This window comes from Sarcophilus harrisii, chromosome 4, assembly GCF_902635505.1.
Source record: "Sarcophilus harrisii chromosome 4, mSarHar1.11, whole genome shotgun sequence".
Classification (NCBI taxonomy): Eukaryota; Metazoa; Chordata; class Mammalia; order Dasyuromorphia; family Dasyuridae; genus Sarcophilus; species Sarcophilus harrisii.
Genome location: NC_045429.1, coordinates 363176094 through 363284861, shown reverse-complemented (window position 1 = coordinate 363284861; position 108768 = coordinate 363176094). Strand labels below are relative to the sequence as shown.

Here is a 108768-nt window from a genome sequence, read left to right as displayed (position 1 = left end):
GTCCAGAGTCACATAACTTGTGTCTGAAGCTGGATTTGAACTCAGGTTGTCCTGACTCCAGCAGATAGAGTACCTAACTACCCCAGCTCCCTATCTAGAGTTGGACCAGACATCTAAAAGTCCTTTCCAACTCTAAATATATGATCCTATGTATATAGAGGAGCCATGGCATGGTATAAGTACAGAAATGTCTAACAGGGGCCACTGAGAATCCCTGTGGGCCACATTCTGAATTAATTTTAAAATGTGATATTATCTATCTTGTATTTTTCTTTATTTTGCTAAATATTTCCTCATTACATTTTATTCTGATTTAATCAGGAATGATGGGGGCTGCATGCAGCTCTGAAGGCTGCAAAGAGACCTGGCCTCAGAGTCAAGAAGATCTCAGTTCAAGTCTCACTTCTGACTCATAGTGGCTCTGTGATCTATTAGAAGTCAAAAAACTTCTTACCAGGCAAAGGCAACTAAGCCTGTAAATTGCACAGAAGTTAAAATTCCTTTTTTTGGAGCTCTATGCACCAGTGAAATCTCAGGTGAAAGATACAGGTGTCAATACAAAATAATTTGGGGGTTGGAAAAAAGAGCCCCGATAACTTGGAGAGGTCAGTTTTTAAGAATGCTGAAGAGTTTAACATAAAGAGAAAAGAGTTCATCCTGTGTATAGGAGACAGCCTGGACAAAGAAAGGAGATTATTTGCTTTGTACAGGTAACAAGTAGACCAGTTTGCCTGCAACATACAATGCTTGAGAGAGTAATAGCGGGACTTCCTTCTGGACAGATAGGTTAAAGTTAGATCATAGAGGTCATTTTTGAACTCATGTCTTCTTGACTAGAGTCCAGAGCTCTATCCACTGTGCTTTCTTGAACAGAGCAGCAACATGCTCAGACCTGTGATTTAATAATGTCAGTGTGATAGCTACTAGAAAAAATTGGATGCAGGGAAACCTATTAGAAGTGGTGCTACAGTGTAGGTGAGAAGTGACAAGAACCTGGTGGAGAGAAGGAGATTTCTCTGCTTACAAGTTCATGTCCAAACTCTTTAGGCTGGCATTCTAAGGCCATGCATAATATGGAATCCACCCTGCCTTTACAGTTCCATCTCAAAGTATTCTGCTGCTAAGATTCTCTGCTCCAGTAATCCTGTTCTTCTCTGACAACTGACAACCCAACCTTCTGCTTAATTTCATGTTGTTTTTAGCCCCTACATAGAATGTCTTCCCTCATCAAGGTCCAATACCATTTCTTCCATGAAACCTTCTGGTACTATTTCCTACTCTTTTCCTTCTTACAGATCAAAATAAGTAGAGCTAGAAGGGACCTTTAGGATCATGTTGTTTATTTTGAGCAAACTGAGGCCCACAGAAGTGAGATAACAGCACTTAGGCATATGCAGGAAGGAGAATTTGGGATTTAAATTCAGGACTGTTGGTACTTAAGTTGGCTCAATATACTACAACACCTTACTGGCCTTTGCCTAGATTAAGTCAACTGAGCTAGCAGACCACAATTGGCACTTAATTAATTTACACATAGAGTATCCCTGAGTTGGAAGGATTTCTGGGCCATCTAGCCCAGAATGTGAAAAGTAATTCTCCCCTCCTTCCCCCTAGCATCCTGAGCAAGTCATCATCTAGCTTTTGCTTAAAGACCATCAGTGATGGGAAATCTACCACTCGCACATCTTGGGATGCAAGATGTTATTTAATTGTGAATATTTTCTTTACATTGAATCTAAATTTGACTGCAGACTTCATTCCTTGCTTCTAGTTTTTTCCTTTGGGGTCAGGAAGAACAAATCTATTCCTCCCCATGATAGTTTTTCAAATATTTTCTGCTCTAGGATGAACACTTCCAATTCCTTCAATACCACTTTCCTATTTCATGGATTTAACCTGGAATACCTTTAATTGTGAATATTTTCTTTATGTTGAATCTAAATTTGACTGCAAATTTCATTCCCTGCTGCTAGTTCTTTCCTTTGGGAAAGAAAAAAATCTGCTCCTCCCCATGACAGCTTTTCAAATATTTTCTTTTCTAGAATGAACACTCCCAGTTCCTTCAAACTTCCTTCCTATTTTATGGATTCAACCTAACAGCTTGTGCTGGTTTTCCTCTTTGACATGTGAGCTTTGCTATCCCAGTGAGATTTTAAGCCCCTCAGCGTTGGTACGATGTCTCTTATATCCTTTTTCTTCATCCCATCTCTCATCCTTGACTCCAGTCTTCCCCCTCCCCAACTCTGTACCAGTGTTAAGTCTTTATGAATTATTTAAATGGAACAGGTAATCAATCAAGGAATGATGATGATTAGGTGGCCAATGCGCCACCCTCATCATATTTCTCCCCAGTTTCTGGAATTGAATACCTGCCCCATGCCCCTCTCTCTGGCTCCACCCCCACCACCGGATGAGACATCAACAGACACTGCCCCAGATCCCTTTATTGAGACTTCTAATTTGACCCAAATAAATTAACAGGAAGCGGCTGAGATGTGGCCCCAAACCTAGCACCGCACTCCCCCTCCCTAGTCAAGGAACAGGGCATAGTCAGAGGAAAACAGGATGAGAGGTGAACAAGGAGAGAATTTGAGGAGAAAGTTGGGGGGAACACAGGGAGGGGGATCAAGAGAAGAATGCAAGGAAAGACCATAGAGAAAATCAGGAAAGGGAGAGATAGGGTTAAAGATGGAGGTCAGAAGGGAAGGAAAATGGGAAGGCAGGTAGCTCCTTTCCTCAGTGTATTCCCCGAGGGGAATTAAAGACACCATGAGGCTGTTCCAGAAGAGTCCCTGACCAGGGTCCTGCTTGGTACCCCAGATGGAGGGGCTCAGTAAGGGGGCCCGAGCAGGAAGGGGCTGAGGAGTGGTCACCATGACACCTAGTCATCATCATCATCATCGTCGTCATCGTCATCATCGTCGTCGTCATCTTCAGTGTTGATTTCACCCTCCAGCACATCTTCCAGCCAGTCCTCCAACTCATCAGCTGAAGGCAGGTCCTCCTCATCATCCATCTCCATCCAAATACTGTCAGCCTGCCCCATGGGATGGTGCAGGATGGTGGAGAGAAGAGAGCAAAAAACCCCAAAAACCCCAAAAACTAAGCTCTGTCTCCACTCACCTGTCCTGTCCCGCTACCCGCTGGTCCACCCATCCCTCTCTCCTACCCATCCACCTGCCAGCCAGTCTGGGCATGTCAATTCAATCAAAGTGTGTTGTCAGGCAATGGGAATTTAGAGCCAAAAAAATGCATTAGCGAACAGGGCAAATGCTAGACATACACAAATTACTATTATACTCGATAGAATGTGTTGGGACAGTGGAAGACTAGTACAGAGGTAGGAGAAATTTGAGGACAGTAAGATGTTCATCTCTGTTCTGGGTTGGGCTAAATCTCTGGAAAGTGGAGAAGCTAGGGAACAGGGGTTAGAAGCAGAGAAAGTGGGAGAGAAGTGGGAAGTGGGAGGGTACTTACATCTGTCACGTTGACAACTCCAATCTGTGGGGCTGATAAGTCGATGTCAAATGTCTTCTCCCAGTATGGGACAAGCTGCCCGGAGAAAATAGGACAAGTAGGTCAAATCTGACAGAGGGCCAGGGATAGGGAAGAGATCATATCGAGGCTTGGTGGCAGTCAATAAAGCACTCTGGGCCTGAATTCGGGAAGACGTCTCCCTGAGTTAAAATCTGATTCTAGATGCTGGCTGGATGACCCTGGGCCTCAGTTTCCTCATTTGTCAAATAAGCTGGAGAAGAAAATGGCAAACTATTCTAGTATCTTTGCCAGGAAAACCCCAAATAGAGTCATGAAGAATCAGACATGACTGAACAACATATAGAAGCAATATTATTTGGTGGACAGAGCCAGAAACCAGGAGATCTGATTTCTAGTACTGTCTACCATGAACTCTGGTCTCACTTATCTGGAAAATGAGTGGGTTGGTTCCAATTCTGACATCCTATAGTCTTAAAATTCTAAATCTAAATGTGTGTCCAGGCATAATGCAAGCCAAACTGCCTATATTTCAATAAGGATGAAAGTGGGGAGAAGGAAATTAGAATCCTAGTTATAGAAGAAGTGGGCCAGTTCCAGAGCTTGGTGATGGCCCTGGGACCAATAAAAGATGGGAATACACAAAAGATGGACTTGGGGTCAGCAGAGTACTTTGAGACCTGCCTGTTTGGAGCTGTTCGCTCATAAAACAGTCTGTGAGCACGTGTTAGCATGTCTGCAGGGAAGAAAGGGTAACTGTCTCTCTGTAAGTGTTAGAGTCTCAAGCGCTCAGGCTGCTGAGTAAAGCAGGTCACTTCTGCTTTCTTCCCCTCTCATTCTTCAGGAGAAAGGGAATGGACCCTCTCCTTTATGCAGAGACTCATTTGCCTGGGGGCTGCTGCTGGTGGGGTGTGTGTGTGTGTGTGTGTGTGTGTGTGTGTGTGCCACAGAGAGAGGCAGGTAGAGACAAAGAGAGAGACAGAGACAGGGAGAAATAGAAATACAGAGACAAAGAGACACACACAAAGTGGGAGACAAAGAGGGACAGAGAGATCAAGAAACAGAGAACCAAGAAGAGAGAGACAGACAGACAGAGACAGACAGACAGAGACAGAGAGACACACACAAAGTGAGAGACAGAGAGATCAAGGAACAGAGAGCCAAGAAGAGAGAGAGAGACAGAGACAAGACAGAGAGAGAAAGAGACAGAGACAGACAGACAGAGAGAGGCAGACACACACACACACACACACACACACACAGAAAGACAGAAGACAGACAAAGAGAAAAAGAGAGAGTCTGTGAAGACTCTTCTCATGAAAAAGCCCTGAGAGTCAGGATGCTGGGAGTTTTCTCTTCAGGAAAGTTCTCCTTCAGAGCATTTAACTTAGATACTACCAGCCCTAAGATGCTGCTCTGCATTCCCTTGGCTGTCTCCTTATCCCTTCACAATCATTTCTTTGAGTACTCTGAGGACACAGCTCTCAAGGGTCCCTTGATTTGGGAGTAAGAGTAGTAACATTAATAATGATACTCATGTGCTTATTATCACATCTCTATAGTTCTTTTAAGGGAAAGCTACATGATGCAGTGGAGAAAACACTGGGCCTGCAGTTAGAAGGGGTTTGAGTTTTAATCTTCCAGGCTGTATGAATAAGTCACTTAACCCTTATTTGCCTCAATTCCTCATCTGTAAATTGGAGACCTCCTGGAGAAGAAAATGGCAAACCACTCCAGCATTTTTCCCAAGAACACCTCAGGACAATGTCTCCAGAGTCACACAGAGTCAGACCCGACTCTAAGGTTTACAAATCATTCTCTGCACACATACTCCCATTGTGAAGCAGGTTAGGACAAACCCTATTATTTACAGTTTACAGATGAGAGAACTGAAGTTGAAAGGAGGAGGCTACTTCTTCACAATCCTATTACTAAAAAGCATAAGAGGAGGGGAGACCTACACCAGTCTGGACTAAAGGAGAACCTCTAGCCTGAGACATCCAGAGAGAAGTGCTTTCTTCCGTCTTCATAAACAAGTCCTTTCTGTTGCTAGTTTCAATTATTTGCCTTATCCCGCCTCCTCTGGGAGGAGACAGAGCTGCCCTTTCTCTTCTCTTCCTTAGGAGAGGGACCTCATTCTCTCACGGGATTGGGGGGCAGGGGGATCTGTTCAAGCTCTCCCTCCTTTGCCCGCTTGGTCTTTCTAAGCTCCATCAGTCAGTCCAGTTCCCCCACTCAGAGGTATTGTTGTGACTGCACTGGGGGTTACCCTCTTACCAAGGGGAAGTCATCAGGGTCGATCCAGATAATGCTGAGATCAGGGTTTTCTGTGTTGTCCTGGGCCACAGATTTGAGGGTCTCTAAGAACTCATAGCCATCTAGGGGCAAACAAGGAAGCCAAGTCAGGGAGGGGTAAGAAATGAATAAGATAAAAGGGAGGAATAAACTTTTTTCCCCATTCCAGGAAGCCATTCCCCTTGTGGAGTCCCCATATGCTTCTCTCCTGCTACTTCCAGAAGAGCCCTATAATGCTACTAGCTCTCCCACCTCCCACCTCCAAGAGGTCACCTTCATGACCTCTTCACTCCAGCTCTCCTTACCAGGGTCATCCTCCTCTGCAAAAGCCACTATGTGGATGCCATCTAGGTCATCTTCCTGGAGAATGAGAAAAGCCAGGGACAGGTTCTAGCTATTTTTCCTGAAGTTGGGATGCCCACAAGAGGCTTTAGGGTTCCCCTGGGATTCTATGCATTTTTTGCAGAGCATAAGACTCCTGGACTTGGGGGCAAGTCTCTTAACAATTTTCCCAAAGTCCCCACTTCTATTCCCTTTTCTCTAAAATAATATCAACAAATCCCAAAAGTTTCTGAATAAACTCTGGGTGCCCAGTCTCTGCCTCTGTCTTCCAGTCACTATGCAACATGAATCTGATTTTTAACATAAATGCCTTTTTCTTTGTCCTTGGGGCCACAGAGAACAGCTGGACAGGATATTTCTAAGTTGTAAGTCTAGCTGTATCTCCCTTCCTCCCCCCCTGACCAAACCCCTCCACAAGCCTGATTTACAGGTCCGGCCTGGGTTCAGGGACTCACCCAAGTCTCGTACATGCTTTCAGGTTTCAGCTTCCTCAGGGTTGACCTGGGAAAGATAGAGGAAGACTCAGTGAGAAAAGCTGCCCTTCCAAGGGCTCATTCTCCAGCGTCTGGGTCAGACCCAGGGCACAGATACTTCACAGCTCTTAGATCAAGAACCATCCATCCCTCCAAGTAGGAGGCTCAGATCATTGTACATCTGTGGTAGAGGGAAGCTGGCAGGTTGCAGGCAAAAGTCTGAATACTGGTCCTGCCACTTTGCTCAAAATCACAGCTTCAAATGCTTTGGAAAATCCAATCTGAATCTTTGTTAAACTCCGATTCCATGCAATCAGTTCATCAATAAACATCAGTTAAGCATCTACTGTGTGCCAGGCATTATGTTAAGCCCTGGGAATATGAAGGCAAAAGACAATTCCTGATCTCAAGTAGCTCAGTGTAGACATGTTGTCTTTACAAGTCAAGGCAAGATAAAAAAACAACAAACAACAAAACCCCAGCCGCTGGCCTTTGGGATCTCACATTCTACTGGTGTAAGTAAGTATAAGGGTCTTCATATACATGACAGTTTTTGAACACTAAAAATCATAAGGTCCCAAAAGACTGTTTCTTGGTAGTAGCATGTGAGGTCAGCCTTGTAGGAATAAGGAGTTTTTAATAGATGAAAGTGAATTTGAAGGGAGAACACGTTGAAACCCCAGAGGGGAGGAATACAGCCTTTGCAAAGACACAGAACAGGACAGTGTGGCTAGACTGAAGAGTCCGGGAGAATGACAGGATTGATGATCTCTAAATTCCTTTCCAAGCCTCAACAACCTATAGGCTGAAGGACACGAGATGGGGGTGGAAGCAAGAGTGAAGTTTGGGAATCGAGACATTATGTGACTGGCATGAAAATCCTCTCCCTCCCTGTCAACAAACATTTACTGAATTCTATGTAGAACCCCTTGGCTAGTATTGAAATGCAGAACCCTGTGCAAGCAAACTGAATCAATAATTTAGGAGACAATGGCCTCAGATTGTCAACAACTGAAAGGTTGTCTATATGTGTGAATCCATCCCTTGTCATCTGGCACCACTGAGGTCAGGGTATGGTGGACAGTGATCTTCCACCTCCTCTTCCCCTTTTTTCTTTTCAAACTCCTTTTTATTTCCAAACTCCTTTTCTTCCTCCTCCTTCTTCCTCTTCCTCCCCCTCCTCTTTTTCCTTTTCCTATCCCCTTTTTCCTCGTGTCCCTTCCCTTCCTTTCCTCCCCTTCTTCTTCCCCCTCCTCTTTTTCCTTTTCCTATCCCCTTGCCTTCCTTTCCTCTCTTCCCCCTCTTACTTTTCTTCTTTCCCATCCTCTTTTTCCTCCTGTCCCTCCCCTTCCTTTCCTCTCCTCCCTGCTCCTCTTCTTTCCCCCTCCTCCTCTTTCCTCTCCTTCTCTTCTTCTTTTTCCAGTGTGAGACCCCAAAGTGAGGGCAAAAGCTGCCCCACCTCTTGTGCTCCTCCACAAAGTTGACAATCTCCTCCTCACTGTTGGGCTTGTCTGGGATGGTCACTGGTTCATCCATGAAGGCCTCATAGAAATCAATTTCATTCATCTTCAGGGTCAGCTTCTTAGCCACCTTTGGGGAAGGAGAAAGATGAGGGTGGGGACACAGAACAGCGAGGATCTGGGGAGCCAGGAGAGCCTCAGCAGAGTTGAGCAAAGTGGTTAATTTGAGAAAGCTTTAGAGTGGAAGAGTAGAGAGATCTGCCATTATCCCTGGGGGGATATCAGGCTCTAAGAGTAGCAAAGGACTTAACAAGAGGCGATGGAGGAAATTGAAAAGGGTACCTTGCTGTCAAAGGTGGCAAAGAAGGGGATGTAGGGATGAAATTCTTCAGCTGCATCCTCATAGGCCTTGTAATCTGAGGTGAGGGAGGAACAGTCAGTTCTATACCTTTATATAAATCTTTATAGAAGCTCGAGTACCACCTCCACCCCCAATCCCCAAATATTTTTTAATTAAATCAAAGCTGGGGAGACAAGAAATCCAGCCTGTCCCCCACCCCACTCCGCCATTTTGTCCTTTAGAGTATACACTTGTTACAGAAGGCTTTTTTTTGGGGGGGGACACGATTAGAGAGCGTTGAGGAGCTTTAGAGTAGAGGGGGAAGGGAACCTAAGACAGACAAGAGGGATGATGCTTGGACAAAGCGATGGATAAGCTGGGTAAAACCTTAGACTGAGAAGCAGAGTAGCAAAGAGAAAACCCTCCATGTTGTGGGGAAATTGGGTAGGGGTAGGGTCACAGCGGAAGTTTTAGGTGTTGTGCCGAAGTTCCCTTTTGATGTCCTGACCTAGTTTCCCCAATTGTTCTATTTAGTTATTCTACCTCAGGTTATAGCCTTTCCCTCTTAATGTTTGAGATAAAGGTTTCTTCTTAATGTTTGACAAGATAAAGATTTATCCATTTTAGACGACATTAGAATATCAGTAACCTCCCTCCATCGTGTCATCCTAGGGGCCTCCCCCACCATTAGGTTATCCCCATCCAGGTACGTCCATTATGTCACTGTTCTTGTTATTCTATAAAAAAGCATCCAGTCGTGAGACCAACCAAGGATCCCTTGGTCCCAGTATCTCTCTCCATTTAATAAACTATTGAGTTGGTCCCTAACCTCTGCCTTGCTCAGTTTCTCAGGCATTATATAGGTAGCTGGGGGGCATCAGGAAGGGGTGGGAGCAGTGGACTTAATAAGAGCTGAAGAGAGAGGGAGAAGGGGGCTCTAGAAACAGCGGGGGCTGGGGCAGGGGAAGAGGAGGTACCCACGTTCTGAGTCCTCATTCTTGAAGTAGCCAATAAGTTTGATCTCATCCTCAATGTTCTCAAATGCTTGCAGCTCCCGCTCGCCCTCGATTAGCTCCACGGGATCCTCCAGGACCTGGGGAGGAGACAAGGGTGAGTTCTCGAGCTGGGTCTGGGGCAGAGGGGCTGGGGCGAGAGCCAAGAGGAGTCTGGGCCAAGGGCAGGCAGGGGAAGGGGAGAGCTGGGAGGGGGTGACTGGAGAAAGTCAAGGCTGAGAACAGGAGGGATCCAGGGTCTTTCTCACATCAAGCAGAAACTCGACCAGGGTATCTGCAGATAACTCGCCATCGTACTCTATGACCTCGTCCCCTTTGAACACATACACACTGTCTTCCTCCGTCAAACCTGGGAAACAAGGTAGAAGTGAGTCTTGCCCTTGATGCCCCCAGACCCCGTCCCTGGGATCCCACCCCCTGCCCGGCTGCGACCCCTGCTCTTGGCCACCGTCACCCACCATCGTCCCACTTTTGGGGGGCTGGGGTTTGTTATCACAGAGGGGCTTCCTGGGAGGGTGGCGGGGGTCATTCTCTCCCCTTCCTCCTTCTCCTAGGACAAGAGGCACCCCTCCCCTTAGCTCTCCCTCTCCCTCTCCCAACGCTCCCTGGCCAAGGCTCAAGTGCCCCAGAGCACTTCAATTATGGCCCTCCTGCAACCAGGTGGCCTAGTAAAGGCTGCAACACCCCCTGGTGGCCAAGGTCTGGGAGCTCTTTGAGCTGCATCTCTCCCCAAGGAGATGGGGGTGGGGTGGGTGGTGGGGGATGGAAAGAAACTGGTCTTCACTGCCCCCCTTCCCTTTCTCTCATTTCTGAGACCCAGGGATGAGGCCTCAGATTGCCGCTGCTCCATCCATGGCAATGATGCTACATAACAAAGGTGGAAGGATGCTGTTGTCTTTCCCCATCCCTACAAATTTTGGGGTCTGGGTTCATTAGGGCTCCAACCTCCACTTCAGACCCTTCCGGAGAAACATTAGATGAACTCACTTGTCTCCTCAGCAATTCCCATCTCCAACAAGCTAAAATTCATGACATCATAGCCCCACTCCAAGCCCACCCCTTCCCCACCCAGCACATTCTCCCAGGCTCCCTCTGTGGCTCCCCCCTGACCCCCCTGCCCCTTACCCAGTTTCTTGGCCACAGCCGCGTCTTTCTCGGAGTCCACAAGTCCAAATCCAACTCCCTTATCTTCCAGGACTTGGGCTGCTAACTGGGGAAGGCATTAGAGTTAGAGCTCAGGCGCTCTAGGTCAAGCCCCACTAAAGTTTCAGGAAGAGGGGCTTAGAAATCAAAATGTTAGACCGGGGTCCTAAAGACCACTTTGTAACAGGTTTGTAGCTTTACTATAGCACAGGGTCTCAGAGGACGTTTCTTTCAATCTCTTTATGTTACAGATGAGGAAACCGAGGCTCTGGGAGGTTAAGTGATCCAAAGTCACAATGGAAATCACAGTTTGGGATGGTGGAACATCCCAGCTGTTCTTTCCACTGCCCTGCCATTCCTTCCAAGGCTATCCTTTTTATAAAGAACTCTGAGGTGCATAGAAAAGAGGTATTCAGAATATAGATTTCAGAGTTGAAAGAGACCTCAGAGACTACCTGTTCTGTTTCAAACCTGAACAAAAATCTCATCTAGAGACAAATTACCCACCTGTCTTTTGGGGATTTTTAGTATAAATGGTACAGTGGGGTAGGCTGCCAGACCTGGAGACAAAATTCAAATCTGACTTTAGATACTTCCTAGCTGTATGGCTGTGAGCAAATCACTTCATCTCTGTTTTCCTCAGTTTGCTCAATTATAAAAAGAGAATAATCATTGAACATACTTTGAGGTTGTGAGGAAGGTCAAATGAGATATTTTATTTAATTCTTGGCAAATCTTAAAGCACTATGTAAATGACAGCTATTATTATTTTTTGTTCTTATTCCTTCCTAAGTCATTCGATTTTACTCTGGACAGTGCTAATGGTTAGCTTCCACTCACTGAGCCTAGTTTTGTCCTCTTTAAGTTAAGTAGAACAAGCCTAGTCCTTCCCAATCAAAACCTTTCAAATATTTTAATAACAAAGGCTAGCATTTATGTAAAGCTTTCCAAATATCCTCTTTTGTTGGTATTATCCCCATTTTGCAGATGGAAAAACTAAGGCCCAGAGAGATCAAGGGATTTGTCCCTAGTTCCATAATTCATAAACACAGGAATCTACCCTTTCCATTATTCCCCACTGCCTCCCAACATCCCTGAGAGACAGGCACTAGAGGTATCATTATCCCCATCTTACAGATTATATTCAGAGAGGTTGAATGATTGCCCAGAGTAGTAGATGTCAGAGGAGGGTTTCAAAGCCATATCTTCAAGTCTAACATTTACTACCATGCTTAAAAAAAGCCTGTCTGAAGTCACCTATCGGGTCCACCTTAAGTTAGGGATTTCTCGGGCTAAAACCTGTCCGTTTTTTTCACCATCATAGTTGTCTCCCTCTGGATTGTACTTCAGCTCAAAAATGTCCTTTCTCCAATTTATTTGCCTAGATAGAGCCCCATTCTCAAAGACTGCTAGGGGGTTAATGATGGAGTCAGGATTCTTAGATTCTTAGACTGGAAAGGACCTGAGAGGACAATCTAGTCCAGCTATTCCCTAAGGTGTGAACATCCAGGTCTTAGGTCTCCTGAGCCCACCCCAGTGCGGGATCATAAGATCTTCACTTTCTCTACCTCTCTGATAATGAGGAATATCATGGCCCACTCCCAGCTTCGTGGCCCCCTTCCACCGAGCAGTTGTATAGACTGAGGAGTCTGACAGCAGGGCAGAGAGGGGCCGCCCTCCTTCTTCTAGGGGCTGAACTTCATCTTCACGTTGTCAGAAGGGAGGCCCTCCTTCTTCTCCTTAGGATTCATTTCTGTGAGCGTAGCCTGCTGGAGTGCTACTTTCCTATTGGCTGTTTGGAGGTGGGGATAAGGACAGGGAGGTGGGGCAATGGAATCTTGCAGAATTAGGACAGAGAGAGACACCCCCACCCAAAGCTTCCTCACCCCAGGAGTGAGGGAATAATGTGTCTCCTGACAGCTTTACAGAGTCTCTTTCTGTTTCCTTACATGCTAAAGGCCCTCCCCTCCACCCCCACTCCCACCCCCTAACTCTTCCATGGCCAAGAATGTTAAATGCTGAGGGCTTGAAAGACTTGAAACTGTGGATTAAGAAGGAACCAAGTTTCAGGGCCAGGCCGAATAGGACTAGTGGATTAAATTGCATTTCTAGCCCTCATTTTGAGGTAACTGAGGCAGAGAAGTATGCAATTTGACTCTAAGTGGGCCCAGACTTAAATCTTTTCACTTCAAATCCAAGGACCTTTCCCCTAGGCCGTATTACCTCTGGGAGAAGATTTCAAGAATGCTGTCCGGGTCAGCAGAGATAGCTAGCCCTCGGATGTGTAACCTAGTGGCTTCCCTTATCTGAGATTCATTCTTCTCTTATTCCCAGCCTCTCCTCACAGCCCATGGCTGGGTGAGGGCTAGACAGGAATGTACAGAGATGGAGAAGACTGGGTCTATAAAAGGGAAGGGGGGAAGAGAAGGGAGAAGGAGGATTTCTGAGGTGGGAAGCTCTGGATGAGTCTTGACTAAGGATCTCTCAATCCAGAAGAGATACAGCTAGGGACCACCCCTCATGGCCATGGGCTTCCTCCTCCTCTTCCTCCCAACCTCACCCTCTCACCAAACAAATGAAATCCCCTTCCCTCAAAACCTAAACCCCAGGATAAACTCTGTTCTGTGCCAGTAGCCACCAATCCCCCAGCCCTAAATCAGATTGCTCTTAGCCCTGTTTCCTATGTCCTGCCCCTCTTCCCTACTTCAAATCTCTCCTCCAGGCTTACTACCAGAACTCCTAAGGGACAGAGAATGAGGGAATTGGCAGGTGGGTGGCCCTGGTATTCCGGGCACTTGGGATAAAAATACCCAGCTTGTTAATCAGATAGCAGAGCCCAACCCTCTTGCTGGGGAGGAGGGGAAGTAAAGAGAAGCTATGGGGAAGGAAAAGGGGGGTCCTTGCTCTCTCTCTGGTCTTACTCTTGACTCCCCTTGGGGAGTCTGAGGCATTAAAGAGCTAGGGAGAAGAAATCTAGTTTTCTTGGCTCCTAAGAAAAATCACTGACCCTTACAATTCTATCTTTTCTTTTTACTTTCTTTTAGAGATTTTTCCTTCAACTTCAGGATCCCTCCATCTCATCCTTCCCAGCCCACCCTACACTGACCACCCCTGTCAGTTTCCTCAGGCATGACCTAAGCCTGAGGTAATAATATGGTGATGAGACGTATGTAACACATCAGGAAGGGGCAAAAATCTCTAAGTTGGAAAGCCCAGCAGGATCCTGCAGAGGCTTGTGGGGAGGACTCTGGAGAAAAAGAAGGGGGCATGGAATGAATGATATCAACGACAAGCCGGGTAACCAGGCAAATACTTTTCGTGATTTTGTCTTTCACTGGGCAGTTTAACTCCTGGCCCAGCTGGAGAGATTAGGAGGTCAATGGGCTTCTGGGGACAGTGAGAATAAATAGTAGGACATTCTGGACCCCAGAGAGGATAAAGCCACAGTTGACCCCACCCCCTTCTCTTAGCCCCACCCCTCCAACAGCCTTAAATTCTCCAAACTCCAATCACATCCATCGTCTCTAACCAGCTAAAATTGAGGAATGTTAGAATTAAAGGGCATTTTAGAGATTATCTAGTCCATCTCCTTCATTTTATAGACGAGGAACCCAAGACCTAAAAAGTTGGACTGTTATGCTCAGATTCACAGTTTAGAAAGTAGAAGACTTGCAACCTAAATCTGTGTCTTCTTGTGTTCTCAGCCTGAGCTCATAGCAAATAGGCTCTCATTCCCCAAAATACTGGCTGTGAGGGGTCCCCCCATGACAGAGGTGAAATCCCTGTCTCTTGCCTCTTTCTGATCAGACAAGGATCCAAAGGCTGCCGTCCCTGCTTATTGCCCATTTTATGCCCAGAAATGCAGAATAGGGTCCTGGTGCCTGCCGGAGTGGCGGCTTTTGAAGAGAACGGTCTCTAGGAGACTCTCAGTTCTTCCCTCCCTTCGTCCTTCAGTCCCTCCCTCCTTCCCCTTTTCCATCTTCCTCTCACCCACCCTCCCTCACCTCCAGGATTAGCTCTTCCATCTCAAATTGTCTCTGGGAAGCCTTGTCATCTTCAGGGGGCTCGTGGTAGAGCAGGGCAAGCACCTCATACTTTTTGAGTATATTCTTGTAGTTCTTGGCATTGACGTTGACCACTCGATCCACACCATCATACTCTGGGAAGTCCAGTCCTTCCTCACCCTGTGTCCCTGGCATGGGTGCCCCCAGCAGAAGCACCAGCAATGGCAACCACAGACATGGCACGGTCCCCATCCTGCTGCTTCTCTACCGGCTCCCTTCTGGGGGGAGACTGGAAGTGGCTTCTTGGTCCGATGAGAGATGGATGGGAATGGAAGGGAGAGCCCTGGACCCTGAGTCAGAAAGCACTGGGGGAGGGGGAGGCCCAGAGCAGTGGGCAGGGGGTACGGTCTGGTCCTGGGGACACTGCTGACAGAGCCTAGAGGAAAATGGGCAGGAGGAGGAGTAGCAAGCTGGGGGCGGGGAAGGAACTGGAGCTGCCCCTGAAATTTGCACCCCCTCCCCCTCCTCCAGCCCCTATCCTGTCTCTGGTCCCCTCCACCAGCCTTGTCTGGTCTAAATATGTCTCTGTGGCCGACGGGAGGGGCAGGGCCTGGGCCCTCCCTGCCAGGCCAAGAAGACTCCATGGGGGGCCTGAAGCCTCCTGCCCAGGCTCTCAGTGCCTCCCCCCACCAATGTCCAGGGCTCCTCAGCCTGTGATCCCAAGTTGGCCTGAGAGCTCATCGCCATATTAAGAAAGGAAAGGGGAGATATGCCCAGGCTAAAAATAAGACCAGATGAGTCGGAGGTAAATGAAACTGGGAGGGGGGAGGGACGGAGCAGGAGGGACAGGGCAGGGGTAACTAGAGAGGGGAGAATAAGGGTAATTAGAGAGATGGAGGTTGGGGGAGGAGGGCACAAAGAGCCAGGCATTCTGGGAGTAAGGTTAGATTGGCAATATAAGGTAAAAGGGGAATGAGAGGAGCTGGAGATGGGGTATAATAGAAGGAGCCCTGAATCAGAGTCAGAGTCCAGAGTTCAAATTACATAATCATTTAGGAGCTGTGTGACTTTGCATAGAGCACTTAATTCATCTGGACCTCAGTTTCCTCATCTGTAGAATAAGGTAATCCTAATAGATGATCTCTGTGATGACATATAATCTGAGCTTGTCTGGGTTGATAAATGGACACAGAAGTGGGATAAAATCTAATATACCTGGCTTTGAGACTGTGGGGACCAGAGTGACTGGATTACACACAGAAATTCTCTAATTAAAGAAAAAGCCAACAACAACTGGAAAATCCTTCTAGGAACATAAGTAGTAGCCTTGGTTCCTCATGAGGTTATATAGTATGTTAAAGAAAAAAATTGATCTGGAAGAAAGAGATTGTCTGATTCCTACTTTGAAAGATCTAGGGCCATAAATTGAATTGGGCATGTGTTTGTGGCTTCTCCTTCTGTCTACACTTAGTACCCTGCTCCCGATGGGATTTAGATCACACCTCTCTCAGGCCAATGTTCTTTAATAGAATCATCAAATCTCAATTTTAAAGGGACCAATACATGTTAAATATGTTAAAGTATATGTTAAATATAATATATGTATACATGTCCATACAGTTATTTTGCTGCACAGGAAGAAATCGGACTTTGAAATAAGGTAAAATTAACCTGAGAAGGAAATTAGACCAGAAGGAAATCAAAAATACAGGCGGATAAAAACAGAGGGAGTGGAAATGCTGTGTAGTGCTTCACACTCATTTCCTAGAGTTCTTTTGGTGGGTGTAGCTTGTTCTATTCATTATTGAATGAATGGAACTGATTTGGTTCATCTCATTGTTGAAGAAATCCACTTCCATCAGAATACATCCTCATACAGTATTGTTGTTGAGGTATATAATGATCTCCTGGTCCTGCTCATTTCACTCACCATCACTTCATGTAAATTTCTCCAGGTCTTTCTGAAATCATCCTGCTGATCATTTCTTACAGAACAATAATATTCCATAATATTCATATACCACAATTTATTCAGCCATTCTCCAACTGATGAGCATCCACTCAATTTCCAGTTTCTAGCCACTATGAAAAGAGCTGCCACAAACATTTTTGCACATACAGGTCCCTTCCTCTCTTTTATGATCTCTTTGGAATATAGCCCAGTAGAAACACTGTTGGATCAAAGGGTATGCACAGTTTGATAACTTTTTGAGCATAGTTCCAAATCGCTCTCCCGAATGGCTGGATGTATTCACAATTCCACCAACAATGTATCGGTGTCCCAGTTTTCCCACATCTCCTCCAACATTCAGTATTATCTTTTCCTGTCATCTTAGCCAGTCTGACAGGTGTGTAGTGGTAGCTCAGAGTTGTCTTAATTTGCATTTCTCTGATTAATAGTGACTGGGAACATCTTTTCATATGGCTAGTAATAGTATACTTCTCTTTCTATAAAAGTGTGTAGGCATTTTGTGTTTGGGTTTGATCGTATTTTTTTTTTTCTGTGAGAGCCTTGATGTTAAACATTTTAGCACCGTACCTCGTTATTTCTCTTTAAATATTGCTTGAACTCAGAAAAAGTGCAGTAGAAAACCGGGAAATGACATCATCGCCAAACTGGAAGCTAATAATAATACTACTAATTGACATTTATATAGCTTTAAGATTGGAAAGTGCTTTATAAAAGTACCATTATCTCTTTTGAGTTTCACAATACCCCTGATTTTGGAAGAGATACTTTATTGGCACCAGTCGGACTAGATCATTGATGAGGTCCCTTTCAACCTTGAAATTCTGTGATCCTGTGGGTGAAGTGTTTGCCCTGAAGATAGGATCTAGAGATATGAGGGGAGGATGGAGCTCTAGGAAGGGACAACTATGCCAAAACCTAGCCTTCTGGAAGTTTAAAGTTTGAAGTTTACTTACCCCTCAGACCTCAGTGTGAGAAGAGTAAGAAAAGCTGGCTCTCAGGGAAAGCTGAACCTTCTCTGCCTCTTGTTTCACCCTGATCCTGCAGGTTTTAATTTCCAATGAACTTCAATGGTTTTCCTTCTCTGGTAGCCAAAAGTCAGGAGGAATTTCCTAGGCTGGTCTCTCACCAACTAACCTCAAGAGGAGGATATTTTTCACTCTTTGATAAATAAAAGGGGCTTTACTAGAGGTGAACACAGGGACAGTGCTAAAAAGGGACGTCTCATTATAATTATAGCTGATATTTAGATAGCCCCTACTGTGTGCCAAGCACTGTGCTAAGTGCTTTGCAAATATTTTCTTATTGGATCCTCATAAGTGAGGTAGGTGCTGTTATTATACCCATTTTATAGATGCAAAAATTGAGGCAAAGTTAAATAAATTGCTCAGGGTCACCCAGCTAGTAAGCGTCCAAGGCCAGATTTGAATTCAGGTCTTCCTGATTCCACGTCCAGCTTGCTTTATCCACTGTGTCACATAGTACACTTGCTCTCTCTACAGATTGTATACTCATTCACAGGATGAGTATACAAGAGCAAAAGTGACCAAATGGAGTGTGTCCAAAGGAGGGTAGCTGGGAATGATAAAGATGATTCAAAAGAGAATTAATTGAAGGAACTGGGAATGTTTTACTTGGAAAAGAAAAGGCTTAAGACATGGTAGTTGTTATTTCTTTTTTTGGGGGGAAAACTGGGTCTTTCTATCTCATCCAAGGTGGAAGTACACCAGTCATTCATGGGCTTGATCCCACTACTGATTGCAGAGAAATTTTGACTCATTCCACTTCAGACCTGTGAGCCAGCTCTACTTCTAGGGACTCATTTTGGGTAGATACTGTTTGGTTCTAGCCCTATTACAACTCATAATCCCTGAGCTCAAGTGACCCATTAGCCTCAGTCTCCCACAATAGTAATGACTACCTTTACAGGTAATCCTGAGCTCCTCTGAGCTTGGCCTTTGGTAGCTGGTACATGGGAAAGACTTAAAGGACCTGCGTTCACATCTCATCCCTGCCACTTATAGCATCATCTTGGACAAGATGTTGAACCTTCTTGGCCCTGAGCCTCTTTATTTTAAAAAATATTTAAATTTTTTTTTAATAAATGGCAGCCGAGCTGGGAGGCAAGGGACCTCCTCTGACGTCCTCTCTAGCTGCAGGTCTTTAAATATTTGAACTGTGATCACATAGAAGAACAATTAGGTTTATTCAGTTGAGCTTCAGATGGGAGGACTAGGCTCTAATAGGTTGAACTTGAAGGAAGGCAGATTTCAATTCAATCTCATAAAGAACTCCTTAGAATTATTAGCACTATCCAAAAGTGGAATGAACTGCTCCAAGTAGTTTTCTTCTCACTGAAAGCCTTCACATTCTGTTTGGGTAATCATTTGTTAGGAAGTGATGCAGCGTGGTGAATGGTTTGCTGGGCCTGCAGTTAGGAAGACCTAATTCAAATGCAACCTCAGATATTTTCTAGCTGTGTGACTATGGTAAAGCCATTTAACCACTGTCTGCCTGTTTCCTTATTTGGAAAATGGATATAATAATAGCACTTATCTCAGGACTGTTAGGAAGATCAAATGAAACTATATATATAAAATGTTTTATAAACCTTATAGAGCTATGTAGGTACTATTATTGTTGCAGTTATTATTATTCATGACTTGATTGAGAATTGGATTGATCCTTTAACTCTTTATGAGTTTAACTCTTCCTCTCTGACATTTAATGTCTTTGGAGACCCTGGTTTCCTTGCCTATGATATTAGAGGGTTGGGCTAAAGGATCTCAAAATTCTTTTCCAGTTCTTAAATTTTGAATCTATGAAACAATGATTTTTGTCTTCTAGTTTCCGGGATAGGAAACCATGGAGGGCTGAAGGGGAAGTTTGAGATTTTCAAGAATCTTTTGTGCACGTCTGGATACTCTAACATTGCCACAGGGGGAGTTGTGGCCAGATAGTATAGAAGAGCTAAGAGGACTATAGAAATAAATGCTGGAATTAAAGGTGCTTGTAGGTATTTAGCTTCTTCCTCAGGAAGAGAAATATCTTCCCCTGGGAATTTTGGAGAGAAAGAGAAAAGAATAAAAAAAATTACTCCTTAGAAAATTGCCTTTTCAACTGTGCTACCTCTCCCTAGTGGGAGAGGGAAATCTGTCACATAGAGGTAGCGACAACATCCATATTCCAACACAAATTTGTGACCTTTGTGAATCTTCTAATAGTGTGAACATTAACCCAATAGATGGTGATTTGGATTGTCTTGGGGTGGAGCTTAGATGACCTGTGATTATGACAATATGATTTAGAAATCAAAGGAGACAATGCAATCTTAAGCTTCTTTAAGGAATGAAATGAAAGTGGGGCAATGGGTGAAAGTTAAAAAGAGCCAGATTTTAACTTGATGCTAGAAAAAATTTCCAAAAGATGCACTGGGTTGCCTCCACAGGAAGTTCTACATACAAAACTGGAAAACCACTGTTTGGATCTACTGAAAAGAAATTCATGTTTAGGGAGGAATTGGACTAGGTAACTTCAGGAATGTTATGCCCCTTCATACACTTTACTTCCCTCATTCCCTTTTCTAGCCCGCTGATCCAACCTCATCCTGGTCTCTCATTTTCTCTCTGTCTTTGACACTTCATTCCCCTTGCTCAGGCCCCTGTCTTCAGTCTTTTGGACTTTACAGCTCTTGGTCACTGGTATCAAATGACCCTGAGTTGGGACCTCTGTATTTTTAACCCACCAGACACCTGAAGCTCCTGCTATTGAAACCTGAGGAGCCCAGCTTAGGCTATAGCTGAGCTTTCCATGCTTGCTCACACACACACACACACACACACACACACACACACACACACACAAAGACTCCCAAACCCTGACCTACTCTCTGTTGCTCTCCAAGAAGTTATGGCTGAGTCAGCAGTCCCAAGATAAGACCCCTGACTAATGCAACCCATATCCCAAGCTATCCCTGGAATGAAAGTGACTTCGGAGGAGATTCTTGACATCCAGTCTCCTAATATCTATGAGGAGAGAGCTGATGTTGAGGAGAGAAGATCAATTATTTCTCACCTTTGCTGCCCCAGAGTTACAGGCTTTTTCACTCTCCAGTCTGTCCCTCTTTTGCTACTCTATTTCTCCTATTTAACCCTTTCTTTTCTAGTCATCTCTATTTTATTTCTATCTCTTTCTGTGTCTCTCTATTCCAGTGTTTGCTAAATTATGTTCTTTAGGATCCCGATTTTGTAATATGTGACTTAGGGAATTTTGTAAAAAAAAAAAAATGTCCTTACCTTCCTGGCATCCACTGTCCCAGGTTTATGAGGTCTACTGTCAGGAAGAAGAAGTATATCCTAGGACAAGAAACATTTTACTTTAACTCCTATAAGAAGCCATGTATCCCCTTCCCTCCCCATTCCCAATTCTTCTTAATTCATTCTCCCTAGTTATGTGACTTACCACTGAAAAAGATGTTACATTTTGAGGAGAGAGATGTAGCCTAGTCTTCTGACTTGTGGTATAGTTTCACAAATGTGCCTTTTAAAAGAATGTTTCACAGTTTATTTTCTGGTTAGTTTGGATTATAATTCTCATGTAATTCCCTTTATAAAGAAATATGATATTTTTTGAAGAGTATTAGATGGTCCTAGGTATATATCTTATCACTGAGAGGGAATTGGATTACAGCAGAGATAAGTTACTGTTTTGAAAAATTACTTTCCCTGATATCCTCTAATACTTCCTAATGGGGATGACTTCACCTGGAATAGGCAAATCAGCCCAGTTGAAGCAGCTAAGCACTTTGAGGGGGACAGGAAGTAACACATGCCAGAGAGGTCAAAACATCACTTTGACTACTGACTGCCCTCAGGCTCCTAATGGAGATGGGCCAAGATCCTATGTCCAAGTGCCCTGGGAGTAACAGTGCCCCACAAAGCCAGATCCACTTCTAACCCAGCTCCACAGCTATTATTAAGAGGTATAATCATTCTGGAGAGGGGGCCACCCTTCTCATCACCAGTAATTACTGAGCAGCTACCACTAATAGGCAGATAGGAGTGACAGCACTCCTCAGACCACACGTCCTGTTTCAGTCTTGCCTACAAATCCATCATTTGAGGAAGTAAATGGAGAAGGGACCAGACTTCAACAATTATCTTTATTTTCCTTTTTAAAATCAATTAATTAATTAATTTTTTATTATAATGTACTTTTTTTTTAACATATTTCCTTATGAATCATGTTGGAAGAGAAAAATCAGAACAAAAGGGAAAAAATAAAGAGAAAAATAAAACAGAAGAAAAAAAAAGAAAGTGAACATAGTATGTGCTGATTTACATTCAGTCTCCATAGTTCTCTCTCTGGATGTGGATGGCATTTTCCATCCAAAGTTTATAATTGTCTTGGATCACTGAACTGCTGAGAAGAACCAAGTCTGTTACAACTTGCTGTTGTAACAATCCCACAATCTTTTTTTTTTTTTTTTTTTTAAATAGCCTTTTATTTACAGGTTATATGTATGGGTAACTTTACAGCATTAACAATTGCCAAACCTCTTGTTCCAATTTTTCCCCTCTTACCTCCCCATCCCCTCCCCCAGATGGCAGGATGACCAGTAGATGTTAAATATATTAAAATATAAATTAGATACACAATGACCAAACCGTTATTTTGCTGTACAAATAGAATCAGACTCTGAAATATTGTACAATTAGCTTGTGAAGGAAATCAAAAATGCATGTGGGCAAAAATATAGGGATTGGGAATTCAGTATAATGGTTTTTAGTCATCTCCCAGAGTTCTTTCGCTGGGCGTAGCTGGTTCAGTTTATTACTGCTCCATTGGAAATGACAATCCCACAATCTTGCTGTTACTTTATACAATGTATTCCTGGTTCTTGTTTTGTCCAACATCAGTTTGTGTAAATCTTTCCAAGCCTTTCTAAAATAATTTTTTATAGAACAATAATATTCCATTTGTTCAGCCATTTCTCAACTGATGGGCATTTACTAATTTTCCAATTTTTGCTATCACAAAAAGAGCCACTAGAAACATTTTTGCACATGATCCCCAACACTTATCAATCAATAAACTCACAAAGGCCAGGCAAGTCAGTCTAGTTGAAATAGCAGGACACCATGAGAGGCAAGAAATATGTGCAAGCAAGTAAAACCAGCATCACCACTTTGACCACAATCTTCCTTAAAACCTTAGTGGGGTCAGCCCAGAACTCTAAAGCCATCCTCAAGGATGGCAATGCTTCTAAACCAATGTCTCAATCCTCATCCTGGAAAGCCACCAGTCCCTGCTCCTGCAGGGGCTACACACCTGCTACTGAAGCCACAGCTACTGAAGACCCAGAAAGGAGAATCCACCAGAGTCCTCAGAAGTGATTCAACATTAGAAGCTAAGATGATTTTATCAGTGCAGAGACATTAAATAAGAAGCATTAACATCTGTTTTCCTATAATACTCTAGGGAACCAGGACTTTTTAATCTAACTTTTAGCTGAAAACTTTAATATGTTATGTCTTCCCCTTAAGAATGTAAGCTTCTTGAGGGCATGGGTTGTTCTGTTTTTCTATATGTATTCCCAGAATTTAGTGCTACGTGCTTTGTACCTAGTAAGTGCCTAATAAATGCTTTACTCATTCATTTATTCATGGAAATATGAAACTGAAAAGTTTATGCTATTGGAGTACAAGATCTGGTAAATTCTACCAGCTTGAAAGACTTTTAAGTACATATTTGATAATGGACCATCTGTTTGTAGAATCTTCCAGCAAAGACGAATGGTAACACAAAAGATTACAGCCAAAACCAAATCCTCTTTTCTTTTCTTTTCCTTTCTTTCTTTCTTTCTTTCTTTCTTTCTTTCTTTCTTTCTTTCTTTCTTTCTTTCTTTCTTTCTTTCGTCTCTTTAAATTTTATTGATGCTTTGTTTTTACATTACAAACATTACAAATTACTCCCACTTTGTGAGAAGTCTGTTTTAATAAGTAAAATTATATCTAGTCAATGCTCAACATCCCCTCATCTAACTTTCGGGACTTTAAACTTTCCAGATGATTTTATTTAAAATTTAAAAAAAAATTCTATGTGCTTTTATTTAAAAAAAAATATTTTCATGCATGCAATAAATTGTGGGTATGTTTTCTTATCTATTCTGCCTCTCTCTTTCCCTCTCCCTCTCTTGTCTGTCACTCTCTCTGTCTCTGTCTTCTATAGCTCTATCATTGTTTCTGTCTCTGTTTTTCTATCTCTGTCTCTCTCTCTCAGATTATTTACTCCATTCACATGTAATTCATAGTTGTTGGGCTTTGATTTCTTTTGCATTAATTTTTAATATTCTTTTCCTCTTTTAAGTCAGCATTTTGTCCCTGCAATTGCTTTTACTTTCCCTATTTTGATGTTACTCTGTTCCCATAGGCTCTTCCTCCAGTCTTTAACCTGTTGAAGTTACTTAAATTATTAACTTTATTTTTCTTCCTTTCTCTTCTCCTTTTGGCCCTTTCCTTCCTCTGCTCTGCTAGGTATGTGGTTCAAAATCTTCTTTCCATTCTCACCATTTAGTTTAAAATGGCATTCTTTTATGATATTCTTTTCCAAAGTTGCCTTTTACTTTAACCTTGCATGTATTTCCCCTTTTGGTCTATTCTGGATTCTGTCATTTGTCCTTTGTTTTCGAAGAGCATCACAATGTTAGGGTCAGGGTACAATGTGTTCAGCTGTGGCTGATCAGTCTCACACGAACTCAGAAGGCTCTACATTTAGGATGGAGATATCTCTAGATTTATGCATCCGTGTTTCCTTTGTGCTGCAAGTGATTCTGCTTTGCTCGTAGAGCACAGCCTCTTCTTTGATACTGCAACACCATGCTGGGCGGTCCTGTGCCAGCTTCTCCCATGTCTCACAATTGATACTAAAGTTCCTCAGAGAGACCTTGAGAGTGTTCTTGTATCGCTTCTGACTTCTCTGTGAGTTCTTGCCTTGTGCCAGTCCTCTGTAAAAAAGTCTTTTAGGTAAGAGTGCCTTTGGCATTTGGGCTGCACAGCCAGCCTATCTGAATAGTAATTTCTGCAGTAGAGTTTGAATGCTTGGCAGTTCAGCTTGATGGAGGGCCTCAGTGTCTGGTACCTTATCTTTCCAAGGTCTTTAATTGAGTGCAAAATGTGGTTGCCTGGAGATCATCAGTATTGTACCACAGTTTTGTGACAGCATGCTTGCACAGGTTCTGGAGTAAAGGAGGGGTATGTGATAGATAAATGTGTACAATTAGTACAATCAATTGTACTTGTACAATGCTTTTTAGCATTATGATTTTTGAGATGTTGTCAGAGACTTTCTGGATTCTAATCTCCAGCTCACAGATCATATTATATTTGTTTTTCTTAACTCTTTGTCCCTCAGAGTGGAGTTTTTGGAATACTGAATTTGAAATCTCTCCTTTATTACATTCCTATGTTATTCCATTTGTAAATTTTACTATTTGTTTTGGGCTGGGCCTAATTCAGACAACTCTCTGGTAATTTAGGCTTGATAATGGAAATGAGGCACGTGTAGGTCATTCAACAATTAATACAAAGACATTTAGTTATAGTGAGAAAAGGCTATTCAATAAGAATCGGCTCTGGAGACACTTCAAATGGATTCAGCCCAATGAAACTCTTTTGCTTGAATTTCCCATTATGATTTACCTGTCAAATAGCTGAGAGAAAACTTATTGCTCCCCTATTTTGGACCTAGATAATGAGGAAATAATATTGAGGATAGTTTTAATACCTTTTGAGAAAAAACTTACCTAGCTTACACAAAAGGGCATGAAGGGGGATTAGATTATTCTTCCTATCATACACCTAACCTTTTTTCTCTGTTTTAAGAAGTTAAAAATGTCAATTCATGAAAAAAAAAGTATTGAATAGAATCAGTGTGTGATGGGAGTCACTGTGTCTTATATCATGTATCCTGATCTTACCTTCTGTCTTTATCATAATCACTCACCAATTCTAAAGCTAGATTATCCTATCTGTGTTTCTACAAATTCCTAATACCCTGGGAGATGACTGCCCTTGAAGACTCATGTAGTTCTCCTGGGCTACAGGAGAGGTTCATAGTCTTGAGAGGTACAACCCTTTATTGATAGTGTAGGTGCCCTCCAGACAATATACATATCATAGTATCTGTCTGTCTGTCTGTATCTTTATATTTATATCCATATCACAGATTAATTCTCCTGCTATAAGAATATTCTTTGTGACAAGTTTTCCTTTTCTCTACTAGAGTGGAATTTCCCCTTTACTCTCCCCATTTCAGTCAGTCTCCTTTCTTTTGAACTATTCTCCTAACCTCTTCACTCTTGAGAAGCTAAATCACTATCCCTTTTCTGTTCACCTCTTTATGGGTAGATCAGCTATCTCTGTATTTCCTCTCTTCCCTCCTCTCTCCTCATCCAACTTCCTACTGTGTTATTCCTTCCAAAAAACAATGACTGATTCACTTATAGTAGATGACATTATTTGGTTCTTTGAATATTCAGTTCCTCCTCTTTTCCTTCTCTTATTCCGTGAGTTCCCCTTAAATCTGTAGCCCCTTATATTTTTTTATCCTTTTATCCTTTGATGAATGACTTCTGTGATTTTTCTTTTAGACCTCTGTTCAATTTCTTTTTTTTTTTTTTTTTTAACAATAGCCTACAAACATGAGAGAATTTATTTTATTGTTCATTCTGCCCTCCGCCTCCTTTGATAATTGTATTTAGTTTTCTGGTATTTTTCTTACTTGAAATGCTTGCTAGTAGAAAATTCCACTTATCTCTGTTTTATTTTGCAGAAATGACTCAAATGCCTTTTTTCTTTTGAAGATGCAATTTTCCATTCATGATTAGGCTCAGTTTTCTAGTATGTTTTATTTTGGGTTATAGTCTGAATACCTCTGTTTTGGAATATATTATCCCATTATCTTTGCTGATTTCTCATGATAGCAGATGAATCTTGGGATATTCAAATTAGTCTTCCTTTATAGTTGAAAGTCCTTTTCCTGACTGCTTGAAAAATGTGTTCCTACTGAAACCATGAAATTTAACTATGTATGGCTTAGAGTTTTAAACATGAAGTTTTTCTCTGGTGGTGATCTATGGATTCAATCAATTAGTACAATTAGTACAATCAATTGGCACTATGCTAGGCATTGAAATATATATTTAGAAGTTTGGGATAGATTCTTTATATTATTTCTTGCCACATGGAACTCATTTTTAAAAACATATCTGTCATGTTGTCCTTGGAGAGCTATTCTTCTTAATTTTTCTCTATGCATCATATTTTCAAGGTCATTCTACTTTGGCTTGTATGGAATTCATATGTTCCTTTAAGGTTGCTCTTTTCTGTCAAATTTCCTTCTACTTACATTTATGTGTTTCTGATTTGTTATTCTTTCCTTTAGAGCCTCTACATGTTTGGAAAGATTCCTTATTGTATCTTTAAGTTCTATTTCCTGTTACTTGCCTTTTAAAATTCTGTACTGAGCACTCTGATTTCTGACTCCGGTTTTGCTCCTACCATCTTGTAGTAAAAATTGCATTTATTTTTCGAACCATTCTGGAATTTCTTGCTACTGTTCTATGATCTCTGGTATATTTTTCTCTTGTAGTCAGATGGAGGATAGTTCATACTCTCTTCTTGAAGAGGTGAATTAATGAATCATAGATTTGAATAAGGAAGGAACCTTTGAGGCCAACTAATCCATTTGTCTTATGACAAATGATAAAATCAAACACCTGAAAGATTAAGTGACTAACAAGTTATTTGGCTAGTAAGTGGTCAAGCAAACTTTGAACTCAAGTTCTCTAACTCCAAAGATAGAATCTTATTCACTACTCTTTGAGAACCTTGTACACTACTCTTTGACACAAATAGTTTAATCACATGTCCAAAATTAATATGAAACATTTTGTTAGATACTCAGTTACTTCTTACTTTAGAGATAATGATTGTGAGAGTGAGCAAAAAAAATCCACTATTAATAAATTCCAGTTTCTATACTAATATTTACTGCATAGGGTGACCTCACTATTTTATCTCTGAAATGTATATGACTATAATTCATGGAGACTTCAGTCTCCAAAGACTCAAAATGGCAAGTAACCTTAAAAAATGTATCAGGTGTCATCAGTAGGCTACAGTATTTTATAAATTATCAAAGTCAGAAAAGGGAAGTGGGCAGGGCAGATAGTGAGAGTGAAGGATAGCAGATGGACAGCTTACATTCTTTACTGATACGTAATAACAATAAAATATCTAGAGGAAAGTCCCCTGTATAGTGGGTAGATCTTAAGTATTTATGGGAGAATATGGACAAAGGCTGCACAAGATCTGAAGGCATAGTTGGGTTGTGATCTTTACATTGGAATAATTGATTAATGGAATATATTGATTAGAATTATAAATACATTGAAATGCTTAAGTACATTACTCTAGGAGAGACCTATTTAACCATGAAACAGTTTTTATTATAGCCAGGAAATCACAGCAAATTGAATAATAGGTCTTATAACTTGCTTAAGGATCCTAGCAACATTGGGCTGGAGCATGAGAAGATAAAAAGTATAGTTTTGGTCAAACTCTTCACATAGGGACATAGGGAAAGGATCAGAAGGGAAAGACATGAAAGGGAGAGTTTAGAGATCATCTACATCCTCTAATTGATAACTTGAGAAACTAATTCCTATCCCAAGAGGATAAATGACTGCTCAAAGTCACAAGCATAAGTGGCAGACTTGAAGTTCAAATCAAGATCCCCTAATTCATTATTTCCCCCATTGCACCATGTAGGAAACACTCAGATATGTGAGAAACTTAAGGGAGACAGGAGGAGAAGGATTCAATTTGGAAAAAAAAAAAGCTTTAAGCTATTCAATAACATTTTCTCTTTGTAAGCAGACCCCAAGGATCTAAATTATGATAGTTTAGTCAAAATGAAAATTCACCCTTACAGTGAGGGGTGGGCAAGCTGATGTACACTGAGGAAACATTCCTCTTGTTCTTTGGGTATGGCATATTAGGAACAAAAGGACCCTGGCTAGTCTTGGACAAGTTATACAACCTTGAGATTCATAGTCCTTATGTGTCTGCAGGGACAAACATTTATACAACATCACAAATGTATTCAGAAGATCAAAGAGATAAAAATAAAAATTCTTTGTAAATCATAACTGCTATAGAAATGTCAATGATCATTATTATTCTCCTTGATGACTGAAGAAATCTCCATAGGATCCTAAGTTTAGAGCTGGAAGCGAGGTGGCACAGTGGATAGATGGAGTGCTGTACCTTTGGATCAGGCATTTACTAACTGTATGATTCCAGGAAAGACACTTTACCTCTGTTTGCCTCAATTTCCTCAACTGTGAGATGGGGATAATAATACCATCTTCCTCATAGGGCTGTTGTGAAGATCAAATGAGGTAAAGCACATAGTAGGTGTTAGATCAGTTCTTAGTTCCTTTTCCTGCTTTCCTTCCCCTGAAAAAGTCTTTAAAGATTACTTAGTCCCACCTTTTCAATTTATGGATATTGTAACTAAAGCCAAGAAAGGTCATGACATATATAGTCTGCTATAAAAATAATCTCTGAAAAGCTTCTTGTTTCCTTCTTTTATTTTCATAAAGGATATTATTGCTTTGTACAAAATCTGTTATTGTAATGATTAAATATAATATACATATGTCATATCTCAATATCTTGGCTCTATCACACATCTATTTATATGCATCTATCAATCTATCCCTTTAGTTGTCTGTCTAGTGATCTATCTATCTATCTATGTGATCCAATGATTATAAGAGGATTCTTAGCAAGTAGGCTTATGGATTAGTAGCTACTGATGTCTTGGTATGATGCATGAGTTTTCCTATTATTTGTAATCTTCCTTGAGATCTCTTGAAAATAGTGACAAATTGTCCATTTTCTAGTACACATAATCTCTTCTGCATATATTTGCTCAGGCCTAGTTGCATTTTCCAACTTCATCTTTTAAAGTGACATTGCCACTTCCTCATATAGTACTTTGGATACCAAGATAGAGGAATCCAAATGGAGTAGTTCCAATCTAGTAGCTGATGAGAAGGGACCATCACAAAAATTCTGGTAGATGTTTTACTTCATGTCCATTGTGCTCCTTATAGTTTAATGCATGAATGCTTTTAGTATTATTCTGCTTATCTCAATTTCTATAAGGCCTGATATCTTTCTCAATTGTTTTTCAATGTCTAGTGAGATGAAACTTTGTAATCTTTGGTCATCTCATTCTGGGCAGTTTTGTAAATGAGTTTGAATTCTAAACCTGTATTGTTCTTGGCTACTATCTTTCTGTGGGGTAAATGGACAAAACTTGGAAAGATGATTTCTAGGTCCTTTGCCTCCTTGTTGTAGTAACTTTCACATAGGCTAAAGTCATAAGAAATGATGATAGTCTGTATCTTTAGTTTTGAACATTTCTCAATCTTTCATAGTTGAAAGTGTATTCCAACATATCATATTGCAGTGCTGTAACTGAATAGAATGTCTTTTTTTTTTTTCAACCATCTCCTAACTTAGCCTTGTTTTCTATTTTTGTTATAGCTAATCAATAGATAAGTATTTACTTAGTCTGATTTTGTACCAGGCATTATGCTTGGCACTGGGAATACAAAAATGAAAAATGTAAAACAACCTCTGCTCTCAGGGAGCTAGCAAGTCAGTGATGTGATTGTACATAGATGATTGTGAGGTAATTACAACATTAGTAACCAGTTTTCTCTCTGATCAAGTCCTTGAATATATGTGTGTGTGTGTGAGATCATCTTTGGTGTGTGCCATAAATAGCACCTTCTGAGTCTCATTTCAAAGAAAGCATTAATCATATACAGTGTGAAGCTTCTGAATAGTCTCCCAGCAAGGCTTCTTAAAATTCTTGATCCTGAAATATATTTTTCAACATAATTTTCACTGTTCTGTCCTGTGCTTGAAATACTGATTTTAGAGACTTTTAAGTGGAATTTCACTACTTACCCATCTTCAGCAATAGATGATGTCATAAAAGCTGCCGTTATTTTCAGGTGGTATGTTTGTTTCTATTCATCTTGAGGACTGCAAAGTGAACCCACTAAGGGTTGCATTTCTTATTGCCAGCTATTCCCAGGGAGAAGGCAGCATGGCGAAATGAAGGGCTGGCCAGGGTTCACATCCTGGCTATGTCACTTCCAGTGATGGGGCAAGTCTTTGTACCTCTCAGAAATCAATATCCTCATCTGTGAAATGGATCATATATAGGAGGATTTTTGCCAACTCTTCCAAATTTGTTGTCTCCCTGAGGACAAACTTCCATTTGATTGCAATTTCTTTGCCTTCTGGCTTCACTTACAATGAGAATGATGGATATGATTCAACTCTGAGATTAGTTCTAGGACAGATCTGCCTGGATTGGAGAGAAAGCAACTCCTCACCTGAGCCCTCTGTAGCTAACTAGGCCCCAGGAATTTGTCTTATCCAGGACCTAGCCAAGAACAGCATCTTTCCATCTACCCAGAATATACATCACTTCCTCCCACTGAGGGAATAATAATTAGCCAACTTTACTATTGCTATGGAGTGTGTGACTATCTACTGTTCTATGGATCCATTCTTAATCTCTGAGAATGCTTGGAACTTCTCAACCTGGGGACAGCAAACTTAATGTGTCTCCTTTGTGCTCTTCTGTACTTTATGCATTTAAAAACACTATTCTGAGAAGAGGTTCATAGGCTTCCTCAGGCTGCCAAAGGAATTCATTAAAGGTGGTTAAGAGTTTTTGGCTTAAATCAAAGCTTCTTTTCCTGGCTGTTTGTTACTCCAATATGTGTTTTTATCTTCCAGTAGAATGTAAATTGACTTGGGGAGTGACTCTCCTTTTTGTGTTTTTGGCATAGTGTAGGAGGTAAGACCCTTGATCAACTGAGTGCCCCTAGCTGATTTGATGAAATTATAGAATGTAAGGGACAGGTAGTGTAATGCCGGAGAAACTGAGCAAGACAGAGTTTAGAGAACAATAGTTTATTAAATGGAGAGAGATACTGGGACCAGATGGATCTTGGTCCCGGGGCTGGACAAGACTATCATCTCAAAGAATCCAGCCCCGAGTACTGGGACAGCAAGCTTTTTTATAGGATAACAAGAACAATGACATAATGGGGGAGGTACCTAGGTGGGGATAACCTAATGGGGGAGACCCTCTAGGATGACACAATGGAGGGAGGTAACTGATATTCTAATGACATCTAAAATGGATAAACCTTTATCCTGTCAAACATTAAGAAGGAATGTCTATAACCTAAAGATATAAAACCTTTATCTCATCAACCATTTAAGAAGGAATGATGATAGCCTGGGGTTTTGAGGCAGAGCAACTGAGGTAGACTTTTATCTTATCAAACATTAAGAGAGAAAGGTTATAACCTGAGGTAGAATAACTAAACAGGACAATTGGAGAAACTGGGTCATGGCATTAAAAGGGAACTTTGGGACAACAGTAGAAGAGATGAAGTATTAAGGTTTTACCTTTTTCAGACTTGTAGTAGTTGCATTTTTATTTGGTAAAGGTATGAGAACTCAAAGGGACTGTGATCTATTCAGAAGGGTGGGATGGCAGCAAAACTTTTGAGTAAAACAGCCCATTCCCAGCTTGTAAAGGAATTGTAAATAAGTATTTATTCTTTTGTTGCTCCTTTAGGAGGTAGGAAATTCTTGCATCACCCTGATTATAACTAGTCAATGATTAGCAGAGGAATCAGTCATTGGGGGTGGGACAGAACCCTTTACAAGTTAATCTGCTTCCACATACTTTCATCCAGAGCCTTTTCCAATCGGCTTGATCTGTATCTGGCCACTGTTCCCAGAAGGCTCTGGAGGGGAAAGTGAGGCAGGTGATCTTGCATATCCATATTAAATCCAATTCACTTGCAAGTCATTGCCATCACCTCTCTGATGTCTTGGTCCTCTCCAAGAACAAAGAACAACAATTACTACTTATTTTAAGGGGTTAGCTCTGATAGTCAAGGAAGAATCATCTTGGCAATTGAATAGGTTCCTCCTGCTCTGGAGGAATATGATGTATAAAAAGTTCAAGAGAAATAATTTCTGAATGATCCTTTTTATTAATCATATGAATATATAATAAAGGCCAGTTACACTCTCCAATGTCAAATACCCCTCATGGAACCTACTCAATGCTTATATCCCAGTGGAAGAATGGGTGTTCCTGAGGGTGACAATCGACTCTGATTGGTTAACAATATGAGAGATGAACCTATTCTAATGAGCTGGAGGATGTGACTTTATGTCATTTGCTTCCAAATTACTCCCAGCCTCCAGCAATCTAGACAAAGGATCTATCCCTTTTACCTCAAATTTTTTGTAATGTTTTCTAGATGGGTGAGGATCTCTCCAATAATTTGTTATTTAATCATCTTTTTTTCTTAGAAAGTACCCAGTTCTTGAGAAACAATGTCTATCTTTACCTGTGTTTTCTCCAATTATGCAGAGTAGGGGGAGAGGATTGCACTGTAGCAATCTGATTAGTGGGATATACTCCTCCCAGCACTGGATCTAGCTTTGGAATTAAATTGAGTTGTGGAGAGCAGGCCCAGGGAGCCCGTGGAATTACCTGTCCAGTAGAGACTCTCTTCCCAGATTAAGCAGGATACTACAAGAGACACTGAACTTCTACAGTGCCAGGTGTGATGCTTTTATCTGTGTCTCTACTAATGCCTTTTATTGTGTATCTGTCCATTCTTCCCATGAAACTGTGTGTATTTTGTAGGAGAGAGTACAAGGTCTATGGGGAAATGTTTTTATTTTTTCTTACTAAGCCTTCAATAAACACTGTTGCTTTGAGTTGTGTCCTTTGGCTGATTATTGATGGTAAAAAGATGGAGTGTGGCTCTAGAGAGTATCTTGAATCTGGGATGGTAGTGCCCTGGAGAACCCAATCTCTTGAGTGCAATTTGGGTGGGGTAGCAGGAAAGGTACTACAAAATTATATGTGATTACCTGTCAGATTGACCAGGATGACAGGAAAAGATAATGATGAATGTTGGAGGGGATGTGGGAAAATTAGGACACTGATGCATTGTTGGTGGAATTGTGAATGGATCCAACCATTCTGAAGAGAAATTTGGAACTATGCTCAAAAAGTTATCAAACTGTGCATACCCTTTGATCCATCAGTGTTACTATTGGGCTTATATCCCAAAGAGATCTTAAAGGAAGGAAAGGGACCTGTATGTGCAAAAATGTTTGTGGCAGGTCTCTTTGTAGTCTCCAGAAACTGGAAACTGAATGGATGCCCATCAATTGGAGAATGGCTGAATAAATTGTGGTATATGAATGTTATAGAATATTAGTGTTCTGTAAGAAATGACCAACAGGATGATTTTAGAAAGGCCTGGAGAGACATGAACTGATACTGAGTAAAATGAGCAGGACCAGGAGATCATTTTATACTTCAACAACAATACTATGTGAGTATCAATTCTGATGGAAGTGGCTATCTTCAACAATGAGAGGATCTAAATCAGTTCCAATTGATCTGTAATGAACAAAACCAGCTATACCCAGAGAAAAAACACTGTGAAATGAGTATGGACCACAATGTAACATTTCTACTCCCTTTGTTTTCATCCGTTTGCATTTTTGTTTTTCCTTTTCCGGTTATTTTTACATCTTTCTAAATCCGATCTTTCTTGTGCAACAAAATAACTGTATAAATATGCACATATATATTGTATTTAACATATACTTTAACATATTTAACATGTATGGGATTACCTGCCATCTAAGAGAGGGGGTGAAGGGAAGGAGAGAAAAAGTTGGAACAGAAGTTTTTGCAAGGATCAATGATGAAAAATTACCCCTGCATATGTTTTGTATATAAAAAGCTATAATAAAAAAAGAAAAAAATTATATGTGATTAAACTCGAAGTGGATAAGCTCACTGGTCACTGGAAAAAAACTGAGCTGTAGAGGACCATCTAACATTTTTTAAAAATGATTTTAAAATGGTGATTCTTAACACTTTGTGTACCTTTTTGTTTTTACTATAGTCCGGCCCTCCAACAGTCTTGAGAGACAGTGAACGCCTGGCCCCCTATTTAAAAAGTTTGAGGACCCCTGATTAGAGAAAGACTTTTGAGCATAGTAGCTCAATTTTCATGGTTCTTTAGTGCTTGCAAGGCAATTTTATATCCTCACAATAATCCTATGAGATAGAAGGTAGAAATAGCATTATTTCCATTTATAAATGAGGAAACTGAAACTGAGAGGTCAATTACTTATCCATAGTCACACACAGGACTAGGACTGGACCCAGGTATCCTGACTTCTAAATATAATATTCTTTTCATAAAGCAACAAGATACTTGTTTATGACTTCTCTATTCATTTAGTTCTTTGCTATGCTCTTCCCAGAGTTCACATCAAATCCTAGCTGCTTGAGCCTTGACATGACCTGATTAGACCACATCTTCTCTTTGTGAGCTTTCTTTTTGGTCCCCGAAAGGTTCTCCTGGATTAGGTACTAGACCTATCATAAGGGGCAACAATCCCCAGTTACTTCTCAAACAGAAGACACAGATCTGGTATGGTTACAATATATTAAAACTTTTATTATCTAGACTGGAAAGTCACAGTTAAGTCTCAAGGGTAACATTTTCCTATAATTTCCATCAGTCAAAACGTGGTCAATTTTACCCCTTTCATCCTGCTTAAATTTTTATTTTAATCCCCTTTTCTTCTTACCCCTCCCCATTCAGGGATATACTATATTCCATCCCTAATCCTAATTATTCCTTAATTTTAACCAGATACCAGCCTCTGCCTAGACAATACTCATGAGCCAGCAACCACCACCCAACCCCTCCACTTTCAGGATGCTCTTTCCGTCCAGTGCATGTCTCCTCTGCTGAGTTCAGTAGTATGTTTCCATTTCCACCCAGCCTATTAAAGAGAGGAAGCCAGGATTAACTAGGGTTAGCAGTGCCCCCCCCAAAATGAGTAAGAAGTGCCTGAAAAAGCAGGGATGGGAGAGCAAGATGGAGATAGGGTTGTAGACCTAAGGGACTGGGGCCTCAGGCCACTGAATTATGTGTATGCATATATATCTATGTGAGTTCTTATTATGGGATAGTAGACTGACATCTGGCAAGAACGATGGCAAATTGAGGGATTTGAGGGGACTAGATTTATAATTGAGGGGCTACAAAATAGTGGAATAGGGTTGGGTCTAGGGGAAGACTTACCACCAGGATTGTGCCGCAGTATATATTTTCGGCACTCATCATAAACAAAGATAAGGAAAGAGTAGGGGAGGGCACAAAGCCACCAAATTAATCTATGAGAAAAAGAGGGTAATTAAGAAGGTGGGACATGATATGTGGACACCCATACATCCTAGTTATAATCAGAGTGAGGAAAGCACAAGGATGCCGGAAGAAGCCTTTATGGGGAATGGAGCAAGAGAAAAATTGAGAATCTCTTCATCTCCCAGGACAATAGCTCAGATCTAGAAAGTATATACAGACAACCTTTCCACATCTTGAGCCTAAATGTCTTCTTGAGCTGGAAAATCCATGTAAAATGTTTTGGCTCTCCCTTCATACCAGAGAAGCAGCCTGAATTATTATGGTATTAAATGATAAAATACAGAGGTATCATGCAGTGCTTTGCATATATTTTATTTATTTTTTTCTGAGTTTCTCAACTTTTTCTGTTTTCTACGGCTTCCACAAAACTCCTAAAAATTTCTCATTTAATTCCTTTGCCAATCCTCGTTATGTTGAAACCATGATGGGGAAAGTTGTGAAGTAGAAGGGATAACTGTGTGTGGGTGTGTGGATGCTTGTATACATGTGGGCACAGAAGGAGTCCAAGCAGAATTAGTCTGGCTGTTAGATTGATTTACATTTGTAACTTATGGAAACCAAAGTCAAATTAGTCACACCATGAATATATAACATACAGAAAACGCCACAAATATTCCCAGAAGTTTTCAGACTTAGGTATGTACATATTGATCTATTACTACAAGACGAAGGCAGAAAGGGAGTCATAGACCTTAGACCTGTAAAGATTCCTGAAATTAAGCCAGAGAGGGAGAAGTTATCAAAAAGAAATAATTTGCTTTGACTTATAACCATTACTCAATTTTTTATAAGATGTGGAATTATAATACATTAAATATAATTTATAATACATTATATAATTTTATGACATAATATGCAATATATTACAATTATAAAAATAATGCCAATGATGAATAGTAATAATCTATATGTGTAATTTCCCTATTCATGTTTGTAATTTCTGTGACCTTTTTGTTTACTTCTAAACAACTTCTGTCTAAGAGTTGGTTGATATGGGCCTAAAAATACTGAGATGTCACACTCCAAATTTTCTTAAACTGTGGGTTGCATAACTGAAAGTGGGGGCCACAAAATTATGATTATCAGTAAATATTGGTGTACCTATTTTATATACTTATCCAGGATCCCATAAAAATTTGGGGGGCAAAAAAGTCTACTAGTGGAGAAAATTTAAGAAACTCTGCACTAGGCTCTCACTCTCATTCACCCCACATATGCACCCTCTACAACATCTGTAACATCTGATCCCTTCTCTATATTCACAAAGCTACTACCTTAGTTCAGGTTTCTATCTCTCATGGATTATGGCAGAAACCTGCTAACTGGGTTCTTTGCCTCAAGTCTCCTTTCTAATTCATTTTCCTTACAGCTGCCAAAGTGATTTTTGCCAAAGTAAGCAACCATATCACTATACTAATAAACTCTAACGGCTCCTTATTGCCTCCAAAATCAAATTTGGTGGCTCCCTTTACCCTTTAAAGCCATTTAAAACCTGACCTCAACTTGTCTTTCCAATTTAATTATATATTAGTTTCCTTCCCCCTTTTTCAAAGCCTAGCCAAACTGTCCTTCTTAATTTTCTTTCTACATGACACTGTTTCCCTTTGTCCTGGATGTTGCCTATGCCTATAATGTCACCATATCTCCTCTTCTTCAAATGCCTTGTTTCCTTCAAAACTTTTTCTCTCAGATTTCACTTTTTGCAGGAAGCTTTATATGATCTATCTCACATGTCACTGCCCCCCCTTACCCCTTTCACATTACATTTACTTTCTATTTATTTTCTTTATGCTTATTTTCTTTCCCCATAGAATGTAAGCTCCTTCAAGGGAGGGATTAAAAAAAAAATTTGTCTTTGCAGATCTAGCACTTATTACAATGTCTAACCCATAGTAGGTACTCGATAAATTCTTATTGATAAGTGGGCAATCATTCTCTACTTGAAGATTTCCAATGAGGGAAAACCAGGAACTTCTCCTGTTAATCCATTCTTTCATTCTTTTGACCAGCTCTTAATTGTTAGGAAATTTTTCCTGATGTTGAATCTAAACTTTCCCTTTTGCAACTTTTACTCTTTGGGCCTAGTTTCACATCAAACCTTTCTGACACATAATGGCTCTTCATATACTTGATTAAGGCTATCTTGTTCCTCTTATGTATTTTCTTTTTCAGATTATATCTCCTTGGTTACTTCAATTGATTTGCATATAAAATGGACTCAAAACCCATCACCCATTCCAATTGCCCTGATCAAGGTATTCTCACGTGTCCTTCTTAAAGTATTAGTTTAAAACAAAATAGTTTTAAAAATAAAGCTATGCTATCCAGAACTGAAGATAATATTCTAGCTGTGGTCTGCCTAGCAATTTCACCTAGTATGGTGAAATTACCATTTTTTTTATTTCTGGAATTGAATGTAACCCAAGATTACATTAATTCTTTGGATGCCACATTTCTGACAACCATTGAGTTTGAAGTCCACAAAAATACTCAGATTTCTTTTCAGACAAATTACTATTTAAACATTTCCCCACCCCATTCATATCAATTCTGTACTTCTGAAGCTAGTTTTTAAAAAATGAAATGTAAAACTGCTTTTATCACTATTGAATTTTGTTCTACTAAATTCAAGATCTTTTTGGATCCTGACAGTTACCCAAGAGGTAAGTTATCTCTCCTAGTTTTGTATCATCTGCAATTTGATGAGTATGTACCTTTATTTGTGTCTTTATTCAAGTCATTGATAAAACATGTTAACCAGTGTAGAGTCACTTCCCCAACCAAGATGTTGTCAACTATTTAATGACAATTCTGAGTTCAGCCATTCAATCAATTCCAAATCCACCTAAGTGTATTATTTTACATTACACATCTCTCCATTTTCTCTTCAAGATAGCATGACATACTTTGTCAAAAACTTTGCTAAAATATAGGTAAATTACATCTATAGTATTTCCCTTAGCTATCAGTTTAGTATCCATGTCAAAAAAAGAAATAAGGTTAGTCTGGCATGACCTATTTTTGCTGAAGTCATGCTGGCTTTTTGTAATATTTCCCTACTTAGATTTCAACAACTGGCTCTTTAATGGTCTATTCTATAACTTTTCTAGGAATAGAAAGAAGTCAGCTCTCTACCCTATAGTTTGAAGGCTCTGTTCTCTTCCTCTTTTTTTTTTTTTTTTTTTTTTAAATTAAGACATTTGTCCTTCTCTAATCTTATGGCACCTCTCCCGTTTTCTACAATCTTTCAAATGTTACTGACAGCAGCTTAGCAATCACATCTGCCAGTTAATTCAATAGCTAGATCAGATAGTTTTTCTATATGAGATAAGTTGAATTCATCAAGGGCAACCAGGTGTTCTCTTACTAATCCCTTGCTTATATGGGATAATTAACTCCTAGGTGTTTTGATTTTGTTGTTTCTAGAGCAGTGATTCTCAAAGTATGGTCGAGAGAATCCTGGGGATCTCTGAAATCCTTTTAGAGGGTCTACAAATTCAAAAATAGTTTTTATTTCCAATATTGTAAATGTCTATAAATATAATCCAAATAAACAAAAACGCTTTAGAGATATCCTCAATAATTTTTAATAGGATAAAGATACTGAAAACAAAAGTTTGAGAACCACTGTTCTAGAGCAAAGGTCATTCTAGAGCAAATAGAAATATTAGAAAAGGGCAGCACTTTCTTCCCTTTTATTTGTCATTGTCATCCCATCAACTCCAAGCAACAGTCCTATCCCTTCTTTGCTTTATGTTTTTCTCTCCTAATAGAGCTAAAAAAAAAAATCCAATTCCTGTTCTTAGCCTCCACCACCAACCTCTCAGTTCAGCAGCAGCACTTTGTATACTCCTAATACTATTTTTACAGAGCTTTGCCATTCCCATATTCATCCTATCTGTTGTCCTTGTTTCCATCTTTTGGAAAATTCTTTTTAAAAACTTAAGTTGGTTGGTAAATTTCCTGTGCATTTACATCTTCAGACAGCTGCTGTTTCATCCAGCAGATTTTCAGTCCGTGGGATTCTCCTTACCTTTTATCTAGATCTTTGAAATCTGCTTTCCTTAAACCTAGGGGACATGATAGACTAAGGCCAGATGTTCTCTCAAACTCTTAGAGTAGTCATTTCCCCCAGTGTTCTTTTTTGCCCAGAAATCAGTCCTTCCCTTCTCCCAGTAGGGAGAATCAGTACCGGAATAAAATTTCCCTTTGTTGATTTCTGTACTTTTTGAGGGATGAAATTATCATTAAAGCAAGTTGAGAAGTTGTTAGCTGTTCTGTTAGAGGGAGTTCCAGCAGATGTCTGGTTAATTTGAAGTCTACCATCAATATTATATAATGCCTCTGTGCTAGTCTTGTGATGTTTCCAAAACTGCTCCTTTCTGAGGTATATGGCAATGACAAAATCACTTCTATTTATTCCTCCACTGATCTTTATTCAAATGCTCTGCATTATGCTTTTTCTTTCTGGTTGCTGGATTTTTCACATGAGTACAAGTTTTGAATATGTCCTATATTTTTTAAACTATTCTATTTCTTTAGAATAAGATATCTTTATCCAGAGACGTACTCTGGCTGTGATGTTTCATCCCACCTAAACCAGTTAAGTCATCTGTAAGATCAAAGATAACAAAATCTATGGTGTATTAAAACCATAGCCTTACACATCCAAAGCAAAAGGAACTAATAGGAGGAACTATATTAGTTAGGTCTTTTGCTAGGCATTTTCCATTCTCCCCAAGAATCTGTTATCTTTAAATTTTAAGTAATGCATCATAATCCAAATTCTATTCTCAGAATATATTCTTAGTAAACAACTATTTGCTTTCCAAATAAATTTTCTCTTCTTTACTCTTTACCCTTCACCTTTCCATAGTCTAAGGATCAGTCTAGCTAAGCATGGAGAACCTAATAAATAGTAGTTAGTACATGATGAATTCATTGGACAAAGCAACCCATGAAGCAAAGAAAAATACAAAATGGCCCTTAGTCTTCTTTTTTTTTTTTTACTTTGTTGATGACAGAGTGGCAGAAATAATAGAGTAATTGACACTGAAAAATGGGAAATTGGTAAAAAAAAAAAATCTATTACTGTTCATTAAGTAAGTTGAACTCAAAAAATCTATTGCCACAATGAGATGAGAAGATATTAGAAACCATCTTAATCAGCAAACATTTATCTCTCTCTTTGCCAAGAAAAGAAATAGAATGGCCCAGAACTGTTTCAGAATGCAAACTTACTTTTGAAACTTATGGAGAAGAACAGTGGAAGACTATATATATTCATTAGATATTAAGGAGGATTGAGAAGGAAATACAGATTTAAAGAAAACTTGGAAGGGATCCAAATAAACCTTATCCTTCTGAGATCATTTAAGGATCAAACTCAAATAAAGATAACAAACATGAAAAACAGAAAAGATCTGGCAAAATTATTTTTTAAAAATTTGTTGTTGATGATAAAGAAGTCCCCACATTTGGAGTCTGATCATAGTTTCCAATATGCAGCATTAAAAAATCAAAGTTATTTACCAAACACTTATCAGTGAAATTTGAACATCTGTTATAGATTACACAGAGGACACCCTTGCAGGAAGTGACAGTTTTGAGGGATGGGAGTCTCAATTCTTTTTTTTTTTTGGGGGGGGTGAGGGGGAAGAAGAAGGAGGCAATCAGAATTAAGTGATTTATCCAGCTAGTGATTGTCTGAAGCTGGATTTGAACTTGGGTCCTCCTGATGCCAGGGAAGTGTTTTATCTATCTTACTACCTAGTTGCCCTTTGGTCTAAATTCTTAAGCTGTCAGGGAAGGAAAGATTCCAAATGTCTGGAAAAACTCACAAATGCTATTACTACTGAAAAAAGGCAATTGACAAAATGTCAGCAATCATAGCCTTACATGCTTAATTTCTGATTTTTACAAAACCTTTGTGAGAATAATTTACACACATATTGAGGGTATCCTTGGTGAAGGTATGATAAACTACAAGAAAGCTTGTACAAATGATATTCTAGTAGTGGGGAGAGGGGGAGGAGTCCAGATGGCATAATAGCAGGAAGCAGAGCAGTGAGCTCCCTCCCCAAACTCCTCCAAATAGATCCAGAAAATGTACTAGACCAAATCCTGATGGAGAAATCAAAGGAAAAAAAAAGCCACAGTGAGTCACTTTTCCAGCCTGACTGCCATAAGGAAATAGAGAGAAGTCTGTTAACTCTGGGGAAATGTCTATCTAGGAGTGGCTATATGAAGCATTTCAGAACAGGGAGAGGCTATATGCTAGAACAAAAAAAAGTCCCAGACCCATACCAGGACATAGTAAGGTATGGGAACAGGTGTCAACTGGTAGCTTTGTTGTTCACTAGCTAGTTTTGGGTCATCAATCCAGGACTGACTGTGGAAGGAGATCTACATCTACAGGGATGACATTCTGGGCTCAGAGGAATATATTCAAAAGCAAATAGCAACAGTGTGACTCTGACCCCCCCCCCCCCCCCAGAAGCAGAGCAGGGTTTCAGTTCCAACTTCTAGCCCAGCGGTCAACAAATCATTCTTATCTTCTGAGCTGTACAAAAATATGCAGGATTTATTCTGGATTTGGTTCTTGAGCTATCCTTTGTTGAATCCTTTCTTAGTTTAGTATGATGCCTGCAGGAATAAGCAGGACAGAAATCCCAGATTAAAGGCAAGTCTTTAATTCTGTGCTCTCAGAACTAGTAGAGCTTCCTAGCTGGCTGATAGGGCTGAGCTCAGGTCCAAACTTGAAGTAGGGACTTGTAGAACTCAGACAAGGAAAGCAGCAATCAGACTTTTTTAGATCATTTTAGAACCTTACATGTCTCTAGCTTGAGTTGATCCTGGATTAATACAAATTCAAATGCACAAGAAAGCAAAAATAGGGCTGGTCCAGACCTTTTCTCCAAAAATGTGAGGGGCCAGACCCTAACATCAAGTCCAAAATAAAGAACCAGGCTGAAAAGAGGAGTAAAAAAAAGAATTTTGCCATGAAATGCTATTATGGTGACAGGGATGATTAAGAGATAATAAACCCAGAAGACAATGGTTCCAAAACATCTACAAGCAAATCCTCAAGAAAAACAAAGCTTGGGCACAAATTCAGTTAGGATTCCTGGAAGAAATAAAACAAAAATTTTTTTTAAAGAATTAAAAGTTATTTTGATTAATGAAATGAAAGTTCTAGAAGAAAAAATGTTGATAAAGAAATGAGAGCTGTGGAAGAAAGAATTGGAAAGGGAACTAACAGCTTTGTATGAGAGGTACAAATCTTGCCCAAGCAACACATTCCATGAAAATTAGAATAGAACAAATAGAAGCCAATAACTTTATGAAACAACAAGAAATATTAAAACAAAGTCAAGAGACTGAAGAAAAAAAGAAAAGAAAATGTAAGGTATCTCATCAAAAATTGAGAAATAGATCAAGGAGAAAAAAAAATTAAGAATGAAATATTAGGCTACCTGAGTACCATGACCAAAATAAGAGCAAAGACTTTATATTTAAAGAAATACTAAAAGAAAATCACCCGCATCTCTTAGAATCAGAAGACAAAATGGAGATATAAAGGATCTATTAGTCACTTTCTGAAAAGAAACCTCAAAATGAAAGGCACGTTATAGCCAAAATCCAGAGCTTCCAGGTTAAAGAAAAAATACTATAAGCAGTTAGAAGGAGGAATTCAAGTGTTGAGGAGTCACAATCAAAATCACAGATTTAGTGGCCATCATTCTCAGAAAGTGAAGAGCTTGAAATACTATATTCTGGAAGGCAAAATACAGATATAGACAAGAATAAGTTGCCCAGAAAAACACACAATAATCCTATGGGAAGACAATGGAATAGAGGAATTCCAAGCATTCCTGATGAAAAGACTAGTGCTATGAAAAAATTTCAAAGTACAAACACAGGAATTAAAATATTAAAAAGGTAATTAGAAATGATAATAAAGGACTAAACAAGGATGAATTGTTTTCATTGTAATAAGGGAGATAACATGTGTCCCCTTTGAACCCTATCATCATTAGGACTCATACGGGAAATCTAATTATACAAGGTCAGGCAGTGATTCTATTATGTTTTGATATTAAGGGAAGAATGGAGAAAGAGATGGGATCCATTGAAGGTGGGGAAAAGGGAAAGGAAGACCAGGAGAAATTCTCTCACAAATTAGGCTTTATAAGTAGGCAACTATACAAAAAAGGAGGGAGGGAGTAGAGAAAGAGATTGGCAGATGAAATCCATTCTCATCTGAACAAGTCAATATATGAAATAATACACACACACACACACACACACACACACACCACACACACACACACACACACACAGGGTTGGGTACAGAGATACATTTCCCTCAACAGGGAAATAGGAGGGAAAGGGAGAAGGAGGAATATTAAGGGAAGTATAGATTAAAGGACGGATTAGTCCTAAGGAAAACAAATATAATATATATTATATGTTACTGTATATTATATATTATTGTATGATATACTTTGTAGCATATATTATTATATAATATACAATATAAATTATAATAATATGATATACAGAAATATTGATAATTCTTTCGGAGGTGGCAAAGAATGGGAATCTGAGGGGGTGCCCATAAATCAGAGAATAGTCAAACAAATTATGGTATATAAATATAATGGAATACTATTGTAGTATGAAAAATGGCAGAAATAGTTTCAGAGAAATTTGGGAAGATTTGAATGAGTTGATGCAGAGTGAAGTACACAAAACCAGGAGAACAATTTATATAATGATAACAATATGGCAAAGATGAACAAGTTTGAAAGAATCAGAAATTCTGATCTTTGTAATGATTAACCAAGATTCTAGAGACTAATAATGAAACCTGCTACCTACCTCCTGAAAGAGGTGAAGGGCTCATAATATACAATGAAAAACAAATGTTTTTTGGATATGGCTAATGCAGAAATTCATTTTGCTTGACTATTTTTATGTTTGTAACAGGGACTTTTATTTTTCTTTCATTCTCAGTTGGAGGTGGATTGGCTTAGGAAAAGAAAAGATGATTTTTGTTGATTGAAAGAAGTTGTAAATTTTTTAAAAAATTGTATCCTACCACAAGCCACAGCTTTGTAGTCACAAATTAACAGAGAGCAGAGTGCATATCTGTAATCTCTGTCATCAGGAAAACTGAGGCTGGATACTTGAATTTGAAGGATCTCTGCTGCATATGCTAAGCCAGAATCACAAAGAGGGCAGATAGATGGAGCAGTGGATAAAAGTACCAGGCCTGGAAGTCAAGAAGACTCATCTTTTTGACTTCAAATCTGGCCTCTGACACTCACAAGTTACGTGAGTATGGACAAGTTACTTAAACCTGTTTGCCTCAGTTTCCTGATCTATAATATGTGCTAGAGAAAGAAATGGAAAAATACCTCACTTTGCCAAGAAAACTCAAATAGGATCGTGAAGAATCAGAAACAACTGAATAGTCATATTTGCCCGGCACTGCTAAGTGTTAGGAATACAAAAAGAAGCAAGAGATAGTTCTCCTGCCCTCAAGAAGCTTACAATCTAATGGGGAAGAAAATGTGCAAATAAATATATACCAAGCAAGGTATCTATATGATAAATAGGAAATAATTTTAAAAGGTGTAAAGTACTTGAATGAAGAGGGATTAGGGAAAGCTTCTATAGAAGGTGAGATTCTCTCCTTCTTTGTTTCTGTGCTTACCAAGCTGAACTTATGCTGCAAGAAGCAACATGGAATAGTGAAAAAGAGATACACTCGAGAGACCAAGGTTCAAATCCTACTTTTGACACTAGCTATGTGACCATGGACCAATCACCTAAAATTTCTAAGTTGCATCCTTTGTAAAATAGCAATGATAAAGATCTGTAGTATCTATCTTATGGCACCCATTTTGAGGATCAAATGAGACAGATAATCCATGTAATGTACTTTGCAAATACTGTTTCCCAGGTAGAATCTGATGTCCTACTTGAAGGTAAAAATTATTTTATGGTTATGTTTTTGATACCTATTGCTTAGAATAGTTCCTGACATATAGATAGAAATGGGGACACAACCGGTGATTTCACTGGTCTAGGGAATTTCCAGGGAAGGAATATCTTTCTAGTAATGTAGGTTGGTACCTCCTCTGAAACCTTAAGAGTCCTAGAGAGTTGCCTAGAGTCCTGAGAGCTTAAATGGTTTGCTTGCAATCACACAACAAGATGTGTCAGATGTGAACCTGTCTTTCTGGAGTAGAATATGGTTCACAGATGGCCCCAAAGTTTCCCTTCCATCCTGCCCTCAATACTTACTTGAGTGGGTACATGCGAAGGGCAACATCCATGCCTGGGCAGTAGGATAGAAAGGCTGCCAGAACTGTCTCTTCTATTAACCCAAAGATCAAGATCTTGTTGCTAGGAAGAAAAGGTACATGGGTGTGCTAGAGAAAAGGAGAGGAGAGTGGGCAAGGGATAAAACTCTCAGGAAGGATGAAAGGGAAATTCAGAGTTAGGATGTCAGGTGGGACAAGTCAAGGACATCTTGAGAGTGGCCAGCTCTCTTGATGGAGGGCTACAGAGGCTTGGGATACTTGTGTAGTGGGGAAGGCTCACTTCATGCCCTGCTGGAAAAGGGAGTTTCGACGGGTCTTGCAGATGATGAGATCAGTCCATTGCACTTCTACAATGCTGATGAAGAAGGCTGTTTGACATGTGTACTCTACCACCTTCCGCTGCTCATAGGTCTGGGAAAAGAGTACAGTGAAGGTCAAGATCAGGAGGAACAATGAAGTCCCAGTCCAGATAGAGAAGATAATGTTTGAAGAGAGGGTGGGATAAGGGGGGAAGGTTAGGTTAAAGAGGAGGCAGGAAGGAAGAAATTAGCCTCTCCTAAACAAATCCTCCCAAGATAAATGGCTTTATATCCAGCTAAGTAACATGGGCCTGGCCCTCAGGACCAGTTTCAGGACTCTACAGGGTATCTGAAGAGGGGTTTACTAAAAAATTCCTTAAACCAAATTCACTACTTCCCTTGAGAAAATAAACATATGGGGGCAGCTAGGTGGTGCAGTGGATAGAGCACCAGCCCTGATGTCAGGAGGACCTAAGTTCAAATCTGGTCTCAGACACTTAACACTTCCTAGCTTGTGTGATTCAGGGCAAGTCACTTAACCCCTATTGCCTCAGCAATAAACAGACAAATAAATGTCTTGTAGTTCTTTGAAGAGGAATTGGAGGATGTTTATACTTTAAATTAATTAAGAGGGATCACTGGTATAGAGAGTCAAGGCAAATACCCAGACACCCAACTATATACACATTTTAAAATATATGTGCATGTGTATATTCCATACATAAAAAATAGGGTAGAGCACTGCTCTAACTCAATTAATTGAGTTTCTGTTGATGGGTGGCCCTTATCGAAAGACATAATTCTGAGAAATTCAGGATTGGGGGTGTGAAGGTTGGTATCCTAAGAGGCTAGACATATTGCTCTGAAATGTTTATTTTGTGATATCTGATGCCAGGAGAATAAGCAGATGGATTTCGAAGAAAGGAAGCACAAGGAGGTAAGAGAATCTTGGTGTTGGTCTTTGGAATCTTAGCTGGAAGCTAACGAGGGAAGAGCCAGCAGAGAAAACCTCCAGGGACAAAGGGGAGAGAGATTAGACAGAACAGAGAAACCCAACAGAACTAGAGCAGAGAGCAAACCGTTGCTTGGCAAAGAGCTCATTAGAAACAGTAGAAGATTATTATAGAAATGTACTTGGGTCAGTTGGATGGGAGGCAGTGGAAGAAAGAAGTTGTTTCTTCCAGTTTCATGCCCTTGTTCTCTCACTCCTTCCCATCATTAGGATTTTCCTCACTTCTCTCCATCATTTTTTCCCAGTTCACTTACCCACTGCTGTCCATAATGATCTTCCAGATCATTCAAATGATAATCATCCCAATAAATTCTGATGCCCAGCAAATGTGATGGAAGGAAACCATTCTCTGCCAGTATCACAAAGTAAGTGAAGAAGCCAGCCAAAGCCTGGATCATCCCTGTGAGAAATCAGAGGAAAAAGAGGAGGGGTTTGGTTAGAGAAAGACGGAATCTAAATAGAGGTCATAGAAAAAACATAGAGATTGGGGACCCTGGTGCCATTTATTTTGGTGTGTACTCCAGGGGATGTGGAAGATTTCAGAAGCTTCTTCAATTCTTGCAGGACCCACTATTCCCTCAATTTGAAAGACACTTCAATTTGTATTTCATCCCTAACTTCTACCTAGATTTTAGCCTCAATTTCTCCCTATCTTCCCACATGTAGTCAGTCAGTCATCAAGTCCTATTGGAACTTTCTGCCCAATGTCTCTCCTTTCCATTTTCAGAGCCTCTACCTTATTACTCTGAACCTGAACTATTAAGGTTGCTTCCTATAGTTATTCCTCTCTTCAGTCTCTCTATCCCTCCTACAATCTGTCATGAAACATTAACGCCATTATTCTTCCTAAAATGCTATTAGTGGTCAATTGTCAGACAGATTTGCTTCCCATTTCCTGTTGGACGAGGTTGAAACTCCTTAGCTGGGCATTAAAGACCTTCCATCATCTGGCTCTCAGCTTGGTCCAACCTTCTTTTCTAATGGTTTCCCCTTCACAAACCCTTGTGTTCCTCCAAGAACTGTTTGTGCTTTGTTGCCTCAGTTGCTTCTGCAAGTAGCACATGGTAAGTGCTTAATAAATGCTTGCTGACTGAATCCAGCCCCACTCTCTGGATCAGTTCTTTCCTCTGGGTCTGATCCTCCCTTCTTCCTCTTCACCACCAGTGGTCTGGGTGGTTGGTCTCTTCTTTCTTGTATTTTCAAGACATTTATTCTTTGTAGCCCTGATGGAGCCTTTACCACATATTGACTTATACTAGTATTTACTTTGTTGGTGTAAACAACCAGATTATGAATCTTTCATGAGCAGGGGTCCTGGCTTAGACTTCCCTCTATCCCCACTGCTCAGTGCAATTTAATACATATTTTTATAGATATTATATATATATGTATATACATTTTTTTATATCTATTTATATAAAAGGAAAATGACTTTTCCCCACCCCAGATAAACTTTGGGTAGGGTGCTGGGCTTGGAGTCAGGAAGATCTGAATTCAGATCCAGTTTCAGACCCTTAACTGACTGTATGATTCTGGGCAAGTAACTTAGCTTTTATTTGCTTACATTTCCTCATCTATAAAGTGAAGATGGTAATGGCCCTTATTTCACAGGGTTGCTGTGAGGATCACGTGAGATATTTGTAAGTACTGCTTAGTACATTGCCTGGCACATAGTAGGTCTTTCCTTCTCCCTTTTCCTTTGGCTCTTCCCCATCTACCACTGGCCCCTGTTTTGTCTCCCAGAGCCACACCTATTTGCCCATAAGCCATGCTGATGAGCCGTCGATTCACCAGCTTGTCTCTCTTGGGGTCCCGAGGCATACGTTTCATGATGTCGCTCTCTGCTGCCTCGTAGGCTAAGGATATTGCAGGGACCTAGGGGAAGAGGTGACATGAGACTCAGAAAGAAACTCAAATTACTTAAGCTTTGCCCCTTTCCCTCTCTACAAATGTTCCTTAAATCCTATCCTTTCCCAATGAAGGCTCCCTTCCAGGCTGTATCCTCACCATGTCAGTACCCAGATCAATGCAGAGAATGGTGATAGTGCCCAGAGGCAGGGGTATATTGATGATGATGAAGAGCAAGAAAGGGCTAATCTCAGGAATATTGCTGGTCAGGGTGTAGGCGATGGATTTCTTCAGATTGTCAAAGATGAGTCGGCCTGTGGGGATATATCTGGGTTATCAGAAAGATTATAGGGGAGGCAGCTAGGCAGGAAGCAAAGGAGGTTTGGGGGAATAGCCAGGGAAATGAGAAGGTGGAATTCTTTGAGTTCTCACCCATGCCCACCAAGGCTTTCCAGGATATGGAGGTATTTGCCCTTAGCTCATGCAGATAAATTTTGGGGCTTAGGATCCTTAGGTCTTGGTAAGTCATGTTTCTTCAGGAATCCATATACTGATTTTGGGGTTTTCTGGTATCTTGTGGAATGCCATTATTCTGTGGATGAGTTTTATGCTAATTTTAATTCAGCCATGAAAGAGCCATAACATTAGCTACAGACCAATCTGGCTCATGCTATTGGGAGGAGAATGCCAGAGGGAATTCTGGATGGATCTTAGTTGCTATATTAGCCTTACTATAAATCAGACTTGGGGAGGAGGTTGACTGGGGAGACTGCTGGAAGGGAATGAAGAAATGGGGTGGCAGAAATAACCTTGGGCAGCTCAGCCATAATAACATCAAAGAGTTAAGTCACAAGTCCACTGACCTCTCTTGTATCCCTCACCTTCTTCCACACCAGTGACAATGGAGGCAAAATTGTCATCCAGAAGGATCATGTCAGCTGCCTGCTTGGAGACATCAGAGCCAGCGATCCCCATGGCAATGCCGATGTCCGCTTTTTTCAGAGCAGGAGAGTCATTTACTCCATCCCCAGTCACTGCCACAATGGCACCCTAAGTGGGAGTCAGAGATATAAAGGAAGGCTGTGAGTTAATGCAATGCTCAAGACTCAGAAATCATCACGACTACAGGTATCTCTTCACTCTGTTGTAGGATGGGGTTTGACTCTTGCTGGATTGGAGTCTCCTATAGCTCCACCCTTTCCCCAGACTGAGCCCATTTCAGGGTTCTCTGGTATAGCCCACTAGTATTCTTGGCCTTGAACTTAGTTGGAACCATATCAGCTTTAGTGAGTGTGAGGGAACAAGGTTCAAAATTTCTGTATCAACTCCTTCCTCTATCTACTATAAATCTACAATAACAGGAGATTAGGACTGGAATAAACCTGAGAAATTATCCTATACTGCCCCCTTCATTTTATAGGTAAGACCCAGAGAGGTATAATGTTTTACTCACGGTCACCCAGCTAGTTAACAGCAAAACTAGTACCAGAACCTAGTTGCTTAATATCCCAGGACAGTGACTCCATGACTTTACAAATGACCAGAGATCATGTATCCCACCTGTCTCTGAAAGGCCCCCTTGCTTTTCTCCCTGCACCTGTCTCTGACATCCTTCCACAATGATGAGCTTTTGTTGAGGCGAAGTTCGGGCAAAGACGATCTCAGAGTGTTCTCGGAGTATAGCATCAAGCTGCTCCTGTGACATGTCCTTTAGTTGGGAGCCATGTACCACACAGGCTATCGCATCCCTGGGGGGGGGGAAGGATTCTCTGAGGTGAGTTCTCAGGGTGGGAGGTCTTGCAGTTCCCAGCAGGATTTTCTGGGGAGACTCTTAGTTCTTTGCTTTTGTCCAACCAACCTCCTGAATGTCCCTAACCATACTATCCCTATGCGTCATCATGGGATTATAGGACTGAGAATTAGTAGAGACTTTTTGACATCATTACCCTTATTTTATAGTCTATAGGTCTTCACAAATGGTTTTATTTATAGTCCTTAAGTCTTCATATTCCATTTCCTCGCTTTTCCCCATCCAGAAACCTGATAGTTTCTCAACACACTAATGACCTTTCCTAATCCAGTTTCTTAAATTGCTATCCCTCTTCCTGTTTTCCTTTAATTATTGCCTAATACAGAGACATTTCTCTATTGCACGATGTTTCTGAACATGCATAAAATTGGCAAATCTTAGCCAGGAGACTGCTGGCATGGAGTAAGGGATGAAGGACACAAACTAGAAGTCAGAGGGCCTCACCTGGGCTCCACCTGGCTGACAGAGATGTGTAGCCGAGCAGCAATATCCTCCACAGTCTCACTGTTTTCAGAGATTATTCCGACACCTTTGGCGATGGCCTTGGCAGTGATAGGGTGATCCCCAGTTACCATGATCACCTGGGAGGTGAAGAACCATTGTCAGAGCTGCCCCAACTACCCCTTTTTATACAGGGATATGAAGTTCTGTAGACATACAGAATTTTGTCTTTTCTGAACAGGGCTTAGAGAGCACAGCTCCAGTGAAGGTACAAAATAATGGAGTTGGATGAGACGACCTCTATCTTGGATACCACTTATGGGAATGAGCAGTGTTATAAAAAGACAAGATTCTGGATTGTCTGGGGGGCATAATTTTTCCAGGACATGAACACATCTTAGAATCAAATTCATACTGATGAGATTTGTGTCACCCAATGGACAATTCCGATTGGGTTCACTACATGGTTAAATCTGGTCAGGTCATAAGTCCAAGCTAATGCTGGAACCCAACTATTTCTACTGCCAAGGCTGCTAAGCTTGTCGGGTTAGTTTCAGAGCTTAGGAAACTCTCCAACAGACTCGTGCCTCAGGTTCTGGCCCTGGCTATCTGGCCTTAACCTAGAATGACTCAACTTATTTTCTAAAGTCCTGTGAAAATGGTGTCAGAAGGTTAAAACTCAGTAATAACTAAGAATGATTCATTTTATATTTGATGACAAAGTTTACAAAGTACTTTCTTCATAGTAACCTATTTTCTCTATTTTACAGATAAAACTGAGGCTTAAAAGAGGTTATATGCTTTGCTTATTGTCACAAAGCTATTAAGTTTTGGCGATGGAATTCAGGTTCATTGTGATCATTCAATTCTACTACCTTCTTTATTTTGATAATTCAGGATATCCAGGATCTCATAACTCTTGAGTGTAGATTGCAAGCTACATACCTTCTCATCCTATGAAATTCTAGTCCATATTCTTCCATAAATTCTACATGCAGGATTTACTAAATGTTGATGATAAGAAACACCAAATGCAAAAAAAAAAAAAGAGTTTTTAAAAAATGGACTGGCAAATAAAATATATGATACCTAGAGCCATTCTCTAGTAGAAAAATAGCCAATGGGCATGAATAAAATTTTCTCAAAAGAACTGCAAACCTTTAAAAACCATGTAAAGGATTGCTCCAAACCATTAAATATTAAGAGGAATGCAAATCAAAGCAACTCTTGAGGTTTTACTCTGCAAACTGGGGAAGATGACAAAAGATAGGAATAATGTTGGAAAGGGAGCAGAAAGACCAACTCACTAAGACATTTGGTCAAGCTAGGAATGGATTCAGCCCTTTCAGAAAGCAATTTAGAATTATGTTATAAAAGTGACTTAAATGTCTACACCATTTGATTCAAATATCTCATTACTAAACATATCTCAGGGAAAATAAAGATAATGTTAGAGATACTTTCTGTGGTAGCAAAGAATAGAAACCAAATAGATTAGATCATTGAACAAACTATGTCTTGCAAAGGTAATGAAATAGAATTTCCCTTTAAGAAATTATTAATACAAATAATGAAACAGAGAAACTTGGAAGACTCATATGAACTTATGCAATCTAAAGAAAACAACATTCATAATGACTGCAATAATGTAAATAGAATGACAACAGCAAAACCCTAAATGCTATGTAATTATAATGAGCAAGGTCATCCTGTGAGAAGAGATGTGAAAATACATCTTCCTTTCTCCTTCCAGGAGTGTTCATAGGTGTGGGACACAGCGTATATTGTTAGATTCATTTGCTATACAGACTTTTTTTCCTAAACTTTTTTCTTTCTCTCTTATTCATTCTTTATTATAAGGGAAAACTTGTTCTTCAGGGAATGAGAGAGGGAGCTACTTGGAAATGAAAAAGAATATTAATAAGATGTTTAAAAGTTGTGTTAAGTACAAAGGTTTTGTGAAGTAAGGAAATGACAAGACCACTTTCTTGGAAGATATTAGAAGATTGTGGAAAAAAATAAAAATTTCTCAATTTTGCTTGTTTCTGTTTTGTCTGCTAAGACTGACTGGCACACTAGAACAATACTTAACAGAGAACTCAAACTCCAAATAACCTGTAAAGGTGAGAGGCAAGGTTAGGTGGCACAGTGGATAGAGTGCCAGTTCTGAAGTCAGGAAGACCCAAGTTCAAATTAGGACTCAGACACTTACCAGTTGTGTGAGCCTGGACAAGCCACTTAGTCCTGTTTGCCTCAGTTTCCTCATCTGTAAAGTTACTTAGAGAAGGAAATGGCAAACCATTCCAGTATCTCTGCCAAGAAAATTCTAAATGGAATCACAAAGTGTCACTCATGATTGAAATGACTTAACAATAATAATGAGAGAGGAACCATGTTAGGATTGTGCTTTATGAGGTTAAATTGTTGTAAAGGATAGAGAGCTGGCTTCCAAACAAAGATGATGTGTCAGATAGCTGCAGTAGCTGGCTCCAGGGAAGAGACACATCTGAGGAAATGCTTGACCCAGCTCAGCATGAATTGACTTGGCAGCTGTGTCACTATTTTCCTGCCTTTTAGGTTTTAGAATCTTCAAGGGAGAGAAGTAGTAGCTCAGTTTTGGGAACTGCTTCTCAAGATAATGTGCAATGGGAGGAACTGGGGAAATCTGGGATGGAGGAAATAGGGAAGTATAAATGTCTTTAAATAATTGAAGGCTATCATATTTGTGTGAGCATATAAGTCCCATTTCTACTAAATTTCAGAGATACTAAGAAATCACAATTTTTTTTGGTTTAAAATCCTTGGTTGAAACTGAATAAAATATTAATCAATATCCTCAGAAATAAAAGAAAATGGAATATCCAGTTTCAGAAATTGTCAAAGATGATCACATTTTCTAACCTTGGTGAATTAGAGAATAGGATTGCTGTCAACCAAGGTAGAAAAATGGGAAGTGGAAAATTCTTTTGAAGAAATGTTAAGTTTATTTGTTGAGTTTGAAGAGTTTACAGAACATCCAATTATGCCCAAATGTCAGTTCAAAACATGGAAGTGAAGCTCAGTCATAGAGAGTTTATTGTTGGAAATAGTTACTTGGGAATTCTGCTGATTTCATGGAGGTAATGACTGAAAACATGAGAGTGACTGCTCTGCCTGTGGGAGCGAATTTTAAGAGAGCAGAGAAAAAAGGATTTGGGGAATACCCATTTAAGGGATACAAAGAGAATGAGGAGACACAATGGATACATGGAAGTAAGGGACAGAGAGTCAGGAAGAGAATTAGGAACACAGTATCATTTAAGTTGAATAAAGCTGGAGGAAGTCACTCAAGTTGAGCTGGCTAGGTGCACTACAAACCTTGACTGTGAATACTCATGGCAGCAATGTAATCAAACTTCTTTCAGAGACAGTTCTAAAACTTTTTCTTTTATCCTTTAAATGTCTCACACCTTCCCCATCTCCCCATTTATGCACAGCTCTGGGCCTTACTCATTACTTTACTGAGAAGATCAAGGCAATTTGTCACATACTCTTAATCTTTTCCCTTTTCTTTAGCTCAAAACCTTTTGACATTATTTCCCACACCTCATTTCCTCCATTTTCCAATAATCAAGTGGCTCTTTTCCATTCCAAGGCTAACCCTGACTCTCTACATATGGCCTTTAATCCAATCCTCCCACATTTCCTCCAGCAGATTGACCACTCAATTACCCTCCCCACTCAAAGTTCAATTTCTCTTTCTATTGGTTCCTTCTCTACTGTCTTTAAACATGGGCTTTCCTATCTTGGCAGAAAATATTTTTTAGATCCTATTGCCCCCACAAACTATTGTTCGATGTTTCTTTTTCCTTTCTGAGTCAAAATCCTAGAAAAAGCTGTCCACACTCATTGCCTTTCTCCTCTCATTCACTCTGACTTCTGACCTCATCACTGATTGTTCTCTTAATTCTTACTAAATTGCCAAATCTAAAGGTGTTTTCCTTAGTCTTTATCCTTCTTGACTTCTCTACAACATTGGATATTGTTAATCACCTTCTCCTGGGTTTTTACCAGGTTTTCGTGACATTACTCTTGATTCTCCCACTTGTGACCTTCTGTTTTCTTTATTGGTTCATAATTCATATCACTTTTTCTACCTGTGGATATCCTTTAAAACTATATCCTTGCTTTCTTTTCCTCTTACCTCTCTTTATTCTCTCCTTTGGTGACCCAGCTGTCATGAATTTAATTATCATCTATAGAAAGAAAATTTAGAGAGCCACATATCTGGCCCCAAGAGTTTCTCTCTTGAGCTCCATTACTATACTGACAACTGTCTATTGGGAAATTTCAAAATGGATATTCCATATTCACATAAAACTCAACTATCCAAAACCAGAACTCATTGTCTTTCTCCGAATCTATTCCTGATAGTTGAAAGAATCATTTTCTTTCAAGTCGTCCAGGTTCATAATTGTCATCCTTGTCTTCCCACCTTACCCTATATTTCCAATTAGTTGCCAATCTTGCCGTTGTCTATCTCCAGAATCTCTCTCAACTCTAGCCCTTTCTCTCTCTACTCACTCAGCCACCTCATTAGTTCAGACTTTTTATCATCTTTGAACTACATTATAGCAAAGGTCTCCTAATTGAAACTTCTCCCCACTGTTTCCATAGTCTTCTCTTGGGGTGTAGATGGCTCTCTTCATCACTGAACAATTGGAACTGGTTTGAATCATCTCTTTGTTGAAGAGAGCCACGTCCATCAGAATTAACCATAGTATAGTACTGTTGTTGAAGTGTATAATGGTCTCCTGGTTCTGCTCATTTCATTTAGCATCAGTTCATGTAAGTCTCTCCAAGCCTCTCTGGAATCATCCTGCTGGTCATTTCTTACACAACAATAATATTCCATAACATTCATATCCCACAACTTATTCAGTCGTTCTCCAATTGATGGGCATCCATTCAGTTTCCAGTTTCTGGCCACTACAAAAAGTTTCCCAAAGATTCTTAATTGTGGGTTGCAGCCCTATGTGTAACTGAAGTGGGGCTTGTGAAAAATTTGGCAACATTAAAAGGTTTCTGAATGCAATGAGTAAAAACTACTTCAAAATCAAATGTATCATGAATCTGAGGTGTTTCTGGCAGTACTTGTCCATGTTATGTATCACAGGACTTCAGTGTAGCCTTGGTTCTGAATCTACAATGTGAACACTTTGCACGGACGCCGCCAGAAATACCTCAGATTCAAGATAAGGTCCCATAATAATATCTTGGGTGAAAAGGGTCATGACTGGAAAAAGTTTAAGAAACTCTCATTTGGCCAAACTGACACATAGCACTCTTAATGTCCCTTCCTGTGCCTTTGTGCTCTCCCACTTAGAACACTCTCCTTCCTTCTCACCTCTCAGAATTCCACATTTCCCTCAAGACCCAGTTCAAGTACCACTTTATAAAAGAAACATTTCCTGATCTCTTTCTCTCTAATTATCTTTAAGCGATTTCAAATTTGCTTTGTATTTATTTTGCATAGATTTATACATGTTTCTGCTGATGGAACATAAGTTGAGAGGAAGGATTGCTATATTTTTTGTTTTTGCATCCCTACTTCCTAGGGTGCTTAATATAGTAAATGCTTGTTAGCTGATTTGTTGACTGTCCTTTATTTTCAAAGAGGATCAATGTTGGGATTAGGGTACAATGTCCTTAATTGTGGCTGATCAGCCCCCCTAGCTCAAATGCCAAATACACATTTACCTAAAAGACTGTTTTATAGAAAACTCTCAAAAGGCAAGCACTCACACTTAGATCAGAAGCAGCAGTTCAAGGACACTCTCAAGGTCTCCTTGGAAAACTTTAGTTTTGATTGTATGACATGAGAGAGATGGAAACACCCATCATGGCATAACCAGCACAAATTCCATGAGCAAAGCAGAATCACAGTAGCACAAAGAAAGTGTGAACTGTGCAAATCCAGAGACATTTCCATCCCCAATGTTTTAACAGACTATTTGAGTTTGACTTGTGGTAAAGTCTTCTGAACTCATTTTGATTGGTTGATTTATGAATTGATCAGAGAAGGTATCAGGGGAAGACAGTATTAAAAAGGAGAAAATGTTCAATTAATATCTAGTCTAATCTAATCTAAGAGGTCAATAAAAATCTTTTATGTGACTTTAAGGTTGACAATAAGCAACTAGGTAGTACAGGAGAGAGAGCATTGGGTTTGAATCAGGAAAACTTGAGTTCAAATTTGGACTTAAAGATACTTACTATCTCTGTGACCCTGATTTAACCTCATTTATCCCAGTTTCCTCATCTGTCAAATGAGCTAGAGAAGAAAATGACAAACATGATTTAACCCTATTTACCTCAGTTTCCTCATCTGTCAAATGAGCTAGAGAAGAAAATGGCAAACCACTCCAGTATCTCCTGCCAAGAAAACCCCAAATGAGGTCATGAAGAGTCAGATATGACTAAAAAATGACTGAACAAGGTTCACAAACTCACCTGAACCTCAGGCACTGTGGTAGGATATCACAACTATTATTATCATCATTTTAGACATGAGGCAATTGAATCTCAGATCAGTTAAGTGACTTGCCCAAGATCAACTCAGTAAATGTCAAAGGCTGCATTTGAACCCGCTATCATTTAGAATTCTTTAAAATTTGGAGTTTTTTTCATTACAGAATGAAAGAGGATGACGGCAGAAAAAGACCAGAAGATGTGGTTATTTGGACTATATTAAGTCTCCAGCACTCTGGGGACAGCATTTTTTTAGGAGATTAGTAGAGACAGATTCTGACTGCAAAAAGTTGAGGGTACATAATGAAGTGAAGAAAGGGAATACATGCTGCTCACTTTAGGACCTTGGGAGGGAAGGAAAGGAGAGATAAGGTGATCACTGGGGAAGTGACAGAGTCCAGGGAAGTTTGTTTTCCATTTTTTAGGGTTAAGAAAGACCTGACTTGACATATGGAAAGCAAAGAGCCTGCAGAAAGAAAGAAGTTAAAAATGTAGGAAAGACAATGATTAAGATTGTGGAGACAACAGTCCTCTTCCCTAGTGGGTCTTTAAGCAAAAATACAATAACTACTTCTTGAGGATGCTATAACTTGGATGCATGATTTGTTTAGAGGTTGGACTAGACAATCTTCCAGCTTTGCAATTCTATATGACTTTTATGATCTTATTCTTCTACCAGATTTACCAAGGATGGGCTAGAAACATTGTTGGTGGATACCAGACATCTGAGTGTATTGAGGTGGTTTTTTTTTTTAATATTTTGTTAAGTTTTTGGTACATTGGTATAATTTTATGTTTTCATTATAATGTATATGTCCTATCTCTAACTCTTACCCTGAGGTGGATCTCCTTGAGTATAGGGTTGTTGTGTAATTCTCTCCAAATAGTTGCCCAAGAACAGGCTAGTTTTAACATGGGAAGCTTATTTGCCTGACAAAAGTATGTCTATCGAGGAACAAATTACTGGGAAAATTGTGTGTGTGTGTGTGTGTGTGTGTGTGTGTGTGTGTGAGAGAGAGAGAGAGAGAGAGAGAGAGAGTGGTTTGTAGTATAGGCATCCTACCTTTATCCCTGCACTTCGGCACTTGCCTACAGCATCAGGTACAGCAGCCCGGGGTGGGTCAATCATGGATATAAGCCCCACAAAACAGAGATTTTTTATAGGGAAGTTGACATTGTCTGTATCAAAATTAAAGTCCCCAACATATGGGTCAGAGAGGTTCAAATAGCAGAATCCTGGAGGGAAAAAACAAAGAAAAGGTAATTCAGATACCCCTTCTTCTATATCCCTATGCCTTAGAATCCTATACCCTTTCCCAATCCGCTGTGCCTTAGCATCTTGTACCTTTCCCCAATCCCCTGTTTTAACATCTTTTACCCTTTCCCAATCCCCTATGCCCAGCATTCTTCCTTAGCTTTTATGGTCTTCTCCACCATCCTTAGGACCCTACTCCTCCAGACCTTCTCCCCTTTTCTGTTCACTCTCCCCAGTTTCTCTCACCTAGCACACGCTCCCCTCGTCCTCCCAGTTCCATGTAGGCATTCTGGAAGGCCTCTTGAGTCTTGTCATCCAATGTTTGCTCTTTGCCATTTACCAGAATAGTAGAGCAACGCTCTAGGATTTGTTCTGGAGCCCCCTTCATCACTAGAAAATATCTCATGGAGGTCTCATCTCGAATGTGGATCGATAGCTAGGGAGAGAGAAGACGCTGTGTAAGGGAAGGAAGAGAAGGAGCTGTGGAGGAGAGGTGCCCTTGTTCCTTATTTTTCCTCCAAATGAGGTTTCTAGTCCATCTTTCCAAATTCTCCTTAAGACTGGACCAATACTCAGGCTTGAGAATGGGAAGGGACCTTAAAGATCAATGTTAGATAGATGAGGAAACTGAAGCTCTGGGAATAGTGATGGGTTGACCATGATTCCCTGAACAGCAAGGAGCTGAGCTGGCATTCAAATACAGGTCCTCTGACTCCAAATAAGCTCTTTTTATACTACACTGCACAGGAGGTGCTTTTCTCTTGAATTCAACTCATATCACACCATTATGGTTTTTGTTACCTACTTTGTGCATTGTAATTTGTGGGCTGAGTTTACTGGGACTGGGAGTTGGAAAGAGGAGATAGGCTGCAAAGAATGCTGATTCTGGAGCTTAGAGATCCTTGTTTGCTTTCTGGAGTTGGTTGCATAAGGCTTTGTGACCATGGGTCAGACCCTGAGTCTCTCCAAGTCTCAATTTTCCCATTTGTAGAATAGGGATATGGGGCAGTTAGATGGCACCATGGATCACAGAATGCCAGGTCTGGAGTCAGGAAGGCTCATCTTCCCAAGTTCAAATCTCGCTTCAGAAACTTATTAGCTGTGTGATCCAGACCAAGACACTTAATCCTGTTTACTTTAGTTCCTCATTATAAAATAATCCAAAGAAAGAAATGGCAAGTCACTTTATTATCTTTTCCAAGAAAATCCCAAATGGGCTAAAAAATTGTTGCATGCAACTAGAAAGAAGTGAACAAAAATAGGATTAATATCTGCCTTATCCACTTTACATGGCTAAGAGAAAAGTGGTTTATAATCTTAACACTATAGAAATGTAAGCTGTTATTCAAAGAAAAGCAGAGCAGAGTTTGGTCATCTAGGTGACTCAGTAGTTAGAGCATGGGGCCTGGAGTCAGGGAGATCCAAGTTCAAACGTAGTGTGAGCCTGGGAGAGTCATTTCACCATGTTTGCCTCAGTATTCTTATCAGTAAAATGAGCTGGAGAAGGACATGGCAAATGGCTCCACTATCTTTGCCAAGAAAACTCTAAATAGGGCCATGAAAAGTCAGATGGGATTGAACAATAAATCTCTCTCATTAGACTGTGAACTCCTTGAGAGAAGAAACTTGTCTTTTGCCTTTTTTTTCTTATATTCTCAGCATTTAAAACACAGTGCCTGACATATAGTAGGTGCTTAATAAATGCTTAATGACTGACTGATATTAGCTATGTCCCCAAACCTTTGTCTCATTTTGTATCTTTCTGTCAGAAAGCTCAGACTCCCGAAATCATGATTGATCCTTGCATTGAAGAGAAGCCTCAAATCTTTCAAAATGGTTTTTCCTTATGATGTTCCTGATAATATATAGTTTTTGTCATTCTGCTCACTTCATTCTCTATGAATTTATTATTCAAATGAGTTCAAATACATCATCTTAAGTTTATCTGAAATTGTTCCTTTTGTCATTTCTTATGGTGCAATAATATCTATTATTTCCCTGTATCGTAATTTGTTCAGTCAATACTCGATTGATGGGTAGACCTTTAGTTTATTTGTTTCAGTATCAAAAGTGCTGTTATAAATATTTTTACATGTATGTATTCTTTTCCTATTCTCTTGTTTTTTTTGGGGGGGGGGAATAGGCTTAATAATGGTAATGTTGGGAACAAAGAATTTATATAGTTTTAGTAGCTTTGGGAGCATACTTCCAAATTTCTTTCTAGGATGGCTGGTCCAGTTCCTAACTCCTCCAGCATTATGTTAGTAGGTTATATTCATGCAGGCCTTTCAATTGTCATTTTTTTGCCAGTCTTATGGGAGCTGGGAGAATCTCAGAACTGCTTTAATTTGGAGCACTGTATTTTATTTTGTGGGGAGGCAATTAGGGTTAAATGACTTGCCCAGAATCACATTTGTGGTATCTGCAACAGCAAGATTATATAATGATCATTTCTGATGGAAGTCGCTCTTTTCAACAATGAGATGATTCAGGCCAGTTCCAATGGTCTTGTGATAGAGTCAGTCATCTGCACCCAGAGAGAGACTATGAGAACTGAGTGTGGATCACAGCATAACATTTTCACTTTTTTTTTTTTTTTTTTGCTACTGTTTGCTTGCATTTTATTTTCTTTCTCATTTTTTCCCTTTTTGATCTGATTTTTCTTGTGCAGCATGATAATTGTGGAAATATGTATAGAAAAGTTGTACATTCTTAACATATATTGGATTACTTGCCAGCTAGGGGAGAGGATGGAGGAAGGGAGGGAAAAATGTGTAATACAAGGTTTTGCAAGTATGAATATTGAAAATTATCTATGCATGTTTTGAAAATAAAAAGCTTTAATAAAAGGAAAAAAAAATTGTGTCTTAGGAAATAGGCCTGAGGAGGAGACTCATGGGGAAATGACCAGCTGGAATACACACACTATTAAGTTTGCCATTTTATTTGGGTGCAGTTCATGGTATCCCAAAACAATTACAAGAGTTACAGGAATGATCACTGATCCCAAATCACCATAACAGATGTAATAATAATAACAATAAAAAATCTGAAATATTGTGAGAATTGTCAAAATATGGCAGAAATACAATGTGAGCATTTGCCATTGGAAAAATGGTACCGATAGATTTGATCAACATAGGGTTGCCACAAACTTAAATTTGTAAAAAAAATAAACAAAAATCTTAAGACCCCATAATATCTGTGAAGTGTCATAAAGTATAATAAAGCAAGGTATACCTGTACATGTGCAATTCAATGACTTGTTAAAATATAAACTTTATTATTATATAGTCCTTTCCAATTTATCAAATATCAATCCTTTGATTTTTAGTATTTTCATATTGTCTCATGGAATCCTTGCTTTCTGTTTAGTCCATTCTAATTTTCAGTAATCTAAATTCTTGGCTATGGTTAAATTTCCTTCTCCATCTCTTTTTACAATTGAGGAAACTGAGGCAAACAAGGTCAAATGACTTGCCTAGGGTGACCAGCTGGCAAACATCTAAGACAGATTTGAATTTAGGAATTCAGGAAGAGCCTCTCATGCTCAAGTCACTGGCCACCTAGCTATCCTTTCTGCATAGTATCTGATACCTAATCTGTTCCAGTAGTTGACTTCACCCTTTTAAAGCCAGTATCAAATTATTTTCATCATTACTGTCGTATGTGTATGTATTTGTAGTATATGTATATATATGTATATGTATTATAGTCCATGATTGTAGTATATGATTTGAGATACAGGCCCCCTCTTTCTTTTTATTTAAAAAGGGTTTTGTTTTTTTTTTTTTTTTTTTTTTTTTTTTTTTTTTTTTTTTTTTTTTTTTTTTTTTTTTATTCTTCACCTTTTGTTATTTCAAATCAATTTCTTTCTGTTTTTTTTTGTTTTTTTTTCTAGCTCTCAAAAGTAATTCCTTGGTAGTTTGATTGGTACAGCACTAAATAAATTGATTTGAGTAGCACAGTTATTTTTATGTTGACATGGCCTATCCAGGAACAAATGGCATTTTCTTACTTATTTAGGCCTGTCTTTATTTTTCTGAAGAAAATTTTAAAAAATTTTCCAGTTACATGTAAAATATTTTTTTTTTGGGGGGGAGGTTATACATGTAACATTCATTTTCTACATATTTTCATATGAATCATGTTGAGACAAAAAATCAGAACAAAAGGTGAAAACAGTATAAATAAGGGTTTGATTACTTGCCCAGGGTCACAGAGTTAGTGAGCACCTGAATGAGGCAAGATTTGAACTCAGGTTTTCCTGATTACAAGTCCTGGACTCTGCTATATCTACCTGTATCTGTCACCAACTCGTCATATCACGGAATATAGAAAATTCCCTTCTTTTCTTATTTTTATAAACAGTTGATATAATATTAGAATTATTTTTGCATATTTGAGGATTTACTTGTAAATCTATATGGCACTGAATTTTTGTTTGCTTTGTTTTGTTTCTATTCCTTTAGTAGCTTATTTAATTTCTTTTTCTGATTAGTTATTTAAATCTCAGCTTCTTAAACTATGGTTCATGATCTCATAACTGAATGTTGGGGTTACAATATTATGATTTATTATAAATAAATGTTTGATTTGTATACCTATTTTATATGCCTATATATCTAGTCATGTAAAAATTTCTTGGATGAAAAAGAATCACAATGGAAAAAGTTTAAGAAACCTTGATTTAAATGCTCTAGGTTCTGTTCATTTGAAAATTTCATAATTTAAAATATTAATTCATTTCATTTAAATTACCAGTTTTGTTCGCCTATACTTATACAATTTTCTTTATTTCAAGTTGCTGTGAATTTTTCTTTCTTATTTTTAGTACAATTTGATTTTCTTTTTTTAAAAAAAATCATGCCAGATATTCATTTTATTTTTATTTTAAATCATGTTTTTGCTTAATTTTTTTTTTTTGCTGAGGCAATTGAGATTAAGTTACTTCACACATCCAGCAAGTGGTGTGTCTGAGACCAGATTTGAACTCAGGTCTTCCTGACTTCAGGACTAATGCTGTATTCACTACACCGATTAGCTGCCCCTTGTTTAATTTTTAAACTTTCAATTTTGTTATCTCTTCTTTGATTTTTACTCTTTCTACCTTGATATTTGGTTAATTAAAAAAAATTATTGTTTTGCTAACTTTTTTTTTTGATGACATGTCCATGTTAAATTTGCTTGCCTTCTCAGATGGAAGAAGGAGAAGAGGAAAAAAGAGAGAAAATCTGAAACTTCAAAATTTTAAAAGATAAGTGTTAAAATTGTTTTTACATGTAATTGGAGTAGAATATTAAATTTATAGAGTAAAAAAACATAATCCACAAAAATTAAATTACATGTTCATCTAAATGATCTGTTAAAATATAAATGCTATATCATTATTATATTCTTTTGTAATTGACTAATTAAGCTAATCTTTTGATTTTGTTTTAATATTTTCTTCTTATCTCATAGAATCATCACTTTTTGTTTGGTCCACTCTAATTTTCAGGGTGTTGAATTCTAAGCAATTAATTTTCCTTGTCATTCTTTTCTTCCTACTTATAGTTTCTTTAACATTACATTTCTTCCAAGTTTTCAATAGTTCTTGTGGCTAAGATATCCTTATCTCTGAAGTTCTACTTAGACTTGTGTAATTATTTGTTATCAAGTATATTAGTAATGGAACTACCATTTAATTAATCTACAAAACTCTTTCCACTGCACCATGCTGATACTTTTTGTTGTTGTTGTTGTTGTTCTGTACAATTCTAAGGACTTCAGAACATTAGAGTTTTCAAATCAACAGATTTATCTTAAACACTTACTGTATGCAGGAGACTGTGCAAGATGAGTTATATAGACAAAAGTGAAATAGTCCTTACTGTCAAGAAGATTACATTCTATTAATCTCCTGGTCATTTTAATCACTTCTCATTCTTCTCTTTTTGAGAAAAGGAAATGCTCCCAATGAAGATTATAATCTTGACATTACTTGACTTGATACTGATTTATAAGAATTACCTAATAACCAATTATGCTCCTAGTCTAATCCTCATCTCCCAACTTTTTTCTGTCTGTTCTCCCTTTCCTTTGATTTTATTTTTCTTGCACATGGCTCCATACCTGGTACTTATTGGTGGAGTTGAAGGGAATCTCTGCCACCTTAGTGTATTTCATCCTCATCTCAACTACCGAGCCATAAGTTTGTTCAACGAATTTGAGTAGAGCTGATTCAGAAGCATCACCTGTGGTCGTTCTCTGCCGGGAAGGGGCTAGAGTCACCCCCAGGAGCAGGAGTTGGGGCACCAGGATTCCCGAGAGTCACTGGGAGGTAGAGGGTCCACCCATGGAAACGAGGCGATGGATGGATTGGGAAGGAGACACACGTGCTGGATAATGAGAGAAGTAACTAACTGAAGGCTGGGAGGACAGGGCTTTGGAAATACCTTCTTTCACTATGGATCCAATACCTTAGTGACAGGGATTTTATCTTGACCTGGTTGAAATTCAGCTCGGTTACACAGACCAGCAATTAGAGCCAAAATAGACCAAGTTTCAGAATTCTTGTCAAAAATCTTTCCTGAGAAAAAGAGGAATTTGTGAGTATGGGATGCAAGGGGATAAATTTTAGAAATACTTTCATACCCTGTTTCTTATTTAAATGCTTCTCAGGGGCATCATTCCTTTTCTCAAAGCCCACCTTTTAGAAGTCTTTTCTTTTCCCAATGTTACCATTCCTTCCCTTTCAAACCACTCTCCTCCTCCTTCCTTCCCCTTTCCCCACAAATGCTCCCAGTCACCAGACTGGTCCTCAGTGGTGTCAGCCTCAGATATAGTCTTGTCAAACCACATGTGGGCCACAGTCATCCGGTTCTGGGTCAGGGTGCCTGTCTTGTCTGAGCAGATGGTGGAGGTGGAGCCCAGGGTCTCTACAGCCTCAAGGTTCTTGACCAGACAATTCTTCCGAGCCATTCGCTTGGCTGTCAAGGTTAGACACACCTGGGGTGAGGGTGGAGAGGAGAAGGAAAGGAAAAGGAGCTCAACCTGGTATTTCTTCTGGAGTTGCCACCTCAGCCCCCTTTCCTTTTAAACCCCAGGCTCAGAGCCTTATGTAATAATAACTGACATTTATATAGCACCTACTACATGCTAAACATTGGATTAAGTAAGGCACTTTAAATTATCTTATTTGATTCTCATTACATGTGAAGTAGATTCTATGATTATTATCCCCATTTCACAGATGAGAAAACTGGGGCAGATAGAAATTAAATGAATTGCTCAGGATTACACAGCTAGAAAACATCTAAAGTTAGATTTGAAATTATTTTTAATTTTTTAAATTAAAAAAATTTGCAAGGCAATTGGTCTATGTCATATAGCTAGTTAAGTATTAAGTACCTGAGACCACATTTGAACTCAGCTTCTCCTGATAGAGGGCTGGAACTCTATCCTCTGAAGCCATTTAGCTGCTCCTATGAGGTTAAATTTGAACACAGGTCTTCCATGCTCTATCCACTATATTACTTGGCTGTCTAAAGCATCAGGAAGGTACATTCAACTTGCGTTTTCAGAAGGCTGCTTTCACACAGTTCTGAAGCTCAAGAGCTTCAGAGCAATGAGTCATATCTAGTTGGAGCCAAACTAGACAAGGGCTATGACGAGGTATGAGAGGCTGTAGAACTGATGTAGAGGGGAGGCAGGAGTTTGGGAAACCAAGAATAATATTCTCATCATTTAGGAGCATAAGCCTATAAGATTTAGAGCTAGAGATCTTAGAGAACAGCTAGTGCTTCCCTCTTCATTTTACAATTGAGGAGACTGAGTCCCAGGGAATCCCAATGTTTTGCCCAAGGTTATAGTTAGTTAATAACAAAGTGGGGATTTGAATATAATCCATGTTTAAGTGTAGAATGCCTACAATTGTGAGCACTATCTTAATTTTTGGAAGGAAACACTAAAGAAATAGGAAGCATAGACTCTGCCTTTCTGGATCTTAAAATTAGAAGAGAGAGACTAGAAATACATATATACACATTTATATACACACATAAATCCATATATATACACACACAACATGCAAAAAGAAGAAATATACCAAAGAACACATAAATAATTTAGTTCATCTCAAAAAAGGCACTTTATTGAAGCACTGTAAAGAAATGCCCTTTCCTTTGCTGAGGTGGGAATTAAATTACTGTGGGGGTGGTACTGTAAACCTGTGAATATTTCCCTGGGGAGAGAAATATGAGCTCTACTGAAATCAGTCTGGGTAGAACTTTGCAAATGTGGCAGATTGATGTCCTGCCCCCAACCCCTGGGTTTGGAAGTTGGAGGTTAATAATAGGGGTTGAAAGGGGTCAGGAGTCCATCAACTTGTCATGAGACAAGGGATTGAGGAGATTGGTTGAGGCAAGTCTAGGGAAGGGACATCCAGAGTTTTCTCCAAAGATGAATGTAGTGGTAGGTCAATTGGTGACTAAGCCAGATGTTAGTTTAGATGGAAGAAGGGTCTATTTATCCTGACCATTACCGACCAGATAAGGGATACCTCTTCCATGAAGTCCTTATTGTTGTTGTTCTGTCATTTCATTCATGTTTGACCCTTCGGGATCCCATTTGGGATTTTCTTGGCAAAGATACTGGAGTGGTTTGTTGGTTCCTTCTTTAGCTCGTTTTACAGGTAAGGAAACTGAGGCAAACAGAATTAAGTGACTTGCTTGGGGTCACACAGCTAAGGAGGAGCTGCGGTTGGATTTGAATTTTTATTGATTCTAGGCCTGGTACTTTACCCACCTACCTGCCCTGAAATCCTATTTCAATCATAATTGAAAGTGTTCTAGATTTGCAGGAATAGGTATTAGGTTTAAGTTCCTGGATTTGCCACGTATTAACTAAGGAACCTCAAAGCAGGTTGTCTTCAAAGGGTTTAATTAGATAGTCTCTAAAGTCTGCTAGTTCTACATCTATGATTTGGGGCTTTTGGAGGGTGCTAATGAAGTTGAAATACTGACAAGTGCTACCAATCTGGGAAACTACAAGTACGAGATTTGACACATTTCTAAGGTTTAAGCTAGTTTAATTTGGAGAAGTTTATCATCAAAAAACTGACTACTAGAAGATGATTTTTAAAAATTCAGAGCAGTTTATAAAACCACCTATTAAGATAACAGAGGGTTTGTTATCTCTATGGATAAAAGGAACATCCACATCAATGAAACAAGAAATCATTTACAGTATCCATGTATGATATAGCTTTCTATCTAAAGCGCAATAATTCTTTACTTGATATGTATATGTTTTTAACCTTTAGTTTTAAAGCTTAATGTTAAATGTCTAAGACCAGATTTGAACTCAAGTCCTTCTGATTTCAGGGTTCATGCTCTATCCACTGCATCACTTAGCTGCCCCTTAGGTGATGCTTTTAAAGCACTGGGATGATGATGAGCAAAGAGCCAGTAAGATCTTTACAAAAAAGAAGAGAAAGAGGTCTAAAATCTCAGATGGGATTGGAATCAGAATGTTGTCTTTTTTTTTTTTTTTTTTTGCTTGGATTCCTGAAGCTTTGTGTGGCAGAAATAATCTGGCGAGGAGTTGTGAGAATCTAAACAATGGAGAAAAAAGCTATATAGCACAGCACCTTATGTAAGGAGTTAACAAGAGCTATGTAGTGGGTAGAAGACTGTTCTTGAAATGAGCAGGGCCTGGCTTATAATCTTGTCTCAAATACTTATGTGTTGTATGACTGGAAAAATCACTTAATTTCTCTATGAATCATTTGCAGAATGAGAAGATTGGACCTGATGACTTTCAAGGTCCCGACCTATGATCCTATGATCAAAGGAGGCAATAAGGAATGTCCTCTGGAGAGGTGACCCAAGGTTCAGGTGTGAATCTTCTGGTAGACAATCATCTGACAGGGAGATGAGTATATAAAAGCTATTTATTAAGGCAGTTAATAAATATTTGTGAAGTATTTACTATGTGGCAGGCATAGCATTGGGGACACAAAAAAGACAAAAAGACCATCCCTACCATAGAAGAACTCACAATCTAATGGGAAAGGGGGAGGAAACATGCAAGCAAATATATACTAAACCAGCTATGTATAGCATAAATAGGAAATAATTAACAGAGGGAGAGCCCTGAAATTAAGAGGAGATGAGAAAGGTTTCCCATAGAAGGTAGAATTTTAATTGGGAGTTGAAGGAAGCCAGAGAACCAGAAGGCAGAATTGAGAAGAAAAAATATTCCAGGTGAAATGTTTTGTTTTGGGGACAGTATTGGAGACCCATGTCACTGGATCAAAGAGTATGTGTTGGGAGAAAGGTATAAGAAGATTGGAAAGGTAGAAGGGATCTAAGTCATGAAAGGCATTGAATGCCAAACGCAGGATTTTGCATTTGATCCTGGGGATGATAAGGAGTACTGGAGTTTATTGAGTGTGTGGGTATGGGTGCTTCAGTGATATTGAGATCAACAGGGCTTGACAGCTGATGGATGGGATGGGAGAAGTGAGAAATAGTGAGCAGTTAAGGATAAGTAATACTTAGGCTGTGAGTCTGGGGGTTTGGAAGGTTGGTGTTTATGACAGGAATAGAGAAGTTTGAAAGGAAAAGGCTTTGGATAGGGAGGAGAAGATGATGAATTCAATTATGAACATGTTGAGTTTAAGATGTCTGCAGGACATCCAGTTCTAGATGTCTAATAGGCAGTTGAAGATGTGAGACTGTAGACTAGCAGAGGAGTTAGGGAAAAATAGATTTGAAAAAGGTCATCATAATTAAATTCATGGCAGCTGATGAGCCCCCCCACCCCACACCAAGTGAAGTAGTATAGAGGGAGAAGAGTGTCCAGGACCGAATACTCTGGGACATCTATGATTGGAGGGCATAATCTAGATGAGGATCTAGTAAAGAAGGCTGAGAAGGAGAGATCGTATAGATGAGAGAAAAGAGAATGATATAGCAAAAATCTAGAGAGAGAAGATTATCAAGAAGGAGCTGGTGATTAGCCGAGTCAAAGACTGCAGAAGGGTCTAGGAGAATGAAGATTGGGAAAAGGCAATTAAATTTGTCAATTGAGAAAACATTGGAAATTTTCAAGAGAGTAGTTTTGCTAAGGAAGCCAGATTTTAAGGGGTTAAAGGGAGAATGAGAGGATAGAAAGGGGAGTCACCTATTATAGATGGTCTTTTTGAGGAGATTAGGCACAAAGGGCAGCAGAAATGGTGGGTAGGATGATATCTACTAGGGATAGAAGGATGGATCAAGTGGTGTTTTTTTTGAGGATGGGGAGACATGTGGATGTTTGTAGGTAGTAGGGAAGAAGTCTACTGAGAGAGACTGAAAATAAGTGATAGAATGGGAATGATAAATCTGTTGGAGGTGATGGCAAGGGATGGGATTGTTTGAGCAGTTAGAGGGATTGGTAAAGAATAAGGCTACCTCATCTCGTAACACAGTATGAAGTAGGAAATAGTGCTATAAGACATCTGAGTGATATAAGAAGGAAGAATATGGAGTTAATAGTGAATGGCCTCAGTTTTTTTCTGTAAAATATGAAACAAGGATGTCAACTGAGAGTGTGGGTGAAGGAGGGATCATGGGAGATTTGAGGAGAGATAAAAAAAATTGCAAGAGCTGCTGGAGATAGTGGGATAGTGAGATAATATAATAGGGATAAGGGAAATGTAATAGGATTGCTTACCCTCAGTAAGGGCTCAGTTGAGGTTTTGTAACATAAATTTGTAGTAGACATAATCATAGTGGATATGTGATTTTTCTCCACCTTCATTTATTTGTTAGAAGTGAAGGTAACAAATGGTGGTAAGAAAACAGGACTGAGACTTGACTGGGTATAATGGGCAATGTGATAAGAAGGTTAGGAATGCAAAAGGAAAACAGAGTATAGAGTTGAACTAGTTTATCAAGGGGTCAAGATGAGGAGAAAAGAGAATAGAGTGACCAGTGAAGGAGAGAAAGTCTGGGAGAGAATTGAAAAGTCAAGGTGATTTATCAGATCTTTGAAGAAGGCAAGAATTTATGACTAAAAAAGAACTAGAGAACATTATAAAATGCAAAATGGATAATTTTGATTAGATTTAAAAGGGTTTGCACAAACAAAACCACTGCAGCCAAGATTAGAAGAGAAACAGAAAGCTGGGATTTTTTTTTTTTTCCTGAGGCAGGGTCACACAGCTAGGACAACTTAAGTGTCTGAGACCAGATTTGAACCCAGGTCCTCCTGATTTCAGGGGTGGTACTCAATCTATTATACCACCTAGCTGCCCCTGGGAAAAAATTTTTATAGCCAGTATTTTTTTCCTCCCTTTCTCTCTCCCTCCCTCCCTTCCTCCCTCCCTCCCTTCCTTTCTCCTTTCCTCCCTCCCTTCCTCCCTCCCTCTCTTCCTTCCTCTCCCCCTTCCTTCCTTCCCTCCTTTCCCCTTTCCTTCCTTCCCTCCTTTCTCCTTTTCTTCCTTCCCTTCTTTCATCTTTTCTTCCTTCCCTCTTTTCTCCCTTCCTCTCTTCCTTCCCTCCTTTTCCCCTCCTTCCTTCCCCCATTCCTTCCTTCTTTCCCCCATTCCTTCTTTCCTTCCCTCCCTCCCCTCTCTCTTTCTTTCTCTTCTTTTTATTTTCAACATTCACTCTTGCAAAACTTTGTTTCAAAATTTTCTCTCTTCCCTAGACACCAAGTAATCCAATATATGTTAAATATGTACAATTCTTCTATACGTATTTCCACATTTTTCATGCTGCACAAGAAATCAAAAAGGAAAAAAAAACATGAAAAAGAAAGAGTGTTTCTGATAAAGATCTCATTTTTAAAATCATATTAGAGAATCACCTCAAATTTGTAAGAATATAAGTCATTCCCTAATTGATAAATGGTCAAAGTTTATGAACAGAAAATTTTCAGATGAAGAAATTAAAACCACCTATAGTCACATGAAAAAATGCTCTAAATCACTATTGATTAGAGAAATACAAATTAAAACAACTCTGAGGTACCACCTCACACCTCTCAGATTGGCTAAGATGACAGGAATAGATAATGATAAATGTTGGAGGGGATGTGGGAAAATTGGAACATTAATGCATTGTTGGGGGAGTTATGAAGTGATCCAATCATTCTGGAGAGCAATGTGGAACTATGCCCAAAGGGTTGTCAAACTCTGGATAACTTTTGTTCAGCGATGTCTCTATTGGGTCTATATCCTAAAGAAATCATAAAGGAGGGAAAAGAACCCCTATGCGCAAAAATGTTGTTACATCTGTTCTTGTGATGGCAAGAAATTGGAAAATGAGTAGATGCCTATCAAATGGGGGAATGGCTGAATAAGTTATAGCGTATGAAAATAGTGGATTATTATTGTTTTATAAAAATGATGAACAGACTGATTTTAGAAAGATCTGGAAAGATTTCCAAAAAAGTGATGCTGAGTGAAGCAAGCAGAACTAGGAAAACATTGTACACAGCCACAGCAGGACTGTGTAATGATCAACCACGAGAGACTTGGTTCTTCTCAGTAATCCAAGGCAATCCCAATAAATTTTGGATGGAAAATGTCATCTACATTCAGAGAGAGAGAGAACTATGGAAGCTGAATATACATCAACACGTACTATTTTCATTTTTTTCTTTCTTCTTGTGGGTTTTCCCTTTTGTTCTGATTTTTCTCTTCCAACATGATACAAGTGGAAATGAAAGGAGAAATTAGTGATTGGTTAGACCTTTGGGACAGAAGGATTGAAAAAAATGAGAATAAGAAATCAATTGGTGGGGGGTGGGGAATAGGGTTTGGATGATGTATTTAGAGCTGGAAGGGACTTAGAGGTCACTGAATCCAATCCCTTCATTTTAAGATGAAGAAACTGAGGCACAAGAGAAATTAAATAACTTGCCCAGAATCCTGCAACAAGCATCTGAGGAAGGATTTGAGCTGTCTTCTTGATTCCAGTGTACTATACTTGAAGTAATGTGGTGGGTTGAGTGGATGGACTACAGAAATGGAGGACTTTGGAATACTTCTAAGGCCCTAAGGATAGAGGAGTCATCTGGTTGTCATTAACTTGGAAGGTTGAATCCAGATGAAGCTATAGCTAATTGCTTTGATTATACCCCCTAAGTGAGGCCTGGCCCTTTTCCATTGACTAGAAGGGTAAATGAAGCTTGAATCATTACAGAAAGGAGACTTTCTGGAGCACTGCATAGGGTAAGCACAAAAGAAATATCTTCAAGCAAAATTTTATTTCACATGGGAAAAGAAATTTCACTTTGGGAAACTCCCAAAACTCAATGAAAACCAAAAGACTTGGTTTGATAAAAATCTAACAAAGAAATATTTAGATAAGCTAAAATGCTATGAAAATGAGATTTTAAAATATTCTCCCAAGAAGTTTACATTCCATTGTGTGAACATACATAAACATAAGTCTGTACCACATATACATACATACACACATATACATATATATGCATATATATATATATAAAGGTGGGAGTAGTTTAATCAGTTGATCAATGACTATATATATATGCATACATGTATGTGTGTGTGTATATATATATATATGTAATGTGTATTAAGATACTACACTCTGATACCTTAACCAGGTGATAACTCTTCTATTTAATCAGTCAATTCCAATGTCTTTGAAAGACATTGGTTAAACTGGAGTGACATTGAACAGGAATTATATCCAGACCAGTTGAGGAAACTTGGTCACTTCCTATGGGTCATCTATAAAATATGAAACCAGTTTAGAATCAAGGATTTGTATGACTATAGCAGAAATAAGACAAAGTTGAGCCCTTAAGAAGGGGGAAGGACAGAAAAAAATTCAGGATTTAACCTTGAACTTGTTTATTTTCCCTTCTGCCTCTTGACTGGAAGGGAACTTTGTACAAAGGCTTCAATAGGTCCAAAGGATTTGGACGTTTTCATTAGTCCTAGCATTGTCTTCAAAACAGTATCAGCCTGGTTCTGTGTCTGTATCATGAGTCAAGAAGAAAATGGACATGAAGAAAGAAAGAAAAATTCGAGGTTCTGAAGAAAAGCTACATCATACCTAGGGAGACCTTAATAAATATCCCACAAAGGCAAGAAAAGGCTTCTAGTAACTGAGAGCTGAATTATTTCTTTTGCCACAGATACTTTAAGTTTGAACCCACTTTCTCCTGAATTCTGTATGAACTTGTAGAAAAAGAGTCACAGACTTTAGAGCAGATGCTTTGTACCAATTATTTTTACTATATTGCCATAATAATCTCTTTTCTAAAATCTAATTATCTGTCTGACTAATTTATATCAGTTAATAAAATATGGGAGAAAGCACAATGGTGCTTAAACCATAGCATTAGAAAACCATTCCTAACCACGCAGGGCTGCTCCTAGAACCCTGAGGGGAGAAGTGGCCACCTTTTGGGGATATGACTTGCTATCCAGTGGCCATGAGGGTTGGGAGAATAGCCCTGGTGTCTAATTTTTTTTTTCCTGAGGCAATTGGAGTTAAGTGATTTGCCCAGGGTCACACAGCTAGGAAGTATTAAGTGTCTCTGAACTTAGGACCTCCTGACTTCAGGGTTGGTACATTTTTATTTTATTTTTATTTTGCTGAGGCAATTGGGGTTAAGTGACTTGCCCAGGGTCACACAGCTAAGAAGTATCAAAGGTCAAATTTGAACTCTGGTCCTCCTAACTTTAGGGCATGCGCTATCCACTGTGCCACCTAGCTGTCCCTCATTTTTAAAGCACAAGTCTGAGTACTTCACTACCCAGATCAAGAAGCTCCAGTCATTCTCCACTGTGTCTAGGATAAAAGTCTGTTAGACTTTTAAGCCTTTCATTATCTGGTTTCTGATTTTGTATATATTCCCATATACTACTACATTCCCGTTAAACCAAGCTGCTGTCCCCACCTCCTCATCCACTTCACACCCCACCTTTGTACAAGCTGTCTCCTATGTCTGGAATGCTCTCTCTTTTCATCTCAGACTCTTTAAGATTCTCTAGCTCCTATGAAGCTTAGTTCAAGTACTAACTCTTATAAGAGGCCTCTCCTTATTCCTCCAGTTATTAATAAGTGGGAGAATACTTTATATTTATTTTTATATTTATTTATCTTTATACATTTTATTTCCCATCAGTACAGTGTAAATTCCTAGAGAACAAGAACTTTCATTTTTGTCTTTGTATAATAAGTACTTAATAAATGTTTATTGATTGAGCGATGAAATATAATCTTAATGGCAGTCGTAGAAATGATTACTTTCCTGGGTTGGAATCTAGATCACATGATCTTCCTAAAGTCTCTAAGGTCCCTAAGCTCTAAAATTCAATTATTCTAGGTCACATTTGACTTATGAGGAAACTGAGGCCCAAAGGATTTAATATACTTAGCGTATATTAATACAATGTATTAAGTGTAATACAATTAGCCTCAGATGTGGAATTGGAACTTGGTTCTTCTGATTTGAAGTCTAATCCTTCTTTTACCACACATACTATATCCCATGGAAGAAGACAGATTGGGAAATAGAAGAGCCACAGGAGAGCAAGGGGTGGAGGGAATGGGAGTCAGTATAATTTTGAAAGTTAAGTAATTTCTGGCAACTATTTTTAGCTAGCCAGGATTCGAGAAATTGTTTCCTTTAACTTCTGCATTTTACAGATAAGGAAACTGAGTCCCAGAGAACTACGGTCTTATATAGTTAGTTCATGAGAGAGAATTCAAATTGAGGTCTTTTGACCTTAAACCCAGTGCTCTTTTCTCTATACTGTGTAGCCTGCTTTCTGACCTCTCCTATCTAGAATACTATGCAGAAGCATATAAAAGTAGGTATTAGTTAATACAGTACTGTGTGAATGTCTTAGAAGTATGGTATAAGGGCCATACACTTCTGCCTTAACTCTTCTCTAAGGTAACCTTGTCTCCCCAGCTTTTGCCCTTGACCACTCACGGTGACAGTGGCCAGCAAGCCCTCAGGTACATTGGCCACGATGATGCCGATGAGGAAGATGACAGCATGCAACCAGCCATAACCCAGGAGAAGGGAGAGAATGAAGAAGGTGACTCCCAGAAATACAGCCACCCCTGTGATTATGTGGATAAAGTGCTCAATCTCAATGGCAATGGGTGTCTTGCCAGCTTCCAGGACGGAGGTCAATGAGGCAATGCGTCCCATCACCGTGTGGTCTCCAGTGGCAATCACAATGCCCCGGGCTGTTCCTGTGGATAAAGTGGGAAGGGTGATTACTCAAAGTGCCCCTTTCTAACTAGGAGGGTTTTGGAGTTGTTCAGAGGAAATGAATGAAACATCCAAAATTGAGTCCAAGCCACTTTGGAGAGCTTTCTCATTTGAAAAGTTGGTGTGAGGGTTTCTGAGGAAGAATTAACGCAAGTTTTCCCGATTCCAAGTCTGGTACTTAAAAATATTACCTCACACCAACTTTGTTTTTAAGTATCAGACTCGGAATCGGGAAAACTTGGTTTAATTCTTCCTCAGAAACTTACTAGCTATATAACTGACCATAAGCAAGTTAATTACTCTTGGAGTCTCCCTTTCCTTACTATTAAGTTGGGAATAATAATTATCTCTTTCATAGGATAGTTGTGATTTTAAAGTAAGGGAATCCATATAAACACTTTGCAAACTTTAAAGCCCTATCTAAATTTAAGTCATTCATTCTCATTCATAAACTGCCCCAATTCCCCACCACCATGCCTCCAGCCTTTGATCTGTTCCATATTCAGGTCTGACAGATGGGGTCTTTTCTATTCTGAAAGGGATGGCAGAACATTTCACAATCTCTTGAAACAAATGTTTTGTTATGCAATTATTATCCCTGCTCAGTTTTTCATTATGACAAACTATAAATCCCCTTACTCGTTTTTTGTTCAGTTGCTCAATTTTTTCCCCAAAACCTCTAGAAATGGAGCCATGTAGTCTTCTTTCTGGTAGCAATATAAGGCTTTCCTGTACAACTCTATCCCAACTCTGACATAGTTACTTGGAGCTTTTTGCATTCTGGTGAGCTGCACAAGTCACAGAATCCATGTTTTTGCCTTTAATTAGGTTCCTTCATTCTCCTTCACCAGAACTTAAACAAATATTTATACTATGCCACCAATTAATAGGAGACAAGTAAGCTTCAAACTAAATCACTTGTAATATCAGAGGAAAGAAGGATCATTATTGATGAGAAGATGGGACATATCCCATCATCTGAATTCAGGGATCAGGAACTCTCCTGAACTATCAGGGCATTAATTGCTATAATGATATTTTCATAATGCCTTAAGGTTTTCAAATGCTTTCCTCACAACAACCCTATGAGATGGGACAAATATTATTGTCCCCAATTTACAGATGAAGAAAACTGTAGTGAAATGACTTGCCTAGAGTTACACTAATAAATGGTAGAAGTGGGATTAGAATCCAGATTTGTCTCTTTAAGGCCAATATTCTTTTTCTACCCTGCAATTTGCTTCTCACGCTTTTTATTTTCTTCATGGCTGATATTTGTGCTGGCTTTCAAAATCAAAACTGAAGTTAGAATGGGTACCCACAGATTCAAAGAATCTCAGTTGGATAGGACCTCAGAGGCTATGTGATCTTTATTATTTGAATAGGAACCACATTTTAATAGCATCTAGATTCTCTTAAAAAAAATCTTTAGTGAATGATAGATCTTTTATTCTATCTCCAAAAGCATCTATTTTGATTTTGGATAACTAATTGCTTGGAAGATTTTTTCCTATATTAAACCTAAATCAATCTTCCCTATATTGCTCCTAGTTGTGCTCTCTAAAGCTAAAATGAACAAATCTTCCATGTGACAGATCTTAAGACAGTTACCATGTATAGCGCAAGTCAGGTAATCCATGTTCAGGTCCTTCCTCTGATTTTCATTTGATATGGTCTTCATTCCCCTCACTATCCTTGCTGCCCTCTTCTGGATGAATTATATTTTCTCCATGTCCTCCACTTGTCAGGTCCTCCTTCCCCCCTTTTGTGACCCAGTGTACCTCACAAGTAGAGAAATTTTCCTTTCTGGATAGAGGATTTGGTAAAATATTAAAACTATCTGCTGAGAAGGGTGAATGAAATGGAATCCAAACCACTGCTCCCTTATCTGCTTTTTCTGCTTTGCTAATTAGTTAGCAGATGAGAATATCATTAACACTTAATGGTGGATCTTAAATCTCAGTTGGATTAAGGGAGCTATCATACAAACTTCACCTTCAACGCAGTTGGTGGAGAAGAAGCAGATGTTACGGGTTTCTAGGGGATTGGGGTCACTGAAATCGGGAGAACGGCTTTGTGGCTCAGACTCGCCAGTCAGAGATGAATTATCAACCTGAGATGAAAAAGAAAAATAGGTCATCAGCACATGTGAGAGAGATACACAGAACAATTAATAAATATTTATTAGGTGCCGAAGAGCCAAAGAGAAAAAGCAAAGTCTCTGACTTTTAGGGAATTTATATATATATATATATATTTAGAAGAGACACCACACAATGCATAAATATATATGCTGAATATATATGTACATGAACATATATGTATATATGTTTATTCATATAGAGTTATTTTACAAGGGAGGGTTCTGGGAACTAAATACACACAGGGGCTCATATATATGCCAGTAAAAACAGGGTGCACATACATACATTGTCCTGGAATTATAGATTTTGAGAACTGAAAGGTATGGCAGCAAATATCCAGGAGTCTAACCCATATGCAAAAAGAATCCCTACTATGATATACCCTAACATGATCTAAATGGAACCTCTGCTTAAAGACTACCAAAGTGGATGAAAGTTATAAATATTGAGATATCCATACTATCAGGCATAAATATAGAATATGCTACCACCTCTTGATTCACTGGATGATTTCCTCTCTTATAATCTTCAAAATCACAGTTCTCTTTCCTGAGTCTATAACAATACCATAGTTCTATTCTCTCTAGTTTTGCATCCTTACCACCTTGCTAAGATTTTTTAAAAATAGCTTTTTATTTTCAAAATATATGTAAAGATAGTTTTCAACATTCACCCTTGGCAAAACTTTATGTTCCAAATTTTTTCCCTCCCTTTCTCTACCCCTTTCCCCTACACAGTAAGTAATTCAATATACTTATTTTACACATGTGTAATTCTTCTATATATATTTCCATTTTTATCATGCTGCACAAAAAAAAAGATTAAAAAGGAAAAAAATAAGAAAAAAAGCAAGCAAACAACAAAAAGGTGAAAATACTATATTGCGATCCACATTCAGTCCCTTTAGTCCCTTCTCTAAATGCAGATGGCTCTCTCCATAATAAATCTATTGAAATTGGCCTAAATCACATTATTGTTGAAAAGAGCCATGAACATCAGAGCTGATCATCACATAATCTTGTTGTTATGTATAATGTTCTCTGGAGTATTCAGGTGGCGCAGTGGATAGAGCAGCAGCCCTAAAGTCAGGAGGACCTGAGTTCAAATGTGACCTCAGAAACTTAACACTTCCTAGCTGTGTGACCCTGGGCAAGTCACTTAACCTCAATTGCCTCAGCAAAAAACCCCAGAACAAACAAACAAACAAAAAAACCCAAACCAATGTTCTCTTGATTCTATTCACTTCACTTAGCATTAATTCATGCCAGTCTCTCCAGGCCTTTCTGAAATCATCCTACTGATTGTTTTTATAGAATAGTAATATTCTTTAACACTCATATACCATAATTTATTCAGCCATTCCCCAATTGATGGGCATCCATTCACTTTCTAGTTCCTTGCCACTACAAAAAGAACTGCTACAAACATTTTTGCACATGTGGGTCCTTTTTCCCTTTTTATAATTTCTTTGGGATAGTTTGATAGTCCTTTGGACATGATTATAAATTGTTCTCCAGAATGGTTAGATCAATTCACAGCCCCACCAACAATGTCTCAATATTCCAGTTTTCCCGCATCTCCTCCAACATTTGTCATTATCTTTTCCTATCATCTTACCCAATCTGAGAGGTGTGTAGTAGTATCTCAGAACTGTCTTAATTTGCTTTTCTCTAACCAAGAACGATTTAGAGCATTTTTTCCCCATATGACTAGAAATGGTTTTAATTACTTTATCTGAAATCTGTCTGTCAGTTGGAGAATGCCTGCTAAGATTCTTTTTTTTTTTTTAATTTTTAACACACATTGCTTTATGAATCTTGTTGGGACAGAAAATTCACAGCAAAAAGAGAAAAAACATGGGAGAGATTAAAAAAAATAGAAAAAAAAAAGTGAACGTAGCATGTGTTGATTTACATTCACTCTCCTTTTTCTGGATGCAGATGGCATTTTTCTGTCCAAAGTCTATTGGGTTTGCTTTGAACCCACTAAGATTCTTTAACCCCATCCTAATGAAGGGCACCTCAACTAGTCCCTCTGGGGCCGCCAGACTCACCTTACATCCTTGGGCAGAGATGACCCGGAGATCAGCAGGAATTCGGTCCCCGCCTTTCACCTCCACCAAGTCTCCCCGAACCACATTTTGTACATGGATCTGCATCTTCTCCCCCTGCCGAATCACTATGGCTTGCTGTGGAGAAATAATTGGAGGTTATGTCAAGGTTTCCTCCTCCTATCATTGAATTTCCTCTTTAGCTGAATTTCACTTATATGGGATTAGACTATTAAAAATTTCATCCAATTCACTTCTCAAATAGTAACCTGCTGATAGAAATCTAAGCCAGAACATTTTCAACTATGTGGGCTCTGATTATTGAAAGGGATGCTGCCACACCATGATGCTAATGGTCGCTTTGGGGCTGTTTGATGCCATAAACTTTTCCATTAAATATCTCTTTCAACTTAAGACTTCCCTTGCCTATAGTTAACATGTCCCTCCAGTCTAACTTCTCCAATTCTTACTCTGTGAATCTCTAGATTCCAGAAATACTGAATTATGTTTGCTGTCTCATTTCCCCCAATGTATAGTCTCATTCCCATATACCTTGAGTCCCATTTCCAGATCCCTCTTTTATTATCACACATAAAAACCAGCCTGGGCATAAAGATTCAAGGTAGAGGAAGCCATAGGCTTGATGCTAAAACCCAGTCAAGACTCACTTTAGCATCTGAGAATGTGTAACTTGCTACAAACTCTAAAAATGCTCTGATCAGCATAACTATGGCTAGAGCAAAAGACCTCAGACCAATTGACTATACTCTCTACCCTGGGTGGCTGATCTAATTGTTGCTGTAGAACCCGACCAGTTTCTTCCCTAGTCTCCCTAAGTGTGCTGAGCTGACTCTGACTTTGAAAGGGAAGCAATGACTTCCCTTTTGTTTTCTGAGGCAATTCTCTTAAGAGTGATCTGTTTCAAGGGGTATCTGCCCAGGTTAATTTACTTTTTTAGAGTTTCTCTGCTAGGGGAAAGGAATATCTTTTTGTGGGTAGAGGTCCTTTGTTACAGAAGTCTATGGGGAAGACTCTTTTTAGGGGAAGTCAAACCATTTAAGCATTGGATGACCTAAATAACTTTTATTTTTAGCCCAGTGATTCTGCGTTGAAAGACTGAGGCAGGAAAGATGGGCTCAATCTCTCTGCTTGCACATATCCAACCATGTCACACCTCTACCCAAGAAACTTCTGTGGCTCCCTTTCACTTCTGAGACAAAATACGGACTTCTTGACATTCAAAGCCCTTAAAATATGGTTCCAATTGATCTCTACTGACTGCTTTCACAAACTCTTTCATAACCTCCTCATACATTGTACATTCTAGATAAACTGTCTTTCTTGCTGTTCTCCATATGCCCATTATTTTTATTTTAAAGTTGCATTTATTTATCTATTCATTCATTCATTTATTTATATTTATTCATTCATTTGTTTATTTATCTGTTTATTTATTTATTTTTTATTCATTCATTTATTTGTTTGTTTATTGTTTTGCTGGGGCAATTGGGGTTAAGTGATTTACCCAGGATTACACAGCCAGGAAGGTGGTAAGTGTCTGAGGCCAGATTTGAAGTCAGGTCCTCCTGACTTTAGGCTGGTGCTCTATTCACTGTGCCACCTAGTTGCCCCCATAGCATAGTTTTTAAAAAGATGATTGCATATAAAACTGCAAATCTATTATTTACAACTTGCTATTTCTTTTAAATATATAATAGTTATGTAAATTTCTTTTTTTTTTCTTTTTCTTCACTCCCCTCACCCTCTGCGTCTAGAAATACACAAATATGTGTGTAAAATCATTGTATACTACTACTATTTATCAGTTCTTTCTCTGGATGCAAATAAGTATCTTCTTTCATGTGTCCATTGTTATTAATTTGGTTATTTTTAACAATCAAAATTATTTATTCACTCAAAGTTGTCCTTAAAATAATATTGCTATTACTATATACAGTGTTCTTTTGGTTCTGCTCATTTTGCTCTTCATAATTTCATGCAAGTCTACCCTTATTTTTCAAAAATCATTGAGCTCATCATTTCTTATAATAAAGTAGTATTCCATCACAATCATATGTCACAACTTGTTCAGTCATTCCCCAATTGATAATCATCCCAGAAATGTCCAATTCTTTGCTACCACAAAGAGAATTGCTATAAGTATTTTAGAACACATTGGTTCTTGTCTTTTTCCCTTAATCATCTTTGGAAATTGACCTAGTACTGGTGTTGCTGTGTCAAAGGGTATGCAGTTTAATAACCCTTTGAGCAAAATTTCAGATTGCTTTTCAAATAGTCGGATCAGTTTACAATTCCACTCACAGTGATATGATGTCCTAAATTTTCCATATCTTCTTCAACATTTGTTGCTTTCCCCTCATTTTAGCCAAACTGATAGATATAAAATGATATATTAAGGTTGTTTTAATTTGCATTTCTCTAATCAATAATAATTTAGAGCATTTTTATGTGACCACAAAATGTTTTGATTTCTTCATTTTTCATTCCATTTATCAATAGGGGAATTTTTTGTATTCTTATATATTTGACAAAATTCTTTGTATATTTTAGACATAAGACCTTTATCTGATAAACTGTCTATAAAATTGCCCCCAATTTTCTGTTTTTTTTTCTGATCTTAGCTACATTTGTTTTATTTGTACAAATCCTTTTTATTTTAATGTAATCAAAATTATTCTTTTACACTTCACAATGCTCTGTACCTTTTGTTTATTCATAAAATTTTTCACCTATACATGTCTGATAAACAAGATAAGCAAAGATACATGAGTTAATAAGATGAGCAAGAGTCTGTTCCTCAGTTTAAAAAAATATATCTTTATTATGTCATATGGTGTAAGATTTGGGTCCATGTCTATTTTCTGTCACACTGCTTTCTAATTTTCCCAATATATTTTTTTAACCAAATAATGAATCTCAATATCAAAATCTTAAGTAGTAACATTTGTCAAATACAAGGTTATTATATTTCTTTGCTACTAAAATGTGTATGTCTCCTTGATTCCATTAACCTATCTTTATATTTCTTAGGCAGTACCAGATAGTTTGAGAATTGCCGCTTTATAAAACGGTTTTAAGATCTGAGCATTGCTGAACCTCCTTCATTTTTTTTTTTATAATTTCCTTTGGTATTTTTGATTTTTTGTTCTTCCAAATGAATTTTATTATTATTTTTTAAAATTTAGTCAAATTTTTTGGTAGTTTAATTGTCATGACATTGAATATATAAATTGAGTAAAATTATATTTTTATAATATTGGCTTTGCCTACCCATGAAAAAATCATATTTCTCTATTTAAATCTAATTTTATTGCATAAAAGTTTTTTTAATAATTTTATATAGTTTATATAGTATGTAAATGATAGTTATATAGTTTATATTGTATATAGTTATATGGATTTGTTTGGCAGGTATACTCCCAGATATTTTATACTATCTAAAGTTATTTTAAATGTGGTGTCTCTTACTATTTCTTTTTGCAGGGGTTTGTTTGTGATATAGGAAATGCAAATAATTCATGTAGATTTTCTTTATACCCTGATGCTTTGCTAAAATTATTGTTTCAACTAACTTTTTAGTCGAGTCTTTGGGATTTTCCAAGTATATCATTATGTCATCTGCAAAGAGAGATCATTTGATACATAACTTCTTGACTGTTCTTGTTTCCAGTATTTCCTTCCTAATCCATTCTTCACACTGCTGCCTCAGCTCTCTTAGATCATAGAATGATAAATTAGAAAGGATCTCAAAGAACATCAATTGAAAGCATTAATCATATCTACAACACCTTGGACAAATGAAAATCTGACTCTGCTTCAAGACCTCCTGAGATAATAACTTATCATGTTCTTAAAGTCCCTTCTCTAACTGTCAGGAAATTTTTCTTTATGTTGAACCAAAAACTACTTTTCATTGGTCCTGATATGCATTCAGAAACCAAGAAGAATATGTCTAATTTGTCTTTGATATTTGAAATGCTGGTTTCTCTGGCCACCTCCTTCATAGCCTCACCACCAATCACTTTGTCATCCATATTAGATGTCATGTCATGTCATGTCATTAGAGGTCATGCTCTGGAAGAACTTTTGCTCTGGAGCCCTGATCTTTTGATTGGTGACTATATCTCCTAGAACACTCTTTCAAGAAAGCCTCAGCCAGACTTCATTTTCTCCCTTTTGGTCATCTCCTTCATGGCTTCCTTATTAACCACCTTATTGTCCTTTCCTTCCAGCCTCCTTTTCCCACCCTCTCCTCTAACTAATTCAGTTCATACATGAGCAAAATATTCTACAACACAGTTATAACAGTGAACAACAGTTAGGTTTTTTCTAGAAAAGCTCCAGTGAAGGGGAACAATTTTTTTTTTTTCTGAAGCAACCCAAAGATTTTTCTCTTTTATTTTTTGTTGTTGTTCAGTTCTGTCTGACTCTTCATAACCTCATTTAGGGTTGTCTTAGCAAAGAGATTGGAGTGGTTTGCCATTTTCTTTTTAAGATCATTTTATAGAAGAAAAACTGAGATAAGCAGAGTTAAGTGACTTGCCCAGGATCACATAACTAGTAAGTATCTGAGATCATACTTGAACTCAGAAAGATGAACATTCCTGATTCTAGGCCTGGCACTCTATCCACCGTGGCATCTAGCTGCCCTCTTTATATCATAACTAAATCTTTGCAACATCCACCCTTTGCTCCTAGTTCTGTGTTCTAGAGCCAAGAAGAATAAGTCTAATTTCTTTACAAGTTGATAGCCTTTCAAATGCTCTTAAGATCTTCTCCCTTAAGTCTTCTTCAGTGTAAATATCCTAGTTCCTTCAAAAATGTTCTTTGTGGAATGCTCATGAGACCCTTCATTATTCTGCTTGTCCTCCTTTGGATACTCTTTTTGCTTGTCAACAACATAGCCCCATGCATATAATATGCATATTGTATGCATACAGAACATAATAATTCTATTGGTGCCTAAGATCACAATGACTTTTTTTTCTTTCTCTTGAATCTCGTATGTATCACATGATCTACTTTTGAAATATGTCTCTTTCCACACCCCCATCCTTTTCTGAATTTTTGGTGTTGATTTTTGGAGTCTTTTACCTATTATATTTTACTTTATTCGCTTTGCTAACTTTGTTTGCTTCAGTTTACCCACTCCAGCCTGTGAAGATATTTTTGAACCTGCGTTCTTTTATCCAATAATTCTCTACCCCTTTTAGCTGTCATCTACAAATTTGATGGCCAATTGTTTCTTCCTCCAATTTGTTCTAAAAAACATTAAACACAATATTTTGTGGAACAGAAATCTGGGGCTCTCCATTAGTGACTCCACTCTCTAGATTAACATCAGTTCATTAGTCATTGCTCTTTGAACTTCTTATTAAGCCAGATCAAAACTTACCTAATCCACCTGTATTATTAGTAATGACAATTTCTGTCCATTGCATTGTATTGCTTCTACTTACTAGTCTAGTAATTCTGTCTAAAAATCAATGAAATCAGTCTCTCATGGCATCTCATGAGACTTAGAAATCAATCTAATTTCCTGACCAGTATAAGAATGTTATATATTTTTTGTTATATTGTTTTTCAGTGGTGACCAACTTTCTCTGACCCCATTTGGGTTTGTTTGGATTTGGAAAGATACTGGAGGGGTTTGCCATTTTCTTCTCCAGCTTATTTTACAGATGAGGAAATGAGACAAAAAGAGTTAAATGTGTATAGTGTCACACAGTGAAGTCTTCTTGATTCCAGGCCTGACACACTATTCACTGTGCCAACTTGCTGACTCAACATTATGTATAGCTTCTAATTCAACACTTTCAGTGATAAAGTAGTGTAAACTTGTTCTTAAAAAAACCACAGTTATTAACTATTATTACCTTTTCTCTTTCAAGAGCTTATAAAACATCTCTTTAATAATAGTCTTAAAATTTTACCAAGAGTCAACATTAAACTCATCATCTATAGTTTAACTCCTTTTAGAAAAGTGGAATATTTGTTTCTTTTCCAATTCCTTGCCACTTTTTCTCAAAGATCCTTGATAGAATTCTGAAATCACATTTCACTCAAAAAGTACAATGTAGAGATAAATACCTGAAATTTGTTAAGTGAAAAGGAAAAAAAACCCAGGATTTTAGGAGTAAAGTAGGGTGATCAAGAGAATGCCAGCATTCCTGAACTGTGACATCAGCCATGGAACTGACATGTGCTCTGCTGCTTCAATGAAAGGACAAAGCAGCTCCAGATTGAACCCTATGACTGGGGCTGAAGATGATTAGTGATTGAGTCAAAATAAAACCATCCCCCCACTCCATAGTATCTAAGAAGAATGAGGACAAACAGTTCCACTTCTTTGGGCCCTTTTCTTTTTGAAACTTTTCTAGTGCCTTCTCTCCTTTGGACTTTTTGCAATAACTTTTAAAAAGAGAATTTCTCTCCTCTTCCACTCTCAAGGGCATTATTGTTCTTGTTCGTCTTTTGTTCTTGAGGGGAACCAATGACACCAGGAGAGTGATGTCTTGACTGGCAAGTGAATTGGATTTAAGCGAGGCAGGGCTGTGCAAAGTCATTGGCTTCATTCTGTCCTCCACAGTTGTTGGAATTCAATGGTAAGACATAGCTCAAGATGATTAGAAATGGCTCTGGATGCAGTGAAAGACCTTAGCCTTTTAAACTTAGGTATTTCCCAAATCTCAGCTTGTTTGAGGCAACACCCATTTGCTAATTAAAGGCTAGATTATAATTGAGGTAAAAGATGGCCTATTTTGTCTTCATAAAAGAATAAATCTGGGAGGGGAAGACTTTCAGAATTTTTGATGGCAGTGGGAATACATGCTTGCCTAGGTAGAGCTGATACAGGACTTCCAATTCCTGACTGCTTCTCTGTTTTTTTGCCTTGGATACATGTCTATAAACATGCATCCTGAAAAAAGGAGATGAGTTTGAAAATTCCTTTGTCTACACACCTCTCAGATTGGCTAAAATGACAAGAAAAGATCATGACAAATGTTGAAAAAGATGTGGGAAAACTGGGGCACTAATACATTGTTGGTGGAGTTGTGAACTGACCTAACCATTCTGGAGAGCAATTTGGAACTATGCTCAAAAAGTTATCAAAAGGTGCATAGCCTTTGATCCAGCAGTGTTTCTATTGGGCCTATATTCCAAAGAGATTTTAATGTGCAAGAATATTTGTGGCAGCCCTTTTCATAGTGGCAAGAAACTGAAAACTGAGTGGATGCCCATCAATTGGAGAATGGCTGAATAAATTATGGTTTATGAATGTTATGGAATATTATTAGAATGTGTAAGAAATTGTGTAAGAAATGATCAACAGGATGATCTCAGAGAAGCCTGGAGAGACTTACATGAACTGATACTAAATGAAATGAGCAGAACCAGGAGATCATTATACAGGGCAACAGCAAGTTTATACAATGTTCAATTCTAATGTATGTGGCTCTTTTTAACAGTGAGACAATTCAGGCCAGTTCCAATGATCTTAGGATGATCATTGATGGAGGGCCATCTATACCCAGAGAGAGGTCTATAGGAACTGAGTATGAATCACAACATAGCATTTTCACTTCTTTTGTTGTTTGCTTGAATTTTATTTTATTTTTTATTTTTTCATTTTTTTATGTCCTTGTAGATTTTGTTTGGATGTTTACAGGATTTAGTATTCTTTTTTAAATTTAATTTTTGTATTAAAGCTTTTTATTTACAAAAGATATGCATGGGTAATTTTTCAACATTGACTCTTGCAAAACTTTCTGTTCCAAATTTTCCTCTCCTTCCCCACACCCCTTACCTTAGATGGCAGATAGTCCGATACATGTTAAATATGTTAAATCCAATATATATATATATATATATATAATATATATACATATATTTATATAGTTATCTTGCTGCACAAGAAAAATCAGATCAAGAAGGAAAAAAAACCCGAGAAAGAAAACAAAATGCAAGCAAACAACAACAAAAAGAATGAAAATGCTATGTTGTGGTTCACACTTAGTTCCCATGGTCCTCTCTCTGGGTGTAGATGGCTCTCTTCATCACAAGATCATTGGAACTGGTTTGAATCATCTCATTGTTGAAGAGAGCTATGTCCATCAGAATTGATCATTGTATATTCTTGTTGTTTCCTTATATAATGATCTCCAGGTTCTGCTCATTTCACTTAGCATCAGTTCATGCAAGTCTCTCCAGGCCTCTCTGAAATCATCCTGCTGGTTGTTTCTTACAGAATAATATTGAATTTTATTTTCTTTCTCATTTTTTTCCTTTTTGATCTGATTTTTCTTGTGCATCAAGATAATTGTATAAATATATATGCCTATATTGTATTTACATTTTTTTTTTACCATGTTTAACATATATTGGATTTCTTGCCATCTAGGGGAAGAGATGGGGGGAAGGAGGGGGAATTGGAACACAAGGCTTTGGAAGGGTCAATGGTGAAAAATTATTCTTGCACACGTTTTAAAAATAAAAAGCTTCAATAATTTTTTTTTAAAAAGAATGTTCCTTAATCTGTTACTGGCTGTCCAGAAGATGATACCTGCAACAATTGCATCAATCCTCAGAGGAAAGGATGATTATTTCTTGGATACTCTTGCACAATAGGAATTCTCTTGAAGAAATCAAGAGAACTATGTTCTGGCTAGCAGGATTTGAGTTGCTTAATTAAAGCAGGCTTAAGATGAAAATGATAATCAGTTCCACTATTCCACAAAGTTGGCTTTACTTTCTGTAAGGAGTATAATGGGTTTAATGGGTTATTTGAGATGATTTCTGTTTCATACATCAGTCTATGTCCATAACTTTTTTGTATTTTAAGCAGTTTATGTGGCAGAGGACATAATCAGCTGTGACTTCTACTGTGATGTTCTCATGGTATCTTGAGGCTCTTTTCTAGAAAGGATTTTGTTATCCACATACTGGGAAACGTTAGACATGAGGCCTACTCAGACTTGATTACTTTCCAAGAGTAGGGGGCAAAGACAGAAGAGAAAAACCTGTTCCCATAGGGGTTGGCTCTATCCAGAATGAATCTAAATCTAATACAGCCCATAACAGATCTTTGAGGTGGTGGATAGGGGCCTCCTAGCTCTTGAAGCACAATAGAAATTTGCTAATTATGAATTAAAAATAAATGAGCAAGCTGGCATCACATTACAGAGAAAGGTATAAAACTTGTTATAAATAATAAAGCCTTATTCTAGAATCCCTTTTGTGGTAAATAGATAAAACAGACAAACAGTTTGCCATAACATTTTACTATGAAACTTAACCATAAGAGCTACCAGCAAGAAGGGCAGAGGACTAAGATTCACCATTCCAAAAATTAGAAAGAGCAAGGAAAAATTTGCAGGTATTTGAAGAAGATGGGCCATTTTTGGTCAGTGACAACAGCAGATTGGTCTATCTCCTAGGGGAAAAGAGTGTGAATGAGCTAAGAGGATTCTTTTCTACTCTAGGGTATCATGGAGAAGGAAGTATGCCTTGAAAGAATGGAAGAAGTGCTTCCAGTAGGAAGAAAGGTGTGGAGAAGCAGAGGGGGATCCTAAACTGTGTCAAGAGTTTGGAAAATGTAAGAATGTGATATGAAAATGGAAGACAAGAAACATCACTGAATATTTGGAGCTAACAGTGTAGAAGCTTTTTCTATAAAGGAGAGAGCTGGACCCTCTCAGGAAGAAGGAGCTTCTGCTACTAAAAGGAATGATGGGCTCCTAGTCTAGGATAAAATATACTCAATGAATGCTCATAAAAATTTATTTATCTGAAACTTTGCAAATCTGATAAGGACTTTCAAATTAAAATGGAAAGGCTTAGGGGAGAAAACATTGTATAGAATGACCAAGCAAGATGCCAAAGTGTATGATATGGAAATAAAATATTAGTAGAGAGGACTAGTAATTAAAATATTCAGCAATAAAACTCATGGTCTCAGATACCGCCACATATGTAACAGCTGGTTGTAACAAGGTACTTGTTTTTTCTTTCATTTTTGTTAAGATGCCATAGAAACAGAAATAGAACAAGTGGTACAATGATTCTACTGTCATAAAGGATTAGCTCAGACTATTGTGATAGATAGTAACACTCAAGATGAGGCAGGGGTAGGGGGATTTTAAAAGATATGACATAGAACTGTATGTATTCTCTCCCATCCTCCTGGGTTTCTGGAGATTGGAGGAAGGAGCCAACTGCCAACAAAATTGGAACGTCAGTCAACTGCATAGAAACTCTTCAGAAGAGACTTAGAGTAAAAAACCACGCTTAAGATGATGAAACCCTAGCTTTAAATTAAATTAAATTAAAAAAATAAAGAAATACAAGGGTATATTAGAGACTTCCATTGGTTGTTTGGATCCCAGAATTCATCTAGGAAGCTTCAGTTATTTCTACAGGACCTAAGTGTGCATTACCACTTGTTAGGAAAGACTTTGTTATTTCCCCTACTTATGATTCTGAAATTGGAAGGGGGGGGGGGGAGAGAAGGGGGGGACAATGTTTAATCTTGCTCTTCTATAAAAGTCCTTTATTGCCTTAACACAAGGGCTTACTTATCACTGCTAGAATCAGTGCAGAAGTCACTCAACTGCTTGAAGACTTAATATTATATCCTTTAAAATGCAGATTTTATCCATTAAAGATACTCTATATTATGAGTCATTTTAGGGACTCCATATAGGTGGGAAAGAGGTAAGAATCTTAGTGGGTTGGGAGCCGTGAAATATGCTAATGATTTTTCACTTTAAATCATAGATTGGTCCCAAGAGTAGTCCAGACAGGACATTTCTAGATTGGGAATGCTTTCCAGTGCATGTGCAGAAATTCAGGTAAACAGTTTAATTTTGCATGTCTGAGAAAGGTCAGGGCGCCACCTGGCGGCATATTGAGTCCCTAAAGAGTGCCTGCTACCTGTTGGGGTTCTTCCCTCCCTCTCCCCCTACTATGGCAATTGGGGTCAAGTGACTTGCCCAGGTTCACACAGCTAGTAAGTATGTCTGAAGCTGGACTTGAACTCAGTTCTTCTTGATTCCAGGGCCAATGCCCTATCCACTGTGCCACCTAGCCGCCCCTACCTGTGGTCTTGAGAATAGGTTTGTTTTGTTTTGCTTTTTGGACTTTTCTTTGTTTCCTTAATGCTTAGCCCGGTTTCTAGTAAATGCTTGCTGACTTGACACTAAAGTAGTAATGCAGGATGACTAAACTATAGTGACTACTAGTGACCAGAGGGGAGTATTATAAAAGACTTGAGAAAATCCAAAGGGTCCAGATGTCAAGGAATTTTAAATGCCAGAGGAGTTTATATGTAATCCTAGAAGTAATAGGAAGCCACTGGAGTTTACTGAGTAGAAAATTCATAAGGATTTAGGAAAATAACTTAGGAAATTTTACAAAGAATGGATCGAATGGGGACAGATTAAAGATAGGGAAAAATTAGTTGGCTATTGGAATAATTTAGGCAAGAAGTGATGAGGGCTTGAATTAGAGTAATGGCTGTGTGAATAGAGAGAACATTATATACATATATATATTATATATATAATATATATATTTTATATATATATATATACAAATATATGAGATGCTGTAGAGATAGGAATGACAAGATTTGGCATATGTATGTGTATGTGTGACAAAGAGTGAAGAACTGAGATGACACCTTTAGTTATTGAAAAGATTGTGGCATCTTTAACAGTAATGGGGAAATACATAAGAAGAGTAGATTTGGGGAGAAAGGAAATGATTTTTCATTTAAATCTTAGAGGAGCTCAGACAAGACATTTCTAGATTGGGAGTGCTTTCCAGGGCATGTGCAGAAATCCAGGTAAAGAGTCCAATTTTGCACATCCCCAAAAAAGGACTGTGTCAAGGAAATCTGGTTGTGATATGCTGAGTTTGAGAAGCATAAGACATCGATTTGGAAAGGTGTAATAGGAAGCTGGTGACAGATGACTAAGGCTCCAGAGAAAGTCTAGAGATGGAGATACAGAACTGGGGATCATGTGCATAGAGATAATTGAGTCTATTAAGGTCATTGAGAGAAAGCAGAGAGAAAAGGCCCAACTCCACCATAGTTTGTGGATCAGTTTCTTCTAGCAAAGAAAAAGAAGGATGAAGTGTCATGAAAACCCAAAGAATAACCCAGAGGAGAGTATCAAATGCTTCAAGAATGTTAAGAAGGATAAGAACTGAGAAAAGGCCATTCAGTTTGGAATTTAAGAGATCATTGATAATTTTGTAAAAAGCAGATTCAACTGAAAGAAGAGGCTGTAAGCCAGATTGAAGAATTCAGAAGAAAATAAGAGGAAAGGCAATAAAGACACTGAGTATAGAAAGCTTTTTCAGGGAGTTGAGAAGAAGAGAGATACAAGATAATAGCTAGTGGGAATGGTAGAGCAAAAATAGGAAATGGGGAGTTAAAATGAGAGACATCTTATCAGAAAAACAACAGATCTGGAGAACAGATCAAGAGAAGAAAGCAAGAATAATTGAACTACCTGGAAGCTAAGATTAAAAAAAAAAGAACTGACAGAAGAATAAAATGGGGAAGGGAGGGCTGGTAGTTCTGAAATCCTACTCATATCAGGAATAGGTTAAAGAGGCAACAATACATACATACATACATATATGTATAGGTATGTATAAGTCTTCTAAATTTGTATAGAAATAACGGGGGAGGGAATAGGATAAAGGGGTTTTGAAAGGTATATAGATTAAGGGGAAAGGGATAAAGAAGGAGAAAAAGGTTTGGGGGAGAGGATAACTGAGAGATCTCTGGGGGAGTAGGTTAAATAATAGCAAAGCTAGGGAGTGGGTAGAAGTAAAACAGAGGAACTAGCAGAAATAGGAAATAAGTTTTATGTACAATCATGATAATAATGATCAGGAATAAAATTTATTGGGAAGAAAAAAAACAGGAGTAATAATCATTGATCTCAGACAAAGTTAAAGCTAAAATAGATTTAATCAAAAGAGAAAAATAGGGAAACTACAATATATGCCAACCATATTAATCTATATGCTTTTAAACTATTTAAAGTAAATTTAAATTTAAAATAACAAATAATTTTAAAATAAAATAAAAAATTGAAATATTACAAGGGATGGGAAATGATGAGTTGGTAGATTTAGAAAGATATGGAAAGACTTGGACTTATGAAGGATGATATTATCTATCTTAAATAAATATAGTATGGACATGAATAGATGCATGCGAATTTATAGGGGTATACATGTGTATGATTATAAATGTTTATGCATATGTATATGTATGTATGTATATATACATTTGTGTGTGTATGTGTACATATTTCTATATGTGTACATATAAATATATCCATGATTAATTGAAGCCTTCTCTGTGAGAAATGGGGTGAGGAAGAAGGGGAAAAAAAATAAAGTAAAAATTGAACAGCAAAAAACAAAAGAAAATTTACAAGAAAGCAAAGAAAAGATGGATTACTCTGAACAGAATGTGTAGTATTTAATATATAGGCTTTCTTGAAATGGAAATGTTATGTTCTGCTATGTATATGCAGTAGTTTTTTTTCTTTTTATGCTTTTTTCTTTTGTGTTTGTTTTAAATAAATAAAATTTTAAAATTGAATAGGTTTAAAAAGTCATGATTAATTGATCTATATCAAACATAATGTATGTCTCTAATATATCAATTCAAAATTTTGAAATGGGTCTTGTTCTCTTTAAGATTTCAACCTTAAATACTAAAGAAGGGAAAGGGATCTGTATGTACCAAAATGTTTGTGGCAGCCCTGTTTATAGTGGCTAGAAACTGGAAAATGAATGGATGCCCATCAATTGGAGAATGGTTGAGTAAATTGTAGTATATGAATGTTATGGAATATTATTGTTCTGTAAGAAATGACCAGCAGGATGAATACAGAGAGGTTTGGAGAGACTTACATGAACTGATGCTGAGTGAAATGAGCATAATTAGGAGATCATTACACTTCAACAACAAAACTGTATGAGGATGTATTCTGATGGAAGTGGATTTCTTCAACAAAGAGATCTAATTCAGTTCCAATTGATCAATGATGGACAGAATCAGCTACACCCAGAGAAGGAATACTGGGAAATGAACTGTTTGCATTTTTGTTTTTCTTCCCAGGTTATTTTTGCCTTCTGAATCCAATTCTTCCTGTGCAACAAGAGAACTATACTGTTCTGCACACATATATTGTATCTAGGATATACTATAACATATTTAATATGTGTAAGACTGCTTGCCATCAGATCTACTGTACCCTAATTAATATGTATAGGACTGCTTGCCATCTTAGGGAGAGGGTGGAGGGAGGGAGGGGAAAAATCGGAACAGAAGTGAGTGCAAGGGATAATGTTGTAAAAAATTACCCTGGCATGGGTTCTGTTAATAAAAAGTTATTAAAAAAAAAAGATTGCTTGCCATCTAGGGGAGGGGGGGTGGAGGAAGGGAAGGAAAAAGTTGGAACAGAAGTGAGTACAAGGGATAATGTTGTAAAAAATTACCCATGCATATGTACTGTCAATAAAAAGTTATAATTATTTTTTTAAAGTGTATACAAAGCACTTTGTCCATTGCTATTTTAAACAGTGACATGATTCTTGCCCAAAGGAGTTTACAGTATGATAAAACAGTATAGTAAATTAAAAAAAAAAAGATTTCAACCTTACACTTAGATTTAACCCAACACAAAGGACATAAGACTATAGATCACCTTTATAAATGGCATAAATTTGGATAGGATAGTTAATATGCAGAGTAGGCGCCAACATTTTCTCAACTTAAGAGATAGACATTTAATTTAAAATAACTTCAGAAGCATAAAATACTTGGGACCCCATAGTTAAAAGTCAGAGCAATAGGAATACAATTCCAAAACACTCTTTGTACTGATAAAAATAGATCTAAATAATTGGAGAGATATTAATTGCTCATTAGTAGGCTGAACAAATATGATAAAAATGACAATACTACCCAAATTAACCTACTTATTCAGTGGCATACCAATCAAATTACCAAATGATTGCTTTATAGATCTAAAAAAAAAAAAGCCCTAGACATTATCTGGAGGAACAAAACGTTAAGAATATAGGAGAATTAATGAGAAAAAAAGTTAGAAGAAAGGAAGCCTACCAATACCAGATCTCGAACTATATTACAAAGCAATAATTATCAAAACAATTTGGTAATGGGTAAGAAATAAAGGGGCAAGTAGGTGGTGCAGTGGATAGAATGCCAAAACTGGAGCCAGAAAGACTCATCATCTTGAGTTCAAATCAGACATTAGACGCTAGCTGTGAGACACTGGACAAAAATTACTTCACCCTTTTTGCCTCAATTTTCCTCATCTATAAAATGAGTTAGAGAAGGAAATGGCAAACCACTCTAATATCTTTGCCAAGAAAACCTCAAATGGGATTATGAAGGGTTAAAATATGAATAAAAAATGACTAAACAACAAGGAAGGAAGGAGGTTGATTATTCTTGAGTTCAAATTTGATCTCAGACATTTACTATTTGTATGATCCCCGACAAATCATTAACCTATGTTTGCCTTAATCCACTGGAGAAGAAAACCCCAAAGGGCAGTATTGATGTGCTATGGTATTCAAGGTCATGAAGAGTTGGACATGACTGAATATAATATAATATAATATATAATATATATATATAAATAATAATATAACTGAATATAATAAATAATGAATTAAGTAAGACTTAATATGACAGAGGAGTCATAAAGCTAACTTGATTTTAGGCTATATTGATGCATAATATCTAGAATCAGAAAGGTGATAAAACCATCCTATTCTGTCCTACTCAGATCACATGCGCAGTATTGGGCTTAGTTTTGGGCATCTTATTTTAGGAAGGCCATTTTATAGATGTAGAAAATAAACCAAGAGAAGGTAAGTGTCCTTCCCAGTACTATACACAGTTAGGACTGAACTCCAGGTCTTTCAATTCTAAAATCTAGGATTCTTTCTATTCTACCATTACTCTCTCTAGATGACTTCTAAGGTTCCTTTTAGTTCTGTTATTCTGGGACTCTGTAGTTCAGCAGATGTAAATACACATTTTTCTCCCTCTCAATTTTTAGCTTATATAGTCTTCTTAAGCAGTTATAAGCTTTTAGTGTATATAGCCCTTTAAGTTTAATCTCTAGACAAATTCTTGCTATACTTCAGTTTTTAGCTAAGAGCCTATTTGTTGTCATTACTCTAGCTTGTTTATTTGTCTTCAACACATTACTATGTTCATACCACAACTCTGCTTAAAACAAAACAAAACATTTAGGGATTTCTCATTACTTACCAAAATAACTATAAACTCTTAGCAATTCAAAGATCATTGTAATTCAGATCTAATTTACCCTTCCAACCAACCTTTTGTCACATTCCTCTCTTTATGTGCCAACTAATCTGTGTAACTTATTTTTTCTTTGTCTCTAGACTTCTTATCCTCCATGTCTAGAATGGATTCCCATTGTTCCAGTACTACTCATTTTGTCTTTTGAAATCATTCAAAGTTCAATTTAGGTACAACCCTTTCCATAAAGTCTTCTCTAGTGCTCTAGCTGAAAAAAATTTCTCCCCTTTCAAATTTCTCAGAGCATTTTATGTAGATTTCTGCTTTGAATGATCACATCCTTCTCTGTATTATGTATTCTCCATGAAGACAAATGTCTTCTTTCATCTTTTCATGCCTAGTATTTAATATAGTGTCTTATACATTATAATGTTTCTTGGATCTTTCTTCTTTCTTTCCACATCTTGAAGATCTCCTAGCTTATCTCACTAATGTTCTATTCCTGAGAAGGACCAGTTAGTCTGGGTCTCACACTAGAATTAGACAAAAAAAAAAAAAAAAAAAAAAAAAAAAATTCTCTAATTTGAAGAATCTTACCTTTGAGCTGAGAATGGAGAAGTCAGTTTAGAATCCAGGGAAGATAGACTTTGGTCTCATTTCCCAGAAACTCTTATTTACTGTCAGATCTATGTCTAGATTCCCAGAAACTCTTATTTACTGTCAGATCTATGTCTAGCTAAACAAGGTATTTAAATCTATAGGAAGAATTTGTTAAACACCCATCATCTGCCACTTCAAGGCCCACCAGTCTACGGTCAAATCCACAACAGACTTTTCAAATGTTAGGTTATTCTTTGTTCCCCCTCAAAAAGTCCTACCTGTGGCACCATGTTCTTGAATGATTCCATAATTTTAGAGCTCTTGGCTTCCTGATAATAGGAGAAACAGCCAGTGATAATGACCACGCAAGACAGCACCAAGCCCAAAAACAGCTGGGGAGTAGGAGAAAGCAGGTCAGGCTAGCCTTGTCAACTTCCCTGTCCTCAGGAAGGCAACTAACACTATATAGCAATGGACCTGACATGAAATCCGGGTTTCCCCAGGGTACCATGTAGAGAAAATAATAGACAAGGGATCTGAAGGGGAGGATGGGAATAGAGGAATGAGAGGAGTCATACTTAGATAAAGAAACACCTGGATAAAAAGCCTAAGGTTGAGGTGGGGAGGGGAGGATGTCAGTGGAGAAAGAATCAGAGTTCTTCTTCTAGTTCTTGGGGGCAAAAGCACTAGAGTTTCCTCAGTAGCCGAAAGGGAGAAAACAGGTTGGGAAGTACTGCAATGTTCAGATGAGTTGGTGAATAAAAGGCATTACTTCTTCATTGAGCTGAGTTATAGGATTTTCTAGGTGGCAATGGAGGAAGGGGAATGGAGATATAAATTAGGGACAATGGGACCATTGGGAGATGGCTCATTTAGAGGATGCTTTGGGGTTCAGGGGCTTGAACCAGCTAAATGGATTAGGAGGACTTTAGGGTTAGGCTATGAAAGTTAACAGACAATAAGTAAGCTCACATTGTCTTTCTCAGGTTTCTTATACATGAAGGACTGAATGCTGAAGGCCAAAAAACAGAGGATGGCACCAGTCCACAGCAGGATGGAGAAGCCCCCGAAAAGTTGACGGCAGAATTTGACCCATTCAGGAGTGGTAGGAGGTGGGGTGAGGGTGTTGGGCCCATCCCGGAGCAGGTTGTCCTTTGCCTGTTTGTGGCTGAGACCCTGGGTGGAGGGGAGATGGTGTAGTAAACAAGGAATCAGTAATGAAAGCCAAGAAACCATCAGCAAGAATGGGAGGATTATACAGGGGTCCTCAAACTACGGCCTGTGGGCCAGATGGGGCAGCTGAGGACAATTATCTCCCTCACCCAGGGCTATGAAGTTTCTTTATTTAAAGGCCCACAAAACAAAGTTTTTGTTTTTATTATAGTCCGGCCCTCCAACAGTCTGAGGGACAGTGAACTGGCCCCCTATTTAAAAAGTTTGAGGACCCCTGGAATCATTAGAGAGTAGTTAAAAAAAAAAAAAAAACTAGACTTAGTCAAAAGACCTTGTTTCTAGTTCTACCTATGTTTGCTTGTCACTTAAGGTTCCTAAACTTTAAAAATACAGATAATATCTGTTCTGCTTATCTTATGGGGCTTTTGAAGTTCAAATGAAAGAACTGATGTAAAATTGCTTTGTGAATTGTAAAACACTATAAAAATGTTCATGATTATAGTTCTAAAACAGGTTTCCAATACACTGAAAATCCAGACACATTAAGGGGAAGGGATGACAGAGACTCAGAGGACCAAAAAAGTATGTGTGTGTGTGTGTGTGTGTGTGTGTGTTTTGTGTGTGTGTGTGTGTGTGTGTGTGTGTGTAGGATGACATACAGATTAGAAATGGGGAAGGGGGGATGCATTGTTCTTCCCATCCTGAAGGGATTTTAACTCACCTTAGTCAGATCAACACCATATTTTTGGCTTAACTCCTCCAGAGTCAGTGTATGGTCATCCTGAAGGGATAGCAGAGACAGGAAGTAAGTCCAGAAATCAAATTGCTTTTTCAGATAGGGCTATTATAGTCATTGGGAGAACAGTGAATTTTTAATTTTAGGTCAGGTCTTGAGGATGGTGTTAAAGAGTCAATGGGATGCTTCTGTCTTAGGGTAATTTGCTGTTTCAAGTTCTGGAGGGGTCTTACCATGTGCACTTCCTTCTTGAGCTCCTCCATGTTTTTCTTTCTTATCTTCTTCCCAGTCTTCTTAGAGTTTCTATTATGAATTTGGGTAGAGAATTTGGAGGAATGTTGCCTATGATTCTAGATAGCATGGTTATCTAAGGTCCCGGGGGCATGACTCAGAGTAGGGGTGAATAAAGTAAAAAAGAGATGAGAATGGGAGTGAAGAAATAGGGAAGTGAAGTCATTAAGGGATAAGGAAAATGAGAGGGATGAGAATTAGGAAGTGAAGGTTTTGAATGATGTATTAGAGGCTTGATAAAGTTGAGGAAAGTGAAGTGACTGAGGGTGGATGGGGAGACTAGGGACTGAAGGGATGAATTGATGGAGTAATTCAGGGAGTAGGAAGATTAGAGACTGAGGGGTTGAAGGAATAAGAGAATGAGAAGCTGAAGACAAAATGTGCTGAGGGGATCAGGGATGTACTGAAGTGATTTCAACAGTTGATATGTAAGGTTAAGAGGGTGTGAGACTGAGGTGGGTGGGATAGTCAGGTACTGTGGGGAAAGGGATCAGAGACTGGGGAGGAGTCAGTAATTGAGAGGTGAGGAAATCAGGAACTGAGGGAATGAGTGGTATAAAGGATCAAGTTGTGAGGGATGGTTGTGAAGCATTAAGGTGGTCAGGAACTGGAACTAAGGGGAATCAGAGAATAGGGTTTTAGGTGATCAGTGACTAAGGGGGTAAGGGAATAAAAAACAAGTATTGAGAGGGTCAGGAAGTGAAGAGATGAAGGGATCAAGGATGAGGATGAGAGAATGTAAGGGTAAAAGGATTGAGACTGGGAGTGATGGGGCTAAGCAATGAGGAGTGAGGGGAGCAGGAGATGAGTGGTGAAGGAAATGATATATAATAAGGGAAGGGCTGGAAGGGCTAAGCCAAAGGTGGGTCATCATTTCGGGTGGAGGAAGAAGGGATCTGAGAGAGACCAGGGGAGAATAGCCTGAGGGAAAGGAGAAGTTAGGGGGAGAAGTAAGAGTAGGAGGGGCAGAGGTAGGCAGAGACCTTCTGGCTGCTTTGTCCATTTGTACACCTTGGTCAGGGCCACTTTCCTTAGCCATGCTGAGAAGTTAACTGCTTCCTGCTTCTCTTCCACTGCGAGTGTGGACATCCAGTTGCCGCGGTGATGAACCTGCTCTGCTCCATCCATTCCCGGCTTCCCCTCCCCCATTCTGAGAGGGAACCCCTGTGGGTTCAGGAGTGATGCTGCTGGCAGGCAGTCCCCCTGCCTATGGGTTAAGGCTGGGGAGTTTGGGTCTATTGAGGAGGCTGGGATCTCCGACACCCTTTTGGCTTAGGGAAACCCAAAGACAGAAAGAATGGAGAAATGAGTGTGGAAGAAGAGGCTGAAATTATGGGACTGGGGCTGCTAGTCATGGAGGGTCCTGGATTCAAATAACTTCATCTTTCTATATCTTCCTTTCCTCATCTGTAAAACGAGGGAGCTGGTCCTAGATGACCCCTAACGTTTCTGCTAGCTCTAAAGCGATCATCCTGTTAAGAGATAATGACTACATGATTTTATTGATGAAGGAGAAGAGGGTCCTCTTGAAGAACTGCATCCTGCCTACCAATTCAGTCAACACCTTTTCTACAACTGGTAGCCTCTGAGCTGCCTTTGAGAACACTGATAGGTTGATTTGATCAGGGTCATAGAACTAGTTTGTGTCAGAGGCTGGCCTTAAATCCAACTCTTTTTGCCTTGGAGATCTGATCTCTGCCCACTCCTGTCAATCAGTCTCAAACATCTCTCAAACCTCCTGTTCCCCACCCCCCTTGGTTGCTCTTATGGTGAAAATGCATTTATTTGAGGGACTGAAAGACATGGTGGTATAGTAGAAGGATGACATGATTTAGAGTTAGGGGTTCTAGGTTAGAATCCCAGCTTTGTCTCTTAATACCAGTTCGTTCTTTGGAGATATCTCTACCTTCTACCTTTCAGATCTCACTTTCTTCTTCTCTAAAGTCAAAGGTCAGGTTAAGTCAGTGGTATTAAATTCAAATAGAAATGGGGATCATCAAATCATATCTAAGGATCCCCAGAGGCCATATATTGGCTAGTTTTAAAAAGTAACATATTTTATTATATTTTTATTTATTTTGTTAGATATTTCCCAATTACAAACATTTATCTGGTTCTATCTATACTCCAGAGTGTTTTGAGTCCAGCCCACAAGAAATATATCTGGTTCTATCTAGATGGGCTAGATGATCTTGACAGTAGGGCTCACAGCTAACTCATACAGTAGAGACTGGGTAGACCTAAGTTTAAGTTCAGCTTCAGCTATTTACTATCTGTGTAACCTTGTTTGCCTGTTTCCTTATCTATATGGGAATGATAGTTCCTTCTCTTTCCCACAGAGTTGAGGCATTGAGTAGGTGCTATATAAGTACTAGCTGTTATTAGTAAGAGGGGCAGCTAGATAGTGCAGTGGATAGAGCCTGGACTGGAGTCAGGAAGATCTAAGCTGAAATCTGTCCTCAGACACTTACCCCTGTTTGCTTCAGTTTCCTCATCTACTAAAATCCAGAGAAGGAAATGGCCAGTCATTCCAAGATCTCTGCCAAGATATGGCAAAAAAAAAAAAAAAAAAAAACCCTGGATGGCATCACAGAGAATTGGACATGACTGAATAACAAAATTATTACAAAGTCCCTTCCAGTTCTAAATCTGTGATCCCATGACTAAATTATTAGGCTATGAGGCTGGAGCTCTGAAGTACGGAGGAAAGAATTCAGATCTGGCTCATGCATCTTCATTTCTCTAAACCTGGTTCCCTATCTATCAAATTGAGAGGTTGGATTAGATGAATTTCTAAGGTTCTTTCCAACTCTAAAGCTATCCTCTAATTTGATTATTGCCTGACAACACAAATGAATAAATCTGGCTGAAATGAATGTCAGATGATGGGTCCAAACTATATAACTTCTAGGAGCATAGATTTGGAGAATAAAAGGAACTTAGTGGTCCTCTAGTTCAAGCCTTTTAGTTTATAGCTGAGAAAAACCAAGATTCATGGAGCCTGAGTGACCTGCCTGAGATTCCAGAGATAGCAGACCTGGGAGATAGAAGTTACTGTATTATACACCTGCCATCATCTGGTCCACCTGACCTAATCTTATACAGGAAGAAACTGGAAAGTTTCACCCTGATAATAGATAGATCCAAGTTTTAAACCCACCTTTTCTTAATCAAATGTATTTAAGTGTTCTTGCAATTATGTCAGAGTTAATTCAATGAATAGCCATCATTACCCCTACTGGTGAAAAAGAAAAGAAACAAACATCTCTCAAAATGTGTTTCCAAATGACAGGAGGTCATTCATTTTATTTCTTTCATATTTCAAACTATTTCATAAGCGTGGGCACTTCTTCCACCAACAAAAACAGCAAGTTCTTCATGCTTTAGTTAAAAATCTTGAGTTGCCATGACCACAAAAATTCATCACCTAGGAGCCAACCTGCTGGGGACAAACCTCTCTGAACTTACTTGGTCCTAATAAAAGAGTTGATGTAAAGCACATTGTTGATCCTGTACTTGAAGCTCTTCTATCTTTTTTATTGTTCAGTCATCTCTTTGTGATCCCACTTAGGGTTATCTCAGCAAAGATACTGGGATTTTTTTTTTTTTTTTAATTTTCTCCTCTAGCTCATTTCAAAGTGACTTGCTAAGAGTCACAGCCAGGAAGTCTCAGGCTGGATTTGAACTCAGGAAGACTTATGGAATATGAAGAGTCCCAGCTTATCTATTATACCACCTATCTATATCTTATTATGCCCTAATAAGAACAGCAGCACTCCACTGTCATTGTCTCTTGCTGCCTCTACCACTCCAGTGGTCCAAAGTGATTTCTTCTTCCTATGAACTCTTATCTCTTTTCTTCTTGTTTTTCATGTGTCTTCACATTGTGCTTTATTTCTATTATTAGACTGTGAATATTTTGAAGATTAAAATCTTGTTTTATTCATCTAGGTATAATGTATAGTACAATTCCTTGTACATAGTAAATGCTCAGTTTTTAAAAATTAAATATAAGGAAAACAGGATATACACTTAAAGGTGAGACAGGAGGAAGTGTATAATTTTACTAGAGTGTATTTTAAGATGTGAGACATAAAGAGAATGATCGTGTTTTTAATATCAAAAAACTATATGAAATCCCATAGTTCATGAGTTTAACTTGTTTTTTGAATAAATTTGTATTCTTTTATTTACATAAAGATAATTTCTCCTGATATTTCTCCCTTCCCCTCCCAGAGAACCAGCTCATATAATAAATAATATTTTTAAAAACAAAAAAAGAAGGAAAAAAGTCATCAATATGGATTAATACATTGAAAAAATATAAAAATATGTGTAGCTAGATGGCTCAATGGAGAGAGTGCTAGATGTGAAGTCAGAAAAACCTGAATTCAAACCCTGTTTTAGGCATGTAATAGCTGGGTGAACCTGAGCAAGTCACTCTAACCTCTATTTTTCTCATTACTTTGTAAAATGAGGAAAAACCCTTGTGTTCCAAATTTTTCTCCCTCCTCTTCCCCTAGATAGCAAGCAATCCAACGTAGGTTAAACATGTGTAGTTCTTATAAACATATTTCCCTATTTGACATGTTGTGCAAGAAAAATCAAAAGGGGAAGAAAAATATGAGAAAAAAAAGCAATGAAACAACAACAAAATAGTGAAAATGCTATGCTTTGATTCACTTAAGTCTCATGGTTCTCTTTCTGGCTCTTTCCATCAAAGTCTATTGGAATTGCTTTGAATCATTTCTTTGTTGAAAAGAGCTAAGCCCATCATTACACATTATTTCCTAATAGGTAGTATTTGATCTAGTGACACTGACTTCCATGAACAAAATACTCCACATCTTTGCTTTAAACATTTTCTCTAGCTGTCCCCATAACTGGAACATTTTCCCTCCTCCACTCCAATTACTGACCAGTGACTTTCTTGAAATTCCAAATAAATTCCCATTTTCTTCAGGAAGTCTTCTCCAATCCTTAATTCTAGTGTCTGTTATTTATTAATTCCTATTTATCCTACACAAAGTTTGTTTCACATACATTTGCTTGTAGGTTGTCTCCCCCATTAAATTGTAAACTCCTTCAAGACAGGAACTGATTTGCCTCTTTTTCTATTCCCAGCATTTCTTGCACAAAGTAGGAACTTACTAAATGTTTATTGATTAATTGGTTGAAATTTTGAAACATTCACTTTTTAATATTTAATTTTTATTTTTCTCAGTTAAATGTAAATAAGAAATGTTAAAATTAATTTAAAAAATTTTTGAGTTCCAACTTCTTTCCTTGCCATTCTTCCCTTCCTCCACTTTGAAAAGGCAATTTGATATAGATTATAGTCATGCAAAACATTTCCACATTAGCTATATTGCAAAAGAGACACAATTAAAAAACAAAAATAATGTTTTTTAAAAGTATGCTTTAGTCAGCATTTGGATTCCATCAATTTTTTTTTTCTTGCTAGAGATGGGGGGGGGCAGCATTTTTCATCAAAAATGCTTTGGAACACAGCTTAGGATCATTTCATTGCTAAGAATAAGTAAGTCATTCAAATTTGATCATCATACAATATTGTTGTTACTGTATACATTTTTTCCTGGTTCTGCTCACTTAACTTTGCCCCAGTTCATGTAAGTCTTTGTAGGTTTTTCCGAAAGTATCCTGCTTGTCATTTCTTTTAGCAAAATAGTATTCCATCACACTCAGTATGCCAAAACTTGTTCAGCCATTCCCCAATTGATGACCATCCCCTCAGTTTCCAATTCTTCGTTACAACAAAAAGAACTAGTATAAATACTTTTATACAAGTCTGCCTTTTTCCTTTTTCTTTAATCTTTTTCAGGTATAGACCTAGTAATGGTATTGCTGGATCAAAGGATTGCATAGTTTTTTTTTTATCACCCTTTGGGGATAGTTTCAAATATTTTCCAGAATGATTGGATCAGTTTACAGCTCCACCAATAGTGTATTAGTGTTCCAGTTTTTCTATACGCCCTCCAAACTGCAATATTCATTTTTTATATTTTTGTTTTTGCTCTTTATCATTGTGAATATTGCTTTCTTGGTTCTTTTTACTTCATTCTGTGTCATATCATATAAATCTTTCCATGTTTTTCTATATTTAACATATTGGTCATTTCTTCTAAGTATTACTTTGGTTGCATCCCATAAATGTTGGTGTGTTGGCTCATTATAATAATTTTTTTAATGAAATTATTTCTATTTTTTCTTGGACACACTTATTCTTTAGAATTAGATTATTTAATTTACAATTAATTTTTAATCTATATTTCCATGGCTCCTTATTGAATGTAATTTTTATTGCATTATGATCTGGAAAGGGTGTGTTTAATCTTTTTTTGCATTTGATTGTGAGGTTTTTTTCCTAATATGTAGTCTTTGTGAAGGTATTTATACAATTGAGAAAAAGATATACACCTTTGTATTTCCATTTAATTTTCTCCATAGATCTATGATATCTAAGTTTTTTAAGATTTTGTATTTCCCTAATTTATTATTTTATAGTTAGGCTTATTGTGTTCTGAGAAGGGAAAGTTTCAGTTTGCTTACTATTTTTTTTTTTTACTGTCTATTTCTTCCTGTAATTAATCTAACTTTTCCTTTAAAAATATGTATACTCTGCCATTTGGTGTATGTTTAATATGTCTTTTAGCAAGATATAGTTTCCTTGCTTATCTCTTTTAATTAGGTACATTTTTTCTTTTTCTTTGTCCAAGATCATAATTGCTATTTCTGCCTTTTTTACATCATCTAAAGAACATAACAGGTTTTGCTCAAGCCCCTTTTATTAACTTTACATTTATCTCTCTGTTTTCAGTGTATCTCTTATAAATAACATATTGTTGGATCCTGGCTTTTAATCCTTTGTTATCTGCTTTCATTTTGTGCATGATTTAATCTCATTCACATTCATAGATATGATTTTAAGTGTGCAGTTTCCTCTATCCTATTTTCTTCTGTTAATACTTCTCTCTCTTCTTATCCTGTTCCTCTTCTAAAGTCTGTTTTGCTTCTTACCACTGCTTCATTTTATCACCCCTCTCCTACTCCTTCACAAACATTTTCTCTTATTCCCTTTTCTTCCCATTTTCCAGTTGGGTAAGATAGATTTTTTACAGCCATTTGACTGTGTACATACATATATATGAATAAGTATATATGTATGTATACATATATATTTAGTGGTATGTATGTATATCTCCCTCTTTGAACCATTTTAGATGTAAGGATCAAATGAATGTTGCCTGCCTCTCCAACACTACCATTTTCTCCTCCATTATAAAAACTCTTCCTTGTGTGTCTCTTTTATATGAGATATTTTTTCCCATTATTATACTCACTTCCCTTTTCTTCCAAAATCTTCCTTTTGTTTGCCCATCCATTTTTTTTAACATCATCTCTACATAATTGACTTACTTTGGCATGCTTTGTCTATGTAGAATTTTTCTAACTGCCCTAATAATAATAAAATTATTAGATGTTATATGTATCATCTCATAGAGAAATGTTAGTTTAACTTTTTTGATTTCTTTTCATGGTTACCTTTTTCTGCTTCTCTTTAGTCATAGTTGAATGTCAATTTTTCTATTTAATACTCATCTTTTCATTAGGAATGCTTGGAATTTCCCTATTTTATTAAATATCTTTTGTTCCCTTGGATTATATTCATTTTTTGCTATGTAAATTGTTCTAGGTGTAATTCAAGCTCTTTTGCCTTCTGGGCTATCATATTCCAAGCACTCTTCTCCTTTATTGTGTTAGTTGCTAAATCTTATGTGATCCTGACATTGGTTCCATAATATTTGGTTTCTTTGTGGTTGCCTGAGGTATTTTCTCTTTGACCTGGGAGCCATGCAATTTAATTTTACTATTCCTGGGAATTTTCATTTGAAGATCTCTTTTGAATCATTGGTGTATTCTTTTTGTTCTAGAATATCAGGGTAGTTTTCCTTGAGAATTTCTTGAAATATATCTAGGCTCTTTGATCATGGTTTCATGTACTCCAATAATTTCTAAATTATCTCTCCTTGATCTATTTTTCCAAGTAATTTGTTTTTCCAATGAAATACATTTTTTCTCTTTTTTATTTTTTTTGACCTTGTTTTACTGTTTCTTGATGTTTTGTGGAGTCATTAGCTTATATTTAATCAATTCTAATTTTTTTTTGAAGAATTAGTTTGTATAGGCAATCAAGTGTTCAAACAGTGTTCTGTTCTATGTCTAGGGCTAGCACAGATGCTCCCTGAAATCTCTTTTTGATGCTAGATGCCCTTGACATCTCTGGTTTGAGAACTCCTGAAATGACTTCTGTTTCTGTTGCCTATAGCTAGTCCCACTTATAGTCATCCACAAAGGTTCAGGGCCATTCTCTATGTCACAGATTTCTCTTTCTAACCTCCTAAATTGTCTTTGGTTGAGAGATTATTTTTAGTTTTATATATATATATATATGTATGTATATATACATACATATATATATATATAGTTATATTTTATAGAGTCTCTGCCACTTCAGAATTTTATTTGAAACATTTTAAAGTTGTTTGGAGAGGAATGTTGAGTGTATTTGGTTGAAAGCTTCCTCTACTCTGTCATTTTAACTCAGACTGGGTCTCTTAATCTCAGTTTCCTCATCTATAAAATGATGATAAAAGAACCTACCTCTTAGGGTTTCTATGAGGAT

At 38.3% G+C, this 108768-nt stretch overlaps 2 protein-coding genes and 1 long non-coding RNA gene across 12 annotated transcripts; 1 reads left to right on the top strand and 2 right to left on the bottom strand.

Moving 5' to 3' along the window:
• Window positions 1–2424: 2424 nt before the first annotated feature.
• CASQ1 (calsequestrin 1) lies at window positions 2425–15043 on the bottom strand. Of its 5 annotated transcripts, none has more exons than XM_031966860.1 (13): window positions 13575–13667; window positions 12785–12962; window positions 12130–12353; window positions 10544–10628; window positions 9667–9767; window positions 9387–9498; window positions 8408–8481; window positions 8065–8195; window positions 6588–6633; window positions 6096–6150; window positions 5773–5873; window positions 3478–3552; window positions 2425–3037 (listed from the first exon to the last, which is right to left on the bottom strand). In XM_031966860.1, the coding sequence occupies exons 3-13, from the start codon at window positions 12151–12153 to the stop codon at window positions 2882–2884; spliced, it is 960 nt and encodes a 319-aa protein (XP_031822720.1). In that variant the 5' UTR covers window positions 12154–12353; window positions 12785–12962; window positions 13575–13667; the 3' UTR covers window positions 2425–2881. The 5 variants fall into 5 exon arrangements, with proteins under 5 accessions (XP_031822720.1, XP_031822721.1, XP_031822722.1 ...); XM_031966861.1 differs by having other exon boundaries at window positions 13569–13663; XM_031966862.1 differs by having other exon boundaries at window positions 13596–13642.
• A 20147-nt stretch (window positions 15044–35190) lies between these two features.
• Window positions 35191–101251, bottom strand: LOC100918637 (sodium/potassium-transporting ATPase subunit alpha-2-like). Of its 6 annotated transcripts, XM_012548003.3 has the most exons (23): window positions 101048–101247; window positions 100007–100076; window positions 99759–99818; window positions 98837–99040; window positions 98143–98256; window positions 80914–81048; window positions 78712–78829; window positions 76429–76697; window positions 66267–66465; window positions 65937–66046; window positions 65590–65724; window positions 59722–59911; window positions 59284–59456; window positions 51714–51850; window positions 51057–51207; window positions 50341–50509; window positions 49619–49773; window positions 49363–49486; window positions 47866–48011; window positions 46581–46711; window positions 46281–46382; window positions 35844–35935; window positions 35191–35541 (listed from the first exon to the last, which is right to left on the bottom strand). In XM_012548003.3, the coding sequence occupies exons 1-23, from the start codon at window positions 101101–101103 to the stop codon at window positions 35513–35515; spliced, it is 3069 nt and encodes a 1022-aa protein (XP_012403457.1). In that variant the 5' UTR covers window positions 101104–101247; the 3' UTR covers window positions 35191–35512. The 6 variants fall into 6 exon arrangements, with proteins under 6 accessions (XP_012403457.1, XP_031822713.1, XP_031822716.1 ...); XM_031966853.1 differs by lacking the exon at window positions 35844–35935 and having other exon boundaries at window positions 101048–101248; XM_031966854.1 differs by lacking the exons at window positions 35191–35541; window positions 35844–35935 and adding an exon at window positions 42465–42611 and having other exon boundaries at window positions 101048–101251.
• On the top strand, window positions 65720–98929 carry LOC116423359. Its single transcript, XR_004233945.1, has 5 exons — window positions 65720–65871; window positions 69251–69353; window positions 90414–90526; window positions 91708–91781; window positions 98851–98929. It is a non-coding gene; the product is annotated as an uncharacterized LOC116423359 (long non-coding RNA).
• Window positions 101252–108768: the final 7517 nt, after the last annotated feature.

Bases quoted from the DNA above. Each gene is read 5' to 3' on its own strand.
- CASQ1 (XM_031966859.1), bottom strand. From the start codon at position 14,817: ATGGGGACCGTGCCATGTCTGTGGTTGCCATTGCTGGTGCTTCTGCTG. The intron at 6,151-6,587 runs GTGAGTCCCTGA...CTCATTCTCCAG, and splicing joins AAAGCATGTACGAGACTTGG to GAAGATGACCTAGATGGCAT. The intron at 3,553-5,772 runs GTAAGAGGGTAA...TTCTCCGGGCAG, and splicing joins ACCCTGATGACTTCCCCTTG to CTTGTCCCATACTGGGAGAA.
- LOC100918637 (XM_031966853.1), bottom strand. From the start codon at position 101,103: ATGGCTAAGGAAAGTGGCCCTGACCAAGGTGTACAAATGGACAAAGCA. The intron at 59,457-59,721 runs GTGAGAGAAACT...TTTTCCCTCCAG, and splicing joins ACGAGGGGAGCGTGTGCTAG to GATTCTGCTATTTGAACCTC. The intron at 49,774-50,340 runs GTGAGGGATACA...ATATCCCCACAG, and splicing joins TGTCACTGGTGTGGAAGAAG to GCCGACTCATCTTTGACAAT.